The 113,965-nt window shown below is 37.6% G+C and overlaps 6 protein-coding genes and 1 pseudogene across 9 annotated transcripts; 3 read left to right on the top strand and 4 right to left on the bottom strand.

Annotated features, from left to right (window-relative positions):
* Positions 1 to 4,523: 4,523 nt before the first annotated feature.
* On the top strand, positions 4,524 to 12,403 carry LOC110792630 (histone-lysine N-methyltransferase SUVR4). Of its 2 annotated transcripts, XM_056827062.1 has the most exons (10): positions 4,524 to 4,895; positions 5,273 to 5,335; positions 8,142 to 8,415; positions 8,498 to 8,921; positions 9,004 to 9,905; positions 10,601 to 10,866; positions 11,021 to 11,087; positions 11,183 to 11,233; positions 11,761 to 11,854; positions 12,027 to 12,403. In XM_056827062.1, the coding sequence occupies exons 3-10, from the start codon at positions 8,227 to 8,229 to the stop codon at positions 12,065 to 12,067; spliced, it is 2,034 nt and encodes a 677-aa protein (XP_056683040.1). In that variant the 5' UTR covers positions 4,524 to 4,895; positions 5,273 to 5,335; positions 8,142 to 8,226; the 3' UTR covers positions 12,068 to 12,403. The 2 variants fall into 2 exon arrangements, with proteins under 2 accessions (XP_056683040.1, XP_056683039.1); XM_056827061.1 differs by lacking the exon at positions 5,273 to 5,335 and having other exon boundaries at positions 4,530 to 4,895.
* Positions 12,404 to 25,032: 12,629 nt separating this feature from the next.
* LOC110792644 (calcium-dependent protein kinase SK5-like) lies at positions 25,033 to 29,061 on the top strand. The gene is made up of 7 exons (XM_021997461.2): positions 25,033 to 25,676; positions 26,899 to 27,042; positions 27,279 to 27,431; positions 27,521 to 27,636; positions 28,181 to 28,348; positions 28,441 to 28,665; positions 28,762 to 29,061. The coding sequence occupies exons 1-7, from the start codon at positions 25,127 to 25,129 to the stop codon at positions 28,885 to 28,887; spliced, it is 1,482 nt and encodes a 493-aa protein (XP_021853153.1). The 5' UTR covers positions 25,033 to 25,126; the 3' UTR covers positions 28,888 to 29,061.
* Positions 29,062 to 29,211: 150 nt separating this feature from the next.
* Positions 29,212 to 31,545, bottom strand: LOC110792646 (uncharacterized). The gene is made up of 3 exons (XM_021997462.2): positions 31,281 to 31,545; positions 31,029 to 31,172; positions 29,212 to 29,564 (listed from the first exon to the last, which is right to left on the bottom strand). Exons 1-3 carry the CDS (start codon positions 31,464 to 31,466, stop codon positions 29,421 to 29,423), a joined length of 474 nt encoding a protein of 157 aa, XP_021853154.1. The 5' UTR covers positions 31,467 to 31,545; the 3' UTR covers positions 29,212 to 29,420.
* Positions 31,546 to 38,841: 7,296 nt separating this feature from the next.
* LOC110792631 (uncharacterized) lies at positions 38,842 to 45,229 on the bottom strand (annotated as a pseudogene).
* A 1,620-nt stretch (positions 45,230 to 46,849) lies between these two features.
* LOC110792636 (14-3-3-like protein GF14 omicron) lies at positions 46,850 to 47,865 on the top strand. Its single transcript, XM_021997454.2, has one exon. It carries the CDS (start codon positions 46,972 to 46,974, stop codon positions 47,701 to 47,703), a length of 732 nt encoding a protein of 243 aa, XP_021853146.1. The 5' UTR covers positions 46,850 to 46,971; the 3' UTR covers positions 47,704 to 47,865.
* Positions 47,866 to 49,230: 1,365 nt separating this feature from the next.
* LOC110792647 (F-box/LRR-repeat protein At3g26922-like) lies at positions 49,231 to 53,108 on the bottom strand. 3 transcript variants are annotated; one of them, XM_021997463.2, is made up of 2 exons: positions 51,574 to 53,108; positions 49,231 to 49,958 (listed from the first exon to the last, which is right to left on the bottom strand). In XM_021997463.2, exon 1 carries the CDS (start codon positions 52,975 to 52,977, stop codon positions 51,583 to 51,585), a length of 1,395 nt encoding a protein of 464 aa, XP_021853155.2. In that variant the 5' UTR covers positions 52,978 to 53,108; the 3' UTR covers positions 49,231 to 49,958; positions 51,574 to 51,582. The 3 variants fall into 3 exon arrangements, with proteins under 3 accessions (XP_021853155.2, XP_056699516.1, XP_056699517.1); XM_056843538.1 differs by having other exon boundaries at positions 49,231 to 49,943; XM_056843539.1 differs by having other exon boundaries at positions 49,231 to 49,695.
* LOC130471328 (pentatricopeptide repeat-containing protein At1g63400-like) lies at positions 49,341 to 50,318 on the bottom strand. Its single transcript, XM_056841385.1, has 2 exons — positions 50,058 to 50,318; positions 49,341 to 49,619 (listed from the first exon to the last, which is right to left on the bottom strand). The coding sequence occupies exons 1-2, from the start codon at positions 50,316 to 50,318 to the stop codon at positions 49,341 to 49,343; spliced, it is 540 nt and encodes a 179-aa protein (XP_056697363.1).
* Positions 53,109 to 113,965: the final 60,857 nt, after the last annotated feature.

Below are 113,965 nucleotides of genomic sequence, written 5' to 3'. Positions count from 1 at the left end.
AAATTCTACTAATTTAATGTTACTCCATTCATATTTAAATATGAGATACACTTGGCCGGGCACGGATATTAAAGAAAAATAGTTGAATGAAATAAAATAATAAAGCAAGTAGAGTTGAGGTAAATATTTTAATCAAATAAATAAGTGGGGACCATTAAATTTTGAAGGGGTGTGGGGTGAAGGGTTTACGAAATTAATTGTTTAATGTGGAAGTGGGGTTGGAGTAATTAGATGGTGGGGTTGAAAAGTTACTAAAAATGGCAAGTGTATCTCCTATTTAAATACGACCGGAAATGGTAAGTGTATCTCCTATTTAAATGTAGAGGGAGTAATTTTTTTAAGGGGGTATAGTCATGTTAGTTTCAGTTTGTGTTGAATGTTAGAACTGACCGATCTGTTTGATCAAACATGTCATGTCGCGTTGACTTGTTTAATTAAACGGGGTGTAAATATTAGCACTAACACGTACACTTTTTCGTGTTTGATCCGTATCGTGTCATATTTTACCAACTGTTACACCAACTTTCACTTCAAACTTCATATCAACACACAAAATTCATGACGGAGAAATTTTACTTCATAAAAATGAAACAATGGTTTAATTATTTGCACAAAATTGTATCCATAATTAAAAGAACAATGTAAATGTACAAATTCTAGAAAAATCAAATCATAAAAATTACTCCATATTGTTGATGCGTAAGTTAAAACATGACTTGTTTACTCAATACTGTATTTACCAAAAACATTTGAAATTTTTAATTTAATTTTATAAAACATGAAACATTTAGATCATCTCCAATGGGGCTTAAGTAAGGGCTCAAAGGATATATAGGTGTTGGCGTGTTTCTAAAAGAGAGTCTTCCATTGAACGAGTTATTAAAAAATGACAACAATTCTCATTTTTGTTAACTTTTTTCTCAAATAGTTTTTTTTTTCTAACAAAGGAAAGTTTTTTTTTGAAAATAGGAGGTTGTTGAAAAATAATAAATGAGAAGTAACTTTTCTTATGGTCTTACCAATGGACACTTATTTATTTATTTTTTATTTTTTAACAATAGCTAAACCATAAAGGAAAAACTAATTACCAAAAGAAAAACAAGATAATCGGCACATATTAGCAATTTTATGCGCCCTCTTTACTTACTGTCGGTCCGCTTTGAGGATCACACATATCTTACACGTAGAAGTCAATTCCTTTATCTCCAAAATTTTCCACTGCATAGGAATATCTTCAGCCTTCGAGTTTGAGAGATTGTTGATCAAAGTTACAATATCCGTAAGCATAAGAACCTCATCCGTTCCTTTCGCAATGCACCATTGTAGGGCCTGGAGACGCGCTTTAGCTTCCACGTGCAGGGACGAGTTTGCCAAACCATACGTTCCTCCTCCATCAACACTGTTATTGTTCTTGTTATCATCATAGGGTATGGCCCATCCCGTTCCATCGTGTTTCGATTGTTTGTCCCAAGAACCATCTACTTGCAAAACAAAGTTAGGAAAAGAAGATTGTTGTTATCCCAAGTTGACATAATGAAAACCTAGAGGTTGGACTAGTTGCTTGGTTTCAAGTGAATGGTCCAACGTCATCCTAATCGGATTTTTAAAGACTCCTAAATCAGTCATTCCCATTGCCATGTAACGAAGGACCATTCCAGTATGACCCATGGCATCTCTAAAAATCCGTTCATTTCTTGTCACCCATAAACTCCATAACATGGCTACAAAGTGTTGGGATTTAATGCTAATCTAATTAACAAAGCGAAAAATAATCCAGAATCTCATGCAAAATTTTTAGTTAAACGTATACATACATTTGATGCGTGTACTCCAACTAGCCTCACGAACACGAACAAAAACTCCAATTGTAGTTCCTCTACCAACGTCCACCAACACGTTCAAATCCGCCTTGATTATGTTGGCTTAGAACTTCCAGAAGGTATTTGGCTTTTGGGGAAAATCTTACTTTGGAGGCAAACTGAAGATTAGGGTTCTTAGTTTCCTCTAGGGTTAGATTGATGTGTCTAGTGTGGAAAAAGTAGTGCATTGGGTTAATGAAATAACGCTTAGGGTTATAATATGCTAACCGGCCAAAGCAAAGAGCACAAGGTCGGCCAGCAAGCAAAAGCATGCGCACAACCGTTAGGCCGTGGGTCGAGCCTAGGCTAGCGCGCTGCACAACCCGCACACACAACATCAAGGCAATATAATGGGCCAACACTGCTATGCTATGAGCGCTACGCCATGGGCCTTGCGCTTGCGCGCTTCGGCTCGTGGGATGCTCATCGTATGCACCCGAATGGCCTTGCGGCCAACGTTCATTGTATAACACTTGACGATCCATAGTTGTACGATGCGATAAATCGTCCGGCCTGACCAAAATATATGCAATACGATATACGATTAAGATCCAACGTCTTATCGTATATTTATGTTTTCCGAACTAAATTCTCAAATATCCTTTAAATGAATTTCCGATGCATTTAATCCGGCGATCTATTCTTGTCATTGGCGTGACCCTGTAGGTTCAGTCAAGAGTAAGATGTGAGCCTAATAAGGATTAGAACTCACTGATCGAATACATTTCTCCAGCTAACTATTCCGATCACTTGATCTTACTGAATTAATTATTCTGTAATTAGACTAATGCATCATGGGTGAAGGGCACATTTCCTGCACAAAAATAAATAAATTCTAGGGTTTTTTTTACCCATCCTTGCTAATTAACAATAGGATATAGCTTCGAAACCATTCCGAAACAAGAGTTTTCTCATTATTTCCAGAGCAAATAGCTAGAGGGCAAATAGTCCAAGCTAGATTGCTAAGCTACAAAAACAGAAAAGATGTTGGACATCTTCCAATCATTACCAAATAATCACACTCATGGAGAAGGTTTATCCCTCTATATATTCAACAAATTACCTTTCACAACCAAAGCATTGTGGTACAATTTCCATAAGAAAATATTTTATTTTGGAAAATGAGTTTTAGGAAGTTGGCATCCACGCCTAGATCCTTGCTCTCAAAACCTGCGAAGTGAGCATGCTCTGACTTAATGGTAAACTTCCTCGAAGGATGGTTTTTCCAGTATAAACGATCATTAGCCTGTCCATTCGGAAGTTCCATAGATAAAATGGAAGTAGCATCATCTCATTCAAAACGTTCTCGGATCAGATCCAAATTCCAGTCGTTGGTGTTAGTAATGAAATCACTAACCATCCACTTACTTGATGGCCCTAATTGTTCGATCTTACATGCGGGATCAACCCATTTACCCAATGCATATTCAAAAGGTCTTGCGCGCACTAGGTGCACAATAAATTTATTGTACACCAAGATAACTTTTACCCATTTTTTTGTAACTTTAACCTAGTTTTGATTAACTTTTATATAAGTAAGAAAAACGTTGATAGATAAACATTTTAAAGAGTTAAATGATTAATTTTATACATTATTAGTGATTTTGAAGAAATAAGTTTTATTAAAATGAAAAAAATTATCACTACAAAATGGATAACTTTTACATATATAAGCTTAACTTTTAAACATTTTGAATTAACTTTTACTATGGTGTAAAATATTTATTGTACAACCCTTATAAATAAGAATTTGTGATGCCTATTTACAACACGAACACTCTTTCTATCTCGAATTTTCAAGGCAATGAATCGCTATGTAAGTCTCAAAAATAAAACAGATATAATAACTACCACTCTAGAAAAAGTAAGACTTGGGAAAAGCTCATGAGCATTCATTAGAGTTTCACTAATTATGATGTCGTTGATGCAAAAGATAACAAAATTTATCAAAATTATACAAATAAAGAAAGTAAATAATTAAATAAGAGAATATATATTTATCAAAGGAAACTATTGATATATATGATATGATTTGCGTATAATTAAGGAATGTTATACTCCATTCGTTCCATAACGATGATCCAATTTCTACTTTTCACATTTAACAATACACATTTTGTATCATTTACACCACATTTTGTATCATTAACAATACATTAGCAAAAATTATAAAATTTTGATATTATTAAAGTATTTATTGAGACGAATTAACAATCTCACATGAATATGTTTTTTCTTATGCAGAAAATAATTTAAGATTATCTTTAATTATGAATAATATCAAAATTTTAAATTGGAACATTATTATGGAACGGAGGGAGTAATTAAGGAAGGTTATTAAAGGATAGTTGACCAAACATTCAAGAGCAAAATTTGTTTTTTAACAACTTAAATATTGATTGATAAGGGCTGAATAGACAATTTAGGTGTACACCAAACTATTTAAGAGTTAGACTTATGGAAAAAGATGAGTGTCTAACCCTAATATTTTAAATAAGGCCCAATGAAGCCCAAATTCGCAATTGTGGTTAGAGATAATAAATGTGATAGTTGAAATTTGAAACCCAAAAAATCGTACCCTAGACCTTGGCAAATTACTAAAAAACCCCTAACATCTCTTGATATATACATGTCATATAAATAGCCCAATTTCGCGATCGTTGTTAGCAATCATATAAAGAAAGATAAATCTCTTTTTAAACCCCCTGCCAACACCAAAGTCAGCCTTGATCTTTGTGCAAATTTTGGTGAAGTATAAACGAGAAATTAGATTCTGTAAAGGCCACCACACCAACCTATCACTTCAAACTTCATAGCTACACACACAAAATTCATGATCATCAAAGAAGTTTTACACAAAAATCCTAAGAAATTACTCCATTGTTGAACCAAATTCTTAATTATTTTCTCCTTTGCATTTTCTCTTTGTCTCCTTTGTTTATCCCGTCATCAATTTCGGATTTTTGGGGACACGATCAACATTCAACAACACTGACATTTGCCACTGTTGCTGGGAAATTGATCCTCCAATTTTCGGTAAAATTTTGTTTATGTTAATCTCTACATGCAATGTGCTAATCCTATGATGTTTTCTTTGTTAATTATAAAGTTTCCCGCGTAAGCTATAACGTGGGTTGTGCTTTCCCCCTGTTACAAGATTTGACTTAGGTTATGAGAATTACCCTACACGACTTTCCAATGAAGCTAGTTAGAAAATTTTTTTGTTGAATCATGAATGTGATTGAAATCAGAATTCCCCATTTTCATGGTTTCTTGATTTGTTTTGGAATGTGTGGTAAATATTGGAATTTTAAACCCCTTTTAAGGTTTGGGTGGGATTTGGGGTTGAATTTGTTTGTTTGTATATTTACAGAAGATAGTGTTGAAATTAATAACACTTTTTGTTGATATAGGGACCAAGACTCTGAGCTTCTGGGCAGGTCCCACTTTAATTGGAGTTGGGTGCTTTCTTTATGGTGTGTGATCACTTTTCATGTAGATTTTCTCAATTATTACTTTGGCCTTGTTTGACAATGATTTTGTCATTGTTGGATGTTGGATTACTTGTTTACTTTAGTTAGCTTGTTGCCTACTTGCCCTTGTAGCATTGAGTGTTTATAACGGTGTTTGGTAAAATCAATTGTTACGGTGTTTGTAATTTTATAGTTTATGTTAGAAAAACTAACTTCATTTGACAAATAGCTATTCCAAACAACTCTTTCATGTTTAGTTGAAAACTTGAATCGGCTAAAAAGTCGGCAATACTCGTCTCAAAATGGGGATAAAGTTGCCTGGTAACCATATAATTTAGTGACCATATGACTTTGTGTTTCTAAGTGACTTTTAGTTGTAGATGAGGTTAAGACCTTTCACATGCTTTATTCAGCTGCTTTGGACAGTGTCCCTGTACCCGTATTCGATACTCGTACCCATGCCCATTAGCATAGGATGTAAGGATCAAACAACATTGAATTATGGTGTTTGTATTTCCTCTAGTCACTAACCTTGGTTATTTCTATTAGTAATTGCATGTTAATATATCAGAGAATTTGGTGTTTGATCCATTTGGATAGCAAATTATTCAACCTTTTTAGATGCACATTCAGAATAGGGTGTCCACATTCACAAATGATAGGGTGAGAGTTGGACTTGGGGTGATTGATAGATGAGAAAAGTTTGCAAGTTACTAGAGATAGATTTAGTCAAAACTCGAAATCTTAAGTCGAGCTAGATTCAATCCTTGCAACTCTGTTGGAGCTGGGTACACGTTTGGAAAATTCTCGACTTAAGTAGAAATTAGAATAACTGAATATAACAAAAGATCAACAATACAAGTATCGCCAAAAATCAATAATGTTTAAGGTCTCTCTGATGTGAGTGCCATGCAACTTTCTGATTAAAACGAACGAGTTATGGGTAGTTGATATTACAAAGGAGCTTGGGATCTGTTAGAGTTTTGGTGACAGCCCGAGTTGAGCTAGGTTGACAGATTTCTAAAACTATGTTGCAAGTTGCTTGTGCATTTCCTGGTAAAGGCCATCTAACTACAGAGTATTTAAGTGCCACGTTGTGTTGAGGAGGTAGAATTAAGTGGAGTAGAGAAGTTAGTAGACTCCCATATTGCTCCTTTGCTTTCTTGTGAAATCTAGCAGATTCTGATTCTTTTCATACTGGACGTGCTTAACAAGCTTTCCAATGCTGCCGGTTCCCTTGACATCTGGGTAAGGTTACACAATGCCGTCATTATGGTTTCTAGGAAAGCCTTCTCACGACTTATGTTTACATAGGGAAAGTTTAATTCTTGTTTTCTTGTGCTTTTTCGATTTGACAGGCTCTATTTTTTTTGTCTTAATCCCCAAGGGAATAAAAAAAATAGAACTGATTTCTATATTTTATTTGTAGGCAAGTTTTTATAGTATTTTTGGACGAGGAGTAAAAAATTGTGAGCATATTTTATGTTTTCGTTGCGTAGTGAACTTCTGATGGTTTGACTGAACAATATATGGACATATCTCCTACTATATTAAGTCATTAACTCTGGTTACCATATAATAAGCTGCATTACTTTGTTTCTCAACGCTGTTTAGTCTAGTATAAAGAATATTTGTTCTCTAGTGGGGCTCATGCTGGTTACTGGAACCTAAGATGTTAGATATCGGAATTTCTTGCTTTTGAACTATGATTTAATCAACTTAAATACTGTATTTTAATAAGTGACTCATATATTCCTTCTTTTCAAAGTTAATGAAGTTGCATATTTTGATGGAAGCTCTATAAAATACTATCTTTTGGATCCGTCATCTTTACTTAGTTATCCAGTTCACAAACACTTGCTTGAAACTCAATGTTCTTATAATTGAGCCCCCTTTTTTTGGTCATTTTCTCCCCACTCTTTCTCTAGTTCTCTTATGTCTATCACCTTGCGTGTTGTAAATAAATATAAAAGTAGTTGGCATTGGTATGCTGAAGATACTAGGATGATGCGACACTACTGAATGGAGATAACTTTGTGTATTTGAATTTTGGTATCTAGTAGCTGGTCTAGTTGAGTATCCTTTAATGAATATCAAGCTTCTAAGTTCCACTGAAAGCATTTGTCTCCGTACTTCAGCAAATGCCTTCCTTTATAGGATGGTCTTCAAAGGGTTCTTTGTTCTTTGCATGCAACATGAGCCTTTTGTATATAAAGATATGGTAAGGCAGGGTAGGAGTGGCATTCAATGAATAGGTTACGTGATCATTTGTTTATCGTGCAGCTAAGGTGGATTTTACTTTTAGAAGATGACGGAGGTTCACATACCATACAATATCAAGTTCTAACCTCCTGTCATGTTCTGTTAGTTTCCTGTTTAGATTCACATAAAATGCTAGCTTTAGCTCTTAGCAAGAGATTCTTGATCTGACAAACATTGCCTCTTTCTTTATTTAAATTTTCAGAATTAGTTTGCCAATCTACCTTTCTGTGCATTGATCTGGATTAGTTCAGAGTCATGGTTTTTGCCAGCTTTCATCTATATTTTTTTCTGGTCTCCTTTCAACATTTGTCTATCCCTCTTCAGTTTAGTGAAAAAGAAACCTAGATGTACATGTATTTTGTGCTTAGCAGATCCTTTACTGCACAGCTCTTACATGAGATGATGATGGACAGTCAACATGTATCCATGACCTTTTACTCCGTACCAAGTATCCCTTGCACGGATTTTGAACTTGGTCAGACAGACTATGATGGTTGTTAAGATTTTGTGCCTGGTAATGGATTTTCTAACAATCCTGCAAATACAGGTTTGAATTTGATGGATGCTTAGAAGTCAAAGGCACCTTACTTCTGTTATCCAGTTTTTGTAGCATTTCAGTTCAAACACGAAGTATGAAACATCCGAAAGTAGACAAGGCTTATAATGCAATGAAGAAGCTAGGGATAGCACCTGAGATAGTGAAACCTATACTCAAAAAACTTCTACAGTTGTATGACAAGAACTGGGAATTCATCGAAGGAGAAAACTATCGTGCTCTTGTAGATGCTATATTTGAGTACAATGAAAAAAAAGAAGATAAGGTTCGCTTATTTTGTGATTCATTTTGGTTTGGAACTTTGGATTATTTATCATGTAAAATTTCTGACCTATGCTTCTTGACAGAGGGTTGACGTGAAGAGGAAGGAGCCAGTGGATTGTAATGGATCTGAGTCTCCATGCAAAAAGTTGCACGAGGATCCAGAAGAAGATGAGGCATCATCTACAGTTGATACTAGTGGGATATTGGTAGCTAATAAAGAAGGCTGCATTTCTGAAACAGCTTACTTGAGTAAAAGACCAGATACTTCAAATTGTGTAGAGAACAAACAAGCTGAACTTGGTTCTTGCTCTTCCATGCAGAAAGGAAAAGGCCAGTTTTCTTCGGTTATGACCCGTACTTCTGAGAAAATTATGACTGAAATAGCCTCAAGCTCATTATGCACAAAATTCCCCATTGATGATCCTGACTCTCTTCCCATGGATGTAGATAACACGTCTGCTGATTGTATGATACCTGTTAGAGAAAGTACAGCAAAGATTCATTCAGGTACTTTCTATTGCATAAGTTGATCCATACAGTTTGGAAAGGCAAAGTTTTCTAGCTGATGATTGCTGCTATTTTCTTGTAGTGCTGCCAGATTTAATGGAAGGCTCTTCAACAGGAAACATATCTGCAAAGTTATCCGTGTTTGTGGATCATGAAAATACCAAAGAAAGTGAAAGAAATGAATACAAATTTGACATTGTTTCATTGCCATCCGGAGATGTGAAACTCTGCTGTGTCTTGGCACTTGGAAAAGAGACTTGTCATACACCAGATATGGATGCAGTTCTAAAATTAGTGGAAGAGGAGTTTCTAAGATCACATAAAATTGTGGGCTCTCCTTTTTGTTTGAAAACATTGCTGGAAGAGGTTTGTAAGAGATTTTGTGAATTAACTACTGATAGTACAAACCAATCATTAGTTAGGATAACATCTCCTGAAGTGATTAGTAATGAGAAGAAATCAGAAACTACCTCACAGTTTTTCCGATCTGGTATAAAGCGGCCTCCCCAACTTTATGTTGACGATATTACAAAGGGTGAAGAGAATGTGAAGATTTCACTTGTAGACGAACGTTACAACAGGCAACCTCCAAAGTTTTTCTACATACCAAGAAATATAATTTACCAAAAAGCAATTGTCAATATCTCATTGGCTAGGATTTCAGATGAAGACTGTTGTCCTGGTTGTTCAGGGGATTGTCTATCTTCAGCAGTACCTTGTGCGTGTGCACGAGTAACTAATGGTGAATTTGCCTACAGGGAGGACGGGCTTTTGAATCCAGAGTTCTTGAAAGCTTGCATTTCTGAGAATAAGTATGTCTTTTGCCAAGATTGCCCAATTGAGAGGGCTAAGAATGAGAGCAAGCCTGACAAATGCAAGGGTCATTGTGTTAAGAAATTTATTAAAGAGTGTTGGAGTAAATGTGGTTGCGGCACGCAATGTGGAAATCGAGTAGTGCAACGAGGGATCACACGTAACTTGCAGGTGAAACTCAACTATTTTGACCTATTTTGCATATTAACATTGTGCATGAACTTAAAATAATGACCAAAAGTTGCAATCTGGAGTAATACTACGTACGAAGTATCTGATATTTAATTCTAAACTTCCCCTTTAAGTAATATATGTAGTGAAATCGGACTTATGATCTTTGTTCTAAAACAACACGCACAAGCGCACACATACACATAGAGAAGTGTCAGCTTATGTATATTGGTTTGTGTTCACATTTTAAATGTCCTTTTGAATATAACAAATTAAATTAAGTGGTAGGTTTAAGATATAATGGGTTAAATCCAATTATCCCAAGTCCCAAGCTGTCCTTGAGTTCTTGCTACCCTTTGTTTAAACTAGCAGGAAAAGTTAATATTTTTTTTAAACTAGGGTTATTTTGGCCTTGTTTGGTAATTTGCTTTGCCAGTTTTTTACTAGTCTTTTGGCTTTCTAAATAACCAAAACTTATGAAAGGTTTATAGTTTTTCATCTCAAATGAAATGTTGGTTGCTTTTGCCCAGAAAATGGCTTTATTGCTCAAAGTAGCTAACAACGAACAACTGATTTACCAAACATTTTTGTAAAAGGAAATACTAACATTTAAACAAGCCAATCGAACCAGCCAACTGCTGAGTTGTCCCTTGTTTCTCCGTTGCTTATATTTTAGTGCTCTACCTTAATTTCAGGTTTTCTGGACGTCTGAAGGGAAAGGATGGGGCCTACGGACCATGGAAGACTTGCCCAAGGGTGCATTTGTATGTGAGTATGTTGGTGAGGTTGTAACAAATACAGAATTAGATGAGAGGAATAAACAAAGTAGAGCAAATGAGAGGCATACGTATCCAGTTCACCTTGATGCAGACTGGGGTTCAGAAAGTATTTTGGATGATGATTTTGCACTCTGTTTGGATGCTACAAATTATGGAAATGTTGCTCGATTTATAAACCACAAGTACTACTCTTGCCCCTACTAAGTTTATGGAAATATACATGATAGGAACACTGCCTTAACCTTTCAGTGGAGTCTTTTGATGAATATTTATATATTTGTTTCTTTCAAACTACGTATTTACGATAACTTGGAAGTACTTGACTTTTGAACACAGATGCCATGATGCCAACTTGTTTGAGATTCCAGTTGAAGTGGAGACTGCAGATCACCATTACTATCATGTATGGTTTTTTTTTACCATCCTTCGGAAACTTACACTGATTTGTCTTGGTTGAAGCGCATCTTACGTAGATTTCTGTGTTCTATTATTTGACAGCTCGCATTTTTCACCACACAAGAAGTGAAAGCCTATGAAGAGTTAACCTGGGTGAGTCCATATGGAGACTTGAATTGTTCTGTTTAGAGCCTATATAAGTGAATTGATCTTGGGTAGTGATATATTTTGAGTCTTTAAATACTGCACTTGCACAATGATGGTTACACCAAAACTTGTTATTTAATTGATGGTTGATTTGTTTTTATTATTACCCTTTACGAAGTATATGCTTGGGGAATTTTCGATATTATTAAAGGGTGACTTGTTATATTGTTGAGAAGTGACTTGTTACATTGTTGAGAAGTGACTTGTTACATTGTTGAGAAGTGACTTGTAGGTGAAACATGATTTTAGTAACGAGAGTTTAGTTTTGATGATTGACTTATACGGAGTAACTTATTAAAGTTGAGAGGTGACATAATTTATGGATAGTGACTTGTTACGTTGTTGAGGGGGTGACTTGTTACATTATTCAGAAGCGGCTTGCTAATGCGCATAAGAGTGTAACATAATTTGAGAATCCTTCGAGAATATGAAATGAAAATGGTACTGATTATGTGGCTTATATTTGAATGTAGGACTATGGAATCGACTTTGATGATGACGGCCATCCCATCAAGGCATTTCGTTGTCGATGTGGAAGTCAATCCTGCCGATCTAAGACTCGAAAAGGTTGGTTTGAGACATTTTTCTGGCAGTTGCTAGTTGTTGCAGTCACAGATAAAACAAGATTTAGAAAGGGACACCCCCTTATTTCTGTATACCAATCTAGTAATTCATACTAATTCAGTCTATATGAATCACATAAATTAATTGATGGATTAATGGGTTGTTTATGTTACAGGATCAAGATCAAAATCGAGGGCTTCCATTTCAATCAGATGAGATCATCTATTCTGTATAATTTTACAAATGCAGAGACATTTTCTGTAGAGGGGGAAAGAGGGAGAGAGATATGAGGTGATTGCAACGTCATATCGATCAAGGCCGCAATGCAACCCTAGATTTTCAATTTACCACAATTTTTCTTTTCAATTATATCAATTTTTTTAACTTGATTTAATTGAATCGCAGTTTTTCTTTCAAGCTTTAGGTGTGGAAGGTTTTTTTGTTCTTTGATTGTGGAAAACTATAGAAAAAGATTTATAAAACTTATGTACATTATGACTACGCTAGTTAATTTAGTTGGTAAAGTATTTATCGTAACAGTGTTACCACCTCTCTCCTGTTGTCCTGTGTGCCTCTGCATGCAAAGAAAAGGAGAGGTAGCGTAAGTTTTGCACTATAATAATGACTGATTTGTGGTTGTTGGTGAAAATTCACAACTTTTCGTGATTAACAACAATAAAAGTTCCTTTTGTCAAATAAAACGGGGAAAAGTTCCACTTTGAGATTGTTTATTTGGAACTTTTAAAAATCGCAATCACTTGTAAAGTGGCATACTGCCCCTGGTTTATCTTAAGAGCAACGGTGAGGTTGCTCACAAGTCACAACTATGCATAAAGTTATCTCTTGTCTATTACTTTCACGGTCCGTTTGGTAGTCGGTCATAAATAGTGTCCATGGAAATAAATTTGTATGTAAATTTGTAAAGAAAATCAACTTGCATTCCCATGGTAATGCTAGTTCACTCAAAATAATCTATTTTTCTTTATAAATTTCCATTACCATCCATTACCATTTGAGGAGTAGTATTAGGTGGAAATGCAAAATTATGAAGAAAAATACCAAGTTTGAGACAAAATTTCATTACCATGGACATCATCATGTTCTTTTCTTGTCAAATAACACTTAAATTTATTCTCATTCCCACCATTTAATACCGGCTACCAAACGAGCCGTCAATATTTTGAGTCATTATTATGTGTCATATTGTACGTACTACCGTGGTGAGGTTAACCAGTGGTATTAAAGTTGAGTTAAGATAAAAGTTGGGGTCTAACCTTTTGAGTTTTTCACCTTTTAGGACCTATACCTTTTTTTTTCACCTTTTAGGACCTCATTCTAATTTTTCGGCCACTTAATCCACCGTTAACTCACCGGTGGTTAATAAAAGGTTGATAAAATGATTTTTTATTTATACAATAGCCATATCAGAAATTAAAGTGCAATTAATTGCAAACAGAAATTTTAAAAAATCAAAATCCAACATTTGAAGATTTTTTTAGTTTGAGATTTTTCCAAAACGTTAAAATCTTAGAGTTATAGTTCTTAATCAAAATAATCAAAGAACACAACAAAATAAATCCACAAAGCAAAATTAATTATAATTTCACAAAAAAAGTTCCAAAAGAGAGAAGATTAAAGGAGATGGAGAGAGAAGGGAGTACCACCTTGTACTTCAATATTTGAGTTTATCATGAGTTAGAAAATTGAAAGCATCGACAAAGAAAGAACAAAATCAAAAAGTCTGGTACACAACTTCAAACATCTTCAAATTATTGAGCTTTCCGAAATCAAAGAATGAATTGAAGTGAGAATATCAACAATTGCTTAATTCTGCTAAAAGGCTCCACTTTGATATTATACATTCATGGTTGAGGATAATGAAGAAATATTACTAGCTTTTTACTTTAATGATTTCCTTATTCGATCCGAAATCAGTATCCCTAGCAGCAATTTGGTACTTTTCCTTCTAATTCTGCAACCTTCAACTCGGCATTTCATCTTCGATCTTGATGTAATCACAGAGGTACAAGTTTCGAGCATGGATTTCGAAGACATCTGATTAAATTTCCATTTTTTCGTCAAAGTAATTGATTTAATTTATTTTCTTTCCTTCCTTAAAAAAAAATTAATTTATTTTCTTCCCTAAACAAAATAATTTGATTTCCTCTCTTTACATTGGCTATTGAGCAAATATAAAAAAACCGTGCAAATAATTGTAGTTGTGAGTTCGTGACAAGTGGATTTTAACTCAAGGACTTATACTTTTAACCAAAGGGACTAACCTTTTCCTATGCTTTGGTTAAATATGGCCGGAAAATGAATAGTAGGTCCCAAAAGGTGTAAAAAAAAAGGTGCAGGTCCCAAACGGTGAAAAATGTAAAAGGTTGGACCCCAACTTTGATCTTAACTCTATTAAAGTTAAAAATAGTTGACAAATGTCAGTTTCTATTGGAACATGGCTTGTGGGCCCGGAGTCACTAGAGCCCCATCCTATGGGTAAACTAAGAGTCACCATTGTGAACTTACATACAAAGAGGAGAGAGAGTGCATGTTGTGCGTAACTACAAAATCACAATTGCTCATGCTCTTAGGACTTTTCAAAACAATAGATCTTACACACATCCAGTATAAAATAAATTTACTGTAATTCGGGATATCTTGTACTTAGTTTTCGGTAACTAGATAAACTTTAAAAATGGTTATACTTCCTCCGTTCCGGAAATATCGCCCTATTTGTTTTTTACACTATTCACACTACGACTTTGGCCATTTTTTGTGATTCGTACGTAAGGAAATTTTAGTCATGTGGGGTCATGTTAGATTCGTATCGATATATATTTAATAAATATTAATTTTTATGATTTTTTCTTGCACACGATTTGATATATTAAGAGTCAAAGTAATGGTTAGAGGAGTAAAAGTCAACCATGGTGCGATATTTCCGGAACGGAGGAAGTATATTATTTTTGTATATTATGAGTGACGTTAAAGAGATACTCCTTCTGTTCCACAATGATGTTTCAATTTAGGTTTTTGACATTATTCACGGTGTAAAGCCATTCAGGTTTGTTATCGATTAGGTATCAGTGATAACATTAAGATAAAAGAGTTAACTAAATATCAGATCTGACACAGAGCATGATCCATTTAGTGAAGCAAACAGGAAACTCCATAGTAGAATCTTATGAACTCGTTGAAGAAGCAGGAGGTTGGAGTTCTCTTTCCCTAGCGAGTGAAGAACTATTTGAGAAGTCAGTCTCTTGTTTTTGGCAGGAAAAGTTCTACCTTCGAAAATGTGCAGACCATTAGCGGCTGGACCCAGCCAAAGCTAGCCAGAAAGGAGAGGTATGAAATTACTTACTTGTTAGAGGTATGTAGTCCCAGGATATAGGAGCTTTTTTAGAAGGGTTATCAGACCCTGTCCAAAGGAACAACCTGCAGCAAGATTCTAAATTATTTTCAATATATGAGATAAAACATATTCATGTGAGATCTTGTTTGATTCGTATCGATTAAAACTTTAAGAATATAAAAAAATAATAAATTTTAATATTGTATAATTATAGTTAAGAATGATATAAAATGTGCATTGGCAAACGTGAAAAAAGGAATTGGAACATCATTATGGAACGGAGGTAGTAATATTTATTCAGCGCGTCTCCTGTGAGACCAGTCACACCATCAACTTGATGGTGTGACGAGCGCGAAACAAATAGCGTACCTCCCCTAAAACTATATAAAAAAAAAGTAACAGATCTAAACTATAGAAGTAACATACCTAAACTAAAAAAGTACCTCCTCTAAAATTATATATAAAAAAAAAGTAACATGTCTAAACTATAGAAGTAACATACCTAAACTAAAAATGTACCTCCCCTAAAACTATTCCGTATAAAAAAAAGTAACATGTCTAAACTATAGAAGTAACATACCTAAACTAAAAAAGTACCTCATCTAAAATTATATAAAAAAAAGTAACATGTCTAAACTATAGAAGTAACATACCTAAACTAAAAAAAATACCTCCTCTAAAATTATTAAAAAAAAAGTAACATGTCTAAACTATAGAAGTAACATACCTAAACTAAGAAGGTATCTCCCATAAAACTACTCCGTATAAAAAAAGTAACATGTATAAACTATAGAAGTAACATACCTAAACTAAAAAAAAGTACTTCCTTTAAAATTTAAAAAAAAAAAAAAAAAAAAAGTAACATGTCTAAACTATAGAAGTAACATACCTAAACTAAGAAGGTATCTCTCCGAAAACTACTCCGTATAAAAAAAGTAACATGTATTAACTATAGAAGTAACATACCTAAACTAAAAAAATACCTTCTCTAAAATTATATAAAAAAAAAAGTAACATGTCTAAACTATAGAAGTAACATATCTAAATTCGCAAGTGTAAACTGGTCTCACCATCAGTTGATGATGAGGACAGTCTCATATAAGAATTTAGGATATTTATTAACTCTAATATTTTTATCACGAAAAAATAAACAACTTTTACTTTAATCGGGATAATTTTTAAATTTTTTTGGTAATATTACTTCTGCTTTACATATTTACCGGGTGTAATTAAGAATTTGTGTTTTCAAAATCACAATTACAAATACATATTTCCCCCAAAATTTTCAAATTAAAGTATGAATTTCTATAGTGGGTCGTTTTTTAAGTTTAAATAGAAAGTGTCACATTTAAAATAAATTGAGTTTGCACTTAAATAAAATAAAAAGGCATGTGTAACCGATGTACATTAAATTTATATAAAGCCATACTTAATTTTTTTTCCCAATTTTTGACAACTTTTAAATGTTTTTATTAACCTTTTATAATATAAATTAATTTTTGATGGATAAATATTTTAAAAGGTTACATAATCACCTTTATATATTATGATGATTTGGAAGAAAAAAAATTTATTTAAGAGGAAAATTTATCAATAAAATAAATAACCTTTACATTAGAATAACTTTTAAACATTTAATATAACTTTAAATTCATCCGCCTTACCATATCTATTATACACCTGCCTTAATTAAGAGTTTGTTCCTCTAAAATTTGGAGAAATTTAGTTGGAAAAAGAAAATTAAGTTTGTCAACTAAGGCCCTGTTCTTCTGGACTTTATTTAGCTGAACTGAACTGAATTGAACTGAACTGAGCTGATCTGAACTGAACTGAATGAATAGTAAATAGTAAATAATAAGTAATAAGTAATAAGTAATAAGTAATAAGTAATAAGTAATAAATAAAAAATAAAAAAAATAAAATAAAAAATACTTCCTCCATTTTTTTTATAATTGCACCGTTTTCCTTTTTCGGAAGTTGCATATTAATTGCACCATTTCCTTTTTTGGTAAGTTTATCCACATAAAATGACATTTCTATCCTTATCATCATTTGTTAAATCACATTTGTACTTAGATCACATGAGTATATTTGTCATTTATCACCTTTTAACCCCATTCTTAAATCTTGTGCCCAACCCAAATGGTGCAATAATAAAAAAATGGAGGAAGTAATAATTAATAAATAATACAATAATAAATAATAAATAATAAATAATAAAATAATAAAATAATAAATAATAAAATAATAAAATATTTCGGAGTAAATAATTAATAATAAATAATAAATATAATGTTAATATTTATAACAATACTCATAATAATAAATAATAACTACAATAATCATAATTATTTATTAATAACAATAATTACATATAATATTAATATAATAATAGTAATATTTAAGTAATAATAACGATAATAATTTATATTTATATAAGTAATAATAAATAATAAATACTCCCCCCGTTCTTAAATATTAGTCCCCTTTTGACTTTTTCTTCCGTTTCAACTCAATGTTTAAACGTAAATATCTCCAACTACGTATGTTAAAAAAATTTAAAATTTGATATTGTTAAACCACAAACTGAGACGAACAAAACAAGATCACACATGAATATATTTTAAAATACGCATTGGAAGAAAATCAGAAGATTCTCTTCAATTTTGAATAGTGTCTAGATTCCAAAAGGGAATAATATTCGAGAACGGATGGAGTAATAATTATAATGTTAATATTTATAATAATACTCATAATAATAAATAATAACTACAATAATCATAATTATTTATTAATAACAATTATTACATATAATATTAATAAAATAATAGTAATATTTAAGTAATACTAATGATAATAATAATTTATACATCTATAAGTAATAATTTTCAATTTTAATTGCAATATCAAGAATAAAAATAATTACAAAGAAAGATGAATCCATTCTTTTGAAATGAACTGAATTGAACTGAATGAAGATGAACTGAACTGAACTGAATGAAGCTGAACTGAACTGAACTGAATGGAACTGCAATAAAGTCCAAAAGAACAGGGCCTAACTTCATTGTATTTCCTTTCACTTCTCTCGTCAAACCAAATAATCTTCTCTTCCCTTAGCTTTCTCTTCCTTTTCCCTTCCTTTAATTTACTAATATTATAAAAGAAAAGTCTTATGATCGCATTTAAATTATTAAAATAAATTAACAAAAATAAGTAGGCTTTATTTGGTTTGGTGTAAAATAGTTATTCATGAAAAATATTTGTTTTCCTTTGTTTGGTTCCTTAAAGGAAAATGGGAGAAGATGGTGAAGATTGAGGAGAAGAATGGAGAGGGAGAAAATGTGGAAAAGTGGTTTTCATCACTTTCAATGGAAAATGTTTTTCCACCTATAAGGAGTTATGAAAATTTGGTTTTTCATCCCTTGCTAAACCCAATAACGTAAAATGATTAAAAAGAGGGAAATCATTTTCCAAGAAAAAACGTTTTACACCCTAACTCCCTACATCTCCAAAATATTGTCATATGAAGCAACTTCACTTTATTAATAGTTGAGTGCAAAATGTGCACATGAGACAAACAAATAGGGACACTCTGAAAAGGATTATATGGACAAATCTTTTAGGGACAGAGTCATAGAGGGAATAGTAAGTTCAATTAGGGGTGTGCATGGTTGGTCCGGTCCGGAATTTGTACCGGAATCGGACTGGAATTGAACCGGACCGGACTGAAGGATTCCGGTTTTCCGGTCCGGTCCGGGTAAAACCCGAAATTTTTTGGTCTGGACCGGTGGCCTGGTTCATTTATAAAAATAATATATTATAGTCTAAAATTTAACATATGCTAATACTCTAATGTATGCGAAACTTTCTTGGCATTACAAAAATAAATAAAGTTGTTCTTTCATCTCCCTTATTTCTATTTATGTACGAAGTACGTACTACTTCTTATTAAAACCAAGATGTGTTATTCTTTGAGTAATACTCATTTATTTTTCGTTTGGTATTTATGAAATGATATTATGGTGCATTGTTGATATGCAGATGCTGAAGTTCCTTCTTTTCACTTTTCTTGTTTAAGTTCATTATTTTCTTTTTCATGCGCTACTTAATTTTCACTAATTAATAAATTCAACTTTTAAATTTATATGACTAACCTTCGGATATACTTTTATTTAAAATTATTTAGTGACGAAAAGATTAATTTATATTCCAGGTTGTACATCATACAAATAAAAAATCGTCATAAAAAGGGCAAAAGCTGCAAGTTATACTCGTAAATGCCAAAAGAAATTATAAAACAGGTCCAAACCTAGACCGGACCTGAAAAATCCGGTTTGGACCGGACCGGACCGAATGATTCCGGTCCGGTCTTCGATCCAAGAAAATTAAAAATTCCGGTCTACCGATCCAATCGGTTCGGTTCGGTTCGGTTCGATTCTGGTCTGGTCCGGTCCGGCCCGGGTTTGGACCTGTGCACATCCCTAAGTTCATTAATGCCTTTTTTTTTTCTTTGGAGAGAAAGAGAGGCTAATTAGTATGTCATTATTATTACTCATTCAAATTTTGAAAATTTCTTCAGCCGATTACCTAATTCAGGATAAGGCAAGCCTTCATTAGGTAAAGGTTGAATGTGTTGAAAAGTTTTCAAAGCCTTTAAGTAGAGAATTAGTCAATGCACATCAGCGCAAAAGAATAATACATTACCATGCTTTTCAATGATTTGGTAACAATTCATGGATTAAATTTCAGATGTTTAATTATTTTTAGCATCCATCCTAAAATTATCATCACATCTTAGAGACAGAGAGTTCATGTGCACTAGATACTTCAAGTTTCCCTCCGTTATTTATAACTAGTGATATATGCACACGTTGTATGCTTAAATTGCTTAATATTTTATTGAATGTCTAACACTTACATATGTAGCATCATTAACAACGGTTCAGTACAAAAAAATAAAAATAAAAAAAGCTAAAAAACACAACTGGAAGCAACACCCTTGTAGCTCATTCGCGCAAAAACTTATACACCATGCAGTCAACAATTTATAATGGTTCAACTAGCCATATCCCATAGCAAGATATCATCAAGGTTAGTGGACATGTGAATGGGTGATGACTTGCATTTAATATTACACGTAAAAGAGTCCATGAAGAAACAGTCCATGTTCTATCAATACAAGCCCTTCTTATTTCAATAATTAAATTTTGTACGGAGTAATTGCTTACAAAAACTATACTCCCTTTCTTTTTAAATACTTACCCTTTGGATCAGAATACTTACCAATGTATTATTTGACCATAAATTAATTTTAAAAATGATACTGTATTATGAATATATCGTGACTAATCTAACAACATCTATATAATATACTAAAAGAGAGGAAATTAATGTGGTGATGACATTTGTCACTCATTGATTGGCTCTCTTTTAATATATTATTATATAGATTAATTTTTTTTTTTAAAAAGCAAGTAATATTTCACAGCCGGCTAATATAACACAATTTATGCTAATTATCCAAAAATATATGGGGCCATATCCCACGACGCGTATCTTTTTACCAAAAACTTAACTCATAAAGGTCCATATAGATATATCAGATTGTTTAATAAAATATAGAACCCATAAGTAATTAACGGATGCAGCACATACAAAACGCATGAGCAAAAATATACAACCCTAAACTTTAAAGCAATGGAAACAAAATTAAGCAACATATTAAATTCACATCTTAGTCAAAAGTGAGGATAATAGGCATATTAAAATAAAGGCTAATATTCTATTTTATAGCCCTATTATTCTATATTTTAGGCTATAATAATGGAAACAACCTAAAACAAAATATTAATAAGGCTGAAAATATATCACACTAGGTATAATGCTGCGAAATCTTCAGTAAAATCTTCGGCTCTTCAAAAGTTTGTCAGCAAAGAATATTCCGGAGATGAAATTTATATGACATATCTTTTCAACTTCTGCAACATATAAGGTATGAAATATTAGATGATTATTATTATATAGATATTTACTCATAATTCACCTTCAAGCAAAAAATACATTCCATAATAATAATATACAGAATATGCTACATTATTATAAGCCCTATATAAATGACTCACATTTCTGGGTTAAATTATAAGTTTCTACATAACTATTAACAGTACTAACACTAAATATTATGGCATTCACTGTGATAAAAAGACATCACTCCCCTAACTTAGTAAGTTAGTATATACTAAGAACAAAAAATAATCTCATCGGAAAAATGATATTTTACAAGTTATATAATTTAGTAAGTTAGTATATACTCCGTACTAAGTTAATATATTTTAAATAGAAAATAATATAAACTCATCGCAAAAATATGACCCATAAAGAATTTTTTAACTTATATATTAAATTATACAAAGTACACATTTTTTGTTAGAACACAAACTGCAAAATGATATGTATCCCTATTGCGTAAGTATTTAATCTCATCCCAATAAATTTCATATGCGAAGATTGCTAATATTTTATTTTTATTTTTTTACACCTAAGTATAGAACGATCTTATATCGTAGTATTCTTCAAAATTCTTATTCAAAATTTAATAATGAAAATAATAACATACCAGTATAACTCATTTTCCAAATAAGAGAGAATAATTTTTTAAAGTATTAATAGCCGTATCGATATTGGACATCTGCACCCAACTCTTATTATATATTTATGATTTATTCAAAATTATGATGGCAATGGCGCACAATAGTACATAAACTAGGGTTATTATACTGCAATTGCACGGGTATTATACGATGGAAATGGCCCACAATAGTACATAAACCAGGGTTGGAAGAGAGTATGAGATTGTTTTGAAAAAAATGCTAACAGTTGATCGATAATGGCTAATTAATGGCAAATGTATTATTTCAGAGTTCTAATATTAAAAATACTAAAGTTGATCGATAATGGCTAATTCTTGAAATATAATATGTATAAATCAAGATTATTAACTAAAAAAACAGACTAAGAATCTACTTCAATATCACAATATTTACAATATGACAATAATCTGTTTAAAATAAAAAATAAAAATATTTTAACTAGGTTGTCCAAAATATCGTTTTATTTAAAATATTTTAACATCTCTTAGCATGTATTAAAATATTGAATTTAAATTTATTAATGATTAATTGCATATATTGTCAATTTTTATTTAAAATATGTGTCTTATATTGACTGCGGATATGTATAGCGAATATTTACCTTTACTTTAATATTTGAAGTAGCATTTATCAATGTTGTGTAAAATATGCTTATTGAAAAAACAATTGTTTAATAACTTTGTACTTTTTCTTTCTCGAAATTTAAATTTCTATGTATATATGCTTTTATTTAGTAGTTCCTTAATATTTTAAACGAAAAATATTTTTAAGAGTTTTTTAGTTTCATTTTATATTATTAGTTTATTTGTATTTGATTATTTGATGGGTAATATGTTTGCCTTTATTTTACATTGTAATCTAATGAAAAGTCTTTGCGCGTAATTTTGGATAACGAAATCAATGTGGAGCTATGTTGCTCTCTGATTTGTCGTTCTTATACTTTATTCTATAAAAGGAATTTCACTCTCTCTCAACATGCCTACTTTTCTATTAAATTATAATATATAAGATTACAATAACTTATCGCATAAAACTCCGTGAAAAGACTATTGTAACGATTAAATTTGGACGGAGAGAGTACATAATATAATGTTTTGTTTATTTACTCAATTATTATAATAAGACATTTACATTGTAGAAGACTCTATAGTAGAATTTTAAAATTCAAAATTCTCTTACCAAAACAAAAATAAATATGTTAGTCCAGGGTGGTGAGTGTGAGGTGAGTGTGAGGTGAGTGTGGATACACATGTCGGTGATAGATCGAGGATGAGTTTTATTTTTTACCCTTTAATAAGGAGATTGGTAAGGGTGAGTATCTTTCCCATTGTGAGTGACGGGGATATGGATGAGAATTTTAGACGAGTACGAGTGTGGAGGCATCGACCAACCTCAAAGTCATGACTAGATGAATAAAGAAAATGGTAGAGTATGTGTTAAGTGATCGGGTAATGGTGTAAATATAAAATGATTAAATAGGTGTGACTATCGAAGTGAAAGGTTGATGAGAATAACACTATGATTGACACATGTGTTGAATAGATGAAAATAATTTTATTTATTACCTTTATTTGTTTTTCCTTTTTCAATAAATGAGACATCGTATGGGGTAATAAAAAATTTATCCATCATTAATTTTAATTGGGGGGATATCCATAAGGTACATGTGTCCAAAGCATAGTGTAGTCAGAGATTATCAAATTATGAAAAGAGTTTTAAAATTAAAAACTCTCTTACCAAAAAATAATGTCGGGTCCAACCGTCTAGGGCAAGGTTTGACACATGTGATGCATGAGGATGAAAATAATTTTGTCTATGTACCCTTATTTGTATTCCATTTTTAACAAAAAAAACACCAAATTAGGTAATAATAAATTTTATCCATCATTGGTTTTAATTCGGAGAATATCTTTAAGCTATATGTGTCCAAAGTATAATCTAATCAGACAACCAAATTGTCAAATACTCTAGAATAGAGTTTTAAAATTAAAAAATATTTCTTACCAGAAAATAATGTCGAGTTCAGCTTTCTAGGACTAGGTTTAACACATGTGATGAGTGAGAATGAAAATAACTTTGTTCTATGTACCTTTATTTGTTTTCTGTTTTTAATAAAAAAAGACACCGAATGAGGCAATAACAAATTTATCCATCATTAGTTTTAATTAGGAAAATATTTGTACGTTATATGTGTCCTAACTATAATGTAATCAGAGAAACAAATTGTGAAATACTTTTAAAGTTTTAAAAGTCAAAACTCTCTTGTCAAAAAATAATGCCGAATTCAGTTGTCTAGGGCTTGGCTTAAGTCGGGCGTGGATACACATACGGGTGATGAAGGGGGGTTAATTTATTTTCCGTCCGCGAGGTGGGGATTAGGACGGGGATGAGTATCATACCTATCGTGGTGACGAGCATGGAGATGAGAATTTTAGGCAGGCACAGGTGTTGAGGGACTAACCCACCCCGCTTCGAAGTTATCTCTAGATGAATAAGGTATATGGTGGGGTGAGTGTTAAATGATCAGATACTGATGTAGATGGTAGAGGAGTATTAAGTGGGTATGACTATCAAAGTAAAGAACGGATGAGAATAAATTTATGTTTGATATGGGTTATGAAAGGGGAAAAACGTAAATTTATCTATGTACCATTATTTTATTTTATTTTGAATTTGTTAAATAAATAAGGTAAGAAATGAGGCAGTAACAGATCTATCCATCATTAGTTTCAATAATAAGATTATCTATAAGCTCTATTTTGATGATAATTGTCTATAGCTATAGTTTCGTAAAAGCTTAGATATGCAAATTTAATATTCATATCACAAATCGTGCATCGCACGGGTACTATACTAGTTTTACCTATTCCACACTAACATTTGGTTTTTTACAAACTTGACATAGGAAACTCAAATTTTCATTGAGCGATCATCCTTTCGCGCAACCTGTTAGAGGAAATTAGTAAAAAAAACATGTAAATGTTAACATTTAAATAATGCAAAAGTCAAAACGATGCGTTTGAAAATAGACGAATGGATGGAGTGCAAATATAATATTATTTTATTCACATTTTCATGATAAAATATGTTCCCCCACTTACAGTTTCTGACATTGGAGTAGGACCAACTATAACAACTTGCTGCATTAATTAGTTTGATTAGCAAAACTTTCAACTTATGTCCAACCTGTAATAGTTATATCTTGAATCCTCCAATTACTGGGTCTCACATACTTTTATTTTTGGTTTCAGACCACAAAATCTCAGAATCACAATGACATTCAACAAAACAAACTCAGTAAGATTCTCAAAACCCACATCAATTCTCCCATATGAAACCAAAAACGTCAATGATCTTTACACACTAGGCAAAAAACTCGGCCAAGGCCAATATGGAACAACATACCTTTGCACAGAGAACTCCACAGGAGATAAATATGCCTGCAAATCAATCCCAAAGAGGAAGCTTCTGTGTAGAGAAGATTGCGATGATGTTTGGAATGAGATACAGATAATGCATCACTTAGTTGAACACCCAAATGTAGTAAGCATTAAAGGTACTTATGAAGATTCAAGTAATGTTCATTTGGTTATGGAGTTGTGTGAAGGTGGTGAGCTTTTCGATCGAATTGTTCAGAGAGGACAGTATAGTGAAAGAGAAGCTGCTCGTTTGATGAAGACTATTATTGGTGTTGTTGAAGCTTGTCATTCATTGGGTGTTATTCATAGAGATCTTAAGCCTGAGAATTTCTTGTTTGAGAGTACTGTTGAGGATTCTGCACTTAAAGCTACTGATTTTGGTCTTTCTGTGTTTTATCAGCCTGGTAAGTCTGCAACTTGCTTTGCTTTGCTTTGATCCTTCTTTGCTCTGTTTTTTCTCTGTTTTCTGTAGTTTTATCATGATATGTACATTATACGATTTGGCAGTTTGGAATGGCAAACTTTCCTCAGTTTATGTTAGCATGTTACAATGATCCAAATATCAAATTGATGTATGTTCTGCTTAATGCAAGTGAAAGGGGAAAAAGTTGACAGGGATTAAGACTCCGTTTGGTTGGGTGTAAAACATTTTAATGACTTTCATGGAAAACAATTTACAATGGAAAACACAATTCCAAAATTAGTTTTCCGTTGTTTGGTTCCATGTAAGAAAAATAATGAAACGAAAGGAAAATGAAAGGGAAAGTAAGCAGGTAGTGGGAGGAGTGTACAAGAGAGACAAGGAAAATGAAGGAGAACAGTTCTCCCTTCATTTTGAAGGGGACATGGTTTCCATCATTAGGAGAGAAATTGTAAAATTGAAAATAGAGGAAAGTTGTTTTCCAGAAAAATATTTTACTCCCTACCAAACAGAGCCTAAGATATCGAATTAGGATCTTTTCCATTTCTATTCTTCCATTTCCTATCTGAAGATGATGACACCAGAGCTAGTAAACAAAACAATTCCCAGAAAACCCCCTATTTTCCCATTTATTTACGCATTTGCACCATTGATTTGGGAAATAGAACATCTGTTTCTTTTAGGAAATAAAGAGGATCCTACCCCGAAGATATCATAGTTCATAGATCAAGCTTGGGTTTTTCTAGTTTAAACCTTAAGAGACATGTTAAAAGATGTGCCTAACACATGAAAAAATAGAATACTGTCTTCTACGAAGTATTGTATTAAAAAACTGTCAATAAGGAAGTTGCATTAAACTAGGATATTTCACATTGTATTCTCTGTTGACATTAACTGAATATCATGATCTGCATATATTTTAGTGTTTTAGTACTTTCCTTCTTGGAAATGACGTACTTCGTATAAGATAAGTGAATTAAACAAATCACTACATGAGATACCAATTTTTGTACCTCACAACTATCCGACATACCACCAGAATCATTTAAAGTACAACAAGGAATCATATACCACCACTTCCTAAGTACAACCGTGAGACTACACGTCTATATAAGATACCACCACGCCACCACGGTTACCTTCTGCAACCGATTTTCCAAACATTCATCTGACTGATAAAGCCCTATTTACCCTTATATTTTCAGGTGATACTTTCAGTGATGTGGTTGGGAGTCCTTACTATGTTGCACCAGAAGTATTGAACAAACTCTATGGCCCAGAAGCAGATGTTTGGAGTGCAGGTGTTATATTGTACATCTTACTCAGTGGAGTTCCACCTTTTTGGGCAGGTATATTAAGGTCCTAATTAAGGGCATCCCTCAAAATTTGCATAGATAATAAATCAATTCAGCTTAAGGCTAAGACCTTGGAAAACTGCAGCATCTACAAGTTTTCCTGTGTCTTGGTTGAATTACGCTACCAGGGTGACTTATAAGTTATAACTTATCTGGGGGTAACTTCTTTCTGTGACAGTGTGAGATTGTCTCACCTAAAACTTGTTGTCGGGTTTTTGTTGTTGTTGTAGAAACTGATGCAGGAATATTCAGGCAAATATTGAAAGGAAAGCTTGATTTTGAGACACGGCCATGGCCAACTATTTCTGAGGGTGCAAAAGATTTGATAAGAAAGATGCTTGAAAGAGATCCCAAAGCGAGGCTCACAGCCTATCAAGTGCTTAGTAAGACATCTCTTCCTACAATCTTTTTGATGTTTATCATAATTAAGGACAACTAAGTAATAGTTTGTTTTCTACTTTGCTTCAACCAGGTCATCCGTGGATTGTTGATGACTCAAAAGTGCCTGACAAGCCTCTTGATTCAGCTGTTTTGTCGCGCCTCAAGCACTTTTCAGCCATGAACAAGCTGAAGAAGATGGCCTGCCGGGTAAAACTCAACCTATACTATTAACCACTTCAAGATGCCTGTAATTTGTTAGTTACACTTAAATTACCAGTTTCCATTTGAGGATTATATGCATTATATGTTCAGGGATTTAGGTCTAATTGTTTAAGTTCTATAGTCTAATTGTTTTAAAGATCATCTATTTAGCAATATCAAAAAAGTCGGTTTTGTTGGTTTATGGTCGGATTATTCCAGTATCACATTATAAAATCTCATGCCAAGGCCAGTTTTGTTTGCCTTTTTCTCAGTTCATGAATGAACTTTTAGTTGGCTTTGGGTTGTTCATGTTAGGTTAATTTTGCTTTCTGTAGACATCAACCTATGGTATCCCCCAAACCCCTAACAGCCAAACTCCTAGGTCAGCGGTTTTGGGTTATACTTGCACATCACATTAAAAAACCCCAATATTTTGCATCAATTGCTAGTTTGGCTGTTTGGATTTTTGGAATAGAGGGTTTAAGCACTGACTTTTCTAGTAAAAGCATATTATCATATTTCAGAAAGACAAATAACCTATCTTCTGCAGGTCATAGCTGAGAGACTCTCTGAAGAAGAAATTGGCGGGTTGAAGGAACTCTTTAAAAAGATAGACAAAGACAACAGTGGAACTATAACATTTGATGAGCTGAAAGTTGGCTTATTACGGGTTGACTCAAAGATAAAGGAAACTGAAATCGAGGATCTCATGCATGCAGTAAGAGCAATCATTTAAATAAGAAAGCACGAAAGTTTCTCATGATTATCCATCAATGGCTTCTAATTAAGTCAATGTTTACCTCTTGGCAGGCAGATGTGGATGACAACGGAACCATAGACTATGGAGAATTTGTTGCTGCTACCCTTCACCTGAATAAGTTGGAGAGAGAGGAGAACTTGGCATCTGCATTCGCATACTTTGACAAAGATGGCAGTGGTTATATAACCATTGATGAACTCCAACAAGCCTGCATCGAACTTGGCCTCAACGATCATCACCTAGAAGAAATGATCAAGGAGATTGATCAAGATAATGTGAGTATTTTCAAATTTATGAAGCATATTTCAAATTAATTTAGAAAACATTACCCGACTGTCCTGACAATCTGACATGAGAATGCTGTCTTTCAGGATGGACAAATAGATTATGCAGAATTCGTTGCAATGATGAGGATGGGTAATGGAGGAGGCGGGAGGAGAACGATGAGAAGCATTATTAATTGGGAAGATGCTCCTGAATTTCTTCAGGATTCATAAATAAGAACTTAGCTGAATTGGAAATTAGCGCTTTCTCTTTGTCATTAGATTCATCACAGAAATTAACTGAAACTAACAAAGGGATCTTTCACTCTTTCAGTCTGTTGAAGATTCCTGTTTTTTGCAGTTTCATTTCCAGTATCTTTATACACCATTTTTATTGCCAGTCCTGAATTTGACAGAGTTTTGAAATATCAAAGCCTATTCCAAAACCTAGCTGAGTTACTGCAACAGAAATACTTAGATTTCTGAAGTCTGAACTACAGTGATTCCTAAGTACCACATAATTGCCGCGAAAGATAACGGAAGAATAGATAACCCGAATTAAAAATGAACAAAAATCTCCATATACATATATAAGTGCATCATTAATCTTGCACAATAGAAGGATAAATGTCACAGAAGAGTACTTATAGCCTTATAGGCAACATTATACTGAATGATATTTATGTACTGTACATACAAGTATTTGTTGCAATAGATGATGTACTTTGAAATAACTAGTCCAATAAGGATAAATCCCAAATGAAAAGCTACAGTTTGCTGGATACAGGAAGGTACTTGGTGTGACGTCCCTGAGCGACGATCTTCCCGCTTGCTTTCTTCCTTAATTCTACACTGACAACAGCAAGGGACTTTCCAACACGTAGAGCTTTGCCCTCGATTTCAATCTCCTCCTATATAAATCAAAATTGTACACGTATTAGGAAAAATATCACTAGGGATTCTAAGATTCATTGTATAGAAAATGTGAATTAGAGAGCAGAACTATGAAACACATGAAAGCCAAAACTTAGAGATAAGTCCTACTGCCATATTCTTTAACCTGAAACTTTCATGATATTGCCCAAATTTTGCTGAAATTATCTGATATTATACGACTTTATCTGAAATTTCCTGAACATATGAGATTGATATTACTGAAGTTACTTGAACTTCTTTTTAACCTATCTAACGTTTCCATAAATATGGGAAGATCAATCTAGGCACAGTCATAGACTCGAGAGCCAACAGAAAATAAGAGGTATCCTTGATATATGGAAATGAAGTAGACAATGCCACTATGTTTACTTGGACTCCAAGATTCAAGCGCAAAATACAGACAGACACCTAAATAAGATATGACACCTGATACGCTCAAATCCATAACCATTAACTCTTTCTCCCTGATACTGATACAGATGCAAAGCAATGGTCAAATGCATGATCCTCAGACCTAAGCTACTTACTTACAAAGCTAAAGTAACACATCTCATTTTCTCTCTCACCAGCTACACAGCATATCAGGAGCACATTAATTGTAAGTTGACAAAATGCTTTCCACACAGAATCAGTAATACAATCTAATGGTCTATGTAGAAGCCATCAGATTAATCAGATGATAAACCCCTGGAATGAACTCCCTAATTGCAACACCTCCAACCCTCCCTAAGTCCCTAGTAACTCAACTCACTCAATTACGGACAAACATACCAGGTTTTATATATCAACACTACCACCACACCACCACGGCACCACCGGCACCCACCCCACACTTTCACCACTTACAAGCTGTAGGGTATAACTTGTCTAGTTTTCTTGTGATAGAAATAGAGCCACAGTCTCCCTTGCTTTCTCACACAACAACAAAAATTAGCCTTGAAGCTAGCATGGACCACAACAACAGAAATCAACAAATCTAATCATCTATAACTTAAAAATGGGTTTATTTCCATACATCTTTTTTTCAATCTTTGAATGATGAATCACTAAAAGCAATGAGGATACACGAAAATCCGAATCCCAAATTCTATCACAAATTACCAGACTCGGTTCATGTAATCATATCCAAGAAACAATAAAGGCACCCTTATCTGGTACCTAATTTTACTGCCGACCAAAAATCAAACATATAAGCACATAAAAAGTTTAAAAACCGCACTTTTGCACAATTCCACTGTAAATTATGTTCACAGTTCATTACTAATTGCAATGAGCTCAACCCTAACATTTCAACAATTTTGTACGGAGTATGTCAAAATACACTGAAGCCACTCAAATTACAAATTATCAGCAACAATTGAACAACACAAATTCAACAAAATCACTTCAATTTCCACCAAAATTCCGAAAAATTAAGAGGTAAAAAAGAGAAAACATACATCAGCAAGCGCAGCATCAAGGTAGGAAACATTGATCTCAACAGAAACACCAGTAGACGGAGCTCCAACAGTATAAATAACAGCCGAACCCACCAAATCCACCAATGACGCAATCGCACCGCCGTGCAGAGTGTTGGCAGTATTCTACATTTCACCCCAAAATTTTCCGACATTTCGGAATCAAATCATACACCCTAATTCTCAAATAAACCCAAAATTATCAAATAAATTGAAGAGATAAAGGGGACGAACCAGGAGACGAGGAGGAACATTGATGGAGCAGAGAACGCGACCGGGTTCAATGAGATCAACGCGAAGACCATGGATGATAAAAGGGTCGAAGAATCTCAATGGAAGTTTATGGATTTTCGAGGATTCATCTTCTTCACCTGATTTTTCCAGTTTTTCTAAGTAGTTCTTTATTGTCTCGAAGTCCATGTTTTTGTTTTCAGTCTCTCTCCTCAATTCTCAACCACCACGAGGAAGTGGGAGATTTGCTGCCGATAATTTATCGTACTTTTACTTCCCAGCTGATTGGGCAATTATCACGTTACGGAAAAGATTGTTGCGGAGGCCGGAGCCTGTGTGCCGTAAGTCTGAATGTGCCAAGTCCACTGATTTAGTGCCGAGCCAAAATTTTAAAAGTGCGGCCCATATACAGCCCAAGCTCATGTTATGAGTCTTGTCATATTTACGCGGATAAGTCTAGTTTCACTTACATTATTATGCACTAGTATTTTATGCACTCGATGCGTGCGAAATTTTAGAAAGCATTAAAAAGCATTCGTAAAGTTCATATTTTACGATATGAAGTCATACAATACGCGTAGCCTTACATGACAAAAAACTTAAAATAATGGGGAGCGATACGTGCGGGATTATATAAATTTTTTAAATTGTAGGTCCATTCCTTATTGAAAAACTAAAATAAAAGTAACTCTACACACGAAATGAGGGGAGGAACACCAAGTTAGTAGACGGAAATTCAACTTAATCCCACACAATGCTGATATCGTAAGGCTATGAGCATGTTGCAATGTTGATATCATAAGGCTGTGAACTAAAATGACATCAAGACATGTCAAAAGTAACAAACCGTGAGGGGTCTAGTATAAACCTATGAAACACAATGATGCATTGGGATATGATGCATGGGCACCTGCTCTTTATAAAGAGCCTTTCTGCCCAAATAGAACACCCAAATACCATCATGAGTTTGCTACATGAAGTCTACATTATGAATTCTTCACCATTGCTGCTGTATAGCCACGCTGATCACCACTGTTAAAACCCCAAATCTCCGAGATTCAGAAAGCCATGATCTTCGACTGGTAGAGAAGAATCCTCTTGTTGCTGCTGCTTCACAGTAGCTACCCTGAACATCCAATACACCTGAAATCAAGATTTGTGAGTTTCTAGGATGGTATTTTGACAAATCACAATGAAAATTTAAATGCCAGAACATAGTACACGACTCTAAGCCTAGGAGGACCTCCTAATGGGACACCGTTATAAAACAGTTCAAGGAGCAATATAATTTTCAGCACAACAATTCAAAGTTTTATATGCCAAAACAAACAGAAACACAACCAATAAGGTCCAACTCAAGCTAAAATCTAATTTCTTGCCTAAAATTTTATTGTAACTTGAGTTATATTCATATGCTCCCTCCTATCTCATAACTCGAGTTTTAATTTACAGCCCTTCTTGATAAGCCAACTTACTCAATCTCGTTTGTCATATAGAAAATGGTTCAAGGAACATATAAAACTTTAGTTGTTCTTTTAAATTATACTCATAAGGTCCAAAAGTGAGATGTGATAGGACCCTAGGAGGTCCAGCACCGTGACAATTGAGGTACTTTTTCTATTAGGGTACCTCATCATTGCCATTGGACAATTGAACAACTGAACGTAACTGGCCAGATTAACTGAACTAATCAGAACTGAACTAACAGCGGTACACATTCAACAACAGCAGCAGCAAACACAACTGCAGAACTGTACTGTGCCTCAAGGTGCTGAGGTTTTCCGCTACAACAGCTTTCTCACTCTCAACGCGTTTCAAGGTCTCATTGGCTTCTAACCAAATCGTATCCCAGTTTTGATGCTAATCACTCATGTACATTATTTAATTAGAAATCTATGATGAAAAGCGTGCAAGGTGTACCCTTAGTTTTTTTTGGATTAAGTCAAATGTTTCTTTTTGAGAAATCACACAATTTGAGCAAAATTGAATTGAATTAAAGAAGCTAGCTTAATGGAAGCTTCCAGAATCTCTCTGCCCTCAAGCTATTTTAAATTAGTTTAGGATACACAGTATTATCTACAACTATTCTAGTTTGGTACTGAATTTCGGGGTTTAGATTTTATCCCATTTCAAGAGAAACCCAAATCAATCTGTTTCCAGAAATTTCGTTCACAAACCAATTCAATTAAATTCCATATCACAAACCCAGAAGAATGTCAGTATTGGGACTAAAGCATTTCAAGACTACATGGCTACATCAGCTTACAGTCATAAACCCAATCTTTTCGACTACACACACTTACAATTACAACAACGGGAATGTACTCGTCACCAAACTCAAACCAAAACCACACTAATTATTGCAAAAATTCGTCCATTACGAATCATAAGGCAGTACACTATTAACCTTGTTCAATAAATCGAGTGTTACAAAAAACAAAGCAACCAAAAAAAGTTTGCAACAACAATGTAATGAAACACCAAGTCACAACATAAAATTATTGAACAAATTATGTAGCAAAAACGTAAAATAATGTAACCATGTGACTATAATGCAAAAAAGACGAACTTGATTATCCCATGAAGTTGCAATCAGATGATTAGGCTTGGGACTAAAATGAAGGCTTGACACAGAATCAGTTGGTGGTTGAGGCACCTGGAGTTCATAATTTAACCACAATTTTCACATTATTTTTTTTACCCAAAAACTATTGTAATTCAGTATTTCAACAATCAAGATCATGAAGACAAAAAAATGAAAATTACCTCATATGACTTAGTTGGATTTGTATTTTGACCCAAATTCGTAAGAGATGTAAAATTCGACATTAGAGCTGAAGAAAATAAACAATTGAACAAAATATCAAAGAGGGTTAGTCAAACTTAATCAAATTTACAGACAATAACAGAGACCAATTTAAAATTCCCCCAATAAATTTAAATTCTAATTGATTAGGGCTTCAATTGAAAATCACAAATCCAACCATAATAATGATGAATTTCAAACTTAATCAAATTTACAGACAATAACAGAGTAACGGTACTGCTCAATATCTAATACTTCATACTAATGAAAAAATAGAGGCGGGAAAATAAAACCAATCCCCTGCAGCAATATCATTGGTTTTTTTCATTTGTTCCGGTCAAACACACACATTAGAGCAGCATTCAGTCAAACACACACATTAGAGCAGCCTTTCAGTCAAGTACACACGTAATAGTTTGTTGAACAATTTGCAAAATACCCAACAATCAAAAAATGTGAAGAGAGGAGATAGAGTACTTTTGTTAGAATGGTTCAGACATGAGAATGATGTTAATTTCTTCACTCAAAAACTCGTTCTTATCTAAATGGGTCACTCTAAATTTGCAAGAATTTGATACCCAAATCTTACAAATTTGAAATCGATCTTCAATCAATGGAGCTGGAACAAATTAAACCGTAATATTTGAAATCGAAATATTTAAGAAATGAATGGAACTGAGTGATTTACCTGAGAGAGAGAAAGAGCGTGATTTGGAACTCGATTTCTTCCCCAAATCTTAAAAAATTGAAATCGAAAGAACTGAGAATTGAAAAAACAATTGGAAAAAACACATCAAATCAACAAAATATCCAAAATCAATTGGAAAAAAAATGAAAATTTGAACAAATTGTTGAAACTAACCCGGAACTCCATAAGATCAGATGCTGATGGTGATGGCGATGGTGATGACGACGGCGACGACGACGATGAGAGGCGGAGGAGAGAGAGTATGCGTGTGCGGTGAAAGAGACACGAAATATTTAGGGTTTAGAATGGAGAATGGGGTTTGGTGGAAGAGGATTAGAGGAAGAAGATCCATGGGGAAGGAGAGAGAAAACGGGAGGGAGGAAGGAGGGTTAGGGACGCCGAAGAGTCGAAGACCTAGGAGAGAGAAAGAGAGTTGTGTGTGATTTAGGGATTCCGTGTGTTACAAAAAAGGTTTGAAATTAAAAGGTTTTGAGGGTATTTTGGTATTTCACATGGTGGACACGAAAAGTTAATTTACGAAAAAGACCTCAGGAGCTGGCTTATATAATAGAGATAATTGTGTTGGGTCATGTCCTGACATTATTTTTTAAAAATAAGGTGGCTCGAATATGACCGTCATTTTTGTGCACATATTATGCCTTTTCCGTGTCATGCTTTTTTCGTGTGGGATCGTATTGTACTTTGGCCAGCTTGACCAATCTATTACTATATACTAAAAGAGACACCAGGAATGACACGTGTCAATTCTTGGTGTGATTTTTTCCCGCCAAATCACTTTCCCAAAAAAAGTGTATCTGTTTTATTTTATTTTATTCTCTACCTTTATTTATAAACTATTTATGTATGGAAACAAAATTTAGTTTATAAATTATGGCAATAATAGATACGACGTAATAATAATTATTCTAAATTGATAATATTTTAGTCAAATCGTTATATTAATAATGGAAAATATATCACTCAATATTTTGATAAAATTACCATATTAGCATTTTAAATATGTACAATAAATGAATAAATTTAAACGAGTATATGTTAAAAATGTTATAACTATGCAATAGTTTAAGAGATAATCAGTTATAGATTTTGTGAAAAAAATTATCAAAATCCGTGCATGCACGGGATCTAATCTAGTTTCATCATTAAGTTATGGTCATTAATTCATACAAAGGGTAAAATGAATACTTCACATGGAATGTGATTAATGTGAATGGGGCCTATAATTCTAGTAGTTGTAAACTTGCATCTACTCCAACTGTGCATCGTTAAATAGTAAATATGTATAGGTGAACAATTCATGCACTAGAGGTGGTTGTGGGTTGGGCAGATCCGAAAATTTCAAAAATCTAGGAAAAATCCAAGAATAATTTGGGAACAAAATCAACGGAAAATAAACCAAAAAAAGACAGAACATGAAAAGTATACAATGGCAAATCAAGAAGAAGGGCCGTTAATAATAAGATGAACCGCTAACACCAGAAGTTCAACTTATTATATATATATATATATATGTGTTTCCTGCACATACTAAGTTTAATGATAATAATGGATATGGTTTTGGATCCTCTAGAGTTCTAAAATAACTCTATAAGGTGGAGTTTGAGCAATATCGACCATTGGATGAAAAATCAATGGCTCATATATTATATTCCAAAATTCCCCTTATTTTTTCTCATTAATATCCACCTAATGATTTTCCCTTCCCACTAATATGAGCCATTGATTATAAAATGTATGGTTTAGATACAACTCTACCTTGTAGAGTTTTATTAAAACTCTAGAGGATCCGGACTCGAATGATATTCATTTTATTTCAGCTCAAAAGAATAGGGTTTAATTAACAAAATTTAAAAATTAACCCAAAAAAAAAATTGGGAGGTACATTTTGTTAATTACGGAGTAAAATTTTCTATTGGATTTAAAAAAAAAAAAAATTGATTGGAAAAATTAGATTGCTTAATCTAATATACATATATAAAGGAGGCATATTTGCTGAAAGATTAGAGCGCCACCTAGGATTACTAATGGTTTCGGCCAATGAAAAATAAGATTTCTAATTTCTTTTTGAATTAAAAAAAATCAAGTGCCACATAGATAATTAATTAGGTGCCACGTAGATATTTTAATTAATTAATTATTAATATATACAACTCTATCGAAAATCAAACACTCTAATAATTAAAAAATAATCGATTGCCACGTAGATAATTAATTAGGTGTCACATAGATATCTTAATTAATTAATTAATTACTAATATATACAACTCCATCTAAAATCAAACACTCTAATAATTAAAAAATAAATCTAAAATAAAATTCATCCAAAATCAAACAATAATCTAAAATAAAATAAATAAAATTGAATTTAAAATCAAACATTAATACAATATTAGAGCGCCACGTAGAAAAATCTAATGGTTTCGGCCAATGGAGGCATATTTGCTGAAATATTAGAGCACCACCTAGGATTACTAATAGTTTCGGCCAATGAAAATAAGATTTCTAATTTCTTTTTGAATTTAAAAAATCAAGTGCCACATAGATATTTATTAGGTGCCACGTAGATAATTTAATTAATTAATTAATTAATTAGTTACTAATATATACAACTCCATCTAAAATCAAACACTCTAATAATTAAAACAAAAATCTAATCTAATATATATATATATATATATATATATATATATATATATATATATATATATATATATATATATATATATATATATATATATATATATATATATATATATATATATATGAGGCATTTTTGCTGAAATATTAGAGCGCCACATAGGATTACTAATGCTTTCGGCCAATGAAAAATAAGATTTCTACTTTATTTTTGAATTAAAAAAATCAAGTGACACGTAGATAATTAATTAGATGACACGTGGATATATTAATTAATTAATTACTACAACTCCATCCAAAATCAAACACTCTAATAATTAAAAAATAAATATAAAATAAAATTCATCCAAAATCAAACACTAATCTAAAATAAAATTCAATCCAAAATCAAACATTAATCCAATATTAGAGCGCCACGTAGGAAATCTAATGATTTCGGCCAATGGAAAATAAGATTTTAATTTAATTTTGAATTAAAAAATTCAAGATCCACGTAGATAATTAATTATTTGCCACATAGATATTTTAATTATTTAATTACTAATATATACAACTCCATTCAAAATCAAACACTCTAATGTTAAAAAATAAATCTTAAATAAAAAATCATCCAAAATTAAACACTAATCTAAAATAAAATTCAATCCAAAATTGGTTTCGGCCAAAGAAAAACAAGATTTTAAAATTATTTTTGAATTAAAAAAGACGAGTGACAAGTAGATAAATAATTAGGTGCCACGTAGATATTTTTATTAATTAATTATTATTATTACGCATATACAATTTCATCCAAAATCAAACACTCTAATAATTAAAAAATAAATCTAAAATGAAATTCAAAAACTAATCTAATCTACTACCTAATATATAAAATATAGCAGTTGGTTTATATATGAATTTTATTTTAACTTAACAATTTAATATTTTTTTTTTGGTGCGAATGAGGCATGAGGGCAATATAAATTACAAATGGGGGCGGGGAGACTCGAACCTGAGACCTATTGTACACAGGCCCTCAGTCTTAACCACTAGGCCAAGACATCATTGGTAACTTAACAATTTAATATAAACCGTGCATCGCACGGGCTAAAATCTAGTAGAATAATATAGTAGATAATTTAACATGTATTTGTTAGATCTATATTTATCTTATACATGTCGCGTGACTATTTATTAATGAATTTAATTTTTCACATGTCCATGTTTTGCCTAAGTAAGTAATACACATAAGGACATATATGCCCGTACAAGTCTAAGTACGCAAGAATAAACATACTGAATAGTGAATACAATATAAATGAATAAATCTATGGCAATATAAATAATTCTGATTTTCTTAATGAATAAAAGAAATAAAACAAAAGTACTACACTAGCTGATGGTCGAAATCTATACTAATATATTAAAAGGCGTTTTGAAGAACGTATACGTGTCACGTAGATCTCTCCTTATTAGCATCATGACATTTCATTACAACCAAAAACCATATGACAAGGATCGAACAAAAGACCTCTTTGTTAAAAGTTACAATTCTTACCATCTTAACCAACTACAACCTATGTAATATTTTCTTATGTAAGCAAATATATTCTTTTTAAAATAAACAATACATTGAATAAAAGTGAATGGAAAAAGGGAATGATTATTTAATTTATAAATGTACAGTTATTACTTTGAAGAAAAGAATCCGGCTTTGTTTAGATTTTTGGATGTGGGGTTTAGATCTGGGAGGTTGTTGATCGGCCACTAATCTTATGTCACCACCGTAATTTGATGATGACACCATATCTACGTGCACATAATTAAAAAAAAAAAAAAAAAAAAGCGGAATAAAAGTCAAAATCCGGGGCAACGCCCGGGCTGCACACTAGTTTCTTTATAAATCTGTGGGAAGAGATGAGCGGAGAGAAAAGCGAAAGTCGTGCCCTAGGGCTAGGGCTCTCGACTGAAGAGAACGATCTCTTGCGCAGACCGAATAAGAAATATAAACCCAGTAATGAAATCATTGAAGCCACCCCTATGGAGGAGGAGTCTCCATCAAGGGTTATAGAAACAATTGTCAGCCCTAAGCGGAATATTGCGACATCATATAGTCAGGCGGCTAGGGGTTTTGGAGGGCAATCAAATTCGGTTTTCGACTCAAATTTGGTGGTTGATGAGGATAGTTCTGATGATGAAGCCCCGGAAGATGAAAGAGGGGATGAAGAGGTATGTCCAACGATTTTGCTCACAAAGGAAGAGAAGAAAAGGTTGAGATACCCGTGGAAGAATGCAGGAAGGCTGATGCTGCAATTTGCTTCGGCGCGAATTGTTCTCTGTACGTGCTTCCTTCTTTGCTATAGTTTAAAGCCTCCCCTTTTTGTTTTACTTCTGTTTTCTTTGAGTATAAATAAACTAATAAACTATAGGTGGCCATATGAACACAAGTCGCACAGTGAAATGTTCTTCGCATCTGCATCGAGGCTTCTCAAACTTATGCTGTTTCGGGGGTAGGAACCATGTTTAAGATCTTTAAAAGGAATGTGGACACGAAGGCATCTTCCTGGAGCTTCTCAAATCTGAAATATACAGTCGTGCAACGGAAACACACACTTAGCCCTACAGTTTAACATTCAACGCAAGCATTGATCTAAAAAATAAAGTAAAGAAGATTACGTACCTTCCCGATTTAGCGAAGTGGCCAGCACTAAATTCACATTTAAACAACAACCATGTTATCATCAGTCTTTAATTCCCTTAGTTTTGCCACGTATTTAGCTGGTTCATAGTACATCACACGTGGATCTGTCACAAAAAATAAGCAAGAATAGATTAAATTTGGGTGTCTGCATGAAAATGTAGTGAGATGTCAATTATGTCATTACCATATAAGCCAGTCGTAACCAGTATATGAGGGTAATTTTGCTGTTCACATTAAATCAAATTTTCAATCACAATGACAACTATCTGGAATCAAATATAGACTTGCCAGTTGCCAATGAGCAAAACTATTGCTATATATGAGAAAGTTTTTGAACAACTCACATTATCCATTGGAGAATACGATTTCATGTAGAAATAGAAATCTTTTTCCCGAGGATCACCCCATTCCTGTAACAACATATACCACGCCGTTAATTATTAAGGCTTCATTTAATTGGACTTACTTTGACTGATCTAAACTTAATTGAACTTATCTGAACTTAGCTGAACTTATTCTATCTGAAAAAAAATTATTTTGTCTGAAATAAACTTATTTGTGTGTGAAAATGTCTGAAAGAAACTTATTTCTGTTGAACTTATATTATCTGAACTTATTTAAACATAACTGAACTTATCTAAACTTAACTGAACTTATTTTATCTGAAATAAATCAAAATAAGTCAAATAGAACATAGCCTAACTTCAGTTAGAAACAAATCGAACATACAGTTAGACGTATACACACATGAATGAATGATAATCCGCCATTAAAAGAGAGAATACGAAACGTTACCTCCCACTCTGAAGTTGTTAGGGGAATGGTTGGATCAAGCATTGTTGTAACAACATCAACAAAGGGTACACCAAGTACAGCAACCTTGAATAAATCAGGGCGCATATTCAATACGGCACCAATTAGCAATCCACCAGCACTTCTTCCGTGTATACAGAGCTTTTCCTTTGAGCAATACTTGTTTTCTATTAAATACTCGGCAGATGCTATAAAATCAGTGAAAGTGTTCATTTTCTTCATAAACTTTCCATCTTCATACCATCTCCTACCCATATCTCCACCACCACGGATATGAGCTATTACAAAAATGAAACCGCGGTCCAACAAGCATAGCCTTGATACCTTGAAAGAAGGAAGCGTGCATACCTGAACATGACATACAAACACGGGTTTTAAGAAAAGTGGAACATATACGGGAAAGTGGAAGATAATATTTCCTTGGAAAAATAGAATACGGTATTGGAATTAGATGGACTATAGTATTTGAATGAAAAAGGTGAATATAATACATATTTTTGTTTTGTTGTGTTTTATATGCATTTTTAATCAATGCAGTACAAGAGAGAGTTTAATGGCAAAAAATAGAAACAAGATTATAATATTAGGACGCGTGATTAGAAAAACATGACTATAATTACGGGACAAGTCTCACCTCATATGATCCATAGCCATATAGTAACAATGGGTCAGAACCATCAAGCTTCACAAGATCCTTCCTATAGACAACTGATAATGGGATCTGAGTACCATCAGATGCAGTAGCCCACTTTCTTTCTGTCACATAATTTGATACATCAAAATCACCTAATACCTGAAGAAGAAGAAGTGATCAATGAATTGAAACGATAAGTAACTACAGATCAGTACTTACAAAAAGGATAGTAGCTTACTATATCAGCTTTCTTCAAGACACTTTCTCCACTGTCCATGTCATAGTCGTATACAGAAGACGGAGTACGCAGGGAGCTGTATGTGAATCTTAAAACATTGGAAGAATATTCAGACACCAGAGGTTGCACATCATATACAGGATCAACAAACTCAACGTTACGGCCCTCAGAAAGGTTCTCAATTGGCAACTCAACATCAGGAAGACGATACACAACTACTCTAAGCAGACCGCCTTTGCGCTTGTGTACCACAAGATGGTTCTGAAAAAGTTGGAAGTCTGTAATCTTTACACTGCATATATAAGAGCAAATCAACCGTCAAGTTGAAGCTAACAAAACAGAGAGCAAGAGGGTAAGGTAACAGTTAATGGGGCATGGCGGTCCTGGCGCATGTGGACATAGATCCCTCCATCCCCACCTAAAATTTGCATCCCCATCCCCGCCCTATCATCCACGGTGGGCAAAAGATTCATTCTCATCCCCGCCCTAACAGATATAAAATAAAATCCAACCCCGCCCTAACAGATATAAAATAAAATCCAACCCCGCCCCACCACTCCCTAGGTACCGGTCTCATCCATAGACAACATATATAATGAAAATTTAACTTAAAAAAAACACCTTACAACTAAAAATGACATATATAATGGGAAAATCCAAACACATTTAAAAAAATTGTTCAATTTAGATCTTCTTTAAAAGTTTTCATTCACGTAGAAAAGGATATTAGGGTCAAGTTTACGGGTATGAAGCGGGGCGGGCAGGGATAGGATGGGTCCAACACAAAATCCACACCTACCCCCATCGCCCATAGTGAGTATACTTTTTTATACCATCACCCATCAAACCTCCCCCATTCCGATCTGCTTGGAACAGAGTCGGGGCGGGTCTCCCATAAAACCCACCGCCACGTTCCTAGTAACAAAAGGTCAACAGTTATAGTCACTAATATCAATCTAATATATCATGTCAAAAGAAAAAAAAAAAAAAAAAGGAAACGGGAAGCCTTGCCTTTCCCTATGAGGAAGAATAAGAGTTGATGCCGATAAGTTTTCCAGTGGATAAGCTAGCAACTCCGAGTTGAAGCACTCATCAGTCCTCTGTCTGATAAAGAAATGGCTGCCACGATGACTGGCATAAGAGGCTACACCTTCTGTCCGAGGAGTTAAAACCTTGAGGCCTTCTTCGGGTTTTGATGCGTCCAGATAGAAGACAAACCTTGTAGTTTTACTTCCAGATGCAACAAACAAAAAACTGCCACTCCCGGATTTATCAAGACCAACATTAAACTTTTCATCTTTCTCATGATAAAGGCAGGAGTCACTTGATTGATCTGTTCCCAATTTGTGTAACCACGCCTGTCAAGTTATTTCGCAAATAGCACAATGGAGGCTAATCAGAACAGATTCTGACAACAAACATAACAATTGGAAATTGTAGAGGACTGAATGACCAATTGCAACAAGGCTTAACTTTCCTGAATAATCTCATACAAAATAAGATGACATAATTCTTTTTATTATGTTTGTCAATGTAATATTTCAATTATTAATATCTTTATTTATCAATAGTTAAAATTAGAAAAACTTCGTTTTATAAATCTGTACATTAAGACGATTATAACAAAATAAATCACAATTGATAGTCAAATGATTGTATGAATAGTGCCAAAAGTCAAATTATGTCATCTAAATAAGAACGGAGGAAGTAACATATAATCTCACAAGTGCTAATACCTTATCTGAGCGAAGGCTCTCGTCCATGGTGACGTACAACAAGGCCCCATCACCGGCCCATTCAACTTTACGCGTCACATTCACCAGAGGCTTTTCAACTGGTTCAAGAGTCTCAGCATCAATGATGTGAACAGTATAAATTTCATCCCCTTTAGTATCTTCCGCATACGCTACCAGCTTATTGTTTGGACTAACCTGGATAAACACGAGCAAAGAATATGATACATACCCCAAAATTATAGTTTACGAGTAATTAATTAAGCAGTAAGATCGAAGCAAGCTTTACCTTAAAAGCATCAACAGAATAGTATGCATGCTGCTTAGACTTAAGATTTTCATCCAGTATAACATGCTCAGGTGGAGAATTAGGCCCAGTTGGCATAGTATCATGCACAGATAATTCGACTGATCCATTGTCAGCAACACGCCTGCAGTGCGTCACATACTCATCTCCTTCCAATGTCCTTTTATAGTAATAGTAGTTCCCTTTTCGTAGAGGAACTGACGTATCATCTTCCTTCATTCGTCCTCTCATTTCTGCGTACAGCTTTTCTTCTAATTCCTTCGTCCCTAATAAAACATTAAACATAATGATATGATTGTTTGTTCATACTAAACACATTACGAAATTGACAGATTACTGATTACAAAATTAAAATTTGAAAAATATGCAAATAAGTTCATACTAATTGACAGATTACTCATTATAAAACTAAAATACAAATTTTCAGTTAGTTATGCAACCGAACCTATTAGTTAAACAATGAAACTGATTAGTTAAGCAGTGAAATCAATTAGTTAAGATTTTATGAGTTTTAGTTATTAATGAGTTTGTTAGAAAATAATAACTATTCGATTCATAAATTTAACTATTTGCAACCTCAACTATTTTGTTATTCAATTAGTTATGATTTTATTACTTTTAGTTATATTTTACACTAGTATAATTAGTACTAAAAAAAATGGTCTTACACAAAAGCTTTATAAACTAAAACATGAAAAATATGCAAACAAGTTGATACTAATTGACAGATTCCTGATTACAAAATTAAAACATGAAAAATATGCAAACTAGTTCATGATTACAAAATTGACAGATTTTATCATACTCCCTCCGTTTCTTTTTATTTGTTACATTTGGACTTTTACACGTTTATTAACGTATAATAAAAATTCTTTTTATTTTTTATTAAAAAAACAAATTCAAGAAAACCCTCAATCTACTAATAAATACAACAACCAATAAAATTATTTTATTTATGAAAATGAATCAATAATGAAAAAGCACCCGATTGCTAACTTAACATAGAATTGGAATAATAATTGGAAAAAGAAAAAGAGAGATTACCTGACATGACGAAATCGGTGTAGGAGTTTTCGGAGCGAAGATGAGAGAGTATCTCTTCGTTAGAGCGAGAATCGTCCCTAAGCCAATAATAGTTGTCGTCTCTGACGTCGCCGAACATCTCCATCTCGTGTTTCACTTTCTTAACAACGGGCGGTGACGGTCTTTCTTCTCCCATCGTCATTGATGAACAACAACAACAACAATAACAATAACAGTCACGGTTGTGGTAATTCAATTAAATTGATGGTTTTGGTTTTGGTTTTGGTTTTGGTTTTGGAAGTTGGTGAGATTGTGAAGAAATAAATGGACAAGATTCGTGTTTAAATAGTTTAAGTAGCTGAGTTGAGTTGAGTTTTTGAGTTTGGTGTTGACACAAATAGTGGAAACAGGAAAAGGTAAGAAGTTGAATACAAGTAATACTTTGAAACTCCGGTTTCCGCATTATTAACGGGAAAGAGGAAACAGATATTGTGTTTGTTTCTACTAAGGAACCATGCTTTGAAAAGTCCAATTTTAATGGAAATTCGGGAAAACTACATAATAGAGCTGATTATCATAGGTCCGGCCCGAAAATTAGCGGGTTTTGGGTAGATTATTTCGGCCCGAACTTTAAAAAAAATTACTTGATTTGAGCAACGTAAAACAACAATTTTAGTTATAAATTTGGCTACGTCCGAAAATGGCCCGTACACTACAAAAAAATGTACTATTAACGACGGGAAATCCCGCCGTGAAAGGCCAATAATCGTTGATTAACTACGGGATTTCCTGTCGCGAACCCGTCATAAATGGGGGCCGTCGTTAATAGAAAATCCCGTCGTTAACCCGTCGTAAAAGACATTTGCGACAGTTATTCCCGTCTTTGTTTGGTTGTTATCCCCGTCACAAAAGACTTTTGCGACGGGATTTTTGACCCGTCGTAATTCGGTTGTCGTTAAAGATACAAATTCTTGTAGTGCGAAAACCCGCTGTATTTAGCCCGAAATAGCGGATTTTGGGCACACAAAATTGGCCCGGCCCGATACAATGGGCTTATTTTATTCACTTAGACTGACCCGAATCCGGCCCGGCTCGCCTTTTGATCAGGTATAGTTCTACAAAGAGCCGAGCCGAGCCGAGCTTTACCCTGTTCATGTTCATGTTCATTTAACTTATGCGAGCTCGAGCCCGAGCCCGAGCTTTTAACCGAGCTCAAAAATTTGTTCAAGCTCGGTTCGCTTAAAAGATTTTGTGTTCGTGAACTGTTCGTGAACGGCTCATTTATTAATCGAGCCGAGTTTATAAACGAGCTTTCTTAAACGAGCTTTAGAGTATAACCACTTGAAAATCTAACAAATTATCATTATATCTAATAATAAAGATTAAAGTATACATTTCTTTATTTGATAAACAAACTAATACTTTAGAAAGAGTCAAAAAGCACTAATTTAGCAATTAAAATTTTATTTCAAATATTTTTATCCTATTATAGATTCCAAAAGTCAAAAACATGATTTTTATTTATATTTGAAAAACGTATATATGGTAAAATATGATACATAACATAACTAGACGAACTTGTTCACGAACATAAATGAACGAGTTGTTCATGAACATAAATGAACGAGTTGTTCATGAACTTAAATGAACGAGCATACTTATGTTCATGTTCAAGCTCGTTTATTAAGCGAGCTTCAAAAGTTGTTCAAGCTCGGCTCATTTAATAAATGAACGAACATGAACGAGCTTTAAACGAGCCCGAGCCCGAGCCCGAGTAGTTTATTAACCGGCTCGGCTCATTTACACCCCTATACAAAACCATATTCTACTCGATTTAGATTTTAAATTCTTATTCTTCAACTATTTAAATTCTGAAGGAATTAGGAAAAGGTAAGAAGTTGAATACAAGTCCAAATAAAATACCAACTATAATGCAAATTCGGGAAACTATAAAACCAATTCCTACTCAATTTCAAATTCTTATTCTTATTCTTCAACTATTTAAATTCTGATCACTTCCCAACAATTCTTCAAAACACATTCAATTCCTTCCTTCAAAATTCCAAAACCCTAACTCTCTCTGATCATCTCTTTCTCTCTCAATCTTTGCTCTCATGGCTACTCTCAATGATCGTTACATGACCGTCTACCAAGCTAAGCTAGCCCTATCTGCCAATCGCTACCCCGATATGGCTAAAGCAATGAAGAAATTAGCAGAATTCGAGGTGGATTTCACAGAAGAAGAGCGTAATCTTCTCTCGAAAGCGTACAAGAATGTCATCGGACATAAGAGAAAATCTCGGAGAACCTTCTGCGACATGGAGAAGAAGGAAAAAGACCACACCAACTTAATGCGTATTCGAGAATATCGCCTTAAAATCGAGTCTGAAATTACTGATCACTGTAACGATGCTATCAAGATGATTGATGATCACCTTCTTCCTTTTGCTTCAACAACTGAATCTACCATCTTTTTCATAAACATGAAAGCCGATAATTATCGGTACTTAGCAGAAATCAAATCTGGTGACGAGAGGGAAGAAGCTGCTGAAAAGTCCTTGAAAGCTTATGAAGAAGGAATAGCCATAGCAATGGCGGCTAAGTTGTCGGTTGCTCATCCTGCACGATTGGGGTTAGCATTGAATTTGTCTGTTTTCTACTATGATATTATGAATTCTTGTAAAAGGGCGTGTACTTTTGCTATGGGAACTTATGATGAAGCTACATTGGAATTGATTAAGAAAAGGGATTATCCTATAGAGTGCAGTATTATCATGCAGTGTTTAAGGGATAATGTTTCGTTCTGGGCTCTGGAACTGGAGAATTATCCAAACCGACTTTGCTGATGATCTTCTTCATCTGCTGAACTTCAAATTTTTTTAATCTTTTAATTGTTGGATTAATTAGATTGATACTGCTTTGTAATTAATTATCTCGTTCATCATTGTCTGATATTATGTTGGTATAAGTTGAATAAAAGTAAGACTATGAAAATTATTAGCGGGAAAGAGATATTGTGTTTGTTTCCCAAACACGACCTGTTTAGATTAATTTGTCATATTATGTAATTATTTTACTTTTTAGATAGTTTTAATAAATTTTATGAACAACAAGAAATCGATACGATACCAAACAAGAACATGACCAAACACAACACGTTTGTGAGATCGGGATTCTAGACCCAATTCTAAAGATTCTACCTTTTACTCGTTCAAGCCTTAAAATATAATACGGAGTATAAAAAAATACTTAAAAAAGATTTCTACCGCCTTAAAAACAAGTTTCTGTAATTCAATACGTTACGGAGTACTTAATTTTTATTATATTTAAACTCCTTAAAAACAAAAAATAGAAATAGAAATCCACGAACATTGTCCGTAGCTCGATTAATCGACACAAGTAAATATTTCATGACTAAATACTCTTAATTTACAACCGATTATTCTTTTTTACACCCTTGATTGATTGCAAGTTGATCGCATTGTTGTTTGTAGATTAAATTGAGGTAATCGTAAAAATGCAGAGTACCAATGGAGACAGTAGATTTGAATAAGACGTAGTATATTTTATTGAGAGATGATGATGATGATGTGACTAGCACGGGGATACAAAGTAGGATCTAAAAAAATAAAAATACAGTAATGTTCTAAAAATGGGAACGTCTAGATTTAGCGTGTCTTATCATGCTTTTTTCAAAAAAATATACGGCCCAATTCCGACCCAAGGCTCATGACTTTATGCTTGTATCGGCTTTTTTTCGTGCATTTGCTGGATTGGACCGGGCCAGCCCACAACCATCTTTAATCAAGACGCTTTAATATGTGACATGTAATAATGTCATCGGACTACCGTGTCCAATAACCACCTCTAGTTGCTACTAATTCTCCTAACTTGAATAGTTGGATGGTACATTGATACTAATTCAATAAAGCAACGATACAAAGTTGACAGATTAAGGAGACAAGTTTGAGTCAAGTTCTGGGTCACTACTCACTACAATATTTGATAAGTCTAGACTCAAATTAAGATTTTAGCCCAACAACAACACTGTCAAGCCTTACAAGAAATACATTCAGTGAGCCAAGTTTTAAAACAAAAATCCTCACATGTTAGACCAAGTTCATGACAGATTCAGGATCTATATAACTAACTACCCGGATTATACCAAATATTGAACTACCAGGCTGGCCTGATTAAACCCAGACTCCTACAACACTGTCAAGCCTTACAAGAAATACATTCAGTGATTCACACATCAAGAAAATATATAAATACATCAGTTCAGGCCTTTAAATAAAGAGAACATCAAGAAACAATGATGGTCGGCCTGCAATTTAAAACAGAAAATTCCTCTTAAACGTAGTACTCACTACTCAGTATATAATATATATTAATATGATATTAATCTCAAAACAATATAGACAATATTGGTTTGAACAATCAGGTACATAAGTCATTATAAGCTACAAATTCCCATGCTCAATTACAGGAGAAATAACATAGAAGGAAGCAGAGCAGAAACTTTTGATGCAGCTAATATAGTGATGAGTGATACATGTATCAAAATATACTGAGCCAAAATCACACTATTAGACTCTACCACCGTTTTCCCTTTCTGAAACATCTGTTGGAATATGTACAGGGCTTTGCCAATGTTTTTAGCCTTGCAATATCCATTAATCATAGTGCTAAAACATACGAGATTAGGCTCACCACAGTCATTTTGTGCCATGAGATCAAGTAGTTTTTCAGCATCTTCCATCTGACCCGAAAACAATAACCATCCAGTAAAGCACTGTAAGTAATGATGTCTGGATCACACCTCTCTCAATCATGAGCTGTAAAATGGATTCTGCATCATCAATATTCTCATATTTACAGAACATGTCAACCAGCATGCTATAGGTCATAACAGTAGGTGCTACATTTCAGTGTATCATCTCAGTCAAAACACGCTTAGCCTCTTCCCCACAGCCAGAATTGTACAGGCCACGAACCAAGGATGTATAAGTGACAGCATCAGGAATAATGCCCTCAGATTTCATACAGGAGAACAAGTTCAGGGCCTCTTTTAAGTTTCAACAACCTGCCCTTGCCAAAACTATCAATAATTGTACAATATATAACAAGGTCAGGTTTACAAGCACCAGATTGCATTTTGTCCAGAAAATTAAGAGCACCAACACTATACTGCAAAGACCTTTGACCATAGCACTAAAGGTAACAATGTTGAGTTGGAATCCAAGCTTGACAATTTTATCCGACAAAGAAGCACTGAAGCAGCTTGAGGGAGCTTATCACAGTGGATATAACAATTGATAAAGGTGCAATTGATAAAGGTGTTAAAGATGACACAATCAAGGGGATAGCCAAACTTAATTACTTTACCGAGGAGAGAGAAGCCGATATCGTGGGGACCCATTTGACAGTAAGAATTGGCAAGAACACTAGCTAAATGCATATCGAGTTGAATATCTAATCATTCAAGGTGCCTGGAAAGAGAGAGATAATGGTGGAATGAGGATGAAGGCATTTCAATTTGGAAATGGCAGTGAAGAGTTGTGTAAATACGATGCTAGAAGGGAGTGGTTGCAAAGACGTCAACTGAGTGAAGAGATAGAGTGGAAGTTTGATATTGGAAAACCCTAATTAATTTACAATGATACGTAATTACGTACATTGCCTAGGTGTTCACTAGATTCTTAAGAGGCTGCTAGATTGCACTACTGCACCTAAAATAGTGACTAATTGTGCATCAGAAGTTCAGAATCGTGCCCTCTGTGGTCTTATTTAACTGTACATGCAGAATTCTTTTGGTTCAGAGTATAGGATGCCTGTAGCACCGATCAAATCCTCTTGAATAGACAAATTAAAGCTCACCTCTAGTTGGCCAGAATCTAGGAAGGGATAGCATAACCTCTCAAAGGTGCAACTGTAGATATCTAAAAACTCAAATTCACATACTAGTATACTACTACGTATCACTATATCAGGAAATTCTCTGGAGCATTTTTGAGCAACTCTTAGGTCCGTGTCTGTTTTGACTTTTGAACATGTCTAGACTTCTTTTACTCCAGTTCCATTGGTTTATATAATTTAAATTTGGTGAATGGCACTTAAGCAAGTTAGAATATATATATTTTTTAAAATTATTGCCCGTCTAATCTAATGCTGTATTAGTCACCAACCAAACTGTAATTTTGTTGAAATCCCTAGAAATGAATTATGATAAAAGCTTTCATGAGCATACATCACATAGAATCACAGGCAAACACAGCATACAACTATCGGGATAACCCACTAATTTATCAAGCTGCTACCGTAATGCACCAGATTAGATTATAAATTATCCATGAAAACCATGTCATTTGCTGTCCTATTCATTTGAAAAGAAAGATAGGCTAAGTTCTATTACGTACATGGTATGCTAATTTAGGATGTATAGTGCACAAATTCTTGTGAATGCACATCCTGCAGTGAATCCTCATGACTGCATATCCTTGCAGTGATGATTATACAAGATTAGTGATGGGTAATTCATGTCAAGTTATAGGGAAGATAGGAAATAGAATCAGCTGATTCAAATTTACTGTAAAGCAACAACATTAGCTAATACGGAGTCTCAATAACCAATTTAGATATTGAAATTCAAAGCACAAGACAAAAAAATGCATACATAAAGGTAGTGAATGTTCTTGATATATTCAAGAAATTACCATGATAGTCTATTCATCTGATTCATCGTCGTCCTCATTTAGAGCAGGCCATGTTTGGGATTTCAACCAGTCAATTTCAGAACATCCTGATTCATTTTGGGGCCCATAACTTGATGCACGGAAATAAACACCATCAAACTCAATCTTGCAAGTTACAGATATCCTTGGAAGGGTGAACAAATCACCACAAAACTTATATTCCTTCCATAATACACTTCTCCCGTATCTACGAGGGTTAGCAAATGGAGTGATGTGAAGCTTGTCCAAAACATTAGCATTACCAAGAATATATTTAACCGACTCTACATCATCTTCGTCCCCGTTCATTGCGCATAATTCTATACTCTTGAGCTTATTTAACAAACATGAAGGAATAGTGGCACCCCAATCCCCATATTCCTTATCCAAAACCAATTTAAGATGGGTCAGATTACAAAAGAGTGACCAAACATTTGCATCTTCAGGATTAAGGTCATTGAATACAGCAAGATTATTCCCAAAAGTAATGGACTTAGCTTTCGAAATCCCTTGAAGAAGATCAGGTATGCTGGTGAGATAAACACCTACTTTCTCAGGGTCAAAAAATTGAATCGTTGCCTTTTGCAAATTAGGTGGTATATTGACAAAACTATACAATGCAACACAATCTATCAATGCCATCACTTCCAGTAAGGGTGCATCAATCACAATTTTGCTCCGGTATGACGGCCCCGTCATCCCAATTGTCAGAAAATTCAGTTTTGGAGCTGAAATATCAAGAACTTGATCCTCCCCCAAATCTAATCTCAAGCACAAAGTCTCCAATAATGGGCAAGACTTAAACAATGTTCTCAATACTTTAGGATCGAAATCAACGGCAAAAAAACTAAGGGTTTTCAAATTAGGAAGATTAACAATACCAGATTCAGGCAATTTGCAGTAAAAAAATCCACACAAGTCGAGGTTGACGATTGAATGGGTTTCGAAAATACAAGATGGCAGAGTAATGAAGTGTCTGCCAGTATTCTGTAAAATTACGGATCCTACCTTCAAAATCGCTGGATTGCGGACGCAAAGCAGAGGGATCCATGAAATCAAAGACGCCGAGCAAACATTGAATTGTTCAATATCCAAATTAGGGTAATGGAAATGAAGATCGAATGTATGGATATTGGGGGAAGTCAGATGCTGGAGAATGTGGTTGAAGGTGGCGATGGATTCATGGAACCTTTCCTTACAAGAATCGGAGTCAAGGTCAAATATGGGGATGTCGCTGTCGATTTTTAGACGGGGAAGTTGAGTCCAGAGGGAGACCCAACGGTGGGACAAGGCGGAGGTAGCGGCGGCGTTATTCAGAGGAAGAAGGGAGAGAATTTCGACTAAAAGGGAGTCTGGTAGGGAGCTTAATCTGTCTTCTTCATCCATTTTTGGGGGGTGGTGCTTACTGTTCAGATGGTTGTATGCCGGAGAAGGGCCGTCCTTTTATCGGCGAAAAAACCAAAGGGCGTTTTCGTAATAGAATCTCTTTTGACGAGATTCGTAATGGAATTGTACGGAGTATTAAAATAAGGGAATATTAATTTTAATAATCCAATTGTTGGGTCATTATTTTAATACTAATCAAACGTATCAATTATTATTGAATAATTCAATTTTTATACGCAATCGCTTTTATTGCACTCAAATGATCGTTTACCGGCCAGCAAGGTCACACCCTCTCGCGCAACCAATACCTGGGTAAAAAGAATACAAAGCCGCTTCTCCCCTCTCTCCCTTTTTCTCTCTCTTTTTAGGGTTTACAAAAATTAGGATTTTCTAGGGCGGAAATAGCCAATTTTCTTCGGAAATTTGGTTATTTCCGGTCCTTCTCTTTCAATTTCGTTGTGTTTTTGCGTTAGATTTCAATAAAACTACATAGTTTCAGTGTGGTAAGTACCCCTATGGTGGGTTTGATTGTTTCGGTGTAGTAAGTACCCCTATGGTGGGTTTGTTTTTAGTTAAGTTTTGTGTGTTTAGTTTAGTTCAGGTTGTTTCTTTGGTAAAGATTTATGCTGGATTGAAGAGGATGTCAATCTTTCGATTACAATCAGACGAATCAGACGGAAATCATATTTATCACGGCTACAACAGATCTATAGACCCCCTCGTCAATGAAGGCTGTAAATCACAGCGATATAAAAGAGGGTATACAGAATGTTTGATATACTACGATCGTAGCTATGGTGAAAGGAAGTTTTTATTTGATTCGATTGTTATGTATTTGTTAGATTTATATCTTTATGTAGATGTCGTATGACTTTTTATCAATGAATTAATTTGTTTATCAAAAAAAAAGTCACACCCTCTCGCAGTCTTGCCTTGATTAAGAGAAGAAAAAATAAATGAAAACATTATTGATCCCCTTTCATGCCTAAATTCAACAATTAAAAAAAAAAGGAATTTCTTTTTTTATATATAAATAAATAAATTATAATGGACTAATGGCAACATGCCACATGGACTTGTGACCTATTTTACCAGGTGTTTTACTTATTGAGTGCAATAAAAGCGGATGGGTATAAAGGTTGGATTATTAGATAATAATATAAATATTAGATTATTATAAGAAAGTTGCTCAAATGTTGGATTATTAGAATTAATTTTTTCCTAACAGACTAAAGGTCATTCCTAGCATTACATGCCCAGTTATGAGCTTTCACAACAAATAAACGAGAAACTTTCACAACACTACACGAATTAACATTGTGTTTGAAAACCAAGTGAATGTGATAATGTGAGGAAAAGTAAAACTATAGAAATTTAAAGAAAAGTAAAGGTGAAGAAATATGTGAAATTGTTTAAATTTTAATTATTTGGCTAATTATTATGGTAAACAATGAAAATAGAGTCAAATTATGCACTCGGGTGCATAATGTTCACTGTGCACCCTGTTTTACAAAGAACATACTAGTATTATTTATACCCAAATAACATATAGCTAATGAACATATAGTTCAAATCCATAGAACATATAGTTTAAATATTTCATTAGCACATGTACATTGAAATAATTCTCAATGTTTATTAGATTTTCAATAAATGTTCAACCGGGTGCACAATGAGCACTGTGCACCCGGGTATATAATCCAAATTGCAAAATAGAATACTATATATTTTTTGACTTGTTTAATGTTGGTTTCCACATTTTCCCCATCACTTTTGATAAAGAAAGTGTGGAAAATAAAACAGAAAAAATATAACTAATTGATTTCCACATATTTTCACACATTTTATTTTCCTCACTTTTCTTTTTAAATTACAAAAGAAGATAAAATTGAGGAATTCTCTTTTTTTTCACACTTTTCCTCATTTAACTAGAGTTACCAAACACATTGTAAAAGATCTTGCATTGTTCTTGGGTGGGTCTAAGTAGTAAGTACCCAACTGAAATAGCTCATTTGTGTTTCCACATACGAGCCATAGAGAAGATTGTGAATAACCTTCTAAAGGAAATAATGCCCTTGGTCCAAGTATGCATTCAATGTTAAGTCTAATAAATGCGGTTCAGTATTAATTAACAAGTTAATAATTCAGTGAGATCAAGTGAGCTGAATGCCTAGCTAGAGGTCGCTTCAGTTCAAGTGGAATTAATGATATTAATCCACAGCTTACTCTTGACTGAACCCGTATGGTCACACAAATAGTACGTAAACGGATCAAGTATTTAATGGCATTAAATACTCCATCTATGGATATTCGGAATCGACGGATCATGGTTTCAGTGGGAGCTGAGATCGTCACAGGCAAGAAAAGAATACTCCGGAAACGATGATATTGCCGGAAACGGAAATATGGATCGTATCGGAAATATAAATATTATCCAAGTCGTAGATGTTGCCGGAAACGGAAACATGGTACGTATCGGAAAATATTATCGGAAATGGAAATATTGCCGGAATCGGAAATATTGCCGGAAACGGAAATATTGTCAGAATCGGAAATATTATCGGAATCGGAAAATAATTCCGGAAACGGAAATATTAAATATTTGTTCGAAACGGAAATTAATTCCGGAATCGGAAATATTAAATATTGTTCGTATCGGAAATGAATTCCGGAATCGAGAATTTAATCGGAAGCGTATCGTACGAATTAGCATCGGACGAGGCCTGCCAGACAAGGCCCAGCACGAAGCCGGGCCATCGCCCAGCAATCCAAGCGCAACAACCACACGCCAAGCATACGACCAGGCCCAGCGCAAAAGCCAGGCCCAGCCGTAGCTTGGGCGCGCGCGCGGACAAGGCTGCGACAGTGGGCCTTGCGCTGTGCGCTCGGCGTGGGCCGCAAGGCCTGCGTGCGGGCGTGCGGTGCTTGTGCGCCACTCGTGTGTGTTGCTCGGAATCCTAAGGCTACCGGGATTCGTAATATGATTAAATCTAATCCTAATAGATAAACTTTGTTTAATTAGAATCCTAGTAGGGTTATAATTAAATAGATTTGTATTTTAATAGGATTATAATTCCTTTCCATAAACTCTATAAATAAGTGCCTAGGGTCACATATTTACAACGAGTTTTTAAGTATTAAAAGTGAGTTTTTGAGAGAAAAATTCAGTCACACATTTGCCTAAAAGTGCCGAAAATTAATAGTACCTTAAGGGCGATTCTAGTTGGTCAATCTTAAGGCGGATCCGGACGTGTTGTGGACTATCTACGGAGGGACGACACTTGGAGTCCTAAAGACTTGTTCTTGTTCGGTTCGGTTCGGGCGCAGCTAGGGAAGGCACGCAACAAAGAGTATGCATCTAAACTGTGCTAAATGATTATGTGTAAATAATATGTATTCCTGGCTTAATGGTTGTTTCCGCATGATTTATGAATTGTCATATGTATCATAACCTTACAGTGGTATCACGAGCCTCTTATTATTTTCATAATCTAAATTTCATGAACATGGTTAAATATTACAAATTTGCAAGAATTAAAAGGGGTGATTAATTTTCGTAATTGTTAATTAATTGCAAATTGCGTTTATTTAATTATACGTACGCAGTTTTTCGGCAGTTTCTTCGTTACTCATTCAAATCACGTGATTTTTGTGTCAATTCCGCATGTAAAAGGCATTCTAAAATTTTGACAAAAAGAGTCTTTTTCTGCCGAACCCAGAATTCTCAAATTCCAAGCCTAACTATGACTTTTCGAAGGTTTTAGTTTTTCGAATGCAAAATTTCGTAAATTTAAGATGTTAAATTAAATGTTTGCAATTCTTGTTGATAAATCTTGAATTTTTTGATTGACCTACTGTATATGTTTAACAAGTTTGAATGCCTAGCCTTGTTAATTATGCAATCTAATTTGTAATTATGATTAATTTGTTGAAAATTAGAATAATTTAGAATTAATTTGATTTTCATAATTAATTATAATTTAATTAGATACCTATGATTAAAAACCACCATAAAAATTGTAAATTTATGATAAATTTTAAATTTTTATGACCTACACTTGAATCCATGTTAATCGGAAATCAATTGAATAATAAATTTTCGATTTTTCTCCCTAAAATTATGAAATTAATATTAATTTATTAATTTGTCATTAATTTTAAATATATATTTTTTAAATTTTATGCGATTCGTTCATATAACTTGCACGCACAAAGCAATGGACGCTACGTGTTACCCTTAAGGGGTGTTGTATAGTGCGGGCAAGGGAGCTCGTCGCCCATGCGGCACGAATGCAATGAGCAAGGCCATGGTGCACGAGCACAAGGCAACAGCCCTGCCTTGTGTCGTGGGCTATGAGCAATGGACGAATGGGCATGGGCGAAGGCAAGGCACGGCAGTCGCGTGTGGGCAGCAAGCGAGCTGCGCCACAACGCGCACTGCCTCGCACAAGCGCGCGCAGCCTCGCGCGCAGCGAGCACAAGCTCGCGTGCCACGATTGCTGAGCCCAGCGTCGATGCCTCGCGCAGCGAGCGCTGGCGAGCGTGCGCTGGCTCGCATCAAGCGAGCACTGGCGAGCGCGCACAGCGAGCGCTGGCTCGCATGCAGCGAGCGCTGGCGAGCGAACGCAGCGAGCGATGGCTCGCGTGCATCGAGCGCTGGCGCGCGCGCAGCGAGCACAAGCTCGCGTGGAGCCTTGCGAAGGATAGCAGCAGCAGCTATGCGACGCAGCGCATGGGCTGCGCGCACATGGCCAGCGATGGCTGTGTGCGTGTGGCCCATGGGCGTGCGATGCGTAAGGTTGTTGCGTTACGATTAGATCGTTTTGAAATTTTAATTTGAAATTTTCAGTTTACGTAATTTTAATTAATTTTAAAATTAATAATTTAAATTATTTTCTTGGATTTTAATTTTGAATATTGTAATTATAATAAATTTTATTTATTCTAATTATTTTACTAAAATTAACATCATGAATTAATTTAAATACGACTGAAATTAAATTAAACTTTTTGGATTCAATTATAAATTTATATGAGCTTTAAATTTTAATTAAATTTGTATGTTTCCGGTTAGACTAGAAATACATTTTTATGTTTAAAATTAGTAAAGCATATGAATTTATTGGTTTGAGTGGGAGCCCTTTTTAGTCATAAACTCTTGATTAGGTCTACAAATCCTTAAGGTTAAAACAACTTGATTAGAATTAATAAGGACTGAATAATTGGTAGATTATTGGTGCCCTTGATTAATTGCTGCAAATGTTTACGTGATGCATAATGTGTTTTACTAACCAGCTATGTGGGCCATTCATGATAATGAATGGGTGAATGGTATATATTGTATATGTACTGTTTTGCAGGTTATGAAGTGACTAGTATGGCCCAAATAGGATAGAAAATATGGTCTGCGTACCATTAATTTGAATGTAATTGGTCTAAAGTACCAAAGTTGTTTTTCAATTCAAATATGGTCTGCGTACCATCAAATAGTTGTAATTAGTTTTAATTATAGCTTATCCTATTTGAAGAAAATGGTGCCTCCCACGGAGATTTTCAAGACGGACTTTGAAGTTAAAGCTTCAAGATGAAGTCGGGCCATACTAGATCACATTTATCTTATGCATGTTTTAAGTTATTTATTGCTTTTAAATATGTCTTAAAATGCATGAGATCAAAAGCTTGATTATGTTGCATGATTAAGGATTTTAGTTCACTTAAAATCTAACCAACATAGTAAGAGCCTTAAGTTCCAAACTTAAAAATTGAGTTATAAGGTGCCATGCCAAAATATACACTTGCTTGGATATCCTTTACATCAATCTAGTAATAGTTTTCGCTCAACGAGGTGTTACTTATTGGTCCTAAAGGGGCAAGGTACACAAATAATTGTGAGTACATGTTAGTTTTGGTGGAACTCAACGATATAAGTAAGGAGTCCTTTTATGTCGTGGCAAAATCGATAGGTTTACCTAATAAGTTCTTAGACGTACCTATCAACCAAGAATAGTTTCTAGACTATTAGCAAAAGGCTTTTGCTTACCTAAGATGTTTTAGGATTAAGTCGACAAACTGTGCTTAGTTCTTCAATGATTTTAGGATCTTGGAATCATTTTATTCACACCTGCCGGAACACATAACTTGAATAAAATGCTTAATAAACATTGAATTATGCATGTATGCTAGAATTTAAGTTTATTAAGAGAAACTGTGAATGGTTATTTATTTGTTTATTCTTTTCAATTGTAGTTTTTAATATGGCAAACAACAATTCATTCAACATTCGATCAATTCTCGAAAAGGAGAAATTGAACGGGAAAAACTTCCTTGACTGGCAAAGGAACTTGCAAATAGTTCTTATGCAGGAAGAAAAGGAGTATGTCCTAGAAGAGGCGATGCCCGAAGCCGCAGGCGACGGGGTCACTCAGGCAGCCCTCAATCGTTGGATTGATGCCAACAAGGATGTGAAATGTCTAATGCTCGCCACCATGAGTGCGGATCTGCAGAAAACGTTCATCAACTCAGATGCTTTCACAATCATCAGTGAGTTGAAGAACATGTTCCAAGATCTGGCTCGAGTCGAAAGATTCGAGACTCATAGGCAAATTCTTGAGACCAAGCTTAAGAAAGGCGAGCCCGTAAGTCCACATATTCTCAAAATGATTGGACTCATTGAGAATATGAGTCGGCTGGATCAGCAATTTTCTCAGGAAATGGCTATAGACACCATCCTCCATTCTCTTCATAGCGGGTATGATCAGTTCAAACTGAACTACAGTATGAATAGTCTGGACAAAACGCTCACTGAGCTTCACGGTATGCTGAAGACCGCTGAAAAGACGCTCAAAAGTGATAAGCAGGATGTGCTTATGGTGCGTGGGGGCAAGTTCAAGAAATCTGGAAAGAAGAGGAATGCTAAGAAAGGTGGCAACAAGGCCAGCCCAACTAAGTAAACTGGCGCCAAATCTGTAAAGAGGAAGGTCAGTCAACCCACTTCTGAATCCGAATGCTTCTACTGCAAGAAGAAGGGGCATTGAAGAGAGATTGCTTGAAGCTAAAGGAAGATCAGAAGAACGGAACAGTCGTTCCATCTTCAGGTATTTTCGTTATAGACTGTATACTTGCTAATTCAACTTCTTGGGTATTAGATACAGGTTGTGGCTCACACTTATGTTCCAATCCACAGGGACTAAGAAGAAGTAGAAAGTTAAGCAAGGGTGAAGTCGACCTACGAGTGGGAAATGGAGCACAGATTGCTGCATTAGCTGTAGGAACTTACTATTTGTCGTTGCCCTCCGGGCTAGTTTTGGAACTGGAAGAGTGTTTCCATGTTCCAAGTCTTACTAAAAACATCATTTCAGTTTCTTGCTTAGATGCTAAGGGATTTTCCTTTTTAATAAAAGACAATAGTTGTTCGATTTATTTTAAAGAGATGTTTTATGGATCTGCTAGATTAGTCAATGGACTTTATTTATTAGATCACGACAAACAAGTATATAACATAAATACCAAAAAGGCCAAAAAGGATGATTCAGATCTCACTTATCTGTGGCATTGTCGATTAGGCCATATAAACTTGAAACGCTTAGAAAGACTTCAAAAGGAAGGAATTCTAGAACCATTTGACTTAGAGGATTATGGTAAATGCGAATCATGTTTACTTGGAAAAATGACAAAGCAACCTTTCTCTAAAGTTGGAGAAAGAGCAAATGAACTATTGGGTTTAATCCATACAGATGTATGTGGACCAATGAGTACAAATGCTAGAGGTGGTTTCAGCTACTTTATCACTTTCACTGATGACTTCAGTAGATATGGTTATGTCTACCTAATGAAGCATAAGTCTGAATCCTTTGACAAATTCAAGGAATTTCAGAGTGAAGTAGAGAATCAATTAGGCAAGAAGATTAAGGCACTGCGGTCTGATAGAGGCGGTGAATATCTGAGCTATGAATTTGATGACCATCTGAAAGAATGTGGAATTCTATCAGAATTGACTCCTCCTGGAACACCACAATGGAACGGTGTGTCGGAACGGAGGAACAGAACCTTGCTTGACATGGTCAGGTCAATGATGGGTCAGGCCAAACTTCCATTAGAATTTTGGGGACATGCACTAAATACAGCTGCACTCACTATAAATAGAGCTCCGTCTAAAGCTGTCGAAAAGACTCCATACGAATTATGGTTTGGAAAGCCTCCAAATGTGTCTTTTCTTAAGATTTGGGGATGTGAAGTATACGTCAAACGATTAATTTCAGACAAACTTCATCCAAAATCTGACAAATGTATCCTTGTGGGCTATCCAAAGGAAACAAAGGGGTATTACTTCTACAATACATCTGAGAACAAAGTGTTTGTTGCTCGAGATGGTGTCTTTTTGGAGAAGGATCACATTTCCAAAATGACAAGTGGGAGAAAAGTAGACCTCGAATAAATTCGAGTCGAACAACAAACTCTAGAGAATGCTCAAGATGACATTCAGGATGAAACTCAGAGATCTTTAGAAGAATCTGGTGAGAATCATGGTCAATCTAGAAATGTTACCCCGCGTAGATCGCAAAGATACAGATCTCAACCGGAAAGGTACTTAGGTATTTTGACGAACGAGAGCTATGACGTTCTATTACTTGAAAGTGATGAACCTGCGACTTACAAACAAGCTATGACGAGCCCTAGCTCCAAGCAATGGCAAGAAGCCATGCAATCTGAATTAGACTCCATGTGTGAAAACTGAGTATGGGATTTGGTCGATTTGCCAGATGGCTACCAAGCCATTGGAAGCAAATGGGTTTTCAAACTGAAAAAGGACAAGGATGGGAAACTTGAAGTTTTCAAAGCTAGATTGGTTGCAAAAGGTTACAGGCAAGTCCACGGTGTGGATTACGATGAAACTTTTTCACCAGTTGCAATGCTAAAGTCTATTCGGATAATGTTAGCAATCGCTGCATATTACGATTACGAAATATGGCAGATGGATGTCAAAACTGCTTTCTTAAACGGCGTTTTAACAGAAACTGTGTTTATGACACAGCCTGAAGGTTTTGAGGATCCAAAGAATGCTAAAAAGGTATGCAAGCTAAAGAAGTCAATCTACGGATTGAAGCAGGCATCCAGGAGCTGGAATATACGTTTTGATGAAGCAGTCAGTGACTTTGGTTTCATCAAGAACGCAGACGAATCTTGTGTATACAAGAAGGTCAGTGGGAGCAAAATTGCTTTCCTAGTATTATATGTCGACGACATATTACTTATCGGAAATGACATTCCTATGTTGAACTCTGTCAAGATTTGGCTTGGGAAATGTTTTTCGATGAAAGATATAGGAGAAGCACAGTACATATTGGGCATCAAGATTTACAGAGATAGATCTAAAAAGATGATTGGACTTAGTCAAAGCACTTATATCAATAAGGTGCTTGATAGGTTCAAGATGGCGGACTCCAAGCGAGGCTACCTACCCATGTCTCATGGAATGACTCTAAGCAAGAATCAGTGCCCAAAAACACTTGATGAGCGTAGACGAATGAATGGGATTCCATATGTATCATTGATTGGTTCAATAATGTATGCTATGATATGTACACGCCCGGATGTTGCGTACGCACTCAGTGCTACGAGCAGATACTAGTCAGACCCAGGAGAGGCGCATTGGACTGCTGCCAAGAATATTCTGAAGTACCTGAAAAGGCACAAAGATGACTTCCTGGTCTATGGTGGAGATGATGACTTAATTGTTAAATGCTATACGGACGCAAGTTTCCAAACCGACAAAGATGATTTCAGATCACATTCTGGGTTTGTCTTCTGCCTCAACGGAGGAGCAGTAAGCTGGAAAAGTGCTAAGCAAAGCACCATTGCGGATTCTACAACTGAAGCGGAGTACATTGCTGCACATGAAGCAGCAAAGGAAGCTATATGGCTAAGGAAGTTCATAGGTGAACTTGGTGTAGTCCCCTCCATTAAAGGACCAATAGCCCTGTATTGTGATAATAACGGAGCTATTGCACAGGCGAAGGAGCCTAGACACCACCAGAGAGTCAAGCATTTACTTCGTAGATTTCACCTTCTACGAGAGTTCGTTGAAAGAAAAGAAGTCGAGATAAGCAAAATTGGAACTGATGACAACATATCAGATCCATTGACTAAACCTCTGCCGCAGGCGAAACACAACTCGCACACTGAAGCTATGGGAATCAAGCATATTGGAGAATGGCTTTGATGTCTCTGTTTAATGTTTTAAAGTTTTAGAGTTTAAATCTTTGTAAAACATTATTGGTTAATCATTCACAATAAATGAAAAGAATTCATTTTTTCCATTTAATTTGTGGTTTATTAAATGATGAGTCCCTTCAATTTGACAATATATTCAAGATAGACTGTCAGGACCAGTCCTGTGACTAAGAAATGTGTATCAAGTGAACTTGAATGTCAAAGGTTGAAAATGGTCCCTAGTCGGAGTTTTCTATAAAATTGGACGCATAGAAAACGTTAGACGATTAGAATGCAAGATGACTAGTAGTTCTGTTTCTTGAACTATGTGGACATGGCAATGTCATAATAATTTGCATAGATACTTACTTTGGGAAGACTAGTATCGGACAAGACCTATGAAACTTTACTGTAAGAGATGAAAATCTGTCATAAGTAAATTTCATTAAAATTATTAGACACTAAATCCTCAATACCTGAGTGATTTGAGATTACTTGTTTGAGAACTGGTTGCTTTGACGTTGACCAACCGTCGCACCGTAAAAGGAGGCTATAAAGGCAACGCTCAGGTAATCACCTATCAAACGAAGTCTAATCTCAAGATCGCAAGATTGGGATTTTCCTCCCATAAATCGGGATGAGATGCTTAAAAGTTGTACAAGGCCACTAGGAGAGCTAGAAACTGTGAAATGCATGGCCGTGCTCGGATGAATCATAGGCTATGATTATCTGTTTATTTGATCAGTTGAACTCTGAAACCGAGGAACACCTCTGGACATAATAAGGATGACAACTCTTACCTTATGTTCAAGAGCAAGCATCGAGCGACAAAGGAATTAGGAAATGCACACTTGTCCCTAAGGACAAGTGGGAGACTGAAGGAAATAATGCCCTTGGTCCAAGTATGCATTCAATGTTAAGTCTAATAAATGCGGTTCAGTATTAATTAACAAGTTAATAATTCAGTGAGATCAAGTGAGCTGAATGCCTAGCTAGAGGCCGCTTCAGTTCAAGTGGAATTAATGATATTAATCCACAGCTTACTCTTGACTGAACCCGTAGGGTCACACAAATAGTACGTAAACGGATCAAGTATTTAATGGCATTAAATACTCCATCTATGGATATTCGGAATCGACGGATCTTGGTTTCAGTGGGAGCTGAGATCATCACAGGCAAGAAAAGAATACTCCGGAAACGATGATATTGCCGGAAACGGAAATATGGATCGTATCGAAAATTTAAATATTATCCAAGTCGTAGATGTTGCCGGAAACGGAAACATGGTACGTATCGGAAAATATTATCGGAAATGGAAATATTGCCGGAATCGGAAATATTGCCCGAAACGGAAATATTGTCAGAATCGGAAATATTATCGGAATCGGAAAATAATTCCGGAAACGGAAATATTAAATATTTGTTCGAAACGGAAATTAATTCCGGAATCGGAAATATTAAATATTGTTCGTATCGGAAATGAATTCCGGAATCGAGAATTTAATCGGAAGCGTATCATACGAATTTGCATCGGACGAGGCCTGCCAGACGAAGGCCCAGCACGAAGCCGCGCCATCGCCCAGCAAGCTAAGCGCAACAACCACACGCCAAGCATACGACCAGGCCCAGCGCAAAATCCAGGCCCAGCCGTAGCTTGGGCGCGCGCGCGGACAAGGCTGCGACAGTGGGCCTTGCGCTGTGCGCTCGGCGTGGGCCGCAAGGCCTGCGTGCGGGCGTGCGGTGCTTGTGCGCCACTCGTGTGTGTTGCTCGGAATCCTAAGGCTACCGGGATTCGTAATATGATTAAATCTAATCCTAATAGATAAACTTTGTTTAATTAGAATCCTAGTAGGGTTATAATTAAATAGATTTGTATTCTAATAGGATTATAATTCCTTTCCATAAACTCTATAAATAAGTGCCTAGGGTCACATATTTACAACGAGTTTTTAAGTATTAAAAGTGAGTTTTTGAGAGAAAAATTCAGTCACACATTTGCCTAAAAGTGCCGAAAATTAATAGTACCTTAAGGGCGATTCTAGTTGGTCAATCTTAAGGCGGATCCGGACGTGCTGTGGACTATCTACGGAGGGACGACACTTGGAGTCCTAAAGACTTGTTCTTGTTCGGTTCGGGCGCAGCTAGGGAAGGCACGCAACAAAGAGTATGCATCTAAACTGTGCTAAATGATTATGTGTAAATAATATGTATTCCTGGCTTAATGGTTGTTTCCGCATGATTTATGAATTGTCATATGTATCATAACCTTACACCTTCCACATAAAGATCTTCCATTTTGGCGTATGATGCATATTATTAAAGAATAATATCAAAAAAGATTGAGAGAAAATAATAAAAATTAGGGTTAGGGTTTTTTTTATGAATGAAAAAGTAAAAGTAGGAAGGCTTGTAGTATTAAGTAACATCGAACTGTGTTTAACAACCGTGTAATTTTATCTAATGTTTTCCTCGCTTTGGACAAAAAAAATAAAAAGTTCTAAGTTCATTATCATCATGCCGGGGAAGTCTAACTCAATGCAAAACCTTGTTTTCCATATTTGATTAGGGTAGATATTTGGAGTTTTTTCTTTTTCTTGTTTGGTAATTTTAATATCTTAAGAGATTCAATATATTCAACACATTCGATCATCCTCTGTGCAAATGGGGAAAAGGCCCAAAAAGGTTGCAAGATATATAATTACCAGGTTTTGGCCTAGACGCCTAGTAACAAAAACTAAAAATCTTGTGTAACACATGTCACAAGTTCGAATCTCATCTACCTCATTCACAATTTATAATGCTCTTATGACTCGTCCGGACCTAAAAAAGGTTGCAGGATCAACAACATCATAAAATCAAATTTCACCAATACATACTAGTAGTCTAACACCTTGTTCATTTAGTTTGAATTTCGGGGAAATTCAGTTCAATTTAGCTTAGTGTAGTAGCGTGCAGTTCAGTTCAGCTTAGTATATATTATTCCTCCATACGTATAACGTATTTCAGTTCAATAATATTCAGTTAATTTCAGTAGCATTCAGCCCACTTCAGCTTTAAAGAACATGGTCTAACACATTGAACTACACTTACCATAAACGAAATTGTTCGTCTTGTTTCTAAGTACACATAAAGTTAAGTGTATCCAAGAGAGTTTTTTTTTTTCTTTTGGCCCATTTGATTAGTAAGCCCGTTGGAGGCCTTGGAGCTATTTCAATTTATAACCCTATTTGATGCATTGATGGACATCCATGACCGTATTTTTTTTACGCAAAAGAGAAGATTATATATTACACATTATAACAAACTGTTCTTACAAAAGTGGGAAAAACCCAAAAACTTGTAGCCCAACATAGTCCTAGATTATGCAAACCTAATATATTACAATGCCAAAAAGCCAAAAGTGTGCTTCCCCAATGAACTGTTTGCCTGTAATCTTTCACGCTCATGTTGTCATCCAAACTTTGGGGAATCTGATCCATTGGGAAGTTACCCCAGATCCACCACCTCCTTCTGCTTGTCCATAGTTGGTTCTTTTCTCTTAAGATTGGCAGTGGTAATGGTAACTGTAGTGGCAATTGTTCCGAACATTATCTGTGTTGTGACGACCTCTGGTGCAGTAGTTGTACTTGAAGCTACTGTCGAACTCATATGACCTCCTTCCTGATAAGTGTCTGCTGGTGCTTCTTGGATTTGGGTCCTGTGATTCTGCAGACCTTCAATATCTCCCTGGTATGCCAATTGAGTGAATGGTGGTGGGTTCAAAAACATTTTGTGTCCCACTGCCATACCTATTGCATACTGAGCAAGACAATGTGATACCTTATTCGCACTCCTTGGAATATGTTTGAACTCAATGGATTTGAAGCGGCTCATCAAACATGCAACGTCATTAAGCACTGGTGAGAGCTCATGATGATAAGAATCATCCAGACCCCCCCAACAGTTTTATCAAAATTTCAGCATCAGTTTCCAACTCCAAATTCTGGATATCGTAATCTATTGCCATAGTCAATCCCTCCCTGATTGCATACAGCTCCGCTGCTAGAGGAGTTAGAGCATTGTACTTGCTGGAAAATCCCATGTACCAGTTTCCAGTGACCCCCCTAAACACGCCACCTCCCCCAGCTTCATTTAGTGCCTTCCAGCTACCATCAACATTCAGTTTTAAGTAATCATAAGCTGGAGGAAACCAAGTGAGCTTGGGAGTTTTGGCAAGTTCTTTTCCTTTTCCCTGGAGAATGTGAGCAGTAGAACTATAATCCACTCATGTTTTTGCTGAATGTTATAATGCAGCCAATCCAGCCAGGTTGAATTAAAGAAGATATGAAGATCAATAACAGAAGACCAACCTACTCTTTGGAAAATATAATTCCAAATAATAGACGATTCTCCACAATCTCTAAACAAATGTATATGATCCTCATGAGTGAGCTGACACCGAACACAAATTGGGGATATGAAATCAAGCATGTACGAAAGATTCTGGGCAACTGGCAGAATTTCGTGTAAGCAATTCCAAATTAACATTTTATATTTAAAAGGTGATTTAATTTTCCATAAAAGTTTCCACTTTGAATTCTGAGTAGAAAAAGAGTTGTTAAGGTTTGTGGGTTCAAGCAAAACATAAGCAGAGTTTATTGTGAATATTCCGTCTTTAGTGGGACTCCAACGAATATAATCTTCCATATCAATGTTTCTGGATAAAGGGGTGCTCAAAATCAAATCACAAACATAAGAAGGAATGTAATGCTTAATTCTATCCAAATTCCAAGTCCCGTTTCTTATAATATCTTTAACAAACCAGTGACTAATAGACTCCGGGATATCTCGAGTAACTAACTTATAGAGAGGTGCCGACCCCACCCAATGATGAAACCATAAGGAAGTTGATTTTCCATTTCCTATTCCTATAATGAGTCATTTTTGTAACAATGGTCGTCCTTTGAGAATATCCTTCCACATTGGAGATTGATGGGACCCCGGGATGCAATCAAGGAAATTTGTTTTCTTTAAATATTTAGGATTTTTTTGTCATTTTAACACCTTAAAAAATTAGTTTTTGTAATTAAACACCTTACTTATTTTTTATTATATTTAAACACCTTAAAAATCTAAAAATTTATAAATCAACACCGCTTAAAGATTTCCATAAGAAAAAAACGTTGATTTTTAACCATGCTATAACTTCCAAAGCATAATTTGATGGTAGAATGAGTTGTTTACCACCATATCATGCCTTGGAAACTTTAGCATAGTTAAAAACTAATATTTTTTCTAACAAAAATCGTCAAGTGGTGTTGATTTCTAAATTTTTTTGTTTTTTAAGGTGTTTAAAAACAATAAAAAATAAGTAAGGTGTTAAATTCCAAAAACTAGTTTTTTTAAGGTGTTAAATGACAAAAAATCCAAATATTTATCCCTAAAAATATTCACCCAAGTTTATTCGGAGAAGTGAGCATCTTCCAACCTAGTTTAGCCATGAACGTCATATTCCAATCCCGTAAATTTTTAATTCCTAAACCCCCTTGGCCCATTGGTTTAGTGACAGTGGACCATGCGGCTCTGGCAATATATCTACTTCGATCAACTCTATTCCAGAGGAATTTTCTAGTACATTTTTCAATTAAATTAAGGACTCTTATGGGCAATAATTTAGTTTGCATGGAATAAAGAGGGTAAGTGTTTAAAACCGACTTAATAAGGGTGCACCTACCCGCCATATTCAGCAATTTAGCCTGCCACCCTCTAATTCTTGCTAAGGTTTTATCCAGGAGACCCATGAAATTAGCAATCTTTAACTTATGTGGTCTAATATCCACTCCTAAATATTTCCCAAAAGTAGTAGAATGCTTAAAACCATAGAGAGAAGAGATGGAGTTTCGAACAACATCACTGATATGAACTGGGAAAATAAGAGAAGATTTATTCATATTAATTTGAAGCCCAGAAACCCCACTAAAGTAATTAAGAACAGACATAATATTATGCATATTATCTACTGAAGCAGTTCCAAATAAGAAAACGTCGTCCGCGTAAAAGACATGCGACAAGTTGATATTCCTAGAAACTTTCAACGGTTTTCAATTTCCATTACTAACCTCTTTTTCAATTATAGTAGACAGTCGGTCTAGACACAGGATAAAGATGTAAGACGAAAGGGGGTCCCCTTGTCTTATTCCCCTAGTGGAAAAAACGTTGAAGTGATCTCCCCATTCCATAACACTGTAATTCTAGGAGAGCAAATACAACTTAAAATTAGATTTATTAGTTTTTCCGGGAACTTGAAAAACATAAGAGTGTCACGAATAAAACTCCATTCCAAACTATCGTACGCTTTTGTTAAGTCTAATTTCAAAGTCATAATCTTTTTCCCTTTTCTGTATTTGTGAAACATGTGGGCTATTTCTTTAACGACAATGACATTGTCCTCGATACCCCGCCCCTTAATGAAACTCGATTGAAGGGGGCTAATGATTCTAGAAAGAATGGGTCGAATCCTACTTGATACAATTTTAGTAATCAGTTTGTAGATAGTGTTACATAAGCCGATAGGTCTAAAATCCGACATTGTCTCAAGGACCTCTACCTTAGGAATTAAAGTGATATAAGAATCATTAATTTGAGAAGGAACACAACCCTTGTCAAAACAATCTATGCAAAACTGAGTTATACTTTGACCCAAATCAGCCCAATATTTTTGAAAGAAAACTGGTTGAATCCCATCTGGGCCAGGGCACTTAATTGGGTCCATTAAAAACAAGTTAGTCCGAACTTCTTGCAAAGTGATGGGCTGGCTAAGCATGTGCAGATCATTAGTGTTTAAACAAAGGTCACTAAAGCCCGAAACCTCCCTACTGCCAGTGAACTTTCTAGTTTTGAAAATGTTATCGAAAAAAGAAACCGCCAAATTCTTAAGATCCTCTGGTTTTGTAACCCAGTTTCCTTCCTCATTCTTCAGGGCAAAAATCTTTCCTCTAGATTTCCTAACCTTAGCCAACATGTGGAAGTATCTAGTGTTGTAATCTCCAAATTTTCTCCAATTCACACTCGCTTTTTGAGCCTAAATCAGCCTTTCCTTCTTGTAAATACTCTCCCAATCCTTAAGCAACTGTTTTTCTAAATTATACAGGAAGGAGTTATGTTTATGAGCTAAAGCAAGTTGAATCCCATTAATCCGCGCCAAAAGCCGTTTTCTTTTTTTTATAAGGTTCCCAAAAATGTTATGATCCCAATTCTTAATGTTTTGATTAAAAGAAATTCTCCCTAACAGGAAATCATTTCTATTATTAATCCAATTATTAACAAAAAAGTCATGGAACATGGGATGCTCAATCCAAACTTCTTTACATCGAAAAGGAAAAGGTCCTCTAACAAACTCATTATTCAAAGAGATAATTAAAGGACAATGATCTGAATGAGTACGAGGGAGATGATGTACCTTTGTGTGTGGGAAAATCTGCAGCCATGGAGAAGTAGCCATTGCACGATCCAATCTTTCACGAATGAGACCAAGACCCTCCCCTGAATTTGTCCAAGTGTATGGGCAACCATTGTAACCCAGATCAACAAGACCAGTTGCGTCGATAAAATTGTTTAAATCCTTGCATTGAGTTGGTCTGAAAGGCCTACCACCCATCTTCTCCGCTTGAGTTGTAACTTCGTTCATATCCCCCACCACTAGCCAAGGTGTTTCCGGTGGTGGTAGGGCCGCCTGATTATCTCTCCAGAATTGGTGCCTCGCCCCCGCCGTACTTGGTGCATGCATTCCCGTAATAAGAACCTCTGGTTTGATGTTTTTGAAATGGAACAGAGCATGAAATTGATTTGTGTCAGCTGTAAACATCACCAAATCCACCGTATTCTTCCAGAAGACCCAAATTCCTCCTCTCCTCTCCGTTGGTGAGACAACCTTATACCCATCAAAACGGAGTTGATACATAACCTCTCTAGCTCGATGATCGTCACTCTTAGTTTCCAAAAGGATCAAAATAGAAGGACGTTGATCATCTAAGATTCCCCAAACATGAGGAATGAAATCATCTCTCGAAGCCTCCCTAACATTCCATAAACATATCTTCATATTTAAACTAGGTAATGGTCTTTCGAGCCAAACACTGGAAACATCATTCGTTCCTGCTCCCGGTGGTCGGAAGTATTCTTCCCAATCCCTCCAGTGCTCCGACACCCCCATCATTCCCACATCCTCCAATCTTATCGGAGTCACATAAGTTAGCACTTTCTTTGGGTCGAGCAACTTTTGATAATACCTCCCCTGCACTTGTACCCCGACCACCTCTCTCTGAGATACGTATGTCACTGTATAGCGATTTGCCAACCCCATGTCTTGTCCTTGAGTTTCGAACTGTAAGGGACGAATCTCTGCCTCGCTTGGGACCCTGGGAATAAGGTGGGGCCTCATGTTGATCGGATTGAAGTCCGTCGATGCTCCTGTTAGTGGAAGGTAAAGCATCTCCGGCGGAAGAATGGCCGACTGCGAATTCTCCACCTCCTTGTTTTTCTGCTGTAATGATTGTGCTAATGCAATTGCTTACTTGTCCACCTCCAACAGCCTTGGACCCCTCACCGTCGTGCATGCAAGTGTCTCCGTTAGTTCCGGGAACAATTACAAAGTTCTTTGTGGTGGTAGTGGACAATTCGCTTGCTGAAGTTCCACCTGTGCTGAGCTCCCCCCCCCCCCCCCCGAGCATTGCTCAAGAACCGAGGTCCTCTCTGAATCCATTGTCGTCTGCCTCGTCGATAAAACGACTTCTAATTCTGCTGGCTCGACATGCAAGAGGAGATCGGTTTCTGATTGTTGTCCATTGTTACAGTTAGGAAGAGCAGAAGCTTGCTGAGGAAGATGAAAAGACGGATGGAGTTGAGAAGAAGAAGAAAGAGAAGGAGAAGGTGTGTTATCTGTGGTTACCCCAGTGGTTAAAATAGGGGGTGTGGTGAAAAAGTTCGAAGGTGAATCATCATCCTTTGACAAGTGTGCAAAAGAGTTGGACAAGTGTACGTCAACTCCCAAACTTCCCCTTGCTGCATTGCTTGTTTCCGTAGTGCTAATATTGCCTTCATTATGAAGATCTTTGGAACTCACACTGGCCGGATTAAAGCTCTCCTTTGATTGGTGTTGCAAATGGCCAGTATTATTCTTCTCAAAACCTATTGGTGGAGGATTAATTATGTGTTTCCCCTTATTAAAATTCCCCCTTCTGTATTCATTGATCGTTGCGTTTCCTTCCCTTTGGGCCAAGCGCTTGGATCCATATTGCCTTTTATGCTGAATTGTGGTCCAAGGCCCATACCCATTATCCATCTGGCCCTGCAGAGAGTTAACTGTATCATCCTCCTTTGATTTAGTGGTGTTGCCTTGGGCCTGATCACCCACTAAACCCAATTGTAAGGATTGACTTCCTGTGCTAGATTTGTCCAATTGATCAGATCCAGTATCCATGCAAGCCTGTTTTACATGCCCAACTTTGCCACATTTAAAACAAAGTGTGGAGATATTCTCGTAGATAATGGCCTGCCAGTGACCCCCCACCCAAACACGTGTCACCAATGGCTTAGTTAGGTCAATGTCTACGCAAACTCTGGCAAATCGTGCTCGTGTGATCTTGTCGGTGGCGTAATCCACCCTAATCGGTTTTCCGATGAGCTTTAATATTTCAAAAAGCGTCGTTTTGTCATAATATTCTACTGGTAGCTCCTCAATTCGAATCCAAACGGACATGTTGTCGAAGCTAATGATCGATGGACGAAAATTAGGTTTTCATGGTGTTAACATCAAATAGTGATCCAATATAAACCACGGTCCTCCCAATAGGACCCTTTCATAATCATCTGATTGTGAGAATCGGAATAAATACACAATTTTACCAATATCAATCACCTCTAGAACCCCCTTAACTCTCCACATAGCACGAACGCGGGTTTCCATAAGAGATGGCTTAATGGAAATTCCCAAACACTTTCCCATAATAGTCAGTTTCCATGGAGATCGTAGCTTTGCCAAGGTGACCTTATTAAATTGGACTGATAAATCTCCATCTGGAGGAATATCCTCCCCATCTTCCCATTCTGTAGTCGTTGTAACAATTTTCCTTGCTTCCAGAAACCATTGCGATGAATTTTGCACTGCATCCCGAAATGTTTGAACTTTCTTTACTGCCGAATTTGTGACATTATTGCTTTCTGATTCTATCGTGATAGCAATATCAACCATTTGTTCATCATCCGGTGGTTTGCGGAGGAGATTAATCCCCTCAGCCATGGTAACGAGTAGCAAATTTCAACTTTGCTTGAGTTCTCTCTATCCATGACCCTATTTGGTAGAGACAAGAAGCATAATAAAAAGGTTGTCCATTCCCATTTTAGTGAAGCAACGTTATTCCTACTTGTAACAAGTGTGTTCTGATTGCCAACCTCCAACTCGCGTTGGTTGTTACTTTACTTCGTATCTTACGGAGTATTGTCACATTGTTTCAACCCCTCAGAAAATACAAGATTATGGCCCTGTTCGGTAGCAGCTTTTGGAGTAGTGGGTAGTGTTTTGACCTAGTCTAAACACTAGTTTAAAAAATTATGAGTGTTTGATAAGGTAGTGTTTTAAGGTAGAGGTTAGAGGTAGAGGTAGAGTTTGAGGAGCTTTTGTCAAACGTTAGAAATATTAACGTTTCATCCTGATAAGTAGCTTTACAAATTATTCTCATATTCCACGTGTTCCGGTGTTGTAAACATGGAAACAATGGGCTTCGAATGAAGGCCCTTTCGTATGTGTTGAAGATCTTGCTTGTTTGAATGAGTAGAGTCCGAATTCACCTGCACAAGAGCAAAGTCACTAGCCTCGGGGGTGTTTCCGAGGAAAGCCCCTCCGATGCCTAAGTAAGAACGATGCTCGGATTCCAGAGAGAAGTTCTCTAGAAGAGTAGTCTTAAGGCGATAAATTGGACGTACCTTGAGGTGTGAGCCTTGGCGGCCTATTTATAGTGTTTGCATAATAAATGCCCATAGGTCATTTATTGCTTTTGGGCCTTGGGCCTTGATGGATGGCTGACTAGCCATTGGTAGGTTTGATGCTGTTTGTTTAGAGCCATTGGGCTTTGGACTTAGTGGCCCAATTGAGAATCAATTGGGAGCCCAAACAACATGCCCCCCAGACCCGGTCCATTTAGAATTAAATGGGTGGGTTTCCAGCTGTCAGAAGTCCGAAAGTTCCCTCTCTTTTTTGAAAAGGGATGATTTGCATTGATGACAAGTGTTGGGAGTTGTATTGTGTCGTGGAGATCGTGGGTTGAGGAAGTTGATGCACCCCCTTTCTTTTCTATAAATACTGGGTGCTTTGCTCCTTTCGAACTTTTTACTCCTTTCAAACTTATTCTCTCTCTAAATTCCGGCGATCGCAGTTTTCAAATTTCTTCAGATCTACGAATTTCGGCCAGCTTTAGACTTCGGGAACTTGGGTTGTTCGTTTTATCGGCGAATTCCGCTTCGGAAAAAGGTAATTTGTTTCTGAATTCTCCTTTCCTCTTCGTTTTTCCTTCTACCCCTCAATCTAAACCCTAGGCCGAGAATTCGCGACCATGGCAAAGAATAGGGGCAAAAGCAAGTTCGTCGTTGGCTCCTCTAGTGAGAGGGAGAACGTGCCTTCGGGAAGGTTACCGAAGACTTCAAGGGGTCGGCCTTCGGAGAGGCCGGAGGAGAGGCGTTCGACTGGTTGGGATGCTTCCAAAGATGATGTTGTTGGCGGGTCTAGCGTGTCTGAACGCGCAACTTCTGGTAAGAAAGCTGGTTCTTCGGGTGTGCGCCGTCCTTACCCTGAGTTTCCAGTTCATTGGACTGAAGCTGATCCGCAGGGCAAGTATGCCCCGATCTTGCATGAGACCACTAAGATCGATGGTCCGTTGGAGAAATCGGTCAGTGGTGACTGGTTGGTGGAGGCGAAGCTGGGGAACTACCATCGGAGGGCCGAAGAGTTATACGGAATCCAGCACGCCTTGGGGTACTGGTGCGAACTTCCCGATCAGGAGCGTCCTCGGGTGACTCATCCGCCGAGGGGGTTCATCTCTGTGTATACTCATCACTTGGAGAACGGTCTCCGCTTTCCCTTGGATCCCTTCATTTCCGAGCTCCTGGTGTCGTACAACATCAGTTTGGCCCAACTTACCCCCAAATCTATGAGGCACATCATCGGATTTAGATGGGTGTGCGATTTTGTCAACTTTCCCTGCTCTGTCGCCGTGTTTCGGGATCTCCACGATCTGTCTTTCAATCACGCTTCCAAGGGGGATGGGTATGGTTGGTGGACCATCATCAACAAAAAGTCCCGAAGGAAGGGGGAGCCGAACTACATTACGGCCTACCCTTACCTCAGCTCTGACCATAATTGGAAGACGGAGTGGTTGTTCGTTCGTGTGCCGACAGATCCGAAGCATCCCAATTTTTATCGCCCTCCGAAGTGGTTTGTGACTCCTGATCCTGATATGCGAAGCGTGGCTGCTCCGGATCGGAACCATCACCACTACGTGGATCTCCTCCAGTGGTTTTTGGCTCGGGAGGACAACTACAAACTGCCGTCTAACTGACTCCCGAACCTCAACTATATCTTGCGGGAGGACATTCTTGCTGTTGCCGGTCTCAGCAGGATTTTTGACAGGGGTAGGTGTCTTTCGGCTGGGACCGTGCTTTAGTAAGTTTGTCCTCCTCCTTTTTGTCTCGTTTTATTGACTTTGTTTTGTGCTTTGTTTCTGCAGAGTACGGCTTTAGCTGCATTGATCCTGTGGTTTTGGGCATCTCTTTGGATCTGAAGACTATTCACGACTCGGCTCCTGATTACAAGTTCGGGAAAGAGAATCCTCGTAATCCTCGCTTGAAGGATTACGTGCTGTCTCCGTCGGGTGTCGCTCGGATATCTGAAGTTCGAGCTGATCCGTGGGATTCTGCCTCTTCTCCCGAAGCTGTTCCAGTGAAGGTCGTGCTTCCTGATTTGAGGACAACCTCAGATCCGGTGAGTGTTTCTATATCCCGAAGTCTTTTGTTTGTCTTTCTTTCTGGTTGGCCGTCGGCTAACGTCTTGGTCCTGGACCATCTTTTTAGGGTCCTGGGACTGACGTTGTGCCGCGTGCCGTTCCTTCGGTTTCATCTCCGGCTCGGATAGATATCTCTTTATCTAGGAACCGGGTACTTCACGGTTTTTCTTTATTTCTTCCTTTGTCTTCTTTTACATTTATTGACCCTTGGTCTCCTCTGTTTAGGATCAACGCAAAAGGAAGGGTAGCACTCTTTTGAGGCCTTCCGCGCATCCGAAGAAAGCGAAGGCTTCTCAGTCCTCGGAGAAGGTATTTGATGCCGACTTGGAGTTTTTTGTAGTCCGTTTTTCCCTTCTTCTTCTTTCTCCTTGAAGCTGATCTCTGAACGCCTGTTTTGTAGGAAACGGTTTCGGAAGACATGCCTCCTCCCAAGAATCTCCTTCACTTCATGCCCTTGCCAGGGCAGAAGTTGAAGAGTGTGGTGGTTGCGGAGCCGCCGCCCGTGGATCAACCGTTGGCTGAGGAAGATACCATCCCCTCTCCGTTGAAGCCGTCTACTGCTTTAGGGATCGAGATCCAGGATATCACCAAGGTGATGGAGGCGATTGAAGCCGACCTTGTTCCTGGCTCGGATGCCCCTATTGTGGTCGAGCAGAAGGAGGAATCTGCTGACGTTTCTCTCGAAAGAGAGAAAAGTCCAGATAAGGAGATGGTGGACCTCACCGAAGCTCACATTGAGGTTCCCGAAGCTGAGAAGGAGGTCCCTTCTGCTGAGGAGGAGCAGCCCGAACAGGGTCTGACGAGGAAGAGGCGCCACTCGACCTTGGGCTCTACTTCGACCTCGGCCCTGGATAGACTGATCCACGCTGACCCTTGCTCGGATGTTCCGCTGAAACGGATCCCCGAGGAGGTAAGGGAGGCGATGGCTCGCTATGCTAGAGCTCCGGTTTTGGGGGAGAACCCCATGGCTCATGTGGGATCTTTGGTGGGTCCCGAAGCTGCACGGGAGAATCTTCTTCGGGCCAACCCGCAGTGGAGGGTTCCTGGAGCTGAGGAGAGGAACCCAGCTATGATGGCCCAATACTATCTGAATGAGGTAAGTGTTGGATTTTCTCTTTTGAGTTCCGTTTTTGTTTTACATTTTTTTTTCTACTTTTCCTCATCTTTTCTTCATTCCCAGGCTGTTTTCTGGTCCTCGTTCGCTTCCGAGTGTAGCTCGGTTGAGGAGAGACAACTGAGGAGATATCAGGAGGCTTATGCTCGTGATATCCCTATCTTGGACCAGAAGGCTGGGCAGCTCTTCGCCGAGCTGGTGGAGGTCAAGCAACTGTACCTTCAGTACAGTCGTGAGGCTAGGGAATCGGCTGAGCAGATCGGGGCCGAAGTTGGGAAGCTTACTTTCCAAGTCGAGGAGGATGCTGAAAAGATAGCTTCCTTCGACAAGGAGAGGAAAGAAATGGCCGCCAAGTTTGCGAGCGAACTTGAAGAGAAAGACAGTCTTCTCAAGGAGATGACGTCTAAATTTGAGGCGGCCATTAAGCAGAGCCAGGAAGCGGAGGCGAGGCTTCAGCAGTTTGTCAAGCATAGGGAGATTATTCAGAATCAAGCTGACAAGGTGCCCGTTCTCCAGCTGAAGATCCGAGAGAAGGATGCGGCCATTCGGAAGTTGGAGCAAGAGCGAGTTGACCTCTACACTGCTGATCAGTGTAGAGAGCAATACTGGAATGACATCCTGGGTGCTCGGCGCATGTTTGCGAAGCATATGCCTCATTTCCCTTGGAATGAGAAGGTTCCGCTCTGGATGAGGGCCCAGGATCACTTGGTGGAGTGCCAGGCCGATCGAGACGAAGCTGAAGCTGAACGCCAAGCTGCTCTTGCAGAGGCTCGGGCCCAGAAGGCGTCTTCCGAAGGTGACACTACTGCTGGGGGTTCTTCGAAGGATGCTCCCCTGGGGGCTGCTCCTGAGACTCCCAAGAGTTAGGGATTCGGGCAGTCGTCTTCTTCAGAGTCGGTCGGTTCCCGTTGAGGACTTCCGAACATGTGCTTGCCTTTCCCCCTTTTGCCTCGGCGCTGCGTTGTACTCATTTCTTTTTGTTTTCTTTAGTACTTCGGTAGGGCGGTATTGTCTGTTGATGGCTGCCGATTTTAACTGTTTTATTTTGTTTTCAATTTTTGAGGTTTTCAATGTATTTGTACTCCCCCCAAATATTGAATAAAAAATGAATGTTTGTTACTTGGCTGCTTCTTTTCAATTTTGTACTTTCGCAATTTTAGGTCTTTGAATCCATAGATTTTTCGAGCTCTTCTTTCTGTAGACTTGCTAAGAACCTTTTGATCTTGCGAGCTCTTTAAATCCGTAGATCTGTTAAGAGACTTTTTAACTTTGCGAGCTCTTCAAATCCGTAGATTTGCTAAGAGACTCTTTAACTTTGCGAGTTCTTCAAATCCGTAGATCTGCTAAGAGACTCTTTAGTTTTGCGAGTTCTTCAAATCCGTAGATCTGCTAAGAGACTCTTTAATTTTGCGAGTTCTTCAAATCCGTAGATCTGCTAAGAGACTCTTTAATTTTGCGAGTTCTTCAAATCCGTAGTGAAGGAAATAATGCCCTTGGTCCAAGTATGCATTCTATGTTAAGTCTAATAAATGCGGTTCAGTATTAATTAACAAGTTAATAATTCAGTGAGATCAAGTGAGCTGAATGCCTAGCTAGAGGCCGCTTCAGTTCAAGTGGAATTAATGATATTAATCCACAGCTTACTCTTGACTGAACCCGTAGGGTCACACAAATAGTACGTAAACGGATCAAATATTTAATGGCATTAAATACTCCATCTATGAATATTCGGAACCGACGGATCTTGGTTTCAGTGGGAGCTAAGATCGTCACAGGCAAGAAATGAATACTCCGGAAACGATGATATTGCCGGAAACGGAAATATGGATCGTATCGGAAATATAAATATTATCCAAGTCGTAGATGTTGCCGGAAACGGAAACATGGTACGTATCGGAAAATATTATCGGAAATGGAAATATTGCCAGAATCGGAAATATTGCCGGAAACGGAAATATTGTCAGAATCGGAAATATTACCGGAATCGGAAAATAATTCCGGAAACGGAAATATTAAATATTTGTTCGAAACGGAAATTAATTCCGGAATCGGAAATATTAAATATTGTTCGTATCGGAAATGAATTCCGGAATCGGAAAATTTAATCGGAAGCGCATCGTACGAATAAGCATCGGACGAGGCCTGCCGGACGAGGCCCAGCACGAAGCCAGGCCATCGCCCAGCAAGCCAAGCGCGCCGCACAAACAGCCACGCCAGGGCCAGCGCAAGGCCAGGCCCAGCAGGCTGCGCAGCGCGCACAACGCGCACAGCACGCGCAGCGCGCAGCGCGCGCGGGCGCTGCGTGGGCTGCTGCTCGCGCGCACGCATGGGGCCCATCGTGGCTGCCGTGCGTGTGTGTGCAAGTGTTTGTGTTCGTGCACGTTTCCTAAAACATGCAGAGTTCGGTTAATGATTAAATTCCTAATTCTATTTGATAAATTAATTAAATTAGAGTTCTTGTAGGATTCTAGGTTTAATTAATTTGTATCTGAATAGGATTTCGATTCCCTTTCCATACCCCTATAAATATAAGGCTAGGGCTCACAATTTATAACAAGTTTCAAAGTATTCAAAAGTGAGTTTTTTGAGAGAAAATTAAAACACACATCTTGCTCATAAAAGTGCCGAAATTTTCTAGTACCTTAAGGGCGATTCTAGTTGGTCAATCTTAAGGCGGATCCGGACGTACTGTGGACTATCTACGGAGGGACGACACTTGGAGTCCTAAAGACTTGTTCTTGTTCGGTTCGGGCGCAGCTAGGGAGGGCACGCAACAAAGAGTATGCATCTAAATTATGCTATATGATTATGTGTAAATAATATGTTGTCCTGGGTTAATGGTTGTTTCCGCATGATCTATGTAATGTCATATGTATCATAACCTAACAGTGGTATCACGAGCCCCTTATTATTTTCATAATCTAAATTGCATGAACATGGTTAAATATTACAAATTTGCAAGAATTAAAAGGGGTGATTAATTTTCGTAATTGTTAATTAATTGCAAATTGCGTTTATTTAATTATACGTACGCAGTTTTTCGGCAGTTTCTTCATTACTCATCCGAATTGAGTGATTTTTGTGTCAATTCCGCATGTAAAAGGCATTCTAAAATTTTGACAAAAAAAGTATTTTTCTGCCGAACCCAGAATTCTCAAATTCCAAGCCTAACTATGACTTTTCGAAGGTTTTAGTTTTTCGAATGCAAAATTTCGTAAATTTAAGATGTTAAATTAAATATTTGCGATTCTTGTTGATAAATCTTGAATTTTTGATTGACCTACTGCATATGTTTAACAAGTTTGAATGCCTAGTCTTGTTAATTATGCAATCTAATTTGTAATTATGATTAATTTGTTGAAAATTAGAATAATTTAGAATTAATTTGATTTTCATAATTAATTGTAATTTAATTAGAAACCTATGATTAAAAACCACCATAAAAATTGTAAATTTATGATAAATTTTAAATTTTTATGACCTAGACTTGAATCCATAACAATCGGAAATCAATTGGATAATAAATTTTCGATTTTTTCGCCCTAAAATTATGAAATTAATATTATTTATTAATTTGTCATTAATTTTAAATATAAATTTTAAATTTTTATGCGATTCGTTCATAAAACTTGCATGCACGAAGCAATGGACGCTTCGTGTTACCCTTAAGGGGTGTTGTATAATGCGGGCATGCGACGACGAGCAAGGGAGCTCGTCGCCCGTGCGGCACGAATGCAATGAGCAAGGGCGTAGTGCACGAGCACAAGGCAGCAGCCCTGCCTTGTGTCGTGTGCCACGAGCAATGGACGAATGGGCATGGGCGAAGGGCGAGCCAAGGCAGTCGCGTGTGGGCAGCAAGCGAGCTGCGCCACAACGCGCGCTGCCTCGCACAAGAGCGCGCAGCCTCGCGCGCAGCGAGCGCAAGCTCGCGTGCCACGAGCGTTGCGCCCAGCATTGCTCGCGCGCACAACGAGCGAGGACTCGCGCGCACAGCCAGCATTGCTCGCGCGCACAGCGAGCGATGTCGCCCGCCCAGCGAGCGATGTCGCCCGCCCAGCGAGCGATGTCGCGCGCCCAGCGAGCGATGGCTCGCGCGCCCAGCGAGCGATGGCTCGCGCGCCCAGCGAGCGATGTCGCGCGCGCACTGCGAGCGATAGCTCGCGTGCGATGAGCGCTGGCGCGCGCAGCGAGCACCAATGCGTGCGGAGGCTTGCGATGGGGATGCAGCAGCTATGCGACGAGCGCATGGGCTGCGCGCACATGGCCAGCAATGGCTGTGTGCGTGCGGCCCATGGGCGTGCAACGCGTAGGGTGTTTGCGTTACGATTAAAGATCGTTTTGAATGTTTAATTTGAAAATTTCAGTTCACATAATTTTAATTAATTTTAAAATTAATAATTTAAATTATTTTCTTGGATTTTAATTTTGAATATTGTAATTATAATAAATTTTATTTATTCTAATTATTTTACTAAAATTAAAATCATGAATTAATTTAAATACGACTGAAATTAAATTAAACTTTTTGGATTCAATTATAAATTTATATGAGCTTTAAATTTTAATTAAATTTGTATGTTTCCGGTTAGACTAGAAATACATTTTTATGTTTAAAATTAGTAAAGCATATAAATTTATTGGTTTAAGTGGGAGCGTTTTTTAGTCATAAACTCTTGATTAGGTCTACAAATCCTTAAGGTTAAAACAACTTGATTAGAATTAATAAGGACTGAATAATTGGTAGATTATTGGTGCCCTTGATTAATTGCTGCAAATGTTTACGTGATGCATAATGTGTTTTACTAACCAGCTATGTGGGCCATTCATGATAATGAATGGGTGAATGGTATATATTGTATATGTACTGTTTTGCAGGTTATGAAGTGACTAGTATGGCCCAAATAGGATAGAAAATATGGTCTGCGTACCATTAATTTGAATGTAATTGGTCTAAAGTACCAAAGTTATTTTTCAATTCAAATATGGTCTGCGTACCATCAAATAGTTGTAATTAGTTATAACTTATCCTATTTGAAGAAAATGGTGCCTCCCACGGAGATTTTCAAGACGGACTTTGAAGTCAAAGCTTCAAGATGAAGTCGGGCCATACTAGATCACATTTATCTTATGCATGTTTTAAGTTATTTATTGTTTTAAATATGTCTTAAAATGCATGAGATCAAAAGCTTGATTATGTTGCATGATTAAGGATTTTAGTTCACTTAAAATCTAACCAACATAGTAAGAGCCTTAAGTTCCAAACTTAAAAATTGAGTTAAAAGGTGCCATGCCAAAATATACACTTGCTTGGATATCCTTTACATCAATCTAGTAATAGTTTTCGCTCAGCGAGGTGTTACTTATTGGTCCTAAAGGGGCAAGGTACACAAATAATTGTGAGTACATGTTAGTTTTGGTGAAACTCAACGATATAAGTAAGGAGTCCTTTTATGTCGTGGCAAAATCGATAGGTTTACCTAATAAGTTCTTAGACGTACCTATCAACCAAGAATAGTTTCTAGACTATTAGCAAAAGGCTTTTGCTTACCTAAGATGTTCTAGGATTAAGTCGACAAACTGTGCTTAGTTCTTCAATGATTTTAGGATCTTGGAATCATTTTATTCACACCTGCCGGAACACATAATTTGAATAAAATGCTTAATAAACATTGAATTATGCACGTATGCTAGAATTTAAGTTTATTAAGAGAAACTGTGAATGGTTATTTATTTGTTTATTCTTTTCAATTGTAGTTTTTAATATGGCAAACAACAATTCATTCAACATTCGATCAATTCTCGAAAAGGAGAAGTTGAACGGGAAAAACTTCCTTGACTGGCAAAGGAACTTGCAAATAGTTCTTATGCAGGAAGAAAAGGAGTATGTCCTGGATGAGGCGATGCCCGAAGCTGCAGGCGACGGGGTCACTCAGGCAGCCCTCAATCGTTGGATTGATGCCAACAAGGATGTGAAATGTCTAATGCTCGCCACCATGAGTGCGGATCTGCAGAAAACGTTCATCAACACAGATGCTTTCACAATCATCAGTGAGTTGAAGAACATGTTCCAAGATCTGGCTCGAGTCGAAAGATTCGAGACTCATAGGCAAATTCTTGAGACCAAACTTAAGAAAGGCGAGCCCGTAAGTCCACATGTTCTCAAAATGATTGGACTCATTGAGAATATGAGTCGGCTGGATCAGCAATTTTCTCAGGAAATGGCTATAGACACCATCCTCCATTCTCTTCATAGCGGGTATGATCAGTTCAAACTGAACTACAGTATGAATAGTCTGGACAAAACGCTCCTTGAGCTTCACGGTATGCTGAAGACCGCTTAAAAGACGCTCAAAAGTGATAAGCAGGATGTGCTTATGGTGCGTGGGGGCAAGTTCAAGAAATCTGGAAAGAAGAGGAATGCTAAGAAAGGTGGCAACAAGGCCAGCCCAACTAAGCAAACTGGCGCCAAATCTGCAAAGAGGAAGGTCAGTCAACCCACTTCTGAATCCGAATGCTTCTACTACAAGAAGAAGGGGCATTGGAAAAGAGATTGCTTGAAGCTAAAGGAAGATCAGAAGAACGGAACAGTCGTTCCATCTCCAGGTATTTTCGTTATAGACTGTATACTTGCTAATTCAACTTCTTGGGTATTAGATACAGGTTGTGGCTCACACTTATGTTCCAATCCACAGGGACTAAGAAGAAGTAGAAAGTTAAGCAAGGGTGAAGTCGACCTACGAGTGGGAAATGGAGCACGGATTGCTGCATTAGCCGTAGGAACTTACTATTTGTCGTTGCCCTCCGGGCTAGTTTTGGAACTGGAAGAATGTTTCCATGTTCCAAGTCTTACTAAAAACATCATTTCAGTTTCTTGCTTAGATGCTAAGGGATTTTCCTTTTTAATAAAAGACAATAGTTGTTCGTTTTATTTTAAAGAGATGTTTTATGGATCTGCTAGATTAGTCAATGGACTTTATTTATTAGATCACGACAAACAAGTATATAACATAAATACCAAAAAGGCCAAAAAGGATGATTCAGATCTCACCTATCTGTGGCATTGTCGATTAGGCCATATAAACTTGAAACGCTTAGAAAGACTTCAAAGAGAAGGAATTCTAGAACCATTTGACTTAGAGGATTATGGTAAATGCAAATCATGTTTACTTGGCAAAATGACAAAGCAACCTTTCTCTAAAGTTGGAGAAAGAGCAAATGAACTATTGGGTTTAATCCATACAGATGTATGTGGACCAATGAGTACAAATGCTAGAGGTGGTTTCAGCTACTTTATCACTTTCACTGATGACTTCAGTAGGTATGGTTATGTCTACCTAATGAAGCATAAGTCTGAATCCTTTGACAAATTCAAGGAATTTCAGAGTGAAGTAGAGAATCAATTAGGCAAGAAGATTAAGGCACTGCGGTCTGATAGAGGCGGTGAATATCTGAGCTATGAATTTGATGACCATCTGAAAGAATGTGGAATTCTATCAGAATTGACTCCTCCTGGAACACCACAATGGAACGGTGTGTCAGAACGGAGGAACAGAACCTTGCTAGACATGGTCAGGTCAATGATGGGTCAGGCCGAACTTCCATTAGAATTTTGGGGACATGCAGTAAATACAGCTGCACTCACTATAAATAGAGCTCCGTCTAAAGCTGTCAAAAAGACTCCATACGAATTATGGTTTGGAAAGCCTCCAAATGTGTCTTTTCTTAAGATTTGGGGATGTGAAGTATACGTCAAACGATTAATTTCAGACAAACTTCATCCAAAATCTGACAAATGTATCCTTGTGGGCTATCCAAAGGAAACAAAGGGGTATTACTTCTACAATACATCTGAGAACAAAGTGTTTGTTGCTCGAGATGGTGTCTTTTTGGAGAAGGATCACATTTCCAAAATGACAAGTGGGAGAAAAGTAGACCTCGAAGAAATTCGAGTCGAACAACAAACTCTAGAGAATGCTCAAGATGACATTCAGGATGAAACTCAGAGATCTTTAGAAGAATCTGGTGAGAATCATGGTCAATCTAGAAATGTTACCCCGCGTAGATCGCAAAGATATAGATCTCAACCGGAAAGGTACTTAGGTATTTTGACGAACGAGAGCTATGACGTTCTATTACTTGAAAGTGATGAACCTGCGACTTACAAGCAAGCTATGACGAGCCCTAGCTCCAAGCAGTGGCAAGAAGCCATGCAATCTGAATTAGACTCCATGTCTGAAAACCAAGTATGGGATTTGGTCGATTTGCCAGATGGCTACCAAGCCATTGGAAGCAAATGGGTTTTCAAACTGAAAAAGGACAAGGATGGGAAACTTGAAGTTTTCAAAGCTAGATTGGTTGCAAAAGGTTACAGGCAAGTCCACGGTGTGGATTACGATGAAACCTTTTCACCAGTTGCAATGCTAAAGTCTATTCGAATAATGTTAGCAATCACTGCATATTACGATTACGAAATATGGCAGATGGATGTCAAAACTGCTTTCTTAAACGGCGTTTTAACAGAAACTGTGTTTATGACACAGCCTGAAGGTTTTGAGGATCCAAAGAATGCTAAAAAGGTATGCAAGCTAAAGAAGTCAATCTACGGATTGAAGCAGGCATCCAGGAGCTGGAATATACGTTTTGATGAAGCAGTCAGTGACTTTGGTTTCATCAAGAACGCGGACGAATCTTGTGTATACAAGAAGGTCAGTGGGAGCAAAATTGCTTTCCTAGTATTATATGTCGACGACATATTGCTTATCGGAAATGACATTCCTATGTTGAACTCTGTCAAGATTTGGCTTGGGAAATGTTTTTCGATGAAGGATCTAGGAGAAGCACAGTACATATTGGGCATCAAGATTTACAGAGATAGATCTAAAAGGATGATTGGACTTAGTCAAAGCACTTATATCAATAAGGTGCTTGATAGGTTCAAGATGGCGGACTCCAAGCGAGGCTACCTACCCATGTCTCATGGAATGACTCTAAGCAAGACTCAGTGCCCAAAAACACCTGATGAGCGTAGACGAATGAATGGGATTCCATATGCATCATTGATTGGTTCAGTAATGTATGCTATGATATGTACACGCCCGGATGTTGCGTACGCACTCAGTGCTACGAGCAGATACCAGTCAGACCCAGGAGAGGCGCATTGGACTGCTGCCAAGAATATTCTGAAGTACCTGAAAAGGCACAAAGATGACTTCCTGGTCTATGGTGGAGATGATGAATTAATTGTTAAAGGCTATACAGACGCAAGTTTCCAAACCGACAAAGATGATTTTAGATCACAGTCTGGGTTTGTCTTCTGCCTCAACGGAGGAGCAGTAAGCTGGAAAAGTGCTATGCAAAGCACCATTGCGGATTCTACAACTGAAGCGGAGTACAATGCTGCACATGAAGCAGCAAAGGAAGCTATATGGCTAAGGAAGTTCATAGGAGAACTTGGTGTAGTCCCCTCCATTAAAGGACCAATAGCCCTGTATTGTGATAATAACGGAGCTATTGCACAGGCAAAAGAGCCTAGACACCACCAAAGAGTCAAGCATGTACTTCGTAGATTTCACCTTCTACGAGAGTTCGTTGAAAGAAAAGAAGTCGAGATAAGCAAAATTGGAACTGATGACAACATATCAGATCCATTAACTAAACCTCTGCCGCAGGCGAAGCACAACTCGCACACTGCAGCTATGGGAATCAAGCATATTGGAGAATGGCTTTGATGTCTCTGTTTAATGTTTTAAAGTTTTAGAGTTTAAATCTTTGTAAAACATTATTGGTTAATCATTCACAATAAATGAAATGAATTCATTTTTCCATTTAATTTGTGGTTTATTAAATGATGAGTCCCTTCAATTTGACGATATATTCAAGATAGACTGTCAGGACCAGTCCTGTGACTAAGAAATGTCTATCAAGTGAACTTGAATGTCAAAGGTTGAAAATGGTCCCTAATCGGAGTTTTCTATAAAATTGGACGCATAGAAAACGTTAGACGATTAGAATGCAAGATGACTAGTAGTTCTGTTTCTTGAACTATGTGGACATGGCAATGTCATAATCATTTGCATAGATACTTACTTTGGTAAGACTAGTATCGGACAAGACCTATGAAACTTTACTGTAAGAGATGAAAGTCTGTCATAAGTAAATTTCATTAAATTATTAGACACTAAATCCTCAATACCTGAGTGATTTGAGATTACTTGTTTGAGAACTGGTTGCTTTGACGTTGACCAACCGTCGCACCGTAAAAGGAGGCTATAAAGGCAACGCTCAGGTAATCACCTATCAAACGAAGTCTAATCTCAAGATCGCAAGATTGGGATTGTCCTCCCATAAATCGGGATGAGATGCTTAAAAGTTGTACAAGGCCACTCGGAGAGCTAGAAACTGTGAAATGCATGGCCGTGCACGGATGAATCATAGGCTATGATTATCTGTTTATTTGATCAGTTGAACTCTGAAACCGAGGAACACCTCTGGACGTAATAAGGATGACAACTCTTACCTTATGTTCAAGAGCAAGCATCGAGCGACAAAGGAATTAGGAAATGCACACTTGTCCCTAAGGACAAGTGGGAGACTGAAGGAAATAATGCCCTTGGTCCAAGTATGCATTCTATGTTAAGTCTAATAAATGCGGTTCAGTATTAATTAACAAGTTAATAATTCAGTGAGATCAAGTGAGCTGAATGCCTAGCTAGAGGCCGCTTCAGTTCAAGTGGAATTAATGATATTAATCCACAGCTTACTCTTGACTGAACCCGTAGGGTCACACAAATAGTACGTAAACGGATCAAATATTTAATGGCATTAAATACTCCATCTATGAATATTCGGAACCGACGGATCTTGGTTTCAGTGGGAGCTAAGATCGTCACAGGCAAGAAATGAATACTCCGGAAACGATGATATTGCCGGAAACGGAAATATGGATCGTATCGGAAATATAAATATTATCCAAGTCGTAGATGTTGCCGGAAACGGAAACATGGTACGTATCGGAAAATATTATCGGAAATGGAAATATTGCCAGAATCGGAAATATTGCCGGAAACAGAAATATTGTCAGAATCGGAAATATTACCGGAATCGGAAAATAATTCCGGAAACGGAAATATTAAATATTTGTTCGAAACGGAAATTAATTCCGGAATCGGAAATATTAAATATTGTTCGTATCGGAAATGAATTCCGGAATCGGAAAATTTAATCGGAAGCGCATCGTACGAATAAGCATCGGACGAGGCCTGCCGGACGAGGCCCAGCACGAAGCCAGGCCATCGCCCAGCAAGCCAAGCGCGCCGCACAAACAGCCACGCCAGGCCCAGCGCAAGGCCAGGCCCAGCAGGCCGCGCAGCGCGCACAGCGCGCATAGCACGCGCAGCGCGCGCGGGCGCTGCGTGGGCTGCTGCTCGCGCGCACGCATGGGGCCCATCGTGGCTGCCGTGCGTGTGTGTGCAAGTGTTTGTGTTCGTGCACGTTTCCTAAAACATGCAGAGTTCGGTTAATGATTAAATTCCTAATTCTATTTGATAAATTAATTAAATTAGAGTTCTTGTAGGATTCTAGGTTTAATTAATTTGTATCTGAATAGGATTTCGATTCCCTTTCCATACCCCTATAAATATGAGGCTAGGGCTCACAATTTATAACAAGTTTCAAAGTATTCAAAAGTGAGTTTTTTGAGAGAAAATTAAAACACACATCTTGCTCATAAAAGTGCCGAAATTTTCTAGTACCTTAAGGGCGATTCTAGTTGGTCAATCTTAAGGCGGATCCGGACGTACTGTGGACTATCTACGGAGGGACGACACTTGGAGTCCTAAAGACTTGTTCTTGTTCGGTTCGGGCGCAGCTAGGGAGGGCACGCAACAAAGAGTATGCATCTAAATTATGCTATATGATTATGTGTAAATAATATGTTGTCCTGGGTTAATGGTTGTTTCCGCATGATCTATGTAATGTCATATGTATCATAACCTAACACGTAGATCTGCTAAGAGACTCTTTAGTTTCCAGACTCTTCAAATCCGTCGATCTGCTCAGAGGTCTGGATTGTTCTTCCGATCTCTTGTGGTTCGGAAACCTGGGCAAGAGATCGCTAGTCTGCCTCTTAGTTATGCCTTCGGCGATCCGTGGATCTGAGCTGGAGTTTTATAACTTGATTCGAGCGACTGTTTGTGGCGAACAAGTTTTATCTGGTTATCGCGAATCCGAGGATTCTGGACGATTCCCTGAAGTGTATGACTTGGTCATTTCTTGCATTTTATCAAGGAATGGGCAAAGTCAACCTGTTTTTTAGTCTCGGATTGATCAGATCCGAGGCTGCATATATATATAGGGACAATAAATATAGAGATAAGTTTAATGAAACACATGGTGCCAATGGCTTTCCTCTTCTCATTAAACAACTTACTTGGTTTACAGACAGAGATCATACAAAATATTTCTTGAGAACATCTGTATTCCAATGGTTCTTCAAAATTGTTCCATCTAATTGTTTCAGCATAAACGTGCCTGGCCATTTTTCGGAATGGATGATGTATGGTCCTTCCCAAGTGGCTGAGAGTTTGCCATGGATCCGTCCTTTCTGAACCGAGGCGGCGTTTCTGAGCACTAGATCACCGACTTTTAGGGGTCTGGCGTTGACTCTTCGGTTGTAATGCTTGTTGACCCTCTTCAAATAGGCTGCGTTGAGTGTCCTTGCATCGTTCCGAGCTTCGTCCAGTAGATCGAGAGCTTCGGACAGAAGTTGGTTGTTGCTTTCTCCTTGGAGCCCATCATACCTGTTGTATGCCTGGATCCTCAGGCTTTCTGTTCCGATTTCCACAGGGATGACAGCTTCGGATCCATATACAAGGTGGAACGGTGTTTGCCCGGTAGCTTCTTTCTCAGTGGTCCGAAGGGACCATAGCGTTCCGGGTAGCTCTTCTAACCACTTGTTTTTGTCATCCTCGACTCTTTTCTTGAGTGCATTGAGGATGAGTTTGTTAGCAGCTTCGGCTTGCCCGTTGCTTTGTGGGTGGCAAACTGCCGAGTAAGCTAGGTGTATGCCGAACTGTTTGCACCATTTTTGCAACGGGGTGTTGTCGAACTGTTTCCCGTGGTCGAAGACCATCAGTCTTGGTATGCCGAACCTTGTGATGATGTTCTGCCATATGAACTTGCGGACCTGAGGTTCGGTGATGGAGGAGACAGCTTCAGCTTCGATCCATTTGCTAAAATAGTCGACTCCTACAATCAACCACTTCTTCTGGTTCGTAACTGAGGGGAAGGGACCAATGATGTCTAACCCCCACTGTGCGAATGGTAAGGGATACAGTGTTGATTGTAGGGTTTGAGCTGGTTGATGGATGGCTGGTGCGAACTTTTGGCATTTCTCGCATTTCCTTGCCATCTGCTTTGCCTCGGAAACCATAGTGGGCCACCAGTATCCGGCCCGAAGGGCTTTATTGAAGGAAATAATGCCCTTGGTCCAAGTATGCATTCTATGTTAAGTCTAATAAATGCGGTTCAGTATTAATTAACAAGTTAATAATTCAGTGAGATCAAGTGAGCTGAATGCCTAGCTAGAGGCCGCTTCAGTTCAAGTGGAATTAATGATATTAATCCACAGCTTACTCTTGACTGAACCCGTAGGGTCACAAAAATAGTACGTAAACGGATCAAGTATTTAATGGCATTAAATACTCCATCTATGAATATTCGGAACCGACGGATCTTGGTTTCAGTGGGAGCTAAGATCGTCACAGGCAAGAAATGAATACTCCGGAAACGATGATATTGCCGGAAACGGAAATATGGATCGTATCGGAAAAATAAATATTATCCAAGTCGTAGATGTTGCCGGAAACGGAAACATGGTATGTATCGGAAAATATTATCGGAAATGGAAATATTGCCAGAATTGGAAATATTGCCGGAAACGGAAATATTGTCAGAATCGGAAATATTACCGGAATCGGAAAATAATTCCGGAAACGAAAATATTAAATATTTGTTCGAAACGGAAATTAATTCCGGAATCGGAAATATTAAATATTGTTCGTATCGGAAATAAATTCCGGAATCGGAAAATTTAATCGGAAGCGCATCGTACGAATAAGCATCGGACGAGGCCTGCCGGACGAGGCCCAGCACGAAGCCAGGCCATCGCCCAGCAAGCCAAGCGCGCCGCACAAACAGCCACGCCAGGCCCAGCGCAAGGCTAGGCCCAGCAGGCTGCGCAGCGCGCACAGCGCGCACAGCACGCGCAGCGCGCAGCGCGCGCGGGCGCTGCGTGGGCTGCTGCTCGCGCGCACGCATGGGGGCCCATCGTGGCTGCCGTGCGTGTGTGTGCAAGTGTTTGTGTTCGTGCACGTTTCCTAAAACATGCAGAGTTCGGTTAATGATTAAATTCCTAATTCTAATTGATAAATTAATTAAATTAGAGTTCTTGTAGGATTCTAGGTTTAATTAATTTGTATCTGAATAGGATTTCGATTCCCTTTCCATACCCCTATAAATATGAGGCTAGGGCTCACAATTTATAACAAGTTTCAAAGTATTCAAAAGTGAGTTTTTTGAGAGAAAATTAAAACACACATCTTGCTCATAAAAGTGCCGAAATTTTCTAGTACCTTAAGGGTGATTCTAGTTGGTCAATCTTAAGGCGGATCCGGACGTGCTGTGGACTATCTACGGAGGGACGACACTTGGAGTCCTAAAGACTTGTTCTTGTTCGGTTCGGGCGCAGCTAGGGAGGGCACGCAACAAAAAATATGCATCTAAATTATGCTATATGATTATGTGTAAATAATATGTTGTCCTGGGTTAATGGTTGTTTCCGCATGATCTATGTAATGTCATATGTATCATAACCTAACAGTGGTATCACGAGCCCCTTATTATTTTCATAATCTAAATTGCATGAACATGGTTAAATATTACAAATTTGCAAGAATTAAAAGGGGTGATTAATTTTCGTAATTGTTAATTAATTGCAAATTGCGTTTATTTAATTATACGTACGCAGTTTTTCGGCAGTTTCTTCGTTACTCATCCGAATTGAGTGATTTTTGTGTCAATTCCGCATGTAAAAGGCATTCTAAAATTTTGACAAAATTAGTATTTTTCTGCCGAACCCAGAATTCTCAAATTCGAAGCCCAACTATGACTTTTCGAAGGTTTTAGTTTTTCGAATGCAAAATTTCGTAAATTTAAGATGTTAAATTAAATATTTGCGATTCTTGTTGATAAATCTTGAATTTTTGATTGACCTACTGCATATGTTTAACAAGTTTGAATGCCTAGTCTTGTTAATTATGCAATCTAATTTGTAATTATGATTAATTTGTTGAAAATTAGAATAATTTAGAATTAATTTGATTTTCATAATTAATTGTAATTTAATTAGAAACCTATGATTAAAAACCACCATAAAAATTGTAAATTTATGATAAATTTTAAATTTTTATGACCTAGACTTGAATCCATAACAATCGGAAATCAATTGGATAATAAATTTTCGATTTTTCGCCCTAAAATTATGAAATTAATATTATTTATTAATTTGTCATTAATTTTAAATATAAATTTTAAATTTTTATGCGATTCGTTCATAAAACTTGCACGCACGAAGCAATGGACGCTTCGTGTTACCCTTAAGGGGTGTTGTATAATGCGGGCATGCGACGACGAGCAAGGGAGCTCGTCGCCCGTGCGGCACGAATGCAATGAGCAAGGGCGTAGTGCACGAGCACAAGGCAGCAGCCCTGCCTTGTGTCGTGTGCCACGAGCAATGGACGAATGGGCATGGGCGAAGGGCGAGCCAAGGCAGTCGCGTGTGGGCAGCAAGCGAGCTGCGCCACAACACGTGCTGCCTCGCACAAGAGCGCGCAGCCTCGCGCGCAGCGAGCGCAAGCTCGCGTGCCACGAGCGCTGCGCCCAGCATTGCTCGCGCGCACAGCGAGCGATGTCGCCCGCCCAGCGAGCGATGGCTCGCGCGCCCAGCGAGCAATGTCGCGCGCCCAGCGAGCGATGTCGCGCGCGCACTGCGAGCGATAGCTCGCGTGCGATGAGCGCTGGCGCGCGCAGCGAGCACCAATGCGTGCGGAGGCTTGCGATGGGGATGCAGCAGCTATGCGACGAGCGCATGGGCTGCGCGCACATGGCCAGCAATGGCTGTGTGCGTGCGGCCCATGGGCGTGCAACGCGTAGGGTGTTTGCGTTACGATTAAAGATCGTTTTGAATGTTTAATTTGAAAATTTCAGTTCACGTAATTTTAATTAATTTTAAAATTAATAATTTAAATTATTTTCTTGGATTTTAATTTTGAATATTGTAATTATAATGAATGATATTTATTCTAATTATTTTACTAAAATTAAAATCATGAATTAATTTAAATACGACTGAAATTAAATTAAACTTTTTGGATTCAATTATAAATTGATATGAGCTTTAAATTTTAATTAAATTTGTATGTTTCTGGTTAGACTAGAAATACATTTTTATGTTTAAAATTAGTAAAGCATATAAATTTATTGGTTTAAGTGGGAGCGCTTTTAGTCATAAACTCTTGATTAGGTCTACAAATCCTTAAGGTTAAAACAACTTGATTAGAATTAATAAGGACTGAATAATTGGTAGATTATTGGTGCCCTTGATTAATTGCTGCAAATGTTTACGTGATGCATAATGTGTTTTGCTAACCAGCTATGTGGGCCATTCATGATAATGAATGGGTGAATGGTATATATTGTATATGTACTGTTTTGCAGGTTATGAAGTGACTAGTATGGCCCAAATAGGATAGAAAATATGGTCTGCGTACCATTAATTTGAATGTAATTGGTCTAAAGTACCAAAGTTATTTTTCAATTCAAATATGGTCTGCGTACCATCAAATAGTTGTAATTAGTTATAACTTATCCTATTTGAAGAAAATGGTGCCTCCCACGGAGATTTTCAAGACGGACTTTGAAGTCAAAGCTTCAAGATGAAGTCGGGCCATACTAGATCACATTTATCTTATGCATGTTTTAAGTTATTTATTGTTTTAAATATGTCTTAAAATGCATGAGATCAAAAGCTCGATTATGTTGCATGATTAAGGATTTTAGTTCACTTAAAATCTAACCAACATAGTAAGAGCCTTAAGTTCCAAACTTAAAAATTGAGTTAAAAGGTGCCATGCCAAAATATACACTTGCTTGGATATCCTTTACATCAATCTAGTAATAGTTTTCGCTCAGCGAGGTGTTACTTATTGGTCCTAAAGGGGCAAGGTACACAAATAATTGTGAGTACATGTTAGTTTTGGTGAAACTCAACGATATAAGTAAGGAGTCCTTTTATGTCGTGGAAAATTCGATAGGTTTACCTAATAAGTTCTTAGACGTACCTATCAACCAAGAATAGTTTCTAGACTATTAGCAAAAGGCTTTTGCTTACCTAAGATGTTCTAGGATTAAGTCGACAAACTGTGCTTAGTTCTTCAATGATTTTAGGATCTTGGAATCATTTTATTCACACCTGCCGGAACACATAACTTGAATAAAATGCTTAATAAACATTGAATTATGCATGTATGCTAGAATTTAAGTTTATTAAGAGAAACTGTGAATGGTTATTTATTTGTTTATTCTTTTCAATTGTAGTTTTTAATATGGCAAACAACAATTCATTCAACATTCGATCAATTCTCGAAAAGGAGAAGTTGAACGGGAAAAACTTCCTTGACTGGCAAAGGAACTTGCAAATAGTTCTTATGCAGGAAGAAAAGGAGTATGTCCTGGATGAGGCGATGCCCGAAGCTGCAGGCGACGGGGTCACTCAGGCAGCCCTCAATCGTTGGATTGATGCCAACAAGGATGTGAAATGTCTAATGCTCGCCACCATGAGTGCGGATCTGCAGAAAACATTCATCAACTCAGATGCTTTCACAATCATCAGTGAGTTGAAGAACATGTTCCAAGATCTGGCTCGAGTCGAAAGATTCGAGACTTATAGGCAAATTCTTGAGACCAAGCTTAAGAAAGGCGAGCCCGTAAGTCCACATGTTCTCAAAATGATTGGACTCATTGAGAATATGAGTCGGCTGGATCAGCAATTTTCTCAGGAAATGGCTATAGACACCATCCTCCATTCTCTTCATAGCGGGTATGATCAGTTCAAACTGAACTACAGTATGAATAGTCTGGACAAAACGCTCACTGAGCTTCACGGTATGCTGAAGACCGATGAAAAGACGCTCAAAAGTGATAAGCAGGATGTGCTTATGGTGCGTGGGGGCAAGTTCAAGAAATCTGGAAAGAAGAGGAATGCTAAGAAAGGTGGCAACAAGGCCAGCCCAACTAAGCAAACTGGCGCCAAATCTGCAAAGAGGAAGGTCAGTCAACCCACTTCTGAATCCGAATGCTTCTACTGCAAGAAGAAGGGGCATTGGAAGAGAGATTGCTTGAAGCTAAAGGAAGATCAGAAGAACGGAACAGTCGTTCCATCTTCAGGTATTTTCGTTATAGACTGTATACTTGCTAATTCAACTTCTTGGGTATTAGATACAGGTTGTGGCTCACACTTATGTTCCAATCCACAGGGACTAAGAAGAAGTAGAAAGTTATGCAAGGGTGAAGTCGACCTACGAGTGGGAAATGGAGCACGGATTGCTGCATTAGCCGTAGGAACTTACTATTTGTCGTTGCCCTCCGGGCTAGTTTTGGAACTGGAAGAATGTTTCCATGTTCCAAGTCTTACTAAAAACATCATTTCAGTTTCTTGCTTAGATGCTAAGGGATTTTCCTTTATAATAAAAGACAATAGTTGTTCGTTTTATTTTAAAGAGATGTTTTATGGATCTGCTAGATTAGTCAATGGACTTTATTTATTAGATCACGACAAACAAGTATATAACATAAATACCAAAAAGGCCAAAAAGGATGATTCAGATCTCACCTATCTGTGGCATTGTCGATTAGGCCATATAAACTTGAAACGCTTAGAAAGACTTCAAAGGGAAGGAATTCTAGAACCATTTGACTTAGAGGATTATGGTAAATGCGAATCATGTTTACTTGGCAAAATGACAAAGCAACCTTTCTCTAAAGTTGGAGAAAGAGCAAATGAACTATTGGGTTTAATCCATACAGATGTATGTGGACCAATGAGTACAAATGCTAGAGGTGGTTTCAGCTACTTTATCACTTTCACTGATGACTTCAGTAGGTATGGTTATGTCTACCTAATGAAGCATAAGTCTGAATCCTTTGACAAATTCAAGGAATTTCAGAGTGAAGTAGAGAATCAATTAGGCAAGAAGATTAAGGCACTGCGGTCTGATAGAGGCGGTGAATATCTGAGCTATGAATTTGATGACCATCTGAAAGAATGTGGAATTCTATCAGAATTGACTCCTCCTGGAACACCACAATGGAACGGTGTGTCGGAACGGAGGAACAGAACCTTGCTAGACATGGTCAGGTCAATGATGGGTCAGGCCGAACTTCCATTAGAATTTTGGGGACATGCACTAAATACAGCTGCACTCACTATAAATAGAGCTCCGTCTAAAGCTGTCGAAAAGACTCCATACGAATTATGGTTTGGAAAGCCTCCAAATGTGTCTTTTCTTAAGATTTGGGGATGTGAAGTATACGTCAAACGATTAATTTCAGACAAACTTCATCCAAAATCTGACAAATGTATCCTTGTGGGCTATCCAAAGGAAACAAAGGGGTATTACTTCTACAATACATCTGAGAACAAAGTGTTTGTTGCTCGAGATGGTGTCTTTTTGGAGAAGGATCACATTTCCAAAATGACAAGTGGGAGAAAAGTAGACCTCGAAGAAATTCGAGTCGAACAACAAACTCTAGAGAATGCTCAAGATGACATTCAGGATGAAACTCAGAGATCTTTAGAAGAATCTGGTGAGAATCATGGTCAATCTAGAAATGTTACCCCGCGTAGATCGCAAAGATATAGATCTCAACCGGAAAGGTACTTAGGTATTTTGACGAACGAGAGCTATGACGTTCTATTACTTGAAAGTGATGAACCTGCGACTTACAAACAAGCTATGACGAGCCCTAGCTCCAAGCAGTGGCAAGAAGCCATGCAATCTGAATTAGACTCCATGTCTGAAAACCAAGTATGGGATTTGGTCGATTTGCCAGATGGTTACCAAGCCATTGGAAGCAAATGGGTTTTCAAACTGAAAAAGGACAAGGATGGGAAACTTGAAGTTTTCAAAGCTAGATTGGTTGCAAAAGGTTACAGGCAAGTCCACGGTGTGGATTACGATGAAACCTTTTCACCAGTTGCAATGCTAAAGTCTATTCGAATAATGTTAGCAATCGCTGCATATTACGATTACGAAATATGGCAGATGGATGTCAAAACTGCTTTCTTAAACGGCGTTTTAATAGAAACTGTGTTTATGACACAGCCTGAAGGTTTTGAGGATCCAAAGAATGCTAAAAAGGTATGCAAACTAAAGAAGTCAATCTACGGATTGAAGCAGGCATCCAGGAGCTGGAATATACGTTTTGATGAAGCAGTCAGTGACTTTGGTTTCATCAAGAACGCAGACGAATCTTGTGTATACAAGAAGGTCAGTGGGAGCAAAATTGCTTTCCTAGTATTATATGTCGACGACATATTGCTTATCGGAAATGACATTCCTATGTTGAACTCTGTCAAGATTTGGCTTGGGAAATGTTTTTCGATGAAGGATCTAGGAGAAGCACAGTACATATTGGGCATCAAGATTTACAGAGATAGATCTAAAAAGATGATTGGACTTAGTCAAAGCACTTATATCAATAAGGTGCTTGATAGGTTCAAGATGGCGGACTCCAAGCGAGGCTACCTACCCATGTCTCATGGAATGACTCTAAGCAAGACTCAGTGCCCAAAAACACTTGATGAGCGTAGACGAATGAATGGGATTCCATATGCATCATTGATTGGTTCAATAATGTATGCTATGATATGTACACGCCCGGATGTTGCGTACGCACTCAGTGCTACGAGCAGATACCAGTCAGACCCAGGAGAGGCGCATTGGACTGCTGCCAAGAATATTCTGAAGTACCTGAAAAGGCACAAAGATGACTTCCTGGTCTATGGTGGAGATAATGAATTAATTGTTAAAGGCTATACGGACGCAAGTTTCCAAACCGACAAAGATGATTTTAGATCACAGTCTGGGTTTGTCTTCTGCCTCAACGGAGGAGCAGTAAGCTGGAAAAGTGCTAAGCAAAGCACCATTGCGGATTCTACAACTGAAGCGGAGTACATTGCTGCACATGAAGCAGCAAAGGAAGCTATATGGCTAAGGAAGTTCATAGGAGAACTTGGTGTAGTCCCCTCCATTAAAGGACCAATAGCCCTGTATTGTGATAATAACGGAGCTATTGCACAGGCAAAAGAGCCTAGACACCACCAAAGAGTCAAGCATGTACTTCGTAGATTTCACCTTCTACGAGAGTTCGTTGAAAGAAAAGAAGTCGAGATAAGCAAAATTGGAACTGATGACAACATATCAGATCCATTAACTAAACCTCTGCCGCAGGCGAAGCACAACTCGCACACTACAGCTATGGGAATCAAGCATATTGGAGAATGGCTTTGATGTCTCTGTTTAATGTTTTAAAGTTTTAGAGTTTAAATCTTTTGTAAAACATTATTGGTTAATCATTCACAATAAATGAAATGAATTCATTTTTCCATTTAATTTGTGGTTTATTAAATGATGAGTCCCTTCAATTTGACGATATATTCAAGATAGACTGTCAGGACCAGTCTTGTGACTAAGAAATGTCTATCAAGTGAACTTGAATGTCAAAGGTTGAAAATAGTCCCTAATCGGAGTTTTCTATAAAATTGGACGCATAGAAAACGTTAGACGATTAGAATGCAAGATGACTAGTAGTTCTGTTTCTTGAACTATGTGGACATGGCAATGTCATAATCATTTGCATAGATACTTACTTTGGGAAGACTAGTATCGGACAAGACCTATGATACTTTACTGTAAGAGATGAAAGTCTGTCATAAGTAAATTTCATTAAATTATTAGACACTAAATCCTCAATACCTGAGTGATTTGAGATTACTTGTTTGAGAACTGGTTGCTTTGACGTTGACCAACCGTCGCACCGTAAAAGGAGGCTATAAAGGCAACGCTCAGGTAATCACCTATCAAACGAAGTCTAATCTCAAGATCGCAAGATTGGGATTGTCCTCCCATAAATCGGGATGAGATGCTTAAAAGTTGTACAAGGCCACTCGGAGAGCTAGAAACTGTGAAATGCATGGCCTGAAGGAAATAATGCCCTTGGTCCAAGTATGCATTCTATGATAAGTCTAATAAATGCGGTTCAGTATTAATTAACAAGTTAATAATTCAGTGAGATCAAGTGAGCTGAATGCCTAGCTAGAGGCCGCTTTAGTTCAAGTGGAATTAATGATATTAATCCACAGCTTACTCTTGACTGAACCCGTAGGGTCACACAAATAGTACGTAAACGGATCAAGTATTTAATAGCATTAAATACTCCATCTATGAATATTCGGAACCGACGGATCTTGGTTTCAGTGGGAGCTAAGATCGTCACAGGCAAGGAATGAATACTCCGGAAACGATGATATTGCCGGAAACGGAAATATGGATCGTATCGGAAATATAAATATTATCCAAGTCGTAGATGTTGCCGGAAACGGAAACATGGTACGTGTCGGAAAATATTATCGGAAATGGAAATATTGCCAGAATCGGAAATATTGCCGGAAACGGAAATATTGTCAGAATCGGAAATATTACCGGAATCGGAAAATAATTCCGGAAACGGAAATATTAAATATTTGTTCGAAACGGAAATTAATTCCGGAATCGGAAATATTAAATATTGTTCGTATCGGAAATAAATTCCGGAATCGGAAAATTTAATCGGAAACACATCGTACGAATAAGCATCGGACGAGGCCTGCCGGACGAGGCCCAGCACGAAGCCAGGCCATCGCCCAGCAAGCCAAGCGCGCCGCACAAACAGCCACGCCAGGCCCAGCGCAAGGCCAGGCCCAGCAGGCTGCGCACAGCGCGCACAGCACACGCAGCGCACAGCGCGCACAGCACGCGCAGCGCGCAGCGCGCGCGGGCGCTGAGTGGGCTGCTGCTCGCGCGCACGCATGGGGCCCATCGTGGCTGCCGTGCGTGTGTGTGCAAGTGTTTGTGTTCGTGCACGTTTCCTAAAACATGCAGAGTTCGGTTAATGATTAAATTCCTAATTCTATTTGATAAATTAATTAAATTAGAGTTCTTGTAGGATTCTAGGTTTAATTAATTTGTATCTGAATAGGATTTCGATTCCCTTTCCATACCGCTATAAATATGAGGCTAGGGCTCACAATTTATAACACAAGTTTCAAAGTATTCAAAGTGAGTTTTTTGAGAAAAAAATTCAGTCACACATTTGCCTATAAAGTGCCGAAAATAATAGTACCTTAAGGGCGATTCTAGTTGGTCAATCTTAAGGCGGATCCGGACGTGCTGTGGACTATCTACGGAGGGACGACACTTGGAGTCCTAAAGACTTGTTCTTGTTCGGTTCGGGCGCAGCTAGGGAAGGCACGCAACAAAGAGTATGCATCTAATCTATGCTAAATGATTATGTGTAAATAATATGTTTTCCTGGGTTTATGGTTTTTCCGCATGATTTATGAATTGTCATATGTATCATAACCTAACAGTGGTATCACGAGCCCCTTATTATTTTCATAATCTAAATTGCATGAACATGGTTAAATATTACAAATTTGCAAGAATTAAAAGGGGTGATTAATTTTCGTAATTGTTAATTAATTGCAAATTGCGTTTATTTAATTATACGTACGCAGTTTTTCGGCAGTTTCTTCGTTACTCATCCGAATTGAGTGATTTTTGTGTCAATTCCGCATGTAAAAGGCATTCTAAAATTTTGACAAAAATAGTGTTTTTCTGCCGAACCCAGAATTCTCAAATTCCAAGCCTAACTATGACTTTTCGAAGGTTTTAGTTTTTCGAATGCAAAATTTCGTAAATTTAAGATGTTAAATTAAATATTTGCGATTCTTGTTGATAAATCTTGAATTTTTGATTGACCTACTGCATATGTTTAACAAGTTTGAATGCCTAGTCTTGTTAATTATGCAATCTAATTATTAATTATGATTAATTTGTTGAAAATTAGAATAATTTAGAATTAATTTGATTTTCATAATTAATTGTAATTTAATTAGAAACCTATGATTAAAAACCACCATAAAAATTGTAAATTTACGATAAATTTTAAATTTTTATGACCTAGAGTTGAATCCATAACAATCGGAAATCAATTGGATAATAAATTTTCGATTTTTCGCCCTAAAATTATGAAATTAATATTATTTATTAATTTGTCATTAATTTTAAATATAAATTTTAAATTTTTATGCGATTCGTTCATATAACTTGCACGCACGAAGCAATGGACGCTTCGTGTTACCCTTAAGGGGTGTTGTATAATGCGGGCATGCGACGACGAGCAAGGGAGCTCGTCGCCCGTGCGGCACGAATGCAATGAGCAAGGGCGTAGTGCACGAGCACAAGGCAGCAGCCCTGCCTTGTGTCGTGTGCCACGACCAATGGACGAATGGGCATGGGCGTAGGGCGAGCCAAGGCAGTCGCGTGTGGGCAGCAAGCGAGCTGCGCCACAACGCGCGCTGCCTCGCACAAGAGCGCGCAGCCCCGCGCGCAGCGAGCGCAAGCTCGCGTGCCACGAGCGCTGCGCCTAGAATTGCTCGCGCGCACAGCGAGCGATGTCGCCCGCCCAGCGAGCGATGTCGCGCGCCCAGCGAGCGATGGCTCGCGCGCCCAGCGAGCGATGTCGCGCGCCCAGCGAGCGATGTCGCGCGCCCAGCGAGCGATGTCGCGCGCCCAGCGAGCGATGTCGCGCGCGCACTGCGAGCGATAGCCCGCGTGCGATGAGCGCTGGCGCGCGCAGCGAGCACCAATGCGTGCGGAGGCTTGCGATAGGGATGCAGCAGCTATGCGACGAGCGCATGGGCTGCGCGCGCATGGCCAGCGATGGCTGTGTGCGTGCGGCCCATGGGCGTGCTACGCGTAGGGTGTTTGCGTTACGATTAGATCGTTTTGAATGTTTAATTTGAAAATTTCAGTTCACGTAATTTTAATTAATTTTAAAATTAATAATTTAAATTATTTTCTTGGATTTTAATTTTGAATATTATAATTATAATAAATGTTATTTATTCTAATTATTTTACTAAAATTAAAATCATGAATTAATTTAAATGCGACTGAAATTAAATTAAACTTTTTGGATTCAATTATAAATTTATATGAGGCTTTAAATTTTAATTAAATTTGTATGTTTCCGGTTAGACTAGAAATACATTTTTATGTTTAAAATTGGTAAAGCATATGAATTTATTGGTTTAAGTGGGAGCGCTTTTTAGTCATAAACTCTTGATTAGGTCTACAAATCCTTAAGGTTAAAACAACTTGATTAGAATTAATAAGGACTGAATAATTGGTAGATTATTGGTGCCCTTGATTAATTGCTGCAAATGTTTACGTGATGCATAATGTGTTTTACTAACCAGCTATGTGGGCCATTCATGATAATGAATGGGTGAATGGTATATATTGTATATGTACTGTTTTGCAGGTTATGAAGTGACTAGTATGGCCAAATAGGATAGAAAATATGGTCTGCGTACCATTAATTTGAATGTAATTGGTCTAAAGTACCAAAGTTATTTTTCAATTCAAATATGGTCTGCGAACCATCAAATAGTTGTAATTAGTTATAGCTTATCCTATTTAAAGAAAATGGTGCCTCCCACGGAGATTTTCAAGACGGACTTTGAAGTCAAAGCTTCAAGATGAAGTCGGGCCATACTAGATCACAAATATCTTATGCATGTTTTAAGTTATTTATTGTTTTAAATATGTCTTAAAATGCATGAGATCAAAAGCTTGATTATGTTGCATGATTAAGGATTTTAGTTCACTTAAAATCTAACCAACATAGTAAGAGCCTTAAGTTCCAAACTTAAAAAATTGAGTTAAAAGGTGCCATGCCAAAATATACACTTGCTTGGATATCCTTTACATCAATCTAGTAATAGTTTTCGCTCAGCGAGGTGTTACTTATTGGTCCTAAAGGGGCAAGGTACACAAATAATTGTGAGTACATGTTAGTTTTGGTGAAACTCAACGATATAAGTAAGGAGTCCTTTTATGTCGTGGCAAATTCGATAGGTTTACCTAATAAGTTCTTAGACGTACCTATCAACCAAGAATAGTTTCTAGACTATTAGCAAAAGGCTTTTGCTTACCTAAGATGTTCTAGGATTAAGTCGACAAACTGTGCTTAGTTCTTCAATGATTTTAGGATCTTGGAATCATTTTATTCACACCTGCCGGAACACATAATTTGAATAAAATGCTTAATAAACATTGAATTATGCATGTATGCTAGAATTTAAGTTTATTAAGAGAAAATGTGAATGGTTATTTATTTGTTTATTCTTTTCAATTGTAGTTTTTAATATGGCAAACAACAATTCATTCAACATTCGATCAATTCTCGAAAAGGAGAAGTTGAACGGGAAAAACTTCCTTGACTGGCAAAGGAACTTGCAAATAGTTCTTATGCAGGAAGAAAAGGAGTATGTCCTAGATGAGGCGATGCCCGAAGCTGCAGGCGACGGGGTCACTCAGGCAGCCCTCAATCGTTGGATTGATGCCAACAAGGATGTGAAATGTCTAATGCTCGCCACCATGAGTGCGGATCTGCAGAAAACGTTCATCAACTCAGATGCTTTCACAATCATCAGTGAGTTGAAGAACATGTTCCAAGATCTGGCTCGAGTCGAAAGATTCGAGACTCATAGGCAAATTCTTGAGACCAAGCTTAAGAAAGGCGAGCCCGTAAGTCCACATGTTCTCAAAATGATTGGACTCATTGAGAATATGAGTCGGCTGGATCAGCAATTTTCTCAGGAAATGGCTATAGACACCATCCTCCATTCTCTTCATAGCGGGTATGATCAGTTCAAACTGAACTACAGTATGAATAGTCTGGACAAAACGCTCACTGAGCTTCACGGTATGCTGAAGACCGCTGAAAAGACGCTCAAAAGTGATAAGCAGGATGTGCTTATGGTGCGTGGGGGCAAGTTCAAGAAATCTGGAAAGAAGAGGAATGCTAAGAAAGGTGGCAACAAAGCCAGCCCAACTAAGCAAACTGGCGCCAAATCTGCAAAGAGAAAGGTCAGTCAACCCACTTCTGAATCCGAATGCTTCTACTGCAAGAAGAAGGGGCATTGGAAGAGAGATTGCTTGAAGCTAAAGGAAGATCAGAAGAACGGAACAGTCGTTCCATCTTCAGGTATTTTCGTTATAGACTGTATACTTGCTAATTCAACTTCTTGGGTATTAGATACAGGTTGTGGCTCACACTTATGTTCCAATCCACAGGGACTAAGAAGAAGTAGAAAGTTAAGCAAGGGTGAAGTCGACCTACGAGTGGGAAATGGAGCACGGATTGCTGCATTAGCCGTAGGAACTTACTATTTGTCGTTGCCCTCCGGGCTAGTTTTGGAACTGGAAGAATGTTTCCATGTTCCAAGTCTTACTAAAAACATCATTTCAGTTTCTTGCTTAGATGCTAAGGGATTTTCCTTTATAATAAAAGACAATAGTTGTTCGTTTTATTTTAAAGAGATGTTTTATGGATCTGCTAGATTAGTCAATGGACTTTATTTATTAGATCACGACAAACAAGTATATAACATAAATACCAAAAAGGCCAAAAAGGATGATTCAGATCTCACCTATCTGTGGCATTGTCGATTAGGCCATATAAACTTGAAACGCTTAGAAAGACTTCAAAAGGAAGGAATTCTAGAACCATTTGACTTAGAGGATTATGGTAAATGCGAATCATGTTTACTTGGCAAAATGACAAAGCAACCTTTCTCTAAAGTTGGAGAAAGAGCAAATGAACTATTGGGTTTAATCCATACAGATGTATGTGGACCAATGAGTACAAATGCTAGAGGTGGTTTCAGCTACTTTATCACTTTCACTGATGACTTCAGTAGGTATGGTTATGTCTACCTAATGAAGCATAAGTCTGAATCCTTTGACAAATTCAAGGAATTTCAGAGTGAAGTAGAGAATCAATTAGGCAAGAAGATTAAGGCACTGCGGTCTGATAGAGGCGGTGAATATCTGAGCTATGAATTTGATGACCATCTGAAAGAATGTGGAATTCTATCAGAATTGACTCCTCCTGGAACACCACAATGGAACGGTGTGTCAGAACGGAGGAACAGAACCTTGCTAGACATGGTCAGGTCAATGATGGGTCAGGCCGAACTTCCATTAGAATTTTGGGGACATGCACTAAATACAGCTGCACTCACTATAAATAGAGCTCCGTCTAAAGCTGTCGAAAAGACTCCATACGAATTATGGTTTGGAAAGCCTCCAAATGTGTCCTTTCTTAAGATTTGGGGATGTGAAGTATACGTCAAACGATTAATTTCAGACAAACTTCATCCAAAATCTGACAAATGTATCCTTGTGGGCTATCCAAAGGAAACAAAGGGGTATTACTTCTACAATACATCAGAGAACAAAGTGTTTGTTGCTCGAGATGGTGTCTTTTTGGAGAAGGATCACATTTCCAAAATGACAAGTGGGAGAAAAGTAGACCTCAAAGAAATTCGAGTCGAACAACAAACTCTAGAGAATGCTCAAGATGACATTCAGGATGAAACTCAGAGATCTTTAGAAGAATCTGGTGAGAATCATGGTCAATCTAGAAATGTTACCCCGCGTAGATCGCAAAGATATAGATCTCAACCGGAAAGGTACTTAGGTATTTTGACGAACGAGAGCTATGACGTTCTATTACTTGAAAGTGATGAACCTGCGACTTACAAGCAAGCTATGACGAGCCCTAGCTCCAAGCAATGGCAAGAAGCCATGCAATCTGAATTAGACTCCATGTCTGAAAACCAAGTATGGGATTTGGTCGATTTGCCAGATAGCTACCAAGCCATTGGAAGCAAATGGGTTTTCAAACTGAAAAAGGACAAGGATGGGAAACTTGAAGTTTTCAAAGCTAGATTGGTTGCAAAAGGTTACAGGCAAGTCCACGGTGTGGATTACGATGAAACCTTTTCACCAGTTGCAATGCTAAAGTCTATTCGAATAATGTTAGCAATCGCTGCATATTACGATTACGAAATATGGCAGATGGATGTCAAAACTGCTTTCTTAAACGGCGTTTTAACAGAAACTGTGTTTATGACACAGCCTGAAGGTTTTGAGGATCCAAAGAATGCTAAAAAGGTATGCAAGCTAAAGAAGTCAATCTACGGATTGAAGCAGGCATCCAGGAGCTGGAATATACGTTTTGATGAAGCAGTCAGTGACTTTGGTTTCATCAAGAACGCGGACGAATCTTGTGTATACAAGAAGGTCAGTGGGAGCAAAATTGCTTTCCTAGTATTATATGTCGACGACATATTGCTTATCGGAAATGACATTCCTATGTTGAACTCTGTCAAGATTTGGCTTGGGAAATGTTTTTCGATGAAGGATCTAGGAGAAGCACAGTACATATTGGGCATCAAGATTTACAGAGATAGATCTAAAAAGATGATTGGACTTAGTCAAAGCACTTATATCAATAAGGTGCTTGATAGGTTCAAGTTGGCGGACTCCAAGCGAGGCTACCTACCCATGTCTCATGGAATGACTCTAAGCAAGACTCAGTGCCCAAAAACACTTGATGAGCGTAGACGAATGAATGGGATTCCATATGCATCATTGATTGGTTCAATAATGTATGCTATGATATGTACACGCCCGGATGTTGCGTACGCACTCAGTGCTACGAGCAGATACCAGTCAGACCCAGGAGAGGCGCATTGGACTGCTGCCAAGAACATTCTGAAGTACCTGAAAAGGCACAAAGATGACTTCCTGGTCTATGGTGGAGATGATGAATTAATTGTTAAAGGCTATACGGACGCAAGTTTCCAAACCGACAAAGATGATTTCAGATCACAGTCTGGGTTTGTCTTCTGCCTCAACGGAGGAGCAGTAAGCTGGAAAAGTGCTAAGCAAAGCACCATTGCGGATTCTACAACTGAAGCGGAGTACATTGCTGCACATGAAGCAGCAAAGGAAGCTATATGGCTAAGGAAGTTCATAGGAGAACTTGGTGTAGTCCCCTCCATTAAAGGACCAATAGCCCTGTATTGTGATAATAACGGAGCTATTGCACAGGCAAAAGAGCCTAGACACCACCAGAGAGTCAAGCATGTACTTCGTAGATTTCACCTTCTACGAGAGTTCGTTGAAAGAAAAGAAGTCGAGATAAGCAAAATTGGAACTGATGACAACATATCAGATCCATTAACTGAACCTCTACCGCAGGCGAAGCACAACTCGCACACTGCAGCTATGGGAATCAAGCATATTGGAGAATGGCTTTGATGTCTCTGTTTAATGTTTTAAAGTTTTAGAGTTTAAATCTTTGTAAAACATTATTGGTTAATCATTCACAATAAATGAAAAGAATTCATTTTTCCATTTAATTTGTGGTTTATTAAATGATGAGTCCCTTCAATTTGACGATATATTCAAGATAGACTGTCAGGACCAGTCCTGTGACTAAGAAATGTCTATCAAGTGAACTTGAATGTCAAAGGTTGAAAATGGTCCCTAATCGGAGTTTTCTATAAAATTGGACGCATAGAAAACGTTAGACGATTAGAATGCAAGATGACTAGTAGTTCTGTTTCTTGAACTATGTGGACATGGCAATGTCATAATCATTTGCATAGATACTTACTTTGGGAAGACTAGTATCGGACGAGACCTATGAAACTTTACTGTAAGAGATGAAAGTCTGTCATAAGTAAATTTCATTAAATTATTAGACACTAAATCCTCAATACCTGAGTGATTTGAAGATTACTTGTTTGAGAACTGGTTGCTTTGACGTTGACCAACCGTCGCACCGTAAAAGGAGGCTATAAAGGCAACGCTCAGGTAATCACCTATCAAACGAAGTCTAATCTCAAGATCGCAAGATTGGGATTGTCCTCCCATAAATCGGGATGAGATGCTTAAAAGTTGTACAAGGCCACTCGGAGAGCTAGAAACTGTGAAATGCATGGCCGTGCTCGGATGAATCATAGGCTATGATTATCTGTTTATTTGATCAGTTGAACTCTGAAACCGAGGAACACCTCTGGACATAATAAGGATGACAACTCTTACCTTATGTTCAAGAGCAAGCATCGAGCGACAAAGGAATTAGGAAATGCACACTTGTCCCTAAGGACAAGTGGGAGACTGAAGGAAATAATGCCCTTGGTCCAAGTATGCATTCTATGATAAGTCTAATAAATGCGGTTCAGTATTAATTAACAAGTTAATAATTCAGTGAGATCAAGTGAGCTGAATGCCTAGCTAGAGGCCGCTTTAGTTCAAGTGGAATTAATGATATTAATCCACAGCTTACTCTTGACTGAACCCGTAGGGTCACACAAATAGTACGTAAACGGATCAAGTATTTAATAGCATTAAATACTCCATCTATGAATATTCGGAACCGACGGATCTTGGTTTCAGTGGGAGCTAAGATCGTCACAGGCAAGGAATGAATACTCCGGAAACGATGATATTGCCGGAAACGGAAATATGGATCGTATCGGAAATATAAATATTATCCAAGTCGTAGATGTTGCCGGAAACGGAAACATGGTACGTGTCGGAAAATATTATCGGAAATGGAAATATTGCCAGAATCGGAAATATTGCCGGAAACGGAAATATTGTCAGAATCGGAAATATTACCGGAATCGGAAAATAATTCCGGAAACGGAAATATTAAATATTTGTTCGAAACGGAAATTAATTCCGGAATCGGAAATATTAAATATTGTTCGTATCGGAAATAAATTCCGGAATCGGAAAATTTAATCGGAAACACATCGTACGAATAAGCATCGGACGAGGCCTGCCGGACGAGGCCCAGCACGAAGCCAGGCCATCGCCCAGCAAGCCAAGCGCGCCGCACAAACAGCCACGCCAGGCCCAGCGCAAGGCCAGGCCCAGCAGGCTGCGCACAGCGCGCACAGCACACGCAGCGCACAGCGCGCACAGCACGCGCAGCGCGCAGCGCGCGCGGGCGCTGAGTGGGCTGCTGCTCGCGCGCACGCATGGGGCCCATCGTGGCTGCCGTGCGTGTGTGTGCAAGTGTTTGTGTTCGTGCACGTTTCCTAAAACATGCAGAGTTCGGTTAATGATTAAATTCCTAATTCTATTTGATAAATTAATTAAATTAGAGTTCTTGTAGGATTCTAGGTTTAATTAATTTGTATCTGAATAGGATTTCGATTCCCTTTCCATACCGCTATAAATATGAGGCTAGGGCTCACAATTTATAACACAAGTTTCAAAGTATTCAAAGTGAGTTTTTTGAGAAAAAAATTCAGTCACACATTTGCCTATAAAGTGCCGAAAATAATAGTACCTTAAGGGCGATTCTAGTTGGTCAATCTTAAGGCGGATCCGGACGTGCTGTGGACTATCTACGGAGGGACGACACTTGGAGTCCTAAAGACTTGTTCTTGTTCGGTTCGGGCGCAGCTAGGGAAGGCACGCAACAAAGAGTATGCATCTAATCTATGCTAAATGATTATGTGTAAATAATATGTTTTCCTGGGTTTATGGTTTTTCCGCATGATTTATGAATTGTCATATGTATCATAACCTAACATGGCCGTGCTCGAATGAATCATAGGCTATGATTATCTGTTTATTTGATCAGTTGAACTCTGAAACCGAGGAACACCTCTGGACGTAATAAGGATGACAACTCTTACCTTATGTTCAAGAGCAAGCATCGAGCGACAAAGGAATTAGGAAATGCACACTTGTCCCTAAGGACAAGTGGGAGACTGAAGGAAATAATGCCCTTGGTCCAAGTATGCATTCTATGTTAAGTCTAATAAATGCGGTTCAGTATTAATTAACAAGTTAATAATTCAGTGAGATCAAGTGAGCTGAATGCCTAGCTAGAGGCCGGTTCAGTTCAAGTGGAATTAATGATATTAATCCACAGCTTACTCTTGACTGAACCCGTAGGGTCACACAAATAGTACGTAAACGGATCAAGTATTTAATGGCATTAAATACTCCATCTATGAATATTCGGAACCGACGGATCTTGGTTTCAGTGGGAGCTAAGATCGTCACAGGCAAGAAATGAATACTCCGGAAACGATGATATTGCCGGAAACGGAAATATGGATCGTATCGGAAAAATAAATATTATCCAAGTCGTAGATGTTGCCGGAAACGGAAACATGGTACGTATCGGAAAATATTATCGGAAATGGAAATATTGCCAGAATCGGAAATATTGCCGGAAACGGAAATATTGTCAGAATCGGAAATATTACCGGAATCGGAAAATAATTCCGGAAACGGAAATATTAAATATTTGTTCGAAACGGAAATTAATTCCGGAATCGGAAATATTAAATATTGTTCGTATCGGAAATGAATTCCGGAATCGGAAAATTTAATCGGAAGCGCATCGTACGAATAAGCATCGGACGAGGCCTGCCGGACGAGGCCCAGCACGAAGCCAGGCCATCGCCCAGCAAGCCAAGCGCGCCGCACAAACAGCCACGCCAGGCCCAGCGCAAGGCCAGGCCCAGCAGGCTGCGCAGCGCGCACAGCACGCGCAGCGCGCAGCGCGCGCGGGCGCTGCGTGGGCTGCTGCTCGCGCGCACGCATGGGGGCCCATCGTGGCTGCCGTGCGTGTGTGTGCAAGTGTTTGTGTTCGTGCACGTTTCCTAAAACATGCAGAGTTCGGTTAATGATTAAATTCCTAATTCTAATTGATAAATTAATTAAATTAGAGTTCTTGTAGGATTCTAGGTTTAATTAATTTGTATCTGAATAGGATTTCGATTCCCTTTCCATACCCCTATAAATATGAGGCTAGGGCTCACAATTTATAACAAGTTTCAAAGTATTCAAAAGTGAGTTTTTTGAGAGAAAATTAAAACACACATCTTGCTCATAAAAGTGCCGAAATTTTCTAGTACCTTAAGGGCGATTCTAGTTGGTCAATCTTAAGGCGGATCCGGACGTGCTGTGGACTATCTACGGAGGGACAACACTTGGAGTCCTAAAGACTTATTCTTGTTCGGTTCGGGCGCAGCTAGGGAGGGCACGCAACAAAGAGTATGCATCTAAATTATGCTATATGATTATGTGTAAATAATATGTTGTCCTGGGTTAATGGTTGTTTCCGCATGATCTATGTAATGTCATATGTATCATAACCTAACATTTATGTGCCAATGTCCTGCCTCCGATGTGGTTTCCGCATATCCCGAGGTGGATTTCTCTTAGGATGTAGTCAGCGTCTGTTGGACCCACACATTTTAGCAGCGGAGCAGAGAATGATTTCCTCATGAGTTCTCCTTCGGCGCTGATGGTGAACCATTTGTTGAATCTTTTCAGTTTTCTCGCCTGCAGCTTATCTTCGGGAAGTTCTCCCCTTTCTTTGTATGCAATTACTGCGTCCATCCAGCTGGGTTCGGTACGTAAACAGCATACTGTGGTGGGTAGCAAGTCAATGCTTCTCTCTTGGTGAACTTCCACGTGGACCGACCTGTTTAGGTCGATGAGTGTTGAGCTTGCGAGTTTTGACAGTGCGTCTGCTTGCGTGTTTTGTCCTCGGGGGATGAGGATGACTTCAAAGGATCTTAACTTTGACGTTAAGGATTTAATTTTTGCTAAGTAAGCTGTCATGCTGGGCCATTTGGCCTCATACTCCCCTCGGATCTGGTTGGCTACAAGCTGGGAATCAGTTTTGAGGCAAACATGCTCGGCCTCCAGGGATAAGCAAAGCTCTATCCCTGCGATTGCGGCCTCATATTCGGCCTCGTTGTTAGTTTCTTTGAAGCCGAACTTCAATGCATACTCTATGCTTTTCCCCGTCGGGGGGATTTGTACAACTCCTGCTCCTGAGCCGTTTATTGTGGAAGATCCGTCAGTGAAGACCTCCCAAGTGCTTTTCGTATCATCCAGCATTTCCTGGTATGAACACTCGGCCAAGAAGTCTGCCAACGCTTGTGCTTTGATTGCTGTCCTCGGCTGGTATTTGATGCCGAACTCTGATAGTTCGAAGGCCCAGGCAGCCAATCTTCCTGACCTCTCTATTTTGTCGAGTACTTTCTCGAGCGGTTGGTCAGTTAGTACTGTGATTTGGTGGGAGTCGAAGTATGGCCTCAGTTTTCGCGCAGCTACCACTACTGCATATGCGACTTTCTCAATGAGCGGGTACCGAGTTTCGGCCCCTGTGAGTGTTCGGCTGGTGAAGTAGATTGGCTGTTGCTTTTTCTCTTCTTCCCGAAGAAGCACTGCGCTGACGGTTCCAGGGCTGACTGCGACATATAGGTACAGGGTTTCCCCTTCCTTTGGTCTGGCCAGTGTCGGCAGTTGAGCTAGGTGGGCTCTGAGTTGCTGAAAAGCTTCTTTTTGCTCCTGTTCCCATATCAGTTCGGGATCCACCTTCCTCGGGGCCCCCTTTTTCTTGACTGGTTCTGCTTCTCCCCCGGGGAGGTTCTTTGGTTTCAGTGCTTTGAAGAAGGGGGCTCCCTTGTCCGAGGCTTTTGATATGAACCTTGTTAGTGCGGCTAACCTGCCGGTTAGCCTCTGCACATCTCTCTTGGTCTTCGGCTCGGGTAAATCCAATGCCGCTTGGACTTTGTCTGGGTTCGCATCAATTCCTCTTTCGCTCACCATGAATCCGAGGAACTTCCCTGACTTCACCCCGAAGACGCATTTTTTTGGGTTCAGCTTCATGCTGTACTTCCTCAGATTTCCGAAGGTCTCTGTCAAGTCTTTGACATGGTCTTCCTCCTTGATGCTTTTTACGATGGAGTCATCCACATAGACCTCCACATTCCTCCCTTTCTGGTCGGCGAAGACATGATCAACTAGCCTCTGGTAGGTGGCTCCGGCATTTTTCAAGCCGAAAGGCATCATTTTGTAGTTGAACACTCCTGCGCTTGTGATGAATGCTGTCTTTGCCCTGTCGTCGGGGTGCATGAATACTTGGTGGTAGCCTGAAAAGGCATCCATGAAGCTGAGCAGTGCATGGCCGCTGGTAGAGTCAACCAATTGATCTATCCTTGGCAGGGGATAGCAGTCTTTGGGGCAGGCTCGGTTCAGATCAGTGAAATCCACGCACATTCGCCAGGAGCCGTTCGCTTTTTTGACCATCACCACGTTGGCCAGCCATTTCGGATACATGCATGGTTCGATGAATCCGGCCTCCTGCAACTTTTTCACCTCCTCGGCGATGGCTTTGTTTTTCTCCGAGGAGTAGTTCCTCTTTTTTTGCTTGACTGGCCGAGCTTCAGCGTTGACGTCCAGCTTGTGACAAATCAGCTTCGGATTTATCCCTGGCATATCTGCTGCTGACCATGCAAAGATGTCTTTGTGATCCCTGAGTAGTCGGATCAAATCGATTTGGAGCCCCG

Source organism: Spinacia oleracea, chromosome 4 (genome assembly GCF_020520425.1).
Source record: "Spinacia oleracea cultivar Varoflay chromosome 4, BTI_SOV_V1, whole genome shotgun sequence".
NCBI classification, from domain to species: Eukaryota; Viridiplantae; Streptophyta; class Magnoliopsida; order Caryophyllales; family Amaranthaceae; genus Spinacia; species Spinacia oleracea.
The sequence above is the reverse complement of the archived record's forward strand: the minus strand, read 5'-3'. Positions and strand labels throughout refer to the sequence as shown.

Coding starts and splice junctions, on each gene's coding strand:
- LOC110792630 (XM_056827062.1), top strand. CDS start 8,227: ATGAAACATCCGAAAGTAGACAAGGCTTATAATGCAATGAAGAAGCTA. Junction 8,922..9,003: donor TACAGCAAAGATTCATTCAG/GTACTTTCTATT, acceptor ATTTTCTTGTAG/TGCTGCCAGATTTAATGGAA. Junction 10,867..11,020: donor GCTCGATTTATAAACCACAA/GTACTACTCTTG, acceptor TTTTGAACACAG/ATGCCATGATGCCAACTTGT.
- LOC110792644 (XM_021997461.2), top strand. CDS start 25,127: ATGACATTCAACAAAACAAACTCAGTAAGATTCTCAAAACCCACATCA. Junction 27,432..27,520: donor CACAGCCTATCAAGTGCTTA/GTAAGACATCTC, acceptor TGCTTCAACCAG/GTCATCCGTGGATTGTTGAT. Junction 28,349..28,440: donor TCGAGGATCTCATGCATGCA/GTAAGAGCAATC, acceptor ACCTCTTGGCAG/GCAGATGTGGATGACAACGG.
- LOC110792646 (XM_021997462.2), bottom strand. CDS start 31,466: ATGGACTTCGAGACAATAAAGAACTACTTAGAAAAACTGGAAAAATCA. Junction 31,173..31,280: donor ATGTTCCTCCTCGTCTCCTG/GTTCGTCCCCTT, acceptor GGTGAAATGTAG/AATACTGCCAACACTCTGCA. Junction 29,565..31,028: donor TTGATGCTGCGCTTGCTGAT/GTATGTTTTCTC, acceptor TGATTTATATAG/GAGGAGATTGAAATCGAGGG.
- LOC110792636 (XM_021997454.2), top strand. CDS start 46,972: ATGGCTACTCTCAATGATCGTTACATGACCGTCTACCAAGCTAAGCTA.
- LOC130471328 (XM_056841385.1), bottom strand. CDS start 50,318: ATGCATTTAGCTAGTGTTCTTGCCAATTCTTACTGTCAAATGGGTCCC. Junction 49,620..50,057: donor CTTTAGTGCTATGGTCAAAG/GTCTTTGCAGTA, acceptor TTTTCGGGTCAG/ATGGAAGATGCTGAAAAACT.
- LOC110792647 (XM_021997463.2), bottom strand. CDS start 52,977: ATGGATGAAGAAGACAGATTAAGCTCCCTACCAGACTCCCTTTTAGTC.